This window comes from Anomalospiza imberbis, chromosome 5, assembly GCF_031753505.1.
Source record: "Anomalospiza imberbis isolate Cuckoo-Finch-1a 21T00152 chromosome 5, ASM3175350v1, whole genome shotgun sequence".
Taxonomy (NCBI): domain Eukaryota; kingdom Metazoa; phylum Chordata; class Aves; order Passeriformes; family Viduidae; genus Anomalospiza; species Anomalospiza imberbis.
Genome location: NC_089685.1, coordinates 3905890 through 4027785, shown reverse-complemented (window position 1 = coordinate 4027785; position 121896 = coordinate 3905890). Strand labels below are relative to the sequence as shown.

Sequence of the window (121896 nt, the reverse complement as noted above, 5' to 3'; positions counted from 1 at the left end):
AGCCTCTTAGAAAAGTTCCAAGGGAATTTTGTTCCTCAGCTTTAATTGCTATTATTTTCTTTTTTTTTTTTTTTTTTTTTTATACCACCTCTTTGGACACCATCCACAGAACTAATTTAGATTACAAACTCTTAGAAGGCTTTCTTCCACATCTCTCCATACAGGGCCAATTGAACCATCAGTGCTTCAGAAATACTCTCTAAATGAAACTAAAAGAGAAAATCAAGATGAAGAGGGAAGGAGAAGCTCCAGAGAAGACAGTGGAACCAAAACTTCTGGGAAAACATCTTAGGCCCGAATGGAAATAAAGCATAGAGGCATCTGGTGTTAAAAGGAGATGGAGAAACACCTGAAGTGTTGTGAGAGCCACTGTGGCTGTGTCTGTCTGTCTCTAAACTGGATGATGCTTTAGATGAAGAGAGGCTGCAGCCAGAGGAATCTCTGTGTGTCCCATATTCAGAGCAGATTAAAGGGAGAGAACACAGATATGGTGTTTGCAGAGCATCTTCCTTTCAAAAGTAAGTTGAAAATTTGAAATGTCACTGTGCTGAAAATGTCACCCACTTCCACAATCATCTGGATAAACAGGACTTCAGTGCTCTCCTGGCATCTAGTTGGGGTTTTGGTCTTACTTTGAAGTTCTGACAGTGTTCCCTTGCTGTTTTGAAATCCCATCCAGCCCAAAGCCTGAAAATAGGAACTGCTTGGTTTGTATGTTTTCCAGAAAATCTGCTGGAACGGGAGTGGCTGAGCCCATGGCCTCTCAGAGTGTGAATGACAAGAACATGGATTGTGCTGAAGAAACACTCTCTGCAACATTTGCTCTTCTTTCCCAGTCTTCACTATCTTCTCAAATGTATTCCAGAATCAAAATATTTCTTCCTCTTTATTCCACTCCTTACTTGTCTTCTTGCACAAAATCCATGAGAGGCTGGTGGAAGAGAAAGGGATTGGAGAGAGTGGAAGAGAAAGGGATTTGGGAGGTTCAGTGATGAATCCCCAGCAAGAACCAGTGAAAAGGGTGCTGGTGCTTGCAATAGGGCAGAGAAGAGCTGGGGTCACCTGTGGGAAACCAGCGCTTCCCCAGGGGTGAGATCACCGTCCCTGCTCCTGCAAGAAGGGATGCTCACAAAATCAACCTGGAAACTTCAAACCTCGGCTCGGAAATGACCAGAGAAAGGCAAGTGGAGACAGCACTTGCATGTGAGCACGAGGGATGACACAAATTTGGCAGTCCAGGTGTGGGGATGGACACAGCAGCGTTTGGGGTTAATTCCAAAAGGAATTTGTGGAAAGGAGAAAGTCCAGGACTGGGTGCTGCCTCAAAACCGGGATGTCCCTTCCCTCTGCTCTCCTCCAGACCTGTTGAATGTGTGTTGCCTGCACCAACCCCCACCTCGGAAGAAGCTCCAAAAGCATCCTCTTGAACCCTCAATCGTACCAATCGTGCCTGCAGGGAGACGGGAGCCGGGGCTCCAAAAATCCCCCTCAAAGATGCTTTACACAGTCCCTGAGCAAGGCTGCAAGAGGGGAGGCGAAAATCCTGCAAAATTCACCCCCAGCCCCGCTGCTGAGCAAACCGGGGTAGGGGAAGCTCTGGGATCAGCGGGCGGCCGGAGCATCCCGAGAAACCCTGGCTGCAGAAGCGGGGCTTTATCCCATTCCCTCCCAGCCCAAGGGATTTTTCTGACCCCCCCTCCCGAGAGCAGGGCCAGGCGGGCGGGGGGCACGGGCAGTGGTGCCTGGCATGATTTCCCAGTCCTGCAGCGGGGCTGATTTTCTCGAGAGGGGAGGGCAGGGTATCTATGCAATGTGAAAAATCCCGCAGTGTGGCCGTACGTGCGAACACCCCCGCAGCAGCACAGCCGCGCACACCGGCGTGCAGCGCGATTCCGCCGTGAATCCCCCGCGCTCGCCAAAGAAAGGAAAAACCATCAAATAACCCGAGAGAAAAAAATCCCATCCGATGACCTGAGGAGCAAAGGAGGGAAAGTTGTGCGTGTCCCTGCGCGCCGGGAGGGCGGAGGGTGCCCACCAGTTGATTTTACATCCCGCCTTGTGCCTTCGCCGGCTTTTCTTGATATATTTTATTTATTTTCTGCAACAGGGAATAAACAGGTAATGCCGGAGCCCGGCGAAGCGGAGGGAACGGGCGGGCTGAGGGATGCGCCGCATTTTTTCCTTTCGCTCTTTTCCCCGTCCTCTTCCCCCGTCACCCTCCGTGGAAGTTTCTTGGCGACACGAAACGAGGAGGAAAAGCGAAATAAAAGGTTGCGGTGAGCGGTGGGGAGGGCAAGCCGGGAGGCAGCGCTCCGGTGTTGAAGGCTTGGTATTTTGCGGCATTTAACGCGCGGGCGGCCAGCCCGGGATGCCGCTGCGCGCTGCCCCGCGCCGCGGAGCGCGGCCGAACCGCGGCATCACTTCCACGCCTGGATCCCCTCCCTGCCCTCGCCCGCGGAGCCCAAATCCCCGGCGGAGGCGCGGCTCAAGGCGCGGAGGCACCGCGGGCGCGGAGCAGCCGGGGCGGTGTGGGTTGGGATGCGCGCGTGATTATTTTTTACGGATTTTTTTTCTTTTTCTTTTTTTTTTGAATCCCTTTTCTTGAAACTGCTGAAAAAGGTCAAGGAAGGAGTTGGCTGCTAAATATTAAAAGGGGAAAAAAAAAAAAAAAAAAACAGCAAGAAAGAAAGGAAAAAAAAAAAAAAAAAAGCCCTAAAAAGAGCGGCAGGCATGCGCACTGCGCGGATGCCATATTGGAATGAGTCTGCCGCGGGTGCGGGCGCGGGCGCGGGCACGGCTGGGCTCCGCTCCGCGCAGCACCGCGCACCGCTCCGCGGGGGGAAAAAAGGGGGAAAACACCCCAAAATAAGCCAAACTCGCACAGGTAAGGCACAGCGCCCGGTAGCCACCCCTCCCAAGCCCTCCCGGCTGGCATTTCCCTTTATTTATCGGGTTTGGCAGCGCTTGGGCGGAGAGAGTCGCTTTCCCCTTTCCGAGATGTCTAAGAATTATTTTTTTATTCTTTTTCTTTTTTTTTTTTTTTTAAGCGTGAGAGGTGGGTGTGGATATTTCCCCCCCCCACCCCGTTTTCCACAGGGTGAGCCCGCGCCGGAGTTGTTGGAAGTGTTGGCGTGCCGGGGCTGAGCCCCCGGCCGGGACCGGCGCTCGGAGCGCGGCTGCCGCTCCCCGGCTGCGCCCCGCGGGCCGGGAGGCTCCGCGCTGCCTCTCGGATGCATCGCAGGCGTGCGGGGCTTGCTTTTTACCTCGACAGATCGCAGTTTAGATGCTCTCCTCTCCTTTTTGCTCCCCTTTCTTTCCCCTCCCTTTCCCCCCTTTTTTTTTCTTTTCCCCCCCTTCTTTCTTTTTTTCTTTATTTTTTTTTCTATTATTCATTTTTATTCATTTTCCCCTTTTTTTCTTTCCTTTTTTTTTTTTTTTTTAAAGTTATGCCTATCGTTTTTCTGCTTTTCTGCCAAACGCTCGTGCGACCTCTTTTCAGATTTACAAGGCTGATGCACATCTCTCGAAAAGAGTTATTTTGGGTGTGCGGGTGGTTTTCTTCTGAATCTGCGGGGGAAAAGGAGGCGGCGGGGAAAAAAAGCTGCTGCAGGAGGCGAGAGGGAAGGGGGGAAAAAAAAGGAAAAAAGAGAAGAAAGCAATCAGCTGTGCCAAAATGTGCAGCCCTGATCTAGACATATTTTCCCGTAGCGCTCCCGAACTGCGGTAAATGAATATTTATAAAGCTTGTTCAACATGGCGGGTTAAGGTGTCTTCAAAAACTGCAAATAAACATTTTGAGAGGAGAAAAAAAGAGGGAAGGCGGGGTGCCACGCGTTCGCTTCAACTCTCTTTTGTTGCTCGGAGAGGTGCGCTGGTGGATTCAGTGCGGAGGGATGAGGATGGGATTCCCAATTCGGGGTCCTCCCCCCGCAGGACCCGGCGGTGGGAAAAGTACCGGGGCATTTGTGTGTGCTGGGAAGGGACGTGTGGAGTTGGAACCGCGGCCGATTTGCCTTTGAATGCCGAAATCGCAGGCGTGCCGTGAGAAGAAGGAAAAAAGAAAAAAAATAAAATAATGCGCCGGGAGACGGAGCGCTGATTTATTTTGCATTAGCAGTAGACATGTCGTGGGATGAGATGTCCTGTTGGAGCTGTCAAACCTTCCTGGGCGCATTCAGCTGGGGATGTCTGGGGTGGGTTTTTTTGTTTTTTGCATGTTTTTGTTTAGTAAAAACGCTCTGGAATTGCTCCACGCGGAAATTCGGGCGGCAGACAAGCGACTTGGGCAGTGCGAGCTGCATCTCTTTTGCAGAGAGACCCTAAAAACCCCACGGGGACGGAGGCGAATGGCAGCTTTTGCAAAGCAAGAGAAGGAGTTTGCAGAGAGTTCTCCGGGAGTTGTTTGCGCCCTTCCCGGCTGCCTTTTCCAAATGTATTTTCCAGGGGAGTGGAGGAGCGAGGCTGCCTCAGAGGCAGGGAAAAACTTCCCCGGTAGCGTGCGGGGAACACTTCGGTGCTGCTGTTGTTTCACCGAGCTTGTAAGGTGTTAACTTTGGAGCATCTGTGTTTTGAAGTGTGGGAGGCGATGGGATGCTCCAGCACCTCAGGCTGTCAGTGCCTGGGTGTGGATGGAGGAGCCAGGGAGGATCCAGGAGTGCTGATGAAGAGCTGATGTGCTGCTCATTTCCCTGTGCCTCTCGGAGATGCTGCCCAGAACCTCGCTGGGATTTTATTTAGCAGGGCTGGTTGGCGATGCTGTTTGCACACCTTGTCGTGTAGGGTGAGATTTCCCATTCCAAAAGGGTTCTGATCCATCAACCCACCCATTTCCCCTTCCTTTCTCCAGTCCCTGCCAGGACCAAGCTGGCTCAGGGATCCAGCAACCTCACATCACAGGGTACGGTGGTGGGGAGGGTGGCAGAGGAGAAGATGTTGGTGAAATTGTGATTTCTTACGAAAATAGAAGAAAATGGCATTAGTTATAAGCAGAGAGACTTGGAAGGCAGTTACCAAACTGTGGTGGGATTTGGGTGGCAAAATCCAAGAGCTGCAGTGGGGTTTTCTTTGGGATGGAGCCATTGCAGAATGGAAGCTATCTTCTCTCTCTGCCCCCCATGCATCTCCCCATCCCCAAATTTGTTGTCCCTTAGACAGGACAGCTTCTAAAATCAGTTTGTGCCCCTGTTGCTCTGGGGAAGAAAGTGTGGTAGCAGAGTGGTGACCTTGTGTCTGAGCAGAGAAGCAGCTTCACCTGGTTGTGTGATGGGGACATGGAGGTGGAAGGGATTTGGAAAGGTCTGTGGAGATCCTTCTGAACCTGGGGCAAACCTTCCCCAAGGAGTTTCTTCTTCTTACACAGAGAAGGGTGCTGGCCAGGATTTAGTGCAATTTGTTTTCTGTCTCTAGAAGCCTTTAGGTGAAAACAGATTTGATTTCATTTGCCTCTGGCAAAGTAAGAGCAGGTGAGGCAGGTTCTTTCTCTGGGGTTGGGACTCTTGCCTGGGTGAGCAGGGATCCAAGTGGCTTTTTTCCTCCTCTTTTTTTTTCCCCCCTCTCTCCAACAGATTATTTTATGAAAGGGGAGAAAATATCCTCACAAGTCTAATAACTTCAGTGCTTATAAAGGATTAGGTCCTAATAACTCCTATGATAAGATGGAGGCTTGGTGTAATCTGTTACTAAGTGAAAATCTAAAAGCCATTTAAATAAATGCAGCAAAGAGCTATCGAGAGATTGGTACCTTGTACACAGCAAGGAAATAACCTTTTTAATGATTTTTAGGGGGTGCACTTGGTAGTGTGACAGTAAATACATTATAAGCAAGAGAGTATAATTTCAGTTCTATATTGAGAAAACATTTGCAAATATTCAACAGATGTTACATGTGGCAGAGGTGGAGAGTGTGTTTTGCACAGATGTAAGAACATCTGCAGAAGACAGTATACAGTTATATAGCTGTGATTATGAGTGATAATTGACTGGCTGGACAGGCAGTTGATGTTTTAATGAAGCATTTATTAAAACTTTATGGAGGCGTTACTAGAAATATAGTAAACGCCACAACTGCCAGCACTTTAGGCTGGGGATGCTTTTTCCCCTCTCCTGGCTTGTGCTGAGCTGGTGTATTTTGGTTCACTGTTTCTGGCCTTTCAGAGCCATGGGATGCTGGTCTGAGATGAGTGAGGGGGTGTGACATTAACCTTGCTGAAGGACAGGACATGGTAGAGAAGGTGCCACCTTGTTCGTCCAGCAGATACTGGGGGAGAAATTCTTGGCTGGGAGGGTGGTGAGGCTCTGGCACAGGTTGCCCAGAGAAGCTGTGACTGCCCCTGCATCACTGGAAGTGTCCAAAGCCAAGCTGGACAGGGCCTGTAGCAACCTGGGATAGTGGAAGGTGTCCCAGTCCATGGCAAGGGGTTGGAATGAGATGATCTTCAAGGTCCCTTCCAGCTCAAACCATTCTGTGTTTCTGTGAATCTTCAAGGGCATTTCACTGGTTAAATTCATGTTGGTGTGGGGTAAGCAGAGGCATGGAGAGCATCTGAGGAGGCTTACAAGGATGGTGATGGTTGAAGGAGGTGACTTGTCCCTGACTGTGTCCAAATGATAAAATAAAGGAGTTGTGAAAAACTCCAGAACTTGTGACAGATAGCCAAAACTTGAAGCAGAGGAATCAGGAGCCAAAACTTGAAGCAGAGGAGCCAGGGATGTGTTCATGATGGTTCACAAAAAAAAACAAAACAGTGTGGTGACCACAGGGTCCATCCATGCTTTACGTGACCTGAAGGTGTCAGAAGTATTTTTTTACTATGAATATTGATGCAGAGTCTGTCAGCTGGTGCAGCAGGGTCCTCAGTGCTGAAAATGAAATGCTGTTGATAATAGTGATGCCGCCTGCAAATGTGGGTTTGTTCTGTCATTGTAACATCTGGCCCCTAGGAGCAAGGTTATTTTTTTTAGGATTAGAGTAGCTGATGGTACCTTGTCAATATTTAAAACTCATCATTTGAAACTGTTGATCTTTGCATGACAGACCCTGATGAAACCTGTCAAATCCATCCTATGGGGTTTTTTTTGGCAAAAGATTTCTCTTTCCTTTATTTTCTGTTTCTTGGGATATGACTCCTACAGAGGTTAAAAATGTTGGAGTTGCAAAATAAGGAAATGCAGAAATAAGAGCGAAGACTTCTCCACTGACATTTAAAAAACTCCTGAAAAAGTTTATTTTGAGATTGGCCTTTTGTAAGACCTCAACAAAGCATTCTTGTGAAGGCTGATTTGGAAAATGTGTTCACAGTTACTCCCATTTCTATGAATCAGAAGTGTTGATCTAAAATAAAATAGTAATAAAAAGAAAGAAAAAAAAAGCCTAAAACCAAGCAGCTCTTGACAGCTGACCCAGGGATCAATTCTGAGTAGGTGTGAGGCTTAAAAAAAAAGTATGTGCAGAATCCTTGCTATTTTTACTCCCAATTCCTGCTTTCGTGACTAATACTCTTAGCATCACTGGGTGGCTTGTGCAAAAGAGCCTTTTCTTGGGTAAAGTTCTGAGACTCAATTTGAATAAAAGTTAATTAGAAAGCCATGCATTTATTTGCTTGGCAAGGAAGTGGAATTCCCTCCTAAAATCCAGGAGGTGACATTATGCCTGCCTCTGCTGTGTAGGAGATCAGGCAGGACAGGCACGGGCTGAGGATATTTAAAGTCTAAAGGGTCATAAGTCCTTTGTGGAGACTTTTGGGTAGAAAGCCATAGCTCTCCTACGTGCATCAAAGATACATCTTTAAAGGAAGTTCAGGAAAAAGCAAAAATTAACTGGTTCTTGGAAGGTGTTTTGAGTGTGGGAGCTCAGTGCAAGTGTAAGATCAGGCTCCCAAGATGTTTGTTGAGATGGTGCTGAGGCATTAAACCTGGATGTTTTGCAGCAGCTCTCATGTTCACAGGAAAGGGAATCCAATTTGTTTTACCTTGGAGAAATGGGGTGGAATTAGCCCTGTAAATGTGACTTGTAGGACTGTACGAGTTAAAATGCCTTGTGCAATTTGGTTATTGGTTAGACCTTGGCAGGGCTCTGCTGGCTGCCCTCACGTGTGCTTGGTGAAGGTCCTCCTCTTCCTGCTGTTATGCTGTGAGGTGGCTGGAGGTGGTTGTGAGGGCTGGATCTTGTTTAAATTTTTCTTTTTTTGGCAGGTCCTTCCAGTCAGTGAAGCTGCTTCTGGATGTAGAGCACTGACAGGGGTGTAAGTGCGTGTAGGACTAAGCCCAAGTGCTGATCAGCTGTGCTGTTTAAGTGAGCCAAACAGTGCCAACATCTAAAATGTCATTTTTTTCCTAAAAAGTGTTGGAGTCAGATGGCAGATGTTTCCTGGATTCTGGCTTGCATCTTGGTTTTTTTTTGTTTTTTTTTTTTTTTTTTCATTTTTGAGAAGGGCTCTGAGTGCTGCAAAGACATAGAAGGCAGAACTGATTGCCCTGGACAATGGGAGTTTGGTTGATGAGGAGCTTCTGAATTGGGCTCTAAATTAAGTCCGTGAAAACAGTGTTTTGTGTTTCCTGCTGGGTGACTTCTGTCTCTGGGCTGATTGGTCCCACTCAGGGGGTCTGACTGATTAATTTGGTCCATGTGGCTGCTCTTTTGAGGTAAAAAGCATCACATGGTGGGGGTTGGAACTCGGTGATCTTTAAGGTCCTTTCCAGCCCACTCCACTCTGTTCTGTGATTTTGCCTAACAAGATGAGGTGTCTCAGGATGGTAAAAGCAGCTCTGTGTCTACAAGTTACCCATCTCAAAGGCTTCTTGGTTTCAGCTCCGTTTCAAACAGAGGTGGGAGAAGACAGAGTGTTGCACATGATTGTTGAAGTTCTTTTTCCTGTTATAAAGGACATCAAGGACATTATCCCAATCTTCTTCGTGGCCCTGGTTCAGCTGAGAGCTTTAGAAGATGCCTAAATTTAAATATGCCGTGTTTCCAAGTAGTTGGTGTATGTTGGGTGCTTAGCATGGGTAGAAGTGCTTTACCAAAGTGGGGGGCAGCATCATGGAAATTGCCTGTTGAGTCGTGAAGGAGGTGCAGACACCTGTTAGGCGACAGAACAGCTGGAAACAGGGAAGATTAGTATGTGGTGACCTCCCTCTCCCTGGGAGACGTGCTTTGTGAGGTGCTGAAGGTGGGGATGTCCAGGGTTCACAGGGGCAGTGACAGGAGTGCAGGTGGGCAGCAGTGCCCCCTTGCCCCTGCTTCTAAAATGTCCAACTCCCTCAGGAGAAGGAAAATTGAGTGAAAAAGTGCTTTAATTTTTGAGATTTGATCTAGTCCTTGGAGAAATTTGTGGCAGGTTTTGGCTTGAAGTCCATCTCGAGGACCTTAGGTTTTATTACACACAGGACAGCTAAGAGGGTAATGTGTACCCAAGCCTGGGTGTCTGCCTGTCATCTCCCTCTTTTTTTTTTTTTTTTTCCCCTTAATACTGCAGGGCTTTTTGCAGTAAACAAGTTAAGAGTCTCTAATTAGGGTTTATTTTACTTTCTGTTATCTTATCTTTCTACCATTTATCTCTGTGTGTATCCTGGACTCAGGAGTGTGCCAGGTAGGGAGGGTGAGAAAATTGCTTTATGGAACAGTTTTGCCTTGTTGGCATCAAAAATGTGAAGATTTTGGCACCAGTGCAAGAAGAGAGTAGAGCAAGGACCAGCTGAGTTACAAGGGCTGCCACCACCTTGCACAATCTCTTCTCCACCTTGTGTTTTCAGAGAAGTTTGGTTCCTTTCCTTCTCTGACTTCGAGATAGACAACCCAGACTATCCCTGCTCTGACGGTTCCCTAATTTCCTGTTTTTACATGTTTTTTCTCCAGGCTTACTCATTTATTTTCTGCTGCTGGACAAATGCTGCTTTGAGGAGCAGAAAGATGAGCCCTGTTGAGTGGCTGGAGCAGGGGGACTGGAAGGGGATGTGGTCTGACCATCCCTTACCCCAGGGCAGGATTAACTCTACCAAGATCAGTTTCTGGACACATTAACATCCTGACTCATCCAAAAAGCAGAGCTCTGTGCCCTTCCCACAGTATATCCTGCTTCTTCACCAGATTCATTATAAGTGATTTCTTCTCCTGCCCAGATCGTGTCCCCTCCCTGCAGTTTCAACCAAGCTGCCTTCTTCAGTCCACCAAGAACATGGAAAACAGATTATATTCTTTCCCCATTCCGTTGTTTTATATGTATTTGAATATTCTGAATATTCCTGGTTCTCCAGAGTACATGGGGTTTGTTTCTTCCACCCCAGAGTGCAACACAGAGCTGTTTAAAGCAGTAAATTTCCCTTATTAAAATCCTTTGGGGTCTTCAATATGAAAGAGAGATTGTCAGTTCATATAAGTGAAAACATTTGGTGAAGGAAGCTCTCAAATAAATAATAAAAAAGCCCTCACAGGAATTTGGAAGAAAAGGTCCTTTAAAGGTTTCCAGCTGGTGCTTTGTCTGAGAGGAGAGACAGGCTCTTTTTCTAGGAGGTGAAACTGTTACTTGATGTGTTCAGTAGCCCCTTTGAATGAGCTTCCACTGCATTGTGCAGATGCTCAGGGATGTGAGTATTGTGGGAGGCTGTCACTAGCAGTGCATCCTGGATCATGTCCCACGGGGATGAGATCCCCTTTGTCCTGCTCCAGGACCAGGACCACGTGGCATCTGAGCATGTCCCTTCACTGGTCTAGTGGAAGGTGTCCCTGCCCGTGGCAGCAGGGTTGGAACCAGATGATCTTTATGGCCTCTTCCTACCCAAACCATTCTCTGATTCAGCTAGGAAATTTGGATATTTAAAACATTAGCAGGTGCTGTGCAAGAGCAGGAACCCCCTGAGGGTTGTTCATCTCATCTGAATTTCAGGTGTCTGACTCGGACCACTTAAGTCAGTCATCCTTTGGATGTGATTTTTCTTGGCTTGGTTTAGGCTGGATATTTGGAAAAGGTTCTTCTCCCAGAGGGTGGCTGGGCACTGCAACAGGCTCCTCATGGAATTGGTCACAGCACCAAGCCTGGCAAAGACCATAAAGTGTTTGGACAACACTCAGGCACGTAGTAGGATTGTTGGGGTTGTCTTGTGTAGGGCCAGGAGCTGGACTTTGCTGAATCTGGTGGGTTCTTTCCAACTCGGGACGTTCTGTGATTCTCTGACCCTGCAGCCCTGCTGCCACTCTCAAGTGTCACCGTGCTGAGAGGTGGCACCGTCTCCAGTCAGTGTCTGTTGCTGGATTTTGGAGGGGCCAAAATCAATCCCCGATCGCTGGGACAGCAGTGGAATTTATTTCTCCACCATTCAGGACTCAGCATCACATTGGCACACCTGGTTCACTATTCAGGCTAGAGGTTTCAAGGATGCAGGATTTTTTTTTTTTTTGTCGTCCTTGTGTCAATCGTGATTAACCAAGCATGCATTGGTGGGAGAAAGTAAGATTTTCAGGAGTAGCTGTAAGGAAGAGCCCTAGGGGTGCTGGATTTGTGTGTGGGTGAGGGACCTCTCCCTACAGAGGATCACTCCAAAGGAAGAAAAACCAGGATGGAGGTGACAGGAGATGAGAAGTGCAAAATGGTGCGAGGAAGCCAGTGCTGTGCTTGTACAAAGAGCCAATATTGATACAGATGACAAGGCAGCACGCTGGAGATAAAGGCAGGGCTGAGACTGACAGCCGTGGGAAGAAGGAAATAAAAGAAATTCTTTATTATATTGCCTGGCTTTTCCTGCCTGTGAGTTAAGAGCCTGGATCTGAATTAAATACCAAGGGAATGGAAGCTGCGTGGGGGGAAGAATCGGATCAGTCTGAGCCACCACTGTGCAGAAACAATGGGCAAGGGATCTGAAACCAGGGAATTTCCCCCCTCCGTGCCCTTTCAAATGCATTTCATAGGATTTTCCTTTGTGCTTCTGCCTGGTGTAATGTCACCTTGAGCCTCTTCTGGTGCTGTTTCCCATCACCTTGTTCCCAGGCTGGCTTGTAGTCCTTAATTTGGTTTCCAGTGGATTTCACACTGGCAGAGGAATTGAGTATGGTGGTGTGTGCTGCTTGGGTAATGTTGATGATTGCAGGCCAGCCAGTGTGCTACTGTTAACAGTATGGCTGGGGACTCTGTTTGAAGTGTTAATTAGCAGCAATTAATAAGAAGTGAAAAATTAATACCCTGTGTCAGCTTTCTTTGCTAGTTAGTTATATCAACACTAAAGCTCAGCGCTATTTTGAGGCTGGTGTTTGTGTAAGAGTTTGGTCTTGTTGTCACATGCTGTTGGGAAAATACTGAAGTGCTCTCCTACCATAACTGGTAAACTTGTTATTCCCAAAATAAGCCAAGTAATGGCCTCTGATAGATCCAGTTTCCTTGGGACGTGAATGCTCTTAACATGACGTTTCAAAATCAGTTAAGTTGTCCATAGCTTAAGCAAAAAACGCATTAAAATAGAGTTTGAAACCCCAGAAATGCTGATGATGTTGCTGAATGTGCCTCAGATTCTCTGTTTCTCCCTTTTAATTGAAGTGGGCTCAAACCCAGTCCCAGATGGGGCCACTGAGAATGGCTCCCAGTTGTGTTGCTGATACCTTGAGCAGGTTCCTGCTGATTTGCCCATTCACTTTCCATTTCTGATGGGATATTCCATAATCCAGGGGTTTGAGTCCCTCTCATGGGTCTGGTGGCAGATTTGGGGCTTGGCTGTGTAAAAAAAAACCAAAAAAAAACCACACAAATACTGTTGTTGTCTGATTGGGCACCTTCAGCTTTTTGTCAGCTCATAACTCTGTTTTATCAGCATCATAGAAGCATCACAAGATTTAACTACAGTACCAAGAGGATTATGTTTCTTCTTGGTATTTATATTGTTACCCCTGAGCTCTCCTTAAGATGATGGATTTGTTGTGTTTAAATTGATACTTCTGTTTCTCTCCGTTCTTTGAATTTTTTTGGTAGACCCAGGTTATCTTCCATCCTTGTCTGGTCCCTGGCAAAAATTAAAACAGCCACATCCCCCCAAGGTTTAGTTTCAGCTGGCATCTCCCCTCCTCTCACATTTAACAAGCTTGATGTAAAGTCCTGATACTTAGCTAATTTATTATTAATGATATTTACAGAAGTGTCTCTATTAAAGTAGAAGTGAGGGTTTTTTTTTTTTTGACTTTCAGTAAACTGACTGCTTCTAGTTTCATGGTTAATTGAAACTTAATATACACTGGGGATGAGTGATGTGTATGTTCTGAGGTTAGCTGCACTCAGAATACTCGGAGTCTATAATACACTTAATTCATTAGCAAGTCTCATGTCAACAAAGAATAAAGATGTAGTGCTGTAGTGGCCATGGCAGTGGGAAAAGGGTCATATTTGTGGAGTACTTAAAGTATGCTGAGCACTCTGTGAAGAGACTAACAACCATATTGCTCTGAGCTGGGTTATGATCTTCATGTTTTAAAATACTTCTTTTTTTCTTTCATGAGCAGATTCCTTTGGGGTGGGGAACAAAAATTTCTAACTTTGCCTGAGCAACTTTTGATGGAGGTTGAATCACCTGCCTTGGTAATTTGCTTCCACCAGTGATTTTTTTGTGAAACACCCATGGCATTTGCAGGTTTGAATTGCAGCTGTGATTGCTCCAGCAGACAGTCCTGCCATGGTCCGGATAACGGATATGAGACACTTGACACGCTCCTCATCTTTTTCAGTTCTGATAAAACTGCTCACACACGTCCATTTCTTCTTTCAAATTGCCATGGGAGCAGCCTTAAAAACTGGGAGGGAGAAATCCACGGCAGAACACTCTCCTCCTTTCTATTTTATAACCATCATATCTAGTCTTCTAGAATATGCCTCCAGAGTAGTAAAAGTTGAAAAAATCCCATATATTTTTACAATCTTATTACATCCTGCTTTGCCTGGCCTCTGGCAGTAAACTTCTTTCCTACTTTTAGTCACACGTTTTGCAGAGCAGTTGGCACTGGTGCTGCCAGCACAGTCCTCTCTGTCATGCAGGGTTTGGAGGCTCCTCTAATAAGCAGGACCAGTCCTCCCCATCAGATATTCTGGACACACACCTTCCCTACTGCCTGGCTTTGCTTTAGCATATCTTGTGTGAATTGCTGGTTCCCTCTGTGCCCATAACCCCAGCTCTTGGTTTCTCTTTTTCAGTCGTCCTTTGACACCTCGTAATTCATCGGCATCTCAGAGTTTTACTGAAAAGCTCACTTTGGAGTTGTTTTTAATCTATTCCTGCAGGTGTATCTCGGGCTGTTGCTTGTCTGGTGGCTTAGTGTGGCTGGTAATACAGTTCTCATTTAGTCTGGTGTCTGATGCAAGATCTGATCAGCCTGGGTGCCCTTCCTAATATTTTTTTTCATTTCTGTTTGTTTGAATTGAACTTGGGATTTACTGTGGTCACTGCTGCTAGAAGAAACTCCTCTGCTAACACAATCCAATTTAAAATCAGCTCGTATTTCCTGCCCTGCATGTTAAAAGTGGTACAGTTACCTTAGGTCAGTCCTCATTCAATAAACAGTTGCAGCCAGCACTACTTCATGAAGGTACCTGCATTTTGCCTGCTTAGTTTTATTTTCTAGAGCTACTCCAGTCTCTTTCTCATGAGTATCTTTGTTGCAGTGTTTCCTCTGTTTCATTATCACAGATCTCTTGCTTTGGAAGTTTGAATATTCATGGAGTGAAATACATCTCACCCAGTGTTACTCATCAAAAAAAAAAAAAAAAACAACCTGGAAATCAGGGGCTGAAATGGCTGGGAGATGGTGGAGATGGTTTTTCAGCATGGGTTGTGCTGCCTTGTGGGCTCATCCTTCTCTCTGGTAGCATTGGGAGCTGGAGGGAACTTTGAGATGTGAAGCCTCTGGATGCTGTTTATTACCTCATTATCTTCTCTGTTGTCATTATTTTTGCTGTTGCTGTTATGATATTATTGCCACTAAGATCCTTTGTTGTGGTTTTCATCCAACCCCAGCTTCAGGCTGGAGACAAGAGCGGGATGGAAGAGTCACCATCAGAGGGTCACAGAATTATTTAGGTTGTGAAAGACCTCTAAGATCTTTCATCCCAACTGTATCAAGGTGGGGTGACATGAAAACCATCGGGAAAGGCCGAGGGAATGGAATGGGTTGGTGTACAGTAAATCACTCATTGCTTTTTTTTTTTTAAATTTTCCTCGTAGCTTGTCCTCCTTGCCGCAGGATGAATTAGGAAGGCAAAGCTTCTTCCTCTGAGCCATGGAGACGAGGGCATCCTTCATTGCAAGCATGAGAGAGACCCAGCAGCTCTCCCCAGAGAAGGATCCCAGCCCAGCCAACGGTGATGGGGAGCAGTTTGATTCAGGTGAGCTCCCCTTCACCCCCCACGAGTCCTTGTCACTGCTGCAGCTCCTCACAGGTAGAGCTGGGAGTCAGGGAGGCATTGGGAATGGTTGTACAGCTCCAAGCCCTTTTTTGGGTCTTGGACTGTGTTCTGTTATTGATGAGAAATAGGAACTTTTCTTCTTCTGGATCTCACCTGCAGTATGGATCAGGTATTCAAAATTTAAACAGCCATGGAGAACCTTTCCCAAGGCATCATATTGTGTTCTCCCAGCTTCCCCAGCATTTTTTATTCTGTTGAAGTTTTGTAGTTAAGAGAGACAGAACAAACATTCAGAAATTTACAGCATTTCTCCTTTGTTTTGACCTTCCCCCTCGTTTCCTTCACTATTTTTTTGAGTGCTTCAAGCGAGGGGGCTTCACATGCACTGAGGAGAGGAGAGCTGGTCACATGTTGTCCTTGTGCTCATGACTGGATGCTTTGTAATGCTCTGGGATGGGCTCTTGAAGCTGTGAGGATCTGCTGTGCTAAATTTGGGTGTTCTATGGTAGATGCAGAAAAGTAAATGCTACATTCTGGTGATTTTTGGTGGAATCAGATGCTTTAACTTCCCATATCCAGCCTTAGCAGGAGGAGACTGTGTCATATGATGAAAAAGTACATTATGGCTAGACCTAACCTACTTTCTTTCTGAAGCCAAGCTTTTCCCTGCTTCTCCCTCAGCATGTCAGAAATTCTGCCACTCAGCCTTCAGTTTCCTCACTTCTTGTAGCAGCTCAATGATTTTCCTGTTTCCTTGGTCACCAGATCCTTGGCTTTCCAGATTGGACACGTCTGGGCTGGTCATGTCACCACTGGATCTATTTTTATCTGTGGTAGAGAGATAGGAATCTCTAAGATGAGATTCAGTTGGCCAGCCATAGACATTTTCTTGGGGAATGAGCAGAACTGGCCTGCAGTGCCTAAATTTTGATGGGGATAAGGATTTTGATGGCTCTCCCAAGGCTGTGCCAGAGGTCTGTGGTTGATCAGGTGTCTGTGTGTCTCCCTCTCCCCACACCTCTTGTGGGAGCATTACAGTGCTCTCTTCACTCAAAAAGTCATGTATGTGTATCTAGGTGCTATAAATAAGATGTCTAAGCAATTTGCCTTAAATACTTTCTCCTATGGTGAAGCCTGGGAAAAAAATCTGCGTTTCTGGAGCCACAGGGTTTGGGTCTTAATATCCCTTTTTTTTTGTTTTTTCCATAGCTGAACATTCCAGGGGGCTATTAACAGCTGGAACAGTTGCATTTTTATAGTGTCAATGTATGAGCACTTTAAAGCCATTGAGAGGCTCGCAGATAATGACTTGTTGATTTTATTTGTCATCCTGGGCTTGTTTATACATCACCGTATTGTAAACCAGCCAGCCTTGACTCTTTCATTAAGAAAAAGCTCTGGACCTAAGTAGCAATAATTGGAAAGGGACTGGTATGTAAAATAGGTTTAATGCCAGATTTATCACCTTTCAGGGTGTCCTGTGCTCCTCAGCAGTTGGGTTTTTGTGATGGATGAGGAGATTTGTGTGCAGCCCTGTTGCACGTGTCGGGGTTTTGGGTCCTGTGGGCTGGTCTCATCCCTGTGCCAATCTGTGTCTGCTTTGGATGCCCCCCTGCCAGAATTCCAGCAGGGAACAAGGTCCATTAAAAAACCATTTTGAAAACATACAGTCCCTTCAGAATCCGTTGTGGTGAAATGAAGCAAAATAAACCACTGATGCTGTGATAAATGAGTACTCTGACATTATTTTTACAGACCTTGTAAAAGTAATTTCCTGATAAAGTCTGCAGATAAAACATGGTAGAGGAGCCAGGCTGGTGATGTGTCAGAGAGGAATGAGCTGACAGCGAGGGAAGGCTGCAGCTCTCACTCTGCCTTGCCTCTGGGCCTTGAAGCCTCTTTATTTGGGTTCAGAAAAGAGGAATCTGGGTGGCATTTTATTCAGCAGGTGGTGGTGTGAGTTTTGCTGGGCTTGTGAGAGAACCTGCTAGTGAGAGTCACTGTGCTGGCCTGTGGCAGAGTAGGTCAGGGTTAATAAGGTTGTGAAGGACTTGATGCATCCATAACTAGCATCTAGTTATGTTTGTTAAAAAGCTTTCTCCAAATTCTGGAGAAGATTCTGACCCCCATGGAGACATTGCTCCTTGCAAGGGCTGGGGATTATGCCCTGAACTGACTGAAAACCTCTGTGGAATGAATCTTTCCTGTAAGAATGCTGAGGAAGGCTGGAGAAAAGGAGACACGTGCTGAAGGAGAGACTCACACAGGAGATTAGAGCAAAAACAGGAATAAAAACTGAGTAAACAGAGAGCATCCTGCACTGAGGGAAAGGGAAATACTCTGAAATGAAAGTGCCTGACCAGGAGAGGAGAGCGCCCAGGGCTGACCTGGAAGTCATAGCAACACAGAATTATTTAGGTTGGAAGAGACCTCTAAGAGCTTTGGGTCCAGCCATTCCCCCAGCACTGCCAAGAGCACGCACTGCCAAGCCATGTCCCCACGTGCCACATCTCTGTGCCTTTTAAATCCCCCCCAGGGATGGTGACTCCACCACTGCCCTGGGCAGCCTGTTCCAAATGTCCTGTCCATGTCCTGAGGTGGAGATGCCCTTGGGATTGTTGGAACAGCCCATCCCAACCCTACAGACACAGGTGGATGCAGGAGCAGGGGGAGATGAGGCAGGGGGAATGATGCACTTCAGGCTTTTCATGTCAGGTGCTTCTGACCTTTGGTGGGATGGAGATTGGTTGTGCTCAGGGTAAAAAGTTGCTTAAGCAATTTTAAGCCTGGAATGGTTAATCATATCTGCCCATCAGTAGATGGACTAACATACTTGGTTTTAGAGGCTCAGCCTTTGAAATCTCTGCACACAGCTCTCCTCTATAACATGAACTCTGCAGGGTTGCAGGCATGAAGGCTGAAAAATATCCCTGTTCATCTAAATTGCCTGCCTGCATGATACAGAATTTTTCCACCAAGTTCCTACCTTGTGGTTAAGTTGTGGCTTATCATTCAGTCAAGGTTGAACAAACCCCTCATTCTGGGTCAGATAGCTCAAGCAGAGCCAGCTTCTGAGCCTGGAGGTTTTTGCAGTGATTGCAAAAATCAAAACAAAGCCCATTCTTTATTCTGCCATGAATTTGTCTATTTTTGGATTGTAATCATGGAATTGGGTTGTTTCTTGCTGAGTTGAAGAGTCATCTGGTAGCCTCTTTATCACTGGAGTAAATGTTGATTTGCATCTTCATTATTTAAGAAGATGATTTGAGTTTAGGGCAAGGAGTCAGACTTGATGCAGCAGCATGCAAGTGTTTAACAGTGTTGACAGCTCAGCTTTGAACTCCCAGACAGATCTTTACCCTCTCCACCAGCTCTGTCTCAAAAACCCTCTTCTGATCCCCTTTTTTCACCCTCACCTACGTGGGTCTGGTGCCACAGGCAGCAAATAAAAACTGTGTCTTCCCCTTTTAATAATGAGAGATTCCCCTTGCACAACATAATTTTCTCTGGCCCTGGAAACTGGAGACCTGTAGCAATAATTGCAATAAATTAACCTAGCCTTTTTCTTCATAAAACTGTCTGGGGAGGGTTCTTAATTCAGTTTGTCGTGAGTCACTTTAATTACATCATGACCACACTGATGAATGTTCGGGCAGGTAAAAGGTCTCGCAGAGTTTGCCTGATAAATGCTTATTGCAAAGAGCTCATTGCTAGACTGTAAATATTTTTGCTCTGGGGATGAAACTGGGCTTGCAAGATTGCTTGGGAACGAAATGAAAACAATCAGATTTGGCTGATTTTCTGTAAGTGAAAGAAGATTTATTTTTAATTATTGCTGGGTGTGTTTCAGAGATGGTTTGGGGCCTTGGCTCTGCTTCAGTGTGGTTACAAAGGAGGACAAGGAAGAGTGGTCATGTCCAGCCCTTGCTGTGGGGAGGGACTGTGTGGGGCAGTGGTGTGGTTGGGGGAGAGAGGACACAGAGCCCCAAATCTGAACGGGAGCAGGGAGTAAGAAGGTAGTAGGGGTGTAGTGAGGTTTGGGGAAAGCAGCTGTAGCCTTGGGGGAAAAGGGTTTATCTGAAATTTATGGGTGCAGTGATGCTGAGGAAGGAGAAGAAGGGGTGGCAGGAGTGAAAATGGGTCTCACTCACCCCAGGGGCTGGGGTGCTTGGTCTACACATGGCTCAGCCAACAGGAGCATCTTCTGATTTATCACTGGGGCACTGCTGTAATTACCAGTGCGGGGGGAGCCACTTTGAGGGCACAAGGACATTGCACCTCGGTGATGGTGGGCAGGCAGCCACCCGCCTCCCTCGCAGCCAGGGAGTCATCAAATGCAAAATAGAAGAGCACAAGTGCCTCTTGCAGTGTATGACAGTTTTGTGCCCCCACTGCCATGGAAGCAGAGTCATTTCTGGTCTCAGTGTTGGCTGCTAAAACCCCAGAGTCTGCTGAATTTATAGTAAGAGCTGGTCAAAACACAGATCCTTAAAGCAAGCTTTCTGTTTTCCCTTCTGTTGATGTTTATACTGGTTGCTATTCTCACCCGGAACTCTTTGACACAACTTTTGCCTTCTTTGGCTGTGTTTTAGACTGCTTTTCTTTCTCTCATTTTTTAATTTTTTTTTTTTTTTTTTTGCTTTTTTGCTTTTGAACAGATGAGGGCTCCAGCATTGAGGATGCAGACTTCAACTGGGACGAGTTCCTGGAGGAAACAGGAGCCAGTGCTGCTCCCCACACCTCCTTCAAACACGTACGTGCTCCCTCTGAGCCTTGTGGATGTTGTACATGTTCCCTCTTCTGCTTTTCAGGGGCTCCCCGGAGAGCTGTAGTGGAGTTTTCCCATTTTGAGGAGAAATTGTCCCTCCACACATGTGACAGCCTGAGTGAGAATAGCCCCCCAGCTGCTGTTAGGTGACCTTGGTGTGTTTGCAGTCACAGATTGGAGTTCTTGGTCTGTGCCACTCCCTTATCCTCTGCCTTTGCATCAAATTTTCCATTTTTGAGGGGTTGTGTTGCTCTCCATTTGCTTCTAATGCACTCATTTTTTTCCCTTCACCTCTTTTCCCCTTTACATTCATTCTTGTCCATGCCAGCCTGCAGAGATGAATCTCACAAGAGTGTCGTGGTTCCCCAAAGCTCCTTTTAATGCCTGATTTACTGACTGGCAGAGTCACTCTGGACCAGAGTTCAGTGTGGCTCGTAGGAAACCATCTCTCCTGCCTGGAGGTGCTGTCTCAGAAGTGTGGGGAGCAGGGACTTGGGCAGGTGGTGCTTTTCCTGGGTGAACATGGAGTGTGCAGACAGCTGTGGTAGTGACAGGTCTGCGCTCTGCTCTGTGTTGGCACCAGCAGCATTTCAAGGCACCTCTGGAGATCACCTGGTCAAACCACCTTTGTCTCCAGGTAATTTTGTGGCTTGTTTTGTAGGGCTAAAGGAGCTGCAGGGGTGAGAAGCCTCTCCTTTATGTAGTACAAAAACCAGTACAGTCCTCCATTCCCTATTTTGCTTTCATTTTAACAACAGTTAACCCAGAGTATTGCAGGATGAAGGACCATAATTCTCTATACTGGAGATTTGCAGGGCAAAGCTTATTGTGGAGTTTATTCTTGATCCAGCAGCTGCTTGGAGAGAGCATCTTGTCCCAGATTTCTGCTCCAGGCTCAAAGAAGAAAGTTTTGTGCTTCATGAAGCCCTTTAGGATGTCTTCAGTTGTGTGGAGATGCCCTGCTGATCCTGCTGACTGCAGTGTCTCACGGCACCTCAATCCTGGAAATGTCAGTATGGAACAACTGCTGGGAGCAGCCCCTGGTGACTGCTTCACAATCTGAAACTTGATCCGCAAAAATCTGGCCAAAAACCTGAAAGCTGTTGGAGAAGATTGTATTATCTGTCTGTCTGATTCTCCTCTTGATGTGATTTCCAGTCACAAGTCTCTTGGCTTCCAGAGTATCTTTTTGGTGTTACGGTGAGCACAGGGAGAGAACCAACAAATGGATCAATCTCTGCAGGCACCAGGCTCAGGTGCCTTGAGCTGCAGCTGCCAGTCTGTACTGGGAGGAGGCCAGGAGATCCAGCTTGTACTGGGACATGGGCCATTCTGTAGCCTGGATTATTTATGAGGACTCTGAGCATCGCTGAGATCCTGTCTCAGCACTGAGTAAAGCAGTGCATGTCACAGACCACCCTCAGTGTTAGACCATGTCCAGAGGTCCCTCTCAATTGTTCTGTGACTCTGGGCATTGATTCTGCTGGAAGTGCCCACACAAGGAAAGGCACATGGGGTGAGAATGATAAATAGTTTCGCTGGGCAGCCCTTGGGGTCAGAAGCTGGAGGTGGATGAGTGAGGGATTACTGCTGATGGACCAGAGGTGTGTTTCCTTAGCAGCTTGGCATCCCCATATCTGTGAAATCCTGACCATGTTATATTTGTCTTTGTAAATAAGAGAGTCATTTAAAACTGCCATTTCTATTGGAAAGCAATCAGAGACAAGCTTACCTGGAGTTATAATCCCTATGGATTCAGTAGCTGATAAGGTTCTAAGAAACCTGTGACAACCTGTCCTTAAATATCTCCTGAGGAGTGATAGGTTGCATTTTGGATGGTTTTGTGAAGACAAGGCTGGCACCTGACCAGTGTACTGGCATCCACCCCTTCTTTATCAGCAGCAGCTCAAGGCATCCCACTGGTCCTTGGAACACAGGCTGTGCTACAGCAGAGCCTGGTGTTCATCAGCAGTGTCCCAAAAGAGATGCACTAGCATCTCCTAAGGCAAGTTACAGGTGACCTCTCACTGCTGAGATAAGTGGAAGTGACATCTCCATCAGATGGCAGGACAGTGACCCAGATAATTTACTTCTTTCAGTGACTGGTCATACCTCCTTTTCCATGGTGCTGGGAGGGGGAATTGGTTGAGGCTTGAGCTGCTGAGGATGAGTGCAGTGGAAATTCTCTCCTTGGTCTGCCTGGTACAGCATTCAGCCCTTGATGCTTGTCAAGCCTCTAGAGGTGCTTCAGTGTTGTTGTGTGACTAAATATTGTAGTTGGGCTTAACTCCTAGAGGTGCTTTGTACCTGCCTTTCTGTGTCCTGTGATTTGCCTGGTGGAGCTGTGCAGTGGGAAGTGAAGCTTCATTTGAGTTACGCTGACTGTATCCAAGGCATTAGTGACATTTAGGGATTGAAGATGAGTGCCAGTCCTCTCTTGGATGTAGTACACCTGAAGGTGCCACTTCTGCACTTTGGAGCCTGTGGGACTTGCATGATGGGATATGAGCCAGTGAAGTAGGAATGGAACTGCCCAGACAGATGGAGATGGAGGTGGTTGGATTAAGATGCACAGTCAGCTCATGTCCTATCCCAGGGCTGCTCTTTAAGGGCAGCATTTCCAGGAGAGGGGAGGGGATCTCCCTGCAGAAAAAGTAACACCATCATTCCTTTCTCATTTTGCAAGGTTGAAATCAGCCTTCAGAGCAGTTTCCAGCCAGGGATGAAACTAGAAGTGGCCAACAAGAGCAACCCAGACACGTACTGGGTGGCTACCATCATCACCACGTGTGGGCAGCTGCTGCTGCTGCGTTACTGTGGCTACGGGGACGACCGCAGGGCAGACTTCTGGTGTGATGTGATGACAGCAGACCTGCACCCCGTGGGCTGGTGCACGCAGAACAACAAGGTCCTGATGCCCCCAGACGGTGAGTTCTGCCTGCTTTGTTGGGGTCGTGCTCTGGTATTGGGCTGTGGGTTCACCTCCAGATCTCTGGTTGGTCTGGGATGGGTACTCCAGGTCCTCAGCTGGTGTTGGGTGGTGTGGGCAGGGTCGTGTCCCCACAGGATTCAGTTTGCCAGTCAGCCTCCAGCAAAGGTGTTTTTGCCCTAGTTGGTAACAACAGAAGGCACTTCCGTAGGGAGATGTCTTTTTACTGCTGAACCGTAATGCTGTGATTTTCACTTCAGGGAGAAAACTGTCCTGTTCTTGTAGAAAGGAGGGGTGAAATTCAGGAGTGAGAACAAACTAAAATAAGCAAGATCAGCTTTGGTATAACAAAAATACAAGCTGACTTTGCACTCCAAAGTGCTTTGCCCTGAAAGTTTGAAACCTTCCGTCACCAGACTCTTGCAGCTCTTAATTCCAATGGTAGAGCAGTGTGATTAAAGATAGCAGAATCTGATCATTAGTCATTAGGGCATGTCCTGATTGGCAGCTCTTAGGTGCACAAAAGCTGAATGGAAGTGTTGTAGGTTCCTGAGTGGCCCATGTGGAGCAGTTTGTTAATAATACAATTTGATCCCCAGTGTATAAGAATATAAAATATATATATATTGTGGCTATGTGCATCAACAGAGCAGCTGTGGTGTATCCTTGCTACTACATTGCTCCAAGCAGAGGCATATTGTCAGTGTTGCTCCTAAGTATTCCTGCCACATATCCCATTTATTCTGGATCAAGGGAAGAAGAGATGAGTATTCAGCCTCCAGCTTGTGCATATATTTAAGGAAAGTCTCATTTAAGGGTTCTGCTGCTGAAGTTACTCTTTCCCTTTCTGCTACGTGTGGCCATTGGAAGTAGTGCATGGAGTAAGTGTTCCCTGACTTCCTCCTGAAGCGAGCTGTAGACACAGTCTTTGAATCAAAGCTGACATTCCTGCCTTGCATATGCCTAACTGTGAGCTAAACTTGTCTTTTTGTTCTGATCTGTGTGTTTTGAATAAACACAAGACTGATTGCTTTAATTAAAAAAAAAAAAAAAAAAAAAAAAAAAAAAGTCCTGAAGATAAATACAGCTGAGAAATCTCTTGGCTTAGTACCAGTAAATCAAGCTGATGTGAGAGGGGGTGAGGTATTTTATTTTATTGGCCTCTTAAACTACATTTTATTATGTGGATTACAATCAACGTTACCAGAAAGGTGTACAGTGCTACAGACTAAACCTCAAATGTGAGGGTCAGGGGGGTAAGAGAATTTACTGAATGTCATAATAGAAAATAACAATTCCCTTGTAACCTGAGCCAACTGCTTTTCAGGGATCTGTTGGAATTTGCCCTTTGGGTCGTGGCCACTCTGTGTGAATTGCGTTGCTTGAGTGACTGCAAGTGTGCAATGTGTCCTACATCCCTTCTCTGGTGGGTGATGTAACTGTACGCCAGGGTGTTCAGTGTGGGCAACTTCCCTGTTAGTTCAGAGGGTTATTTTGTTTATTTTCCCACTCCCATTTTCAGTGAATAAACTTTGTTGAATATGTCACAGTATAATTTTCAAAAGGAATAAATTAAATACATGGATTGTTATTTCAAAAGAGATTTAAGCATTTGAGAGCTTGGCTCGTACTTTGGAATGAGGGATCTAAAATGCCCAAGAGGATCTGAGCCTTCAGGACTTAAAGAATCATAGGACTGATGCATTGGTAAACAAGAAACTGATGTTCTCTATGAGCTCTGGAGATTTTTTTCAACCTCTTTATTTTGTTGTCAGACTTTTGGGAGAAACAAAAACCAGCTTTAAATTGCACAGACCCAGTTCTGAAGGCATCAGTTCTGCACATTTTGATTACAGTGACTGTATCTGTTGGCTAGACCTTGCAAACAAACAGCATGGCTGGGGCTGGTTGTTTGTCATTAGGCTGTGATTCTAATCAGGAGCTGAAGGCTTTGGTTAAAAAGCAGAGTTGCCAAAATGGATTTGTTTAACAGCCAGAATGACAGCACTGGGACAATGCTTTATTTCTGCTCACGAGTCAGGCTGGACTGACGGGTGCTCATCTCGTAAATGTGACGCCAGACAAGAATGGTAGAGTGATGGGACAAAGAATTTCATTAGATGGGAGAGAGATGCAACAAAATGGGCTGGTTCAGTTCAGCAGGTCAATAGAACTTGATTTAAAGTCCAGCAGACACAGAGCTTTTAAGAGGCGGCTGCCAAATAATTGTAGTTTATGATCCAAATCCAAGGAAGTTGATTAATTTGCAGACGGCTGCTCTGTTATTTATGGGGTGACGTTAGTTGCATCATGGTGCCTGTGGCCTGTGAGTAAAATGTCAAGTCATGTTCTGTCCTCCTGTGACGTGATGGTGCAGTCACTGGATCAGGAATACCTGAGGTGGCAATAAAATGTCTTGGTTTATGGCAGGATGCTGTGAGTGCACGTGTGCCTGTGAGCTTCAGGCTCCAACCCCCTCCTTCACAGGAAATCAAAGGAGTAAAAATGTAGTTACTTCAAGCTTTGCCATTAATTATATTTTTCTCATTACAAATCGGTGTGTAATTTGAATTGCAAACTCAACTATCCTGGCAGAATAGATCTGTTTACCATTCAAAGCAAAATGAAAATTATTTAAATTAGTTAATATAGAACTCATTTGAATGAATTGGATGTTTATTCATGAACTAGCTGAGGCAAGTGTGAAGCTGTCCTTATGGTCTGTAGCTTTAGCACTGATCAGCTCTAATGTCACGTCCTGGGACAGAGATTTCTTCTTTATTGCCTATTAACTGTGGTGTAAGCAGTGGGTAACTACAGCCTGATGTAGCTGAGTGTGAAATTTTCATCCTTCCTGACAAGGCCTTTCAGCAATTGTAATTCATATGAGGAAGAGCAACCTGCTTCCAAGTTCACTGGCAATGGCAGTGCTGTGGTGGTGTGGGAGGCTTTGTTTCCTGCACTATAAGGGTGGGATGTGAGGTAGATTTTCCATCAGTTAGTTAAAATTTCCCCATTTTATCAGCTTGCATTGAAACACAGATAGTGTTTATCCTCTCCTATGTCTTACCCAAAAACTCTCTTCCTCCTCAAAGTGCAGTTGTTTGTCATCCTTCATCCCTTGGACTGAGCATCCTTCATCCCTTTTGCCCACTGAACATGAAAAATTTAAGCCTAACTAAACTTCCCTGACTAGTGAAAGGAAAAGAGGTGTCCTGTTCATTTCCATGTGCTGTTTTCCTCTGTTGGTGACAGTTGAGTTCATGGACACATCCAGCATCGGCCGCAGGAATGGCGTGGAGAGCCTGACAAGTGTAGTAGCTAAATTATGCATTGTGAAAGAGCAGGGACGTCCTGTGATTGACACTCGGGGGTTTCTGTACAGATTGCAGATTTCCAGCTGAGCTGACAGAGCCCAGGCTCTCCTGGCACTGTTGTAATGCATCCTGGAATGAGCTAAAGACACCGGATGACGGGATTGTTTTGTACACTTGGAATTGCAGCAGTGGCTCTGCTTTGATGTTATTGACAGGTGGAAATTCAAGCAGGGCATTTCTGTGTGCAGATTTGTGAGCTGGAGGCTGTGGAGATGGAAAGAAACACAGCATGGAGAGAACCAGGTCTATATTTTGATTTTGTGGTGGGCTAGTGCGGATGGGGAAACCTCTGAACACTGGCTGTACCTGGGCTTGGTGACCAAGAAGATCAATCACACTGTGATTCTGTGTAGGAAAGCAGCTTTTAGTCCCCTTTTGCATCAATACAAGGAGGATTAAAGTTCAGAAGTCTGATCCTGGCTTGAAGTAACCTTCTCTTCCATGGTGCTGAGCTTGATAGAGTTTAGTCATCAAACATACAATTAAGAGGGGTAGACTTTTGCCTGCCCAGGCTTTCTGTGAAGGCAAACACCATCATTTGGTCAGTATTTGAGACAGGTTTTCATGTGGCTCTCGGGTGAGATTAACTCCTATCCCAGATGTAGGCCAAAGGAGGGAAATTTCACCGTGGTTCCAAGTGCTGGCTCAGATTCTGGGCAGGATATGGCAGAAAAGGGAGATAAAACTTGTGCCACGGCATATTGGATTGCCTTCAAATGACAACTTACTGCTTTTTTTTTGTTTTGTTGGTTTTATATATTATCATGTGAATCTATCACAGGGCAAAATCCTGCTCTTTGAGGTCAGCAGTGTAAAGGAGGGGAGAAATGAATCTGGTTGGCCTTGGTGAAATTTACAGCAGGATGATTCTGAATGGCCAGAAGATGGTCTGCTGTGTTGCAGGTGTGGATTTGATGTCACTCCAAGGCACACAGAAGACTATTCTGGGGTCACAGCTCAGGGTGGTGGTGATGTGGCCCATACCCTTGGCTTTCAGCATCATTATTGGAGCTCCCTTGCTGAATGCAAAGCTTGTCCATGGGCTCTTAAAAGAGGGACACAGAGATCAGAGATAATGTTTTTGACAATGGATGAGGGTGTTCAGAGATTCCCTTTCAGAAAATACAGTTATGGATATAGTTGTTTTGTTTGTTTGTTTGTTTGTTTTTATATTTTTTAAATGAAGTCATCTTCCCCCTGGTGATCTCATCCCAGAGGAAGTAAAAATTAAACTGTACTTGCAGGTAGAGGGATTAGATGGGCAGGGTAGACTCCTGGTATGGAGAGCAGCTCTGGCCCTGGTTTAGCTCTTTCACCTGAAATATTACTTCCTAAGAGCTTGACGCTGGAGAAAATAAGTAGGCATTCGTTGAGCTTATGCTGTTTTACATCAGCTAAGAACTGGGCCCTCGAGCCAAGTAAAATGAAACTCGGAAATCTTCTTTGGCAGGTTGCACTGTCAAAGCCTGTGGGTGTTTCTAAAGCCAGTATACAGGGTTGTTTCTTAAAATCTCTGCCCGATATTTATCCTATTATTCCATCAAAACTGAGTTTAGACTAACCTAATGTAAATAGATGGCAGGATTTCTTTATTTTAAGTGCTGCAAATGACTCTTAGTACAGTGTTTTATGTGTGCTTTTCAAGTTGACTTTAGCAGCCTATTAATTATGCAGGGATGACGTTAGCATAAATAACTAGTCAGCAAATAAATGTCAATTAAATATTCTATTAGCATAGTAGGCAGCTTTATGCATTGCCATAGAACATTTAGCAGATCATACTTAACGAGCACATAAAAAAACAGATTTTTTTTTTCCTTAGCTCTCCTGATAACGGCAAAGGAGAGGAGGTAAAAATGCTGGGTTTGGCTGAAATTTGCTGTAGCAGGAGTCAAGTCAGTTGATTCTGGTGTATCTTGGGAGTTTCCAGGAGCTGGAATTCATTGGAGCATGTCATGGCTTGGCTTTTCCTCCCAGCCCCTTGTAGCCCTTGCAAACTTGCTCCTGAGAAAAAGATTTTCATTACAGCACCCTCAGTAGTTTTTCCTTCCCTTCCTTGGCATGACTCAGATCCCTCAGCCTGGGATGTGAAAATTCAAGAGTCTGCTCGTGGCTTGAGTGGCATCAGCTGGATAGTGTCTAACTGATAGTGTCTTGATAGGGAAAATGCTCTTTTCACTGTGGTGTGAAACTGCAAATCTTTTTCATGTGCTACTGGCTTGAGTTACTTGCAAAAGGCTTAGTATTGCCAAATGAGGCCCTTTTTGGGGTAAACTGAGCATAACAGCCCCACACGTGTCTTTTGGGAATGTAATTAATTGTTGAGCTACTGTGTAAATGTGGCACAGCCTGGCCAGTGGGTCTGGCTTTGCAAGAAGTTTGAGTTGTAGACGATCAGATGCAGAGGGTTTTGGTCATCTCCAGGTCTGCTGGCCTTGAGGTCAGCATTTTCTGTTTTGATTTTCCTATTAATATAATTTTTCAGGTCCAGAGGCATAACTGCAGAGAGCCTTGCAGGGATGAGATGCTGGCAGGTTTATTAGGTGGAGTGGGGAGTAGATGATTTATCCTGGTATTTCAGTTGTGAAACTCGGACAAAAAAACAAAAAAAACACCTCCGGAGTGGGAAATGCGAGGCGTGCACTGCTGTGGCTCTGTGAGTGATGGAGAAAATCGAGGGGAAAAACAATGTTTGGTTCAACACAGGTCTTGTTGTTTGAAGTGTTTTGGGAGTGCAGTAGAAGTGGTTTTAGCAATGTGGACAAGACTCCCAGCCTTGGCTCTGCAGGGAACCTGTGGCTCAGGTACGTGGCCTTGGCGCGCTCTCAGCTCTCTGCTAAGGGGAAAGTTTGCCCTGAGGCCAAGTCTCATCAGCTGGGGTCACTCTTCTTGCTTCTCTTGAGTATCTGGTGGAACTGGCTTAGACAAGTTCCCTTTTCCCCTTCATGAAATCATAAATTCAAAGCCTCTACTTTGTACTCACCAGTGTTTTCCTTCAGGAAAAAGTCAGCGTTTTTCCTCTCAAAAACATCAGGGTGGCTGCCTTTGGGTTTAAACACCCAAAAAACTGTCTTGAGTTGCAGCAGACTCAGCACCCCAAAGGTGGGTGCTCGTTCCTCCTTGCCCCTTTGCCTGGGTTAGGCTTTATCTCAGGAGGTTCTGGCCTCTCTTTTTGCATTCATCTTGAGATTCTTCTCCTCCATGCCCCATGAGATGCTCTTGTGCCTGGGGAACCCAGCCCTTGCTGAGGATCAGGCATTTGAAGAACTGAAACCGTGCAAGATTGTTTAGTTTTCCAATGGAAAAAAGACAGCCCAGAGCTCACACATGAAGTAAGCTCTGTTTATTAAAAGCAAGAAAAGAAACACACCTTTATCAAAACCTAATTTTCCAGTAAGAAGCCGTTTCAGCAGAAACATGCCCAGCCAGCCTAGTTTCCAGGGACAACAACATCTGCTTATACTGTATTTGTATTTATTTATGCTTGCAAACAAATGGAGGAAGGGAAAAAGGAAGCAGGCCTGACCAGACAGCCTGTGGTCCAGCGAGGCAGGGATGTGTGCAGTGTTCATGGGCACCAGAACTGCTCAGGAACCTGCAGTGCACCTCAAGTGCCTGTTCAGCACCTGGATTTGGGTGCTTTTTTTTATCATACAACCCAAGAATGGTTTGGGTTGGAAGGTATCTTCTTGGTATCATTCCAGCCCCTGCCATGGGCTTCTACAGAGCAGAGTGTTACTAAGGTTAATTTGGAAAAATCAGATTTTTTCCTACACCTAGATTAGATACCAGTGCAAGTGCTTAGAGGGTTGACAGTTTCACTGATGCAGTTGTCCCCTAATGCAAACCCTGGATTTTTGCAGATTTCTGGGTGGAAATACTTTTAATCTGAAGCTGTAGCCTGTCCTTGTTCCTGTACTGGACTGAGCAGTGTAGTCAGCAAACCTTGTAAAAAATATTACTCAGTTTTACAGCTAACACTGAGGATAATGCAGCACTGTTTACTCTAGTGTGTTATTAACCCAGCTCGGAGCACGGGTTTAATCTGGAGCTTGGCTGGCAGCCAAGGAAGGGTTCAAGAAGTGGTTTTCCAATGGATGAGGTTTGAAAGCCAGTGACTGAGACATGGCCTTACTGAAATGAATCCACTCTCTGCCTGCTTTTCCCTCGCTTGGGTGGACTCTCTGTTGTGACTTTTATCTCCACGTGCTGCTGCCTTCCTCCATACAGGAGAGGTGCTGCCATTCCCACGGCAGCTGGAGGGTTTGCAGCATTGTATGGGTCCCTTTTGGGTGGTGCGGGGAAGGCTGAGCAATGAATCCTGTGATGATTGAAGAAGCAGCACCTTGTGTACAAGTAACAGTAGAGCTGAGGATCAGGGATATTGCAATGAAAACTGAAAGCCTAATCCTTTTATAAACAGTCTGGAGGGGGGGAGAAGGAAAAGCAGTGATTTTTGGGGACTTTGACAAGTTATAAATATATCCTGAGTGAAACCAATAGTGTGGAGCTTTATGAAAGATTTAATGAATGAATATTTCATGCCCACATGGTGCTTCTTCTGTAAAGTGTGCTGTTGGTAAGAAGCAATAAACAAAGAACCTCCTTCAGGGTTTGTTTGGGCTTTTAAATTAAACTAATTTAATCAACTTTTTCAGTCAAGCTTGATATTAGTTCATTTCTGTACACAGCACTGTACTCAGTTCTGTTTGTTTTCTCCTGATACCTGTTCTGCTCTTTGGAAGATGCTTGAATACCAGAGAATGATTCATTTCATCCTGCCCTTATGGTGCATCTGGGTTTTCAAGGCAGAGAACTCCTGACTTTTTCCTTTCCCTAAAACCTGAGGAGCCATCCATCCTGTACCATCACAGCTGGAGGTGTTTCAGGACTCCAGCTGAGGTCATTATCCAGCAGGAAAATAGCTTGAGCATGCTGGTCATTTCTGATTGTAAGCAAGTAGGATTTTTTGGGGGGTTTTGGAAGCCTTCAGCGCCCACTTTGCTGCTGCTTGAAGGACCAGAACTAGCCCAAAGTGCTCTGGAGTCTGGCCCCATATGGCCAGCAAGGCTTGGACACTTCTGCACTGGATATCAGAGATTTATGCAGGGAGATGGAAATTCTCTTCAAGCTCAGGCTCTTGGCTAGGCTGGGGCTTGGGTGTGTTGGTGAAGTTTCTTTATGGTTGGCAGTCATGACAAATGGCCAGGAGGAAATCAGGGTATGTGTTAGCTCTGTGTTCCGTGTCTTTTACAATAATTTCTAAAAAATCCTTGGGGATGTGATTTCTCCTTGGGAACAGCAAGACTGAAGCCAGTTGATGTTTTCACAGCTGGACCAGCAAGTGAAAAGCAAATGAGGCAAGGAGGGAGATAAAAGCAAGGGTGATTGGAGGGGTAGAGCTAACTTTGGGAAGGCATCAGCATGAGTTGGGGATCCTCTCAACCTCACACCTTGCACGGAATGATGAGGCTGATGTTGTGTGGAGTGAGGCATTTCCTAGCTGCTTTTGCCATGAGAAGGTGCAAAAGTGTTTTTTTTTTTCTTTTTTCTTCCTTTTTTTTTTCTGTGCAACCAGTTGATTTTGTAGTGGGCAGCTTTGGGAAGTGAAATTTATCCCTCTTGGGTGGATGGAGTATGGCCCCGTGAGGTTTCTGCCACATATGAGCAGGGCTTTGTATTAGAAGAGAGGTTGTGTTAGAAACTGAGGGAGTTTTGCTTCTCCAAACCCACACAGATCTGAGTTCTGTTTTTTTGGTAGTGTTCTTAGGCAATGTGTGAGATTCTGTCTCTGTAGATCAAGGCTCAAGCCCATTGCACAGCAAAAGCATTAAACTTCAGCAAATACTGATACAACAAAACTCACTTCAAGCAATGCTGAGCTGCAGCAGCTGATTTAACCAGCCCAAAATGTTGGCAGAACCAATTTTTGCAGCAGCTCCTGACCCCCTGCAAGGAAAACTCATTTCAGTGGGACTCAGGCTCTGTTCAGGATGCTTGGAGCACTTGAGGTGAGCAGCTGAGACCCCATGGCTGTGCCTTCTGTTGCTCATGATTCTGATCACAGTCTGCAGCCTCCACCGTGACCAAACCATTGGTTTTGAGCCTGGTGTTTAGTGCAGGTTGTGCTGGAGGAGCAGTGATAGGGCAGGAAAGGAGTAATTGCAGCTTGAGGCAGAGACTGTGAATGAGAGGCTGCATTTCTGAGGAAATACTGCAGGAAAAGGCTGTGAGCAGACACCAGACATTTCTGCAAGTAGAGATTTCCTGAGATTTCGTCCTTCTTTACCAGCGAGTGGAACAGGGTGGGTTTTTGGATGGTACCTTTGAGACCATTTCAGAAAAAAAATTCCCTTTGACAATTCTTGCAAAAAACTTCTTCCATCCACTGAATGAAAAAGCAGAATCCTGCTCCCAATATGTTCAAGTGCCAAGATGGAAATTATTTCATAATCAGCCTCTGTGAGGCTCCTTAAAAAGAAAAAAAAAAGTTTAAGAACTGCTGGCCCTGTTGCTTTGAGTTTAAGCAGTGTTTGACATCATCCAGCTCCTTGGTTCAGACCATGTGAATATGAAATAAAATGCAGAAAATTGAGAATCTGTTCAGTATTGAACAGAAGAATTGCAGCCCCATTTGTAGGCTTGGTGTGTTGTCGCTGAGGAGACTACAGTGTCATTATTCAAGCAAACACCACTGACTTGTGCACCTTGCTCATGACTCTGGACATCCCCACACCTTGCATATCCAGCAGTGAATATCCACAGTTGTTCTTCCACACTCACACCACGTCCTGGGACATCCTGCTCTCAAGCTGTGGAGCTGGAAAAGCCCAGAAACCACAGAGAAATGGGAGGATTGACCCTGAAAGCATAACAGTGGGTACAGACCACTCATTTTTGTAATTGTCAATTTAATTAATGTCTGGCTAAATGCATTTTAATAAGATACTCTTAAAAAATTATTAGTTTGAGAGATTTTTAAATAGTCATTCTTGATAATTGAATTTAATTTCCCTTCCCCAGTCTCCTGTAATTTTCCCCAGAGGAGTTCTGGAATGGAAATGCCACCTCAACTGTAAGACTAGACTTAGGTACTTAATGATATAATAGGTAAAGCATGGTCAAACTTAATTAATCTCTATTGGAGACATATATGGAGATGTAAAAAAAACCCCTTATGTCTTTGATATTCTAAGTTAGACACAGATTTGGGGTGTTTAGATCAGAGAAGGAGGTGATATTTTTGGTGCCTTGGATAGGAACTGGGAAGGGTGAGTAGCACAAGGGATTTGATCCAGAGCATGCCAAAATTGAAGTACACTTTTCTGCAGTGTACCTTTTTTGATCAGTTTGAATATTAAATTATGCCTTTTAGTCCTGAGCTGAGGGAGGATTTTCTGAGCTCTTTTAGGCCAAGGACAAACCAACATGTCCAGTGCCATGTCTTCAGCAGAGCTTTCCTTCAGGTGCACCTTGGATTTGTGAGGAACAGGCGTGGAGTGAATTTGGGAAGCTGCTAGTGGCAGATGCAAGCACCAGCATGATCCCGAGCCAGCTGTGACTTGCACTTGATTTTTCCTTCATTATGCATGATAATGTGGGCTCCCAGTCACCGTGGAAAGGGCTGGATTCCTGAAGCAGACCATATGCTCCTGGAGCCCGTGGAGGTGGCTGATAACGCAGTACTGAGGTTTAAGGGATGCTCCTATAAAGCATTTTCCTGATGACAACTAAAAATCAGTTCTTCTAACCCAGATACCAAATTCTGGGCCAGTTCTGACCCTTCTGCATGACAATGGAGAACTTTTGCTCTGAATTCCCAAATAATCTGTTTCTGTGTCTCTGCGTGAGTGCTCTCGCTTCCATTTGATTTTGGTCACAGAAGGAATAAAACCCAGACCCACAAATGAGCTTAAGGACATGCTGAAACCCATCCTGATTGATGGTTTATTTTGTGTTGTGAGGCAGAGCATCCACCTCCTGTGTTTGTAGCTGAAAAAAGCTTCTTTTCCCCCATGCTGTCACTTGGGAATGAAGAAACGAGGGGAAAGTCAGCGTTTTTAAGTGTAAAAATGTAGCTACTTCCTAAAGTGCTGGAGTTGATGTAGAAGATTAATTATATCCAGGGGAAACCTTTCCAGATTCAGGAAATCATCCTGCTATATGTTGTACCAGTTTTACTGAAGAGGCTCTGCCATGATGAGTACAGAACCTAGGGAGGGGCAAATCCTGCAGTTCTCCTGTGCCAAACAGCTCTGGGGAGGTCAGTGAGGAGTCCCTGCCCACGTAAAGCATCTACACCCTGAATGTTTTGACTGCTGAAATTGCCTCTTCCATAAATTCCTGCTTTGCTTTGAGCAGTTCTGCTGTTGACCTTGACCTTTTCAGCAGGTGCATCTGTTTGGAAGGCCTCTTCATGTAGAGCATCTAAATTTATTTAGAAAAAAGCCAGAAAAACTTAAGAGGAAGCACTGTATGATGAAGATGAGATTAAGGGCTCACAAACCAGCTGAATGAACCATGGCTCTGCACTAATATTTGATTTAGCAATGAAGGCATTTAGGTTCATGGGAGCACCATCATCTCCAGTCAGAATATCCCAGGTTGATGGAGAAGCTGAAGTTTTATAATTCAAAGGAATTTTAGAGCACTGTAGAAAAGCTGCTCCTGTTTCAGGTCCTGTAGCACATTATTATTCTCACTTCACACGTTGTCTTGCATAATGTTCCACGTTGATCTCTGATTCAGATTTAAACTCTTCAAAGTTTCAGGGGATGTTTTTGATCCTGGGATTTATAGTTCAAGCCCCTTTTCTGTTTCCAAGTGAAGAAAACACATGTTTAGCAAGCACAAAATGAGCCTTGATGGAGCATTTCTTTGATGATGTTGTGATGATGGTTATGAATTTACATTTTGTGCATAGGATGTTGAGCACCTCATGGGGCCTGGCTGTGCTTTGACTCTGCCATTAATTTCGGGAAGGATGCATGATGAATGTTCATCAAGCCCTGCAGGTTCTGATTTGTGGTGCTCACATCACACAGCCAAAAGGCTCCGGAGTGATTAAACGGGATTCAGTCATTAGGAGCTGGCAGTACAAATGTGATTAATTACAGAACGCACTGTAAATTGTGAGATGAGTTTGATGGGTTTTTTTGAAAACATATGTTTCTGCTTCGTGGGGTGTCAGAAGTTGGAGCCGTGGTGAATGAGGCTTGTTTGCTATTTCCATGATAATTTGGGAGTGTGCTGGGTCATGGGAATGGTTAGATTTCCATTGTTGTCCCAAGCTCTGGGGGTAAGCAGTGAGATTTGGGGAGAGTCACAGGCAAATCCTTAAATCAGATCTTACAAGTCCATCTTGGAGCCCACAGCCAGGCTCTTGTACTGCCCAAGGTGTATCCTTTGAAGGCCTTTTAACAAATACCTACTTTATTCCTTTCAGCTCTGTCCAGCCTCTGTTTCAGGTCAGCCTCTTTAAACATAAGTTCCTCACTAACTCAAGCACAGTGACACCAGCCTCTCCCTGAGTCCTGACAGAGTTTTTCAACAAAGAATCCCTTTTGCCTCTGCATCTTTGTGCTGGGGGTGTCAGGCTGAAACTAGTAGTATCTTGCTTTGCACTTTGAAATCACTGCTGGTGGGAAAAAAAAAAATTAGAAAAAATTTGGAACATACAGCCCAGGGAAGTTGTGGTTGCTTCATCTCTGGAAGTGTTCAGGACCAGGCTGGATGGGGCTTTGAGCTACCTTGTCTAGTGGAAGGTGCTCCTTCCCACGGTACAGGGTTGGAACAAGAACAAGAGGATCTTTTAGATCTCTTGCAGTCCAAACCATTCTATGATTCTAAAAAAAACTCCCCTAATTTTAAGCATTAACCAAAACTTCAGTCCTTTTTTTTTTTTTTTCAATTGGTGTTTCTTCTGTTCTGTATTAAACAGTATAATGCATCCAATAAGCTGCAAGCATAATTCTCACTCATTCTCCTCTTTCTGTAGAATACAGAAAATAAAAAAAAAAAAAAAAAAGAAAAACCCAAAATCCCAACCCCATATCAGAATGGATTTCTTGGACATCACATCCCTCTCTTTGTCTCCTATGTTTTGATGCTTTTATTTGTAGTGGATATTTGCTGTAGACTGTTGGCACTACCAGGGAAAAACAACATAATTGTGCAGTGAACTGGTTTATGCTTTATGTAAGAACATTGTGCTGCTGTAAATTTGTTGGGTTCTGCAGAGCTGTTTCCAAAGAATATCCTTCAGAAAGTGACCGTGGGGTTTGGGAGTGAGAAGAGGCCCTTAGTATGGGGGATAACTGGATGGAGTTGGGAGGTGTGAGGTCAGAGCCCTGGGCAGGATATTTATCCTGCAGTGACATCCCCAGATGGAACGGCCCATAAATTTTGGGTGGTGTTATGGCACAAAATCTATTTGGGGCTGGTCTGTGAGATCCCAAAGACACAGGGCATGGAGTCCTCTTGTGTCTATTGCCAAGGCAAGCCAAGGGGAGGGTGTTTGGTGTTCAGGAAACCTCCAGGTTTTCTTTCTTTCACTGTGTGGCATCAGTGACACCTGGGGCAGGGTAATTTTCTGTGAAAGACCCCAGTTCGTACCCGCTGTTGGCATGGGCCAGTGTGTGTGCCCAGTGCTGCCCAGAAATACTGATTCAGCTCTGAACCAAGCTGGTGGCTGGCTTGCAGTAGTTCTGGCTGTGGTTAGGAATTCTGACTTGGATGGGGATTTATCTAGGAATTTAGCATTTTGTTTTGTAGACACTTTTTTCTCCTCTTTCTGCATTTCTGATGTGGAATTAGTACACAAGGAGCTGTGGACTGCTGCGGGAAGACCTTGCCAGGGTGGATGGCTGGGAAAGCAGCACAAACATCCTCCCCCATGGCTTTAAAAACTTTTAAATTGGGATTTTACAATTTCTGTTACATTTGTCTGTCTGTTTCAGTCTACCTGTCACAGTAAATGTCTGCCTGCAAAGATGATTAAATACTTTTTTGGTTTTCACCCAGAGGGGCTACAATTTGGAAGGAAATAACCATGCAAATGCCTGCTAAGTGCAAGGAATCTGGTGTATGTACTTGTTTCTCACACAGGTGAATTCATAACCGTCTCATGCAGTCACTCTGAGCTCTGTGATCTGGTTTTGCTTCTGAGCACGCTGGTTAAGATGCTGATTTTCCTCAGATAACAGCGCTCTCACAATGTTATTGCTATTATTCTTTTATCTCTATGGGATAAAAACTGATGTAGAAATTACAGTCACAATACCGGGTTCCCCCCTCTTTTCCCTGAAAGCTCCCAAACTGCTGATTTCACAAGGCCTTCATTAAGACTCCTGGGTCTGGAGATTGGGAGCTGGAGCTCTCAGTGCTCGTGATCCATCTCTTCTGAGCCCTGGGCACGGTGCTTAATGCACACGGAAGGAAAAAATAATCAGGGAATGTGCATGGAGGCTTGGGGTTAAGTGCCAGGAGCTGCAGAGTTTGGATGCTCATTTTCACAGTGAGCCATCACCCTAATGGTCATTGATACTAATGATGGGAGAACCCCTATGGTTATGTGGTGTGTGCAGAGCTTTCGAAATCCAGGCATTGCCTGGCTCTCAGAAATGCCTTTCAGGAATGTGTACGCATCCAAGATCATTTAAGTCAGCCAGTCCTGATTTATTTCTAAGACTGATGTTGGCAACAGTGAAATTTAGCTACCTTGCTCCTAGAATTGTGTGGGGCAGAGAGCAGTGTCAGTGCTGTTTTTTAAAGAGCGTGCAGTTTCTGTTCAGGTAAGAAATTTTGGAAGAACACAAACCACTAACTCTGGGTGAAACACTCAGAATCTGTAGTTAGGTTTTTTCCTAATTCATCACAGAGGTAAGTGAGACTAAAATCAACCCATTTTTGCCACGTTGAATTCTGTAACAAAATCAGAATAATCAGCCTGCATTCATGCCTGCAGGTAACTGACCCACTGTCCTAGGGTGACTTTATGCTGCTTGTATCCCCAGTTGTCTGTTCTGCTTATGCTGGATATTGAGTCCTGTGCTTTTAAAACCAGATCTGGGAGCCAAGGAGGGGAGAAGGAGAAGCAGTGGAATGTCTGAGATGGCTGTATTAAAAAATACAGAGATAAGAACTTCTGTTTTCCTTCTCACAGACTCTGTTGTCTGCAGCATGGACAGCAGGAGAGAGCTCTCCTTTGCTCTTAGTTAGTTTTTAGCTAGCTGAGGCAGAGAAGTTCCCCAGAGAGTGTGGCTTTTCTTCTTCTTGGAACTGATCTGCCTGCTCTGGACTGAAAACCCAGAAAAACATAATGAGCTGGCACCTGTGACCCACTGGGGGCCAGGACTTGGCATTTTCCAGCACAGGAGAAACTCATAAGAGACTGAGTGAGCTGAGCTACACCCCACGACAATGGCTCTCTTAATTTGCCATCTCTTCAGAACAATGAGAGGTTCCCTTGATTAATATTATTAATTTTTTATGCTTGTGAGTACTTTGCTTGTTACATAAACAGGGTTTTTTTCCACTTTTCTTGAAGGAGGTTTACCTCCAGAACTGGTTGGGGAAGGGGCTGCTTGAATTTGCTTTCTAGAAAAGATCACTTCAGAAGTTTCCTCCCAGGACACCCACTTAAAAATGGTTGTGTCCAGCAAATATTTTTGCATTCCTTTCCCAATTTTTGGGGGCATTAATGAGGGTGGATTTTGGTACCTAGTCTAGGTGACAACGTTGCAGAATTGTGTTTCGGGTGAAATCAGTGTAAAAACACCTTAGAAATAAATAAAAAAATCATAGAATCATTTGGGTTGGAAAAGATCACTGAGCCCAACCATTAACCTGGCTATAAATAAGTACGTGGTAAATGCTTTAAACAGTTGAATGCTTCCTCATTAAATTCCGACCTGTTGAGGCTGGATGGCCACGGGTGACTTTTTGTTATGCTGAAGGACCAGGAGAATGAATTGCTTGCATCCCTGCAAAGTGAAGGCTGGGAAGAGATGAATTCCCCTTTCCTCTTGCCGTGTCCCACCTGCATCTCTGTGCCCTCATTCTCCATTTCCCAGATCCTGAGGGAGAGCAGTGCTGTGTCTGGGTGATTCCAGGCTGGCTGGTGCTGATCACTCTTGGTTGAAGCCTTGAAACAAAAGGATGCGACAAGTGCAGGTGGAGCTGTTGGATTTGCTGCCGTTCCTTATCTACATAATCTGATTGCAGTTGATAATTAACGCCACCAAGACAGAGCACAGACCCTTCCCATTATCAGCACCCCTCTCTTTTTTACCCCTTTTCTAAAAATTTATTTTAAATGTTTCAGTGCAAGCCAAGTGTTGACTTTGAGTGAAGGGAGGTAATTAATCACAGTACTTATGAAAATGATTTACTTATGAGTAGATTTACTGCTGGGTCCCTGAGGCTGTTGTGCTCAGGGAGTCAGGGCAGGCTGGTCTGGGTTGGTGGCACACCATGCTGTTGGGATCTAGGAGGCAAATTTCTCCTCTGATCTTGGGCAGTTGGACTTGGGAGCAGAAAGCCACAGCAGTGGGATGTCAGAAGAGTGTGTCTGTACCCATAACGTTGTGTTTGGGGTGAAGACAGCTGATCCTACTGCATGGGAGTGCCTCAGTAGTTGGTGGTGGCGAGCACTTCAGGACAAAGTGTCTTGTTCAGCTTCCTGAGCTGCAGTGACTTAATGGAGGGGATTTTTACAAGATTTGACATAATTAAAAAAAAAATCGGTATAGTAGCATCCAGTCACCCTGTCTGCATACACTGATGGTTTTCTCCCACAGCGTCCCACATCCACCTCTTCCACCCACAGTTCCTGCAGCTGGGCTGGAGTTTGTAGCCAGTGCAAGCTTCAGGAAATGAAAAAGCAACTCCCAAACCACCCGCTGCCTTTTCATTGTTAAAAGGATAGCAGTTAATTAAAGACTAGAGAAACCCGAGGGGAATGGTGTGCACGTCTGTGAAGGGCTCAAAGGATGTTGGGAAGCAAAGTGTCCTGTGGACACTGAGGCAGCTTTTTGCTCATGAACTTGCTTGTTTTGACCCAGAGGATATAAGCTGCTAATTTCTGGAAACCCTGAATGGCAGCAGGAAGGATAAAAGTCACATTGTACTGAAATTCAGTGCAGTTTAATAGAAAAAACTGTAAGGGAGCTGTTCAGGTGAGAACCTAAAGCATGTGTTCATGCCTTTATCTGTTTTTTTTTTTTTTTCCTCTCTACTTTTTCTAATCAAAGAGTGCTTTTCCATGCAGAGTTGGGCAGGCAAGGATTAAAGTCTGTGTGTTGGCCCTTTCTTGGCTCAAGACCACAGAAACTACAATGCAATATTCTCTTAGAAATGAGATCAAGGTGGTTTGGGTAGCCTGAAAAAACAGAGGGCACCAAATATCTTGAGGAAAATATTAAAAACATGCAGAATATTGTTATTAAATTAAGTAACTCACATGGGCTAAACATTAATATGAAGTTTGCACTTCCTCAGTTTTATTTTTTCAAAAGTGGGATAATTAACAGCAAGCAGATCAGTCAACAGCTTTAAGGATCATCTACTCAGAGAATACAAGAGTCACACATTCTCCTACAGACTTCACACTTCCTCCAGCATCTCTTCATGAGCCTGTTGTAAATTCACATGAATGGGACCACAGAGTACTGCTGGTCCAGAAGTGTCTTTTGAGCACCTGCATTCTTTGATGGGCAGCTGCTTGTGATTCCTGGTTTCCATGAAAATCCTCTCCATATAATATTTTCCTTGAATACTTTATATAAGACAGGTGTATAGAAGGCAGTGCCTGAGCTCTGAAGTTGGGGTCTCATGATAATTGTGGCTGCACCACAAGGAGATCAGATCAACAGCTTTTGATGCACTTTCTTTTCTTTTCTGGTCTGAATTTGCATTATTTTGTGATCCAGCTGAAACCACAGAACTCTGTTGCTGTGAGAACAGAAGACTGTTTGAAGTTTTAAGTAAGAAATTGTTTGAAGATGTCTTTAGCCCCATTTGGCTTTTTTTCAGGGAGCCCACAAAAGAATTCAAAGCAAATAGTCATTTTTAAAAATGTCATTAAAGCACTAAGTAATTTTTTTTTAAATGTAGGTTTTGATTTAATTTGTAAATTCTTATAGGGGATCTGGCTTTGTAGGGTGTGCAGTGGAGTATGTTTGCGGCCCTGAAGGTCTTGGGAGAAAGCCTGAGCCTTTACTTGGGGACAGCACTCCACCCCCATCCTGTTTTCACATCCAGTCTGGTTCACAAGGATGTAAATAGTTCAGCAAGACGAATGAAAATGTGGGGATTCAACCGTTTCCTGTCAAAATGCTGTTTTATCAAAATGGAAATATTTTGTGAGAACATGTCAGTTTTGACAAATTGTTTTGATGGGTGAAGTCTAAACAAATTGTTTTAGCATTCTATGTTATTTTGATATAAAGACATTTCATTTCGACTCCCATCATTTAGACCTTTATAACATAGTTACAACATTTATGTGTTAATATTTTTGTAACTTACAAATATTGCATCGAATGTGTGACAACTTCAAAATTAAAAGAAAATCTCAATATTGTAAGCTTTCTATAGTTTGGCAATATGCTGTTTAGCTTTTAAAAAACTGCATATCTTGTCACAGAGTTGCAGAATGGTTTGGGTTGGAAGGGACCTTAAAGATCATCTTTTTCCACCTCCCTGCCATGGACAGAGGCACTTCCACTAGACTTTGGATCCTCCAGCCTTAGTTTTGCTGGCTGGGTGACCTGTAGCAGATCTCCACTATAATGTCACCCATCCCTGCTGGATGGAGTGACTGGAATTCCCTTGTGTTGCCCTTCAGGTGCTCTCCTGCTGATCTGGGATCTTCTCTCCAGGCTCTGGGCATTTCTTTCTGGCACCAGCAGCTTTACTTTAATGTGTTTTAAATGTATATCTGATTTTTGTATCTAGTGTGTGTGTGTGTATATATATATATATATGATTTGTATATCTGTATCAAATTTTGAACATCCTGAATATTTGTTTAGAAAAATAATCTTTTAATGAGATCCTGGTATTTTAGTTTATTTCACAACAGAGGGAGAAGAATTGCCTGAGTCCTGCCCAGCTATAATTCCCCTTGTTAACTGTTTTTGTTCGTTCCAGTCCTAGGAAAGAGTTAAATTTTTAATGATAAAAATAGTTTCCACACAGAGAGTGTTGTCACTTAGCAGATTAATCTGAAAGATCTTAAACCATTTTATAAAGCTGTTTAAGATGCTGTTCTTCACATGTGAGAAAATTAAAACTCTGCTGTTTAGAGGTTGATGTGTTCCAGGGGGGATTTTCCAGTAGAGGTGTCGACAGGTTGCTGGTGATCCTGGGTTATTAAAAAAAAAGAAACCCAATGTGAAGAATGTTTTTTTTTGTTTGTTTTTTGTTTGTTGTTTTTTTAGGTATGGGCAAAAATAAGCATAATTTGATATTACTGCTTGTTGGGCACATGTATCCATGGGGCATGCTGAGTTGTTTCCAAGGAGTAGCTTATTTTTAGGTGCTGTTTGCCTGTAAGTTATTTATGCTACCATTCCTTTATTTTACCAAATGCAGCAGTTCAGATCCCTGAATCTTGTTCTTGCCAATCAAGTGGATGCCTTGGGGGGAAAAAACAGTCAAGAAAAATAAAAAACCAACCATGTTCTTCCCATTGTCTTGCTGGTCTTTCAGATTTCAAGGTTTTTCCTGCACTTTGCAGTGTCCTGTTCTTGGGGAAAAAAAAAAAATAAAGGAAAATGAGAATTTCCATGTAAACCTGAGAGGAGTGGCTCTCAGCAAAACAGCACCTACTAGAAAACGAGATAAAATCCCAAGAGTTGCTAATGTGATAATAGTATCTCATATTCATTGAATGGAGTGCCTGTGCCTCAGTGCTGTCAGGGGACTGTGAATGTGCTTTTAATCTCTTATTTCTCTAGAGAGGCAGATAAATCTGAACCCATTATGTGCTGAGGCTGAGGCAGGGCACGGAGATTTGCAGGGTTGCAGGGAAAGAAGCTGCTGTCCTGGCTCTGGGGCACGTGTTCAGGGGGATTGGAGGAGATGGGCTGTGCATTGCTCCAGCATTTCCAGCTGCTGTTGGAATGGTTTTCATGGGCAGCACACACAGAGCAAGGGGAAAGGGCTGGGCTTGAGCAGCTGATGGGGAAAACCCAATGATAAATATTAATGGGGCTTTGCACATCAGCCAGTGGCCAGCTGGCAGCAGCCCCTGCTCCTCAGGTGATGCCAGGTCCAACTGCAGCCTGGAGTCCCAAGACACAGCTTAGGAAAATGAGACCAAGGAGTAAAAGTGAGGAAATGGCAGTGGGTCAGAAGGGGAGGGAGGAATGGGAGTCAGAGATGTTGTGGGCAAGGTGAATCGAGTAGAGAAAAGTGGAAAGAATTTGAGGGATATTGGATATGATCCATTTTTTGGTGGAGTTCAGGTCTCTGGAAGGGGCACTCAATTTTATAACCTGAGTCTTAATGTTAGAAAGGTCCTTTTTCTTTCTCATTCAAGAATTTGCTGTAATATTTCCCAAACTAGAAGGTGATCTCTGAAATAATCATTTTTTCATAGAAGGAGGCAGTGAGCTGCAAGGACCGGGTTTTTTTGCTTTTGCAAGTGTGGATAATTTCACTGAGGTCTGTTGGGAGTGGCTCACCCTTCACCAGCCCATCACTGAGTCTGGGAACTGGTGTATCCCTGCAGCTGCTCCTCAGGATTTTGGGAGAGAAATGTGGGATCTTTTTCAGGTGTCTGAAGCCCATGGATCACTCCTGACTCACTGAATTAATTTAAGGCAGGGGAAAATGTGTTGAAAACAGGAATACTGCTGGAGTTTAGGTCACCATGGAGCAGGATTCTTTAGCCTGGCCACCTTCCTTTCCCACCAGCTGGCCAGCCAGCTGGGGAAAAAAAACAAAAAAGCAGAGTTCTCCAAGCCCATCCAGCAGTAGGAGAGGTTCAGTAAAGCCTTTTCCTGTAGCTAATGAGGGAAAATGGGAAATAGTGATGGAAAGTTCACTGCTTCAGTCCCCAGGTGCTGAAGGAGTCTGATATGCCAGAGGAGCACCCGCATTTCTGGAGAGGGATGCTCAGGTTGGGCACCCATGCATTGCACTGACAGCTATTCTCATTTACCCAGCAGATTTTCCTTGGTTTGAATATATTTGTTTAACATTTTGCTTGGTCCTCAAAGGCTTTTGCAGATATCGTGATCATTCAGATTCACTTCATTACTACTAAAAATTAATATTTGCACTGTGCTGACTTGAACTGTAAAACTGAGAAGGCTGATTGTGCTCTGTAGGCACAGAGGAAGGTACAAATTCCTGTTTCTACAACTTCCAGTGCCATTTCTTGTCTCTCAGAGGTTTTCAGAGTCGTTTTATCTATGCCACAAAAGCATAATAAAGGAAAACCCTAGAAATTAGATTTGTATGGGAAGGATGGTTCTGAAACCACCTAGAAACTGAGAATAGCTCAGTTTTTTTTTTTCAGCTGAGCCTGTTTAGTCTGAAAACAGAGGTCACCTTGTGACTTTCGGACTTGGGAAGCCTCTAATCCAGATCTGAATGTGGAGAGGAGCTTATTTAGATGTCAAACTGTGAGGTGCAAGTCTTTCAAAAAGGACAGGGGATTTTTTTTTTTTTTTTCTCTCTGAAAGGCACTGGGAGACTGACTGACAGACAGCCAGAGCTGTGAATCAGGCATCGTTATGACATCTCCAGTTGGGCATCTGGAAGTAGAAGCCCCTGAAATCTGTTAATCTGTTGTCAACTTTGAAAATCCTATTCTCCCCCCATCTCCCTCCCCCCCACTCCTGCCAGCTTTGAAAGTTCAAAGTGTGTGCTTTTTATCACATTTGTCATTCCTTGGTAGTGAAGCTCTGGCATTCAGAAATTTGGCTGACAACTTTGTGGGAATGAGCCAGAATTGAGTTCAACTTGCACCTTTCTGTGCTGCACCCAGTGCTGTTCTCAGGGAGAGGCAGAAGTCTGAGCTAGAGGGACTCCAGCCTCATTCATTACCACAATTACTATCCTCTCTCTGATGCCAAAATTCAGCTTGTTTTCTTTATCCTGAGGTAGGTGGACAGGAACTGATGAGGTGTACACAGCAGGAGTGTTGAGAGAGAAAGTGTCCATATCTAAACCATTTCTTCTCAGGCTGTTCTTTCATCTTAAATAATGCAAAGGTCATAAATCTTCTGGAAATTATGCAAAATTGGTGCTGCAAAAAACTTAGAATGGTTCCAGGCAAGTTCAAACACTACTTTATGGAGGCTCAAGTCCAGCATTGTGAGGTTTAATAATTTTAAGTACATTTAAATGTACACTTAAAGTAATTTTAGATATCTAAATGGAATATATAGCTCAAGCTGGGAGAACTGGCTTTTGGGGAAGGAGCACAGCTCAGAAATAAAGTTGAGATAAGGTGCAGTAGGCATGGCTTGTGTCTTTATCCATGCCCAGTCCTGTGGATTACCGTGGGGTAATACTCTTTAAACAACATATCTAGTTGTTTATTCAGAGGAAATGTTGAAATTTTCAAATGCTTGTGATTTTTCCCTTCTGTAGGTGTTTCTAAGTTAGCAACATAACTGCATTCCTGATGATTCTCTCACGCATAAGTAAGATTAGTTTGGAGAGAAAACAAAGTTTCAGATATAATTTAATTCTCATTTACAGGCAGGTAGAATTAAAGTCGAATTTCTGGATTTTTGATTGCAACTGCACAGTGCATTTGAAGAGGCATCTCTGTCTGTCAAGCTGAGATATACTGAATTATTGCCTTCATGTGTCCACTGATTTAAACAAGAACTGACCTGGAATGTGAATCCTAGAGGCAAAATTTTTATGTTTCAGTTCAAATCTTATAAAACTGCATATATGTCCTAAATTAACACTGGTTCACAGTGTTTACCTCAGAAATTATTCTTTTTGTTCCCTACATGAAACAGAAGTTCCTGATAAGGGAAAGGCTTTAAGTCTTTCTTCTTGCTAGTGTATTGACTCAGCAGCTGATATATGATGTTCTCAGGGTTGATTTTTCTACTTCATTGGAAAAGCACCTGGAGTTTCTGGTCTCCTGTCAAGGAATTGAAAGTTTGCACAGCTTCTTTTTTTCCCAGAGGTCATTAGTGAACATACAGAGAGACTTTATAAATCACATCTGAGCCCAGGTGATAAGCAGGAAACGAGTGGTTACACAAGCAGTGGCCAATTCTGAATGGGAGAGATGGAGATGATAAGCCACGATGTTGTAAATCACTGTCAGTGGCTACAGTGGAGCAGCACCTTCCCTTCTTTTGGGATTTAACTGTGTGCACAGGTTGCCCAAAGAACTGGACAGCAAACCAGCTTTTTTCCTTGTCTGAGTTGCAGTTGCATCCAAAACTTTAGAGCTGGTAAATCCTGAGGAGATGTTTCTAAAATGACTCAGTCACAGGAGGGTTTGGGTTGGAAGGAACATGAAAGAGCATCTCATGGGCAGGGACACCTTCCGCTATCCCAGGTTGCTCCAAGCCCCATCCAACCTGGCTTTGGACACTTCCAAGGATGGGGCAGCCACAACTACTCTGAGCAGCCTCATGCCTCTAATAATGAAGAATTTCTTCTTAATAAATACACCAGGTCCACTGTGTGACACGCACGTGGCAAGTCTCTGCAGCCTGCTGTGCTAAGCATTTCTCTTCTTCCCTTCCCCAGCAATCAAGGAGAAATACATGGACTGGACAGAGTTTCTCATCCAGGATCTGACCGGCGCCAGGACGGCCCCTGCGAATTTGCTGGAAGGTGTATGTATTAGATTGCAGTTCCTCCTCCTCGCTGTGTGCTTGCAGTGTCTGTGTGCCAGCCCTGGGACCTGACCCAGCCCTGCCCCAAAAGCCGTGCTTGGACTCTGCTGGCTCTGCTTCTCACCCAGTCACGGGGAGTTTGTTTTGCCTTTCAGTTCTTTAGAAACTTGGGTGCTCAAAAAAGGCCCGGTGGGGGAAGGAGAGCGTGGAGGGGATCCACAGAACAGAGAGCTCAGCGCTTCAGTGCCCCATTAGATCCATCAAACTGGTGACCTGAGCTGCCAGTCCATCTCTGCCCCATCCCTGGAAGTGTTCAAAGCCAGGTTGGATGGGGCTTGGAGCAGTCTGGTCTAGTGGAAGGTGTCCCTGCCCATGGCAGGGGGTTGGAACTAGATGATCTTTAAGGTCCCTTCCAACCCAAACCATTCTGTGACTCTGTGGCACAGGTTGGAGAGGAGGTTTAGTAGGTTGTGGGGAGCAGTGTCAGGTTTATCTTTATATGGGAAGTGCTCCCTCAAGGGCATTCCCTCCACCTAAATCCAGCAGTCACATTTAGCGGGGAAGTTGTGGGGTGAGGTGGCCTCAGAAGAGCAGAAGGGTTCATTTTTTAGCTGCACCCATTTGGCCAAGAGCAAATCCATGGGGTGCCTTGCACCTGGGACAGCCTCTCAGTGTGCCTTGAGATCCTGGACGAAAGTCCCACAGCCTCACCTTGAAACCATGGGCAGCTTTTGCATCAGGGCCTGCCCTGCTCTCCTGTGGGGGCATTTGGAGAGGAGACAGATGATCCTGCAGGAGCCCCTCATTCTTCATCCCTCTGTGTTTAGCCTGAGAACAGGGGCATACAGGAATTTGTGAAAGTGCTCACGTTGGCCTGTGGGAAGCCTGTGCGCATCCAAGCACCATTTTTGATCATTTTGTCCCCGGTCACTTCCCCCATCCACAGCTGCATCCTTTTTCCACATGCCCAAGCAGTATGAACGGACCTGGAGAATTAATATTGTACCATTAGGGTTTTTTCCCCCCCAGTCTGAGGGAAGAACAGCCTTGCAGCCCCCAGATAATCCACATCCTCAGGCCTGCTGCATCCCCATTCCTGGACTACTCCCAGGTGGCATATGCAGAACTCCGGTGGTGTCCAACCCCCATCTCTGGGGTGTGCCAAACCTCCCCTTTCTGCAGGCAGGGAAGAGAGGCAGCCCCAGGCAGAAGAGCAGAGAGAGAAAACACTGAGTTGGCTTGAAACAGTTTCTGACCCTTTTCTGGTGTTTCTTGTGCTCAGGGCTGTCTGTGTCGTGGTGCAATGTATGTTGGCCCCTGTTGACAGATTTGCTGTTCATGAGTGCTGCAGATTGTTGTTAGACTGTTAAATCAATATGTAGTGCTGCTTTTTAAATCTTGTTTTTTTACGTGTGAAGGGTTCTTGCATTATGGTAAATGTTAATATTTCATGCAAGCCGATTATTAATCCTAGCCATTCAGTTCTCATGGGGTAAGTGACAGCCCATTGGCTTAAAATTTAGCACACAAATCAGGGAAGCAATATTCACTTTGATACAGCCAGGGATTTATTATAATAAGTTAAATCATTACACCATCGTTTCATGTTAAAGACTATTTTGTTGCAAGCAGTTGTATGAGAGGGGAAAAAATCCACATTAAAGTGGATTTCTGTTGTATTAATAAATTCTGACACTGCATTTTGCCATGAAATAATATTTGAAGAGATTATACAGATGCTTGCAGCTTGCACTGTAGAAAAGTAGCTTATTATGGCAAATACATTGTTCTGAGAAATATCTACTAATCATAAATTTGTTTAAAACTGTACATGTGATAAGCTTTTTGTTAATTTTAATTGCTTATTTTTACTATATTCTCATGTTCTTGACTGCTTTTTTGGATTAAGAGAGATGTATGAAAATTGCATCTCAAAATTTCAATATTTTCAATATTCAGTAAGAAAAATAACTTTTTGAAAAATAAGGCTTTCTCCTTGTTTTGTTTTGTAGCCACTGTTAGAAAGAACCATCCTGGACTGACTCTTGATTTACAGAATTAATATTTTAAAAAGTAATGTGAGATGTTTATATGGTTTAATTAAGTAAAAGTGGGACAAACACACAGGAAAAAACACACATTATTTTTAATGTATTTTGCTTTTGCTTAGCATCTCCTTTGGGGACCAATCCTTCCAAGTCTTGGGGTCGTTTTAATGCTGCTCTTAAAACCCCGGAACGGAGACATTGCATAAGAATTCAAACTTGTATTTAATAGCAAATAAGAAATCTAACCATTTTGTTAAAACTTGAGAGCACAGGGATGCTCACATTCACAAAACAAAAACACTGAGCCCCAAAAGGGTTGTTCTGCAGAGCATCTCATGGTTTTTTAATGCCTGTGCTTGCAGGTGGAAAGTCACACACGTGTAAATGGCTGCAAAACTGGGATCCCAGAAAATAACCATGTGGAAGCAAATAACCTCAGTCACTGGGATTTCTTGGGCATGGTAGCTTGACCCAACAAATCCTGTGTGCCTTGGGCTTAGATCCAAACCTGCTGTGGGCTTTGAGCTTTGGAATAACCCCCACAGACTCCTGTATCCATGGCTGGGGGGGATAATTTACTCTCCATGCCAGTAGGAATAAGATAAAGCTGATCTTTGGTGAAAGAGATCAGTACACAGACTGAAATTTCTGGGTCATACACAAAGTAGTCACCTTTTAGGTAAATATTAGGGTCCGGTCCTGTGGTTGGTTCTTATCACCTGCAATCAATGAGAATTTGTTTAAAATCCTTCAATACAACTGGGCTTTGAGTAGTTCAGGAGCATCCTAAATGGATGTGCCTTACAAGCTGTTCCACCTTTTATTATTCTTTTTTTGTTGTTGTTGATGATGTCGGTTGAGAAATTAGCACAACTGTTGTTTTCTGTTTTACTTCTGAATTTGCACTTGGAAGACATTGGGTAAAATAGAAGAAGAACAGACTGTTTGCTGATCGCTTGGATGATGGTGTGAAAAACAAAAATAATCTTCTGCTGTCATCTGTTTCCTTGAGAAGTCTTCAAATAAAGTTTAAAATAAGGAGTTTTGCTTCTATTCAAACAGCCTCTGCGAGGAAAAAACCCTGTAGACCTCATTACAGTTGATTCCTTAATAGAGCTGCAGGATTCCCAGAATCCCTTTCAGTACTGGATAGTTAGTGTGGTTGAAAATGTTGGAGGAAGATTACGCCTTCGCTATGTGGGATTGGAGGAGACTGAATCCTATGACCAGTGGTTGTTTTACTTGGATTGCAGACTTCGACCAGTCGGTTGGTGTCAAGAGAATAAATACAGAATGGACCCACCTGCAGGTAAAGAGCCTCCTTGAAATACTGTCTCCCTTTGTGGATGTTCACTGATGTTTTGAGATACTTTGTTCTTTTCTAGCATTCACATTGCTTTGTCAGTAGTTTCTGGCTGGGGCACAGATGGGAGGTGAGATCCATCTGATTTGGATCAGAGTGGGTCAGGTGGACTGTATTGTTCATGAAATAAATTCAGTTGAAGTCTTTGCAAGTCTGTCAGACCGTATGAAACACCAGGAGATTACAGCTTGGAGATGGAGCTCTTTAGGGTTGAGTTTAGTGTTCAAACCAGCTCGAATGGAAAGGGATTGGGACTGCAGTTTAGCCAGCCTGGGATCACAGCTTGATCCACCTTCTCCTGTGTAGGTTAACAGTGTGCCTCATTGTTAACCAGCCAGCTCTGTGCCTCATTTTCTTTGTGCTGTGGGTGTAAGTTTTTCCATGGGTATTAAGTTCCCCTCCTCTGGGAAGGTGTTTCTGATGTGGCTTCTGTCCCTCACACCTAATGAGGAGAGTTGACCCCGACATGTTCGATTCTCCTGTTCACAAGTTTGTCTGGGACTTGGGCCTTGAGAGCTTTTTGGAAGTGTATGTTTTTCTTCACTGGTAGGTAGGAATCAATGTTCCCCATCACTTCTAAATTAGATGGGAATGCTGGAGAGCATGAATATCACCCACTGTTATTTTTCAGAGTCTTTGTGTTACAGAGAAACAACTTTTTCATTGACCATCTCTGAACCCTCTTGGCCTGTATAAGTTTGGTGATTATAGAAATGGCCCAGAGGAGATTTGTGCTTCCTCTTTGTTCATTCCATTTGCTTTCTACTCTTTCCTCCTTTTATCCAGTTGTACATCCTCCTCTGTGGATTCCTGTCCCCTCATGCCTTTCTTTTCATTTTTTTCAGTTGTCTTTCTCTAAACTTGTTATTGGACTCTTTATTTGCTGGAGTTGTTTATTTTTCTTCTCCCCTCTCCTTGATTTAACTTTTAAAATTTCTGTCTCTTGTTTTTAATCGCTGTTTTCTCTCCTTTCATTTCTCTGGCCATTCACTTTTTAGTCAACATTGTTATTAGTGGACTCAATGCCCAGATCTTCTTCCTGACTTACATTGAATTAAATAGGTCTTCATTACTTTACACCTCCTGAAGTTGAGCATTGTAGGAGTTCACTGAGAAAAGACCCTTCAGGTCTGCACATTTCTGTTTTTGCCCAAATCCTCTCCTGATCACTGCTCCTGGGTCTTCCATTGATCCCCCCTTCTGACCCAGCTGTCAGGCTCTGCACTGCAGGGAGTAGCCAGTCAGAAGTGGAAATCTGAGGAGTTTCTGGAGGTCGGAATGCTGGTTGTTCCACTCCTGGTCATCTGATGTCCACCTAACACAGAGTCACAGAATTGTCAAGGTTGGAAAAAAACCTTTTAAGGTCTTCTCGTCCAACCATCCAACGTGTCCGTGAGGCACAATGAATTAATGAAGTGTATGAGCTATTAACTGAAAGGAAGAAGACAGAAAAAAACCCCAGGTGGCTGGTCTATGGGATCTACTTCAAATTAAGGTGTCTGCAAAAGGAATCTTGGAGCAGTCAGGGAAGCAGTAATGAGTTGTGAGGACGAGATGCTGGCAGCAGAGAGCTCTAAAGAAACTCAGGGATGAGGCTATTAAACCACAAACTCAAAAAATGAAGTTTCCTAAGGACCTGTGGCTTGGAGACTGTGTCAGGGGTACATCCCCATGTGACTTCTTTAGGGAAGAGCATTTGGACTAGAAGATGTCTGTTGTGTGAAAGACCTAGTGTGGACCTTCTTAGAAAGGAGAGATTCTGTGGACAGTACCTTGCTTTTTGCACATCAGGGATTAGATTCACCTGCCATGGTGCAGACATAAAAAGACAGTTCTGTGTGAGAAGTTGCTTTCTATTGGGTAGGGAAAAGAGGGTGCTAAGACACACCTAACCTAGGTAAGATGACATGACATCTTTTCAAGCCTGTTTTTTTTTTCACTCACGGGGGGTGAAACCAATGAACACACACCTGGTTGTCCTAAACTTTGAACATCTAAAGCCAGTTAAGGTGACTCCTTGATTGGTAAAGGGAGCAGCCTTAGGCTGTGTCTCAAAGCTGTTACAAATCTCCTCTGAAGAGATGCTGAGGACATGGAGCTGCTCCCAAATCAGGCTGTGTGTCCCCTTGCTATCAAACGAGGGTGTTTTATACATCACTTCTGCAGCTTGTGACAGTGCTTTGCCTGCCCTCAACTTGGATGCTACGTATCCACCCTGAGCTTTATTTCCCTCTGCGTCTGGGGTGTGAGTTTTCTCTGTTGATCCACCTCTGGTACCTGCCAGGTTTCACTTCCAGGTCAGTCTTTCAGGATGCAGAGCATCTCAGATAAAGGTGATCCCATGGACCCAAACAATATTTTGGATGGAGGGCTCTCTTTCCTGAAGCCATCCACATCCTAACACCCACTTAATGTTAAAGCGGGTCCTCTGGGGCTTGGAACTAGATGAGTTTTAAGGCCCCTTCCAACCCAAGCCATTCAGTGATTCTATCAAACAGCATCCCAGCTGTCCTCTTCCAGCAGACTCTGTATATGTCACAGGCACATTTAACTGAAGCAAAGGGGTTATAGCTTATTTTTCCCTTCAGATGTATATCTGAGTCTGGAATAAGCCTCCTTGCTAGTGCAAATTGGCACAGGCTGCTTGACACAGAGCCACTGATGGCCTGAGCTCAGCTGTTTATGCAGGACAAGATCATCCTGTTTCATGCTACTTTCTATTTAAAGACAAATTGCCAGTCATTTTAATTGCTCACTACTTGTGAACCCTAATACAAATTGACACAGTACACATTGTTCAATTACCTGGAGCCCTAGCACTTAAATAAAATGCTTTATGCTCTTTTAACCATGCAATTTAGTGTCCATACACTTGCCAGCATAAGCGAGATGCCACTAATTAAATGTGCATGTGATATTCCTTGCTGGCCCTCGAAACCGCTGGAGTTGCCTCTGTATCTTGAATTTTGTTGACAGTCCCCAGAGAAGTCGCTGCTTGTTTTCACTGATTTTGGCCAAAGTTGCCCAGAAGTTGGCTAGAGTTGCCCAGAATGGCAATTTCATCTTTCCTGTGCTTCACTGGCATCACAATAGAAAACGAAGGTCTGTTTCCAGCAGGGAAGCATCAGGCACAGTTTTTGTGAACTCAGACTTTAAACAACAGGCTGGCTGCAGCGTAGGGCAAAATCATGTTCTGTTAAGTATTTCCCTGTAAATTAAACCAAAGAAGAAAGAAACAAGGTTAGTCGTCCCCTCCCTGCCCTTCATACTGATCAGAATTCCTGCAAGCAACGGAGAAGTGGGGCAACAAAACCATAAAATAATGAACAATTAGATAAAGAGTGCACTTCTTAACACTTGTGCCCACTGCACACGCTGTAAACAAAGACTTGAAATCTGTATTCCCCTTAATAACCAGACAGCTGAGGAATTAAAAACACTGCCCTGAAAGGTTAACGTTCCCCTTCAAGTGTGTTTAAATTCATATGCATATCCTTGATGTCTGTTCTGAAGTAGTGAGATTTGATATAGTGGAAGTATAAATACATCCACTTCAGTGAGTGATTCTGCAAATCCTGTTTTGATAAGGTCTTAAATCTGTTGAGTTCAGAGCATAAAATTCTCTTGTACCATCAGTGCTAGGTGGAAACAGTGCTTGCCAATTCCTTTTTTTTTTTAACACATATTTTTTATTCCCTCCTTCAGAATTGTAAGATACAGCAGTAAATCTTCTGCTAGCTAGTAAATATATATGGTTATTAGATGTGCAAGATTTAAATGCAAATTGGGCCAAATTGAACCTTGATGCGAATGTGGGAAGCCAGCCTGGCCTAAGAAAAGCTCCACACTCTTCACTCTGTATCAAGGTTCGAGTTTATTACTGAGCAAATGTTCATTTCAGTTTTAATAATTGTTGCAATCTATCTACCTATCTTCTCTCTTTGAGGCCTTGATATGAATGTTCTGCAATAACTTGTTAGGTGCAAGATAACAATGTGTTTTCTAGGGCAGGAGTAAATCCAATATAATGTTCCTCATCACAGTATTGTTTCCTACATTGTTCCCTTTGATGATTCATAGGCATTTCACTGCACTGAACCATAAAGGTCTTGTTAATATCATGATTTAATAATATTAAACGTGTGTAAAGAAACTTACTGGAAGCAATGTGAAGCTGCACAAAGATGTTGCCTAAAAGTATAATGATGAAAATTCATAAGTGTCAGTCCTTGCTCTGGTGTGATGCTCTGGTTTGAGTGTGATACCAAAAACTGTGTCTGGGTAGAGATTTAGCTGAAATGTTTCTTCCCACACCCACCCCAACCCTGCAATTAAGAAAAAAACCCAACAAAATCCAAACATTTTCTGATGAACAGGTGCCTTAATAATGATAATTTTTGTTTTGTTCAAATATGACTAATATTGCCTGAAGACCTGAGGCTCCTCAAACTAGGTAACATCAGATATTTTGAGAAATGAAAATCAAAGGAGAGTTTTTTCACTATTTTCAAGTAATGAGATAATATGATTCTCATTCCTTCAGCAGTATTTGAAGGATGTGAATTTTTTTGGGTTTTACTCCAAGCTCTAAAACCCAGTCTTCCTCTGGTGTGCCCCTGCTAGGTGCTTTTGTGTTGAATTTATCCATGATGCACAGCTTGGAATATAGACACTGTTCATTTCACTTGCTCTGTCCATTCACGTGACTTAAGAACTTTAGTCTTCCAAAAATCTTTGATCTCCAAACAGTCACCTCTTGGTTTTGTTGTTTTTTTTTTCTTTTTGTTATTGTCATTCCTTTAGATATCTATTCTCTGAAGACTATAACTGAGTGGAAATGCGCTCTGGAAAAATCCCTAAATGATGCAGCAAATTTTCCTCTTCCAATGGAAGTGTTCAAGGTAAAAATTACTTTTCCTTTGCTTGTGGAACCTGTGATGAATAAACGTCATGCCATGTTTAGCAGCTCATGTTAAACTTTTTCTGGAAAGGCCTTTGCTATAATAGATAACCATGGAAGGTCATAAGTTGGATGTTTGTATAAAACACTTCTAATGTGTGGACTTATTTATTGGTCGGTGTTTTCGGAGGACTGGGGGTGACCAGCAGAGATTTCTCCAGTTATTTTTCTGTTAGATCCGTGCAAAGACATCATACATAACTGAAATAGCAAGGCTGTGAATATAAAAGTTGACACAAACTGGACAGATTTCTGTGAGCCTTGCACCAAAGTTTTCACCTGATCACAAGCCACAAGGTAGAGAAACCTCCTTCAGGGACCCGTAGTGGAAGTGAGAGATGATTTTGTTCCAACATTTTTTTAATATTTTTTTTTTACTCTCACTCTGGTGCTTCAGCCCCAAGGCACTAACTTTAATCTCCCATGTAAATCTACACTGCTGTTAACCATGGTGGCTCCAGATAATCCTGATTTACAGCTGTGCCTGCCTGGTTTCCAGCAGTTCCATGCTGGCTGGGGTGGGATGGGCAGTGAGAGGATGCTCAGGGAGGTGTGTGGGGCACTGCTGTGCTCTGGTGTCACCTCTTGCTTTAGGACCTGGTGGAGCAGGCTGCCCTCCCCACCACCAGCCTGGAGACCCTCTGGGTTCCTTCCCAGCCCTTCAGCAGCACTGCACTGGGACACTCCAGAACATCCCTGGAATTGGTGCAGTCCATGTGTGGATGTGGCACTTGGTGGTGGCCTTGGCAGTGCTGGGTTAATGGCTGGACTTTGATCTTAAAGGGCTTTTCTAACTGAAACGATTTGATGGTTCTGTAACTGGAACAAGGCTCTTACCATGTCCCATTCTGGCTGCCACAAAACCCTGGTGCCACCTTCACCCTCCCTGCAGGGACGCGGCAGCAGCTTCCCGTGAGGAATCCAGGCTCCTCGCCCAGCTGGGATGCACTCAAATTAGCAACGTTAATTTGGGGACACTTTGCTAATAGCCCAGGCTCGTTGGCAGTGTGGGAGCTCTGCTGTGCTGGGAGAAGAGGGAAGATTGGTGTTGGAATTGGGCACGGATGTGGGCTTGAGGAGCCCTGTGTTGGGATGGAAGTGGCGTGTGGAGAGTTCTGGGTCTCTGCCATTCATCTCATCCAAGGCTTCCATCTGCCAGCTCTATTAAAAGTTTGCATTGGCAGCTTCAAGATCAAAAATGCTTTGTGTGGGGCAGGGATTAAATCACAGAAGGGAATTTCTAATGTGCAAATTTTATTCCTGTCTGTGTGAAAGAGTGAAGAATGTTTCTGATTAAGCTCATGAAACATCCTTTTTAAAAAAAAAGCTTATAACTAACAGCTGTGTTGCTGGCTCTTCCCAGTGTGCCAGACTTGTACCCACTTATTTTAATTATTACATGCAGGTCATAAATTTGAATTCAGCAAATCCCAGTTGCTGTGCTGTGTGCTTCGAGCTTGCAAAGGTGTTCCTCCTAGAAGACAATGCAAAACCTTGGAGTGCTTGAATTCATGGCCCTAGAGTAGAGTTGCTTTGGTGCCAAATGTGGCAAAAATGTCAATGTTTAGGTCAGTAGGACTTCTCTGTTTATCATAATGTGGAAGGTGAGCACAAGATGAGCAGAATTCAGATTTTGGTGCTGTCTGAGCCCTGGTTCTGGTGCTCAGAAGGCAAGAGACTGAATACATTCTCTGTGTGTGGGCATCACTTTATTCTGCCCATTTAGGGTGAATCAACCCCATTTTGTACATCTTAATTAAGGAGAAACGGACAAGATGTCATCTGTGCCTGTCAGCAAGTCTTCCTCTAGTAATGACTTAAACATGAGTCAAGGCTTTAGGAGACTATCTGGGAGTAAACTCAACTGATCTTGCAAAGACAGCCAAGGATTATGTGTGGGACCTTCAAGTAGAATCCCAGAACCCAGAAAAGAGTGTCATATCCAAAGGTGTCTTTTATAACTGCCTTTTAATTTTAATTTTTAGAATTTTATTTACAAACCCAGCACAGAACTAGTGTCTCTACACGTTGCCTGGGGCTCCTTGCTATTGTAGCTGTTTTGTGTTAGATGAAATAAAAAACACAAGGTTTGACAGCTGGCAACTCTTAGAGATCTTCTGGAAAGCTGAAAATGTCTCCTTTGGCAGACATGGTAACTGCACACTGAGCAGTTACATTCTGCTTTTTCCACATTTCCCTGCAGAATTCCATGGCTGAGCAGGGTGTGTGGGTGTGTGTTTGCTCTTCATGAGCACGTCCCCTGGGCTGGATTATGACTTAAATCTGTGTTGTCCTTAAAGCTCTCCATGGCTGAGGGAAGTGTCACTGTGGTGCCATCAAGCTGTCCCCAGGAGGTGCCACTGGCAGAGCAGAACCACGTTTGTGGGGTGAGAAGCAGCTGCTCTCAGGGGTCTGTCAGCCCATTGCAGTGACACTTCTCAGTTTCGGTGTCACAGGGTTGGGTTCTGCCTGAGGACTGAAAAACCATGGGCTTGAGCCTTAATTATCAATGCTCAGAAGCGTGGCAGAGCTGAGCTTGGCATGTGGTGGTCTTCAGCAGCAGCTCCAAAAAGCCCTTGCAGAAGCACAACCCTGATCCCCTCTTGGCATCCAGGGAGAGGACACCAGACCACAGGAGCTGGTTGCAAAAATCAGGAGAGAAGGCTGCAGAAAAGATTTTCTTTTTTATTTTTTTTTTCCTGGTGCTGTTTTACACTTGGCCATATGTTGGAAGTGTTTGTAAAATGCTTTAGGATCCTTTGAGAAAGGAACATGATGTTTAACTGTCACAAAATGCTGCTATTATGCAGCTACTAAACATAGTGTTTTGCAAACTGCACATCCTGGAATAAATTTTCCTCCTCACAAAAGCTTTTTGCAATGCACCTGCTATTTTGTCGTTCCCTGCTTTTCAGAAAACATGTTGATCCTTGAAGAAAAATAAATACAGACAAGGTTTTCAAGGATATTTGAACAGCTAGGAGCACAAATCCTTCCAAAAGGCCACAACCCAAGGACATGTGTCTTTGCTGTGTCTGCTCTGATTTCAGGCTGCTGTTGGGATGCTCCCACACTTGTTTTGGTACTGGTCATAGATGATGGCTTGGGCTTCAGGTGACACCTGATAAAATGGTCGGGGCTTGTTGTGAATAAAGATGGTCAGAACGTTACTGGGGCCTGATTTCGAGTGAAGTGGAACAATTTGAGTGGTTTGCTTCAGTGCTGGCCTTGCTGGTGCTCTCTAGGAGGGGCCCATGCTCCAAACACAGCCCTAGTCCTACAAACCAGTGCATGTTTTAGTTACAGCCCAGCAGCTTGTGTAAGATGAATGGGTTTAGTTTCCTGGAGAGAGGCAAACAGGAGATTCTGGATGTCCTCTCTGCTTTCTCCAATCTCCTGTGCCAGATCTGTGTGTCCCATGCAGATGTCTGAGTTGTCATGTATCCTCACCTCAGACACCTCTGTTTAGGCAACTGAATCCTACCCTGGATTTGGGGTGCTCATCATCTTTCCATGGATTTAGCATACTGGCATCCTGTTCCCAATTCCTTTGAAATGAATCCTGGTGACTGGCTTGGATGGAGCTGTTACCAGCCACATCTCTAAACCAAATCCTGATTAACTGCTTGGAGAGCACCTAGGAGAGAGAGGTGTTAGATATCTAAGACAGGCGGAAGTTCCTGATTTATAGCCTTTGGTCCCATTCCTCTACCCTCCTCCTTTCCTGAAGTTGTTTTTTCCAGCTCTTAAATCTTCCTAGCAAAAACCCCTCTACATTATGCCCAGCTCAGTGTTCCCCGATTTCTGACTGGAGCTTCTGGATGTCTCCTTTTACCAGTTACTAATATTAATTAATACTAAAACTAATGACATGGAAGGAATTAGCTGGGACAGATCTCTCCTAAGGAGACAGATGGAGGGACCATCCACCACCCAGGCAAGAGCTGCCCCTGAAATTCGGGACAGAGTGGTGCTTCTAGTTCTGCACTCACAAGCCTGAAGACAAATATTGAACAGGACTCCTTCCTACCCAAAAAAAAAAAAAAAAAAAAAAAAGTTTTTTCCCTTGGATGAACTATGCATTTTAGTAGTGAGACTAAGAACAACACTTTCTCCAAGATGTTGACTTTTTTTTTTTTTTTTTTAAGGAAGACAGCATCTCTCAGAATTTAGTAAACATTGTGGGTGTTTCAGAGTGTGTTTTCTGTTCTGGAAGAGTTTAAATTAGAGGAATCCATAGGATCCTTTCAACTCATAGACAATCCTGACTTGGCTGCATGAGTAGCCCTGAAGTCCAACAGGGTTTTTGTGTCTTCATCCCCCCTCAGTGGATGGGCACGTGCTGATGCAGCAGCTTGAAACGAGCGTGCCTTTGGTTTCCCTTGGAAGGCAAGCCCCAGTCCCGAGCTCCTTCATGCCCCGATGGCTTGGCTGGCCCTGGCTCCGCACGCCGCGCTTTAATAACCCGTGAGTTGCCGTGTTGTCTGCAGGCTGCCAGATTATTTATACTCCATCTGTTCTTCCCCGTCCGTGGGCTCGCCAGCCCTTTTCCATGGCTGCTGTTTGCCTGGCTGGGAGACGTGCACGGCTTCCCAGTCCCTCTCTTGTTCTGCTGCCTTTTGATCCACTCCTGCCTCAGCTCCGTTAAAACCATTTATCTTTGTAAGAACCAAGGGACACCACAGAGGGAGTAAGGATGTCTCTGATAGCGAAGGGTGAGATGGAGCCTGGTGGTACCTCTGTGAGCAGTGAACAGCTCTAACCCTCTCCAGCTCCCTCCCGACTCTGCAAGGCTGTGCAAGGGTTTGGGGTGGGAGAGCAATCCAAGGAGGTGGGTGAAGCCAAGCCCTGTCTGAGGTGCCCCCAGGGTCTGTTTGGCAGCACCATATAAAAGTCAGGGTTGGGAGAGAAATGCTAGAGGGAATTCAAGCCAGGAAGATGGGATGAGTGAGAACCAGGTCCCCTTCCTCCTCCCTCTGATGTGTGTCATTTTCTTCATTACTTGCTGGGGTCTCAGGATCGGAGAGGTCAGCAAAAGAGCCCGGTTTAGTAGAATCACTGCATCCAGCCTTGGTGTGAGGGAGTCTGTGACATCCTGAGCTCCTGCCTTCCACATCCCTGGGCAGTGTTTTCTACTGAGAGGGGGTTGTTGAGCACCTACAGCAACATCTGCTCCCATGTACAGGGTGGTGATACCTAAAAGTCACCCATTTTAGGGCATTTTGCACGGGCATGTAGCGATAGGACTTAAAACTGAAAAAGGGAAGGTTTAGGTCAGATATTAGCAAGAAATTTTTTCCTGTGGGGTTGGTGAGGCCTTGGCACAGGTTGCCCAGAAGTCGTGGCTGCCCCATCCCTGGAAGTGTCCAAGGCCAGGTTAGATGGGGCTTGGAACGTCCTGGGATAATGGAAGGTGTCCCTGTTCACAGCAGAGGCTCTGCAATGAGATGATCATTAATGTCTCTTCAACCCAAACCATTCCATGAGTCTACTGTTGTATGATCTAAAGGTGAATTAATGTCCTCAAAGAAAGCAAAAGCAGCTGTGGTCCATAGCTGTTTCTCAGGGTGGTTGCCGCTCACAATGTGCATTGAATGGGCTCCTGATCCTCTCTGCTCTCACAAATTCCTGTTGATTTCTCAGTAACTATTCCTGCCATGATGTTACCACGGGCAGCCTCAGTCCCTCCTCGCGGTCGAGGGGCTGTGTGTTGAGGGGGTGTGAGCAGAGACACTGCTGGTTTCACGCTGAGCGCTCAAGTAGCTGTTCCCACCTGTGCCACCCTTTCTATGCGACTTTACCCTCCGTGAACTGGGACGTGGGTGTGTAGCACAACCAGGTCTCACCGACGTTTGTGAAGCGCCGTGGCTCTGAGATGCTAAAAAACCCAAACCAAACACATCCAAAAAACCCCCAAGTGGATGAATATCCATCTCTTTTACCTCTGCCCATGCTTCCAGTGGCCAGGCAGAGCCAAGCAGGTGCTGTGTGGGAAGGGATCTTTGCCCTAATGCCATCTGCGTTGGCCCGAGCCATACGGAGAAGGTGTGCTTGGATTTCGGCCGGCTACTCTGCAATGTTGCTGTTTCTATGGTAACTGTTTTTTATTCAACAAGAGGAGCTTAAAATCCGTAGGGCTAAATCCAGTCCTCGGCAGAAGCATCTGCAGTTTTTCAAGGGGTTCTTCAGTAGGTGCAGTTTGTAGCTGGCTCTCGTTGCTTCTGGGTTGTGGTGTCTCTAAAACCTCCCTCCCAAGCACCCTTTCCTCGCCATCCCACCCCACATCTCTACATTTTGGTCTTCCTCTGATGGCTCTTGTCAGAACAAGGGGTCAATTTGCACGTGTTGTGTCTTACAGGGATTTCTGTCTCCCTGCAGAGAGTGCACCTTCAGGGAAAATTGCTCCGTGTTTAGCAAAGCAAGTTGGTGAATCACAAACAAGACTGATTCATCTGCAAATAATGCATTGGGTAGCATTTCTTTCTTTATTTCCTCTTTTTTTTTTCTCAATTGAAAAAACAAATGCCAGATTCCTGTGGAGGCAGTTTAACCACTGCTATTACTGTGTTTGTGACTGGTTCCCACACGTGAGCTTTGTGATTAAAATTAGGCTATTAGAAACAGCCAGTTTCTTGGAGAAATTAGAGAGAAAACACAGAGGGGAACTGATTTCTTCGAAAATAAAAACCAAATCAACTAATATGTTCCCAGTTTTACCAGATGGGACTTGCTCGTCTGTGTCCTTTATTAGGGTAAACCAGGAGAGATGGGACTGAAGGCAAGAGTATTTCACACTGCTGCAGTTAAAGGAGGCTCAGGTCAATAATTTATTAAGTGGTCAGTGTTTCTAATCAGCCTCTCAGCCTTGCAGCTTAGTTCTAAATTTTGCATGTAGTTGCAGTTTTGTAATTTGTGTGCATCTGACTGTCATGGACCAAAAGAGCCCTGACTTCCAAGAATATTTGAAAATTAGCCTGAAATTTGAAAATTAGATGCAAATGAGAGCTTTTTGCTCTTTTCTATACACTGTGTAAGCTGCTGCATTTAAAATTATATTACTCCAGTGGTCTTGAGCAGAATGGGCATTTCACAATCTGAAAGTGATGCCTTTCCTTGGGTTTGGGGACACAGAGCAACGAGCCCAGAGTGCAGCTTCCCTGAGTGTCACAGACAAAAGCAGCTTAGCCAGGTCCCCCTGCTCTATCAGCTTTACCTGTGCACTGTAAAATTACCTGAGCTCCACTCTTGTGACATGGACAAAATTGAGTTTATTTACACCCAAATGGCATTTTTTAGCAGAAATTACATTTGTTGACCTGGTATTTAGCTAGCAGGCTGGGCAAATGGCAGTGATGATTTTGAAATTTCTGAGTCCATCACCTAAAACTAATACTTCCTGACTTAATTATCAGGACTTCAGCATGTCACCCACACAGGTACCTCCCTAAGGCTTACTCACATCCTTAGGAGTATCAATGCTTTTCTAAATATATTTGTGGATCTCTTTTGGACTGACATTTAGGCTGCCATGTCATCTGGCACTTCTGAAATCCACACTGCTGGTGGCTTGTTAGCTGTGAGGGAGAAAATTATGTGGCTATCTCAGACCCTAAAGAAAGAAGGGAATTTGGGAAGGGAATTAATTCCCTAATTTGAGAATTTGGAGCCTGTTTCTGCTCCCAGCACTGTGGCTGACTTGTTAGTTGACCTCTAGATGTTGCAGTTCCCAGCCCTGTGTGTGATGCTGGATGCAGTGAGCTGTTACAAAGCCCATCAGTAATTTTTGCAGAATAATTACAGAAACACAAGCCATGTAAAGATGGAAATCATTGTGCAGATGTGTATCAAAGCAGGGCTGTCTTGCAGGTGGCCTAGAGGGTCACAGCCTGTGCATTTGCAAATGCACCCCCTGCTCTAAAGCTGTGAGCGTGGGACTGAGTTTAATTGCTTTTTTGGGATTATAGTGAGAGCTGTGACAGCTCTGGCTGTTGCCAGTGGGTTTGGACTGTGAGTGACAGACGTTCATTGAGGGCTTTTGCAGTGCTCCACTCATTACCCGTGAGCTGTAATCCATCATGCTAGAGACTGTGACCCTTGGAGTGAGCAGCTGTGGTGCCCGTGCCACGTTAATTTGTTGAATGCTTTGTGGCATGATTTTTCACTTTGCTCTAAGGGACTCTCCTGCATCCTCTTTGATTGTCAGTCCAGGTCACTTGTCTGCTTCTCAGCAGCCAGAGGGTGTTTCCATTGCCCTCTCAGGGCTTGTGAACCCCAGGACAGGCGATCCACTGGTATAAACTACAGAATCACAGAATCATTGCCTCTTTTAGTTTGGTAAACACCTCCAAGATCAAGTCCAACCATTAATCCAACCATGCCAAGCCCATCACTAAACCATGTCCCCAAATGCCACACCTACACAACTTTTAAATCCCTCCAGGCATGGTGCATCCAACGCTTCCCTGGGCAGCCTGTGCCGATGCTTGGCAGCCCATTCAGTGTAGAAATTTTTCCTAATATCCAGAGCAAACTTCTGTGTGGTCAGCGAGTCTGCTCCTGGGAAGCGCTGACTGCCAGTAGGAGTAAAGGCCCACCATGCTTGAGGCTTTAAAATGCTCCAGCTGGTCAAAACTATTCTGCCTGTTGATCTCCATTTCAAAGGAGATTGAGTCACTTGGAGAAGTTGCTAGAAAATAATGGCTGCTGACATCCTCGCTGTGTGAAATAGCAGCAAAGGGTCGAATTCTGCCACCCATTATCATGTCAGGCATTTCTTTTGTTCAGCTGCAGAGCCTGGCGGGGACCAGGAGAAAGTCTCACCCCTCCAGTCCTCTCCTTGTAGCTGCTTTTATTAAACAGGCGTCGTTCCTGTCAATGTGAATAAAGGGAAGAGAGAGCTGTTCATTATCCAGTGTATCACTTTGAGTCTAATACTAATTAAAAGCTTTGCCATCACTTCTCTGGAACCTATTCTTAGAAATTATGTAAATTAATTGGAGTTTTGAAGAGGAGCATATGCCAAATCCTAAGTAATTCCCTGCTGGCTGAGGCAGCTCCAGCACTGGAAGCGGAGAATGGCATCAGGAATCTTTCTTCTTTCCTTTTGTGGCTGCAAAAATAGAAAGCTGCTTTGGTAAATTCTGATGATTCTCTTTAGCAAGTATACGAGACAGATCAAATATCCAGACCCTGACCATTTTCCAGAGAGGTGCAATACAAAGGCTTTTTTTTCCATGAAAGCTTTTCCATCTGAAAAATGACATTTAACACAGAAAGGGTTTTTACTTCCACAGCATTTCTCCAAAGAAATGCATGTTTCTGCTTCAAAGAGGATTTTGACCCTCAAAAGGGAGACGTACTTGAGATCCTGTGAACTCCCCTTGTGAGTTCACTCTTGCTACTAATTTAATGGGGAAAATATTTACTTGCTATGCTGAAAGACAAGGGAGATTTGCTCCCAAGGTACACAGTGCTTTTGAAGTAAAGTACTTTTAAATATTTTTAGTGCTTTTTTTCCCCCTGATTATTTTTCCCCTTTGCAAAAAAGCCAAAACAAATAAAAGGAGAAACACCAAAGAAAATGGTTCAGATAAAATGAGAAGCAGTGTGGTTTGGTGTCAGTATATTTTGGTCTCAATCAACAAATCACTTTAAAAGTTGATTAAACTACTTGCATGTTTAAAGATAAACATGATTAAGTACTTTGGTGGATCTTGGCTTATTACGTATTGAGGCTGGATCCGAGCGTGAGGTGAATCATGGAACGTTTGTGGGGAGATGCTGATTCCAGACACACATTTTGCAAAGTTGCCTTTTCTTTACAACCTCGCCCCGAGGATTAAGAGAATCAGAGTGTAGATCCTCAGGCAGGAGGAGGCAGCCCATCAGCCCAAATGCTGTTTTTCCTTAAGGGGTTTAAAGTTCAGTGCGGGTGGGATTGGGGTTTTGCAGCCATCATCTTTTCCCTCTGAAGCTTTTTTAGTATTAAAGGTGGCAGTTTTCCATTGGACCTTAAAGCTCATCTCCTTCCACTCCCCTGCCACAGGCAGGGACACCTTCCACTATCCCAGGTTGCTGGCCTTGAACACCTCTAAGGATGGACATCCACAACTTCTCAGGGAAACCTGTCCTAGTGACTCACTTCCCTCACAGTAAAGAATTTGTTCCTAATATCTTTTTCAGCTTTTTTCAGCTTAAAACCATTCTCCCTCATCCTTATCATTGTATGCCCTTATGAAAAGGATGCTCAAACTCCATCCAGAAAGGATGTCTGATCCCTCCTCAGTCATTAGTTCCTTGGGCTCTGGGCCATTATTCTTAAATATTCCTCAGTTTCCTCATCAGTATTTTCTCTGCTTTGAGACAAAATTCATTATAGTTCCATTGGTGTTTTTTTCTGCTTTTTGGTTCTCACCGAGAAGGGCTCTGTAACACTGCGGGTTGGTAAGATGAAAACAACCATTCATTTAGCTGTGGTTGGAGCTTGTAAAAGTCCTTATCTTTAGCAGCAGTTGGAATGTAAGATCCCAAAATAGAAGTTGTTAAGCCCTTACAAGTGCAGACAGTTCTTGGGAAAAGCAAGCACAATGAAACACAAGTTCGGATCAATAGAAAATCATTTTAGAGCAAGAATACCACGTGTAGCAGTGAATGTAGATGGGATTGTTGTTGCTAACCACTTATTAGATAGCAAGCTTTCTGCATGTATTTTGGAGTAGTCTGTGACTGCGTGCTAAATACAGCATCATCTTTGTATTGGCTAATGCACCAGTGGTTTAGAAATACTGTGGGACGTTTTTATTCAATGAACACAAAATGCAGTCATTACCCTGGAATTAAGGTGGCAGCTTGTGTGACTGCTAGATAGGGGTCACAAGGGATGGAGTAATTAGGTTTTAAGCTAAACTGATGGCAAACCAGGGAGTTGAATCTGGGTTGCTTCTGAGTTTCAGGACTGCATTCTGCACCCCCAGAGCTGCTGTGGGGAGCCCTCTGCCTGTGGATGCAGCCAGGTTTTATCCCCGGTGGAAGTTGGGGATGTGCTTGCACACAGCTGCCTGTTTTCCCATCATCATGTTCTCTGGTCGCCCACATTTTGGGTCTGAGTTCACTGTCCAAGCTCTAATCCATTTCCAGTCTTCTGGCTGGAAAAACATACTTTGCCATCTTGGAGACCATCCCAGTGCTTGTTTTGGTGCCCTGCAGGTGCTGGACATCCATCAGGGTAAATCAGGGCTATGCTGAGCTGTTTGCATCCATCTTGTGCATTACCCTGGGGGCCTTCAGTTTGAGTCTTGGCACCTCTGGATGCTCAGTTTCTCCCTGAGGGTGGTGGCTGTCAGAGGTGGAGAGGCTCTGCCCATGGGAGATTTTCAAGCAGCAGTTTCTCAGCCAAGTTCTCGTTTTGGTGAGCACAGTCTCCTTGTGGACCAAATTCTGGCTGGATGCTGAGATGGACATACCCTGTGCTTTAGGTATGATGGGCTTGGTGCTGTAGATGTGTCCTCTAGGACTGAGGTTGTTCCCTCTCTTTCTGTGGCTGGGTTGGCATGAAAAGAACATAGGACCAGCTAAGATGACAAAATCCACACATGGATGTCTTTCAAATAGATTTTCAGATGTATTGGCTGCTTCTTGATGTCACCACGTGTTCCTCTTCTCACAGGACCACGCTGATTTGAGAAACCACTTCTTCACTGTGGGGATGAAGCTGGAGGCAGTGAATATGAGAGAGCCATTTCATATCTGTCCTGCATCAGTGACCAAGGTGAGTGCTCAGAAAGGAGGGATGGAAAGAGGCTGTCTGGGAAACCCTTCCTGATTTTCACTACATTTAGGAAAAAAAAAACCCAAGAATGGTATTTAAGTGGCCAGAGAACACATTAAGAAACAGGTTTAAAATCCATAGATGTTCCTAATTAATTCTTTCTTTCCCACATACATTACCAGCCGATTCCATGCACTTAAAACCAGTGGGGATGAGCACGTTAATCTACCACTTGCATGCAAAAAAAAAAAAGGATCCCTCTTTTGTCTTTGTCTCCCCTCCATCCATATGTATTTTCCCTGCACATCTGAGAAACCTTTGGAAATAAAACAGCTGAATGGAGGTGGTAGCTGGATATTTAATCCACACACTCAAATGCAAGAGGGAGGAAGGCTCGGGGGTGTTCAGGATCATCTCCAGTCACTGCTCAGCTGTAGGACCCTGAACCTCCGCGCTTTCCATTGCTTCTATTCACCCATCTCTAAAACTCAGGCTTTGATCTCTTGGGTAGAAACACTTTGATGCAAAGGTTTAGGTGAGAGCAAATTATTTTCAGTAGTTTGATCCCCAGGTTTGGCTGTTTCAGCTTTCCACGTTACCTACTGTTACAGCAAATCTAACCCCTGAATTTGGTCTCTTCTTTTTCACCCCTTAGGTTTTTAACAGTCATTATTTACAAGTGACCATTGATGACTTGAGACCTGAAGCCAGCAAAATCTCGATGCTTTGCCATGCAGATTCCTTGGGGATCTTGCCAATACAGTGGTGCCTTAAAAATGGAGTCAATCTCACACCTCCCAAGGGTTTGTATTCCTTCTCAGTGATTTTTAGGTTTACTCTGAGGGACATTTGCTTGTTATTATTGCCTTTAAAATTGTAGTGGTTGCTGTAGAGCAACAGCTGAAGTATCTCAAGCCAGAGTAGTTTTCTGGAGTGATTGGGGCTGTTCTGGCTCCTAGGAGCCCATGAACATCTCAACAAATGTTTCTTGCTGGTGGATTGATGTCCCTGTGCTTTGAAGTCTGATTAAGGCTTGTGAAATGCTTGTGAATTCCTGTGGGATGAATCCTAGCAGTTCTTTGTGCGTGTAGAGAGCAAAAGGAGCATTAAAAGTCCAGTCACTGTAGAGGCAAACCCTGTTTCATCCACTTCAGTACAATACCGAGGCCAAGCAAAGCTCCTAAATCTGAATGTCTGAGCTAAAAACAGCTGCCTGCCCAGGAGTGTGGAGGGATTTCCTTGGCTGTCTCAACAAATCCCAGGGCACACTGCAAGCTGTGTTCAGGTCGGAGCCAGGAGAAGCAGCCTCCAGCCCTGCTGTTCCTCAACTTTGTAGCAGTGTGTTTAATTACTCCCAACTTCAGACAACCACCTGTGGTGCCCTAGCAATATTTCTTTGCTTGCAAAATGTGTTGGTTCCCTGGAATTTCAGGTTTTTGAAGCTGGCTGGGTTGTTGGTCTGTTGCCAAAAATCAGTGTTGCTTGGGAGTAAGAAATGCCTCAAAAAAAAAAAAATCAAGCTAAGTTTTGTGTATGAACTTTTGCCTTCATTTTGGAAAAAGCATGATGCTGCCAAACCCAGGGAAGGGAAGGGTTATTCCCTACCAGATTCAGGATCTTCTTATGTATATCCAGAGTGCTTCTTCAGCCATGTAATTTGAAATTCCCACCAAAGTCCTGGAGCTCTGTGCCTGCAGCTGCATGTGGTGTATCCATGATTGCTCTGCTGCTTCTGCTGAAATAAATCTGCTGTCTGGGGCTTTAGCTCTCTCCTGCTGAAACCCAGGTGTAATGATAATGCCTGTGTAAGCACTCACTGATACTGGCCAGAAAATTTGCTAGAAATCAAAGCAAATGGAATATTTTGGGGGTTTTTCCACCCAAGCTCACATGCAGCTTGCCCAGGCAGGATAACTAACTGAAAGAGACCATAGGCTTAAAAATTTCCAATCCATTCTGGCACAAAGCCTGTCTGAGATGGTGGTTTATGGGTCAAGTGTGAATGGTGAACTCTATTTTAGATGCCAACATTTTAAGACATATCTGAAGCGTCTGTCATGTGAATATTTTTCAACTTGGCCAGGTCTAGTGGGAGGTGTCCCTGCCCATGGCAGAGGGGTGGAACTGGGTCACCTTCCAGGCACCTTCCAACCCAAACCATTCTGTGATTCTATGGTTCTGTGATCTTGTGTGACACCTGGTTGTTGGGATCCACCTGGGCACCCCAAGAAGGGCAGAAGGTCTCTGGTGAAGCCTGGTGAAAATCAAATTGGCTTTCTGCTATGAGATCAGAAATCCTGGGGGGAAGCTATTAAAAAGGCATAAAGCGAGTGACAGATAGATGCATTCTATATGTTGCTGTGTTTTTTATACTGTGTATAAGGGCTGTATGTCCAAAGTGAATTTTGGCACCTTTAAACCTTTTCTATGGGCAGACACATTCTTTGAGTTACTAAAATGTAACCAGATATTAGAATGAGTTATTTGAAAATAAACACAAACTAAATACAACAAAAACCCATAAATCACCAAAAAAGAAAGCAGATGGAAGGTGAAAAGCATCCCAACCCCTGGTTGAATTACGCTTGACAAGGAGGTTTTCTGATCTCAAAATCAACTGATTTTTTTTTTGTCAGAACAATATGCCAGGTTGGGTTATTGGAGTTTGGAGTCCTTTATTTGCCTGATATCCATTCTCTTTCCTTTTTGCTTATCAGGGCTTTATTGAAGACAAACAAAGAGTAAATGGGTCATGAACAGGAGGTGCAAATATTTGCTACTCGAAATAGAGAGCAGTATTTTCCTGTACAGTGCCAAAAATGAATACCCATTAACTGCTGCTGTATAAACATAGAACAAGCTCTGTTTATATTTATTAGAGTAGGATTTATAGACTACTTCCCTTTAGAGTAACAATCATTGTTTTACAAGCTATTATTAAGTGGGGGGAAAAACATTTTGATAAGGCTCCTTGTTGTAAGGCTTACTTAGGAAAAGCTAATTCCAAAACCTTCAGTATATTTGTATTGTTATATTTGCTTCGAGTTAGCTTCTAATACTGGGCTCTTCATGCCTAGATGGCAAACATGGTGAAGGTGTTGCATGTTTGAGGAGCAGCAGCTGAGTTTTGCAAACACAGCTCGCAGTGTTGTCCCTTGGGCTGAGCCTTTCGGGATGGCAGGGTGGGAGTGCTGTGTGCTAGTGGAGGCACTGGGTACCTGGTACCTCCCTGTGTGCTGAGGGAGGCAGCTGAGAGCAGGATCAGGGAATCGGGGAGTCTGTGAGGTTGGAAAAGACCTCCAGGCAAGCTGGGTCATCGAGTCCAACCTTTGATCACCACCTTGTCCACCAGACCACAGCACTGAGTGTCCACTTGTTTCTTCACCACTTCCAGGGGTGGGCACTCCACCACTTCCCTGGGCAGCCCATTCCAATGCCTGACAACCCTTTCAGTGAAGAAATTCTTCCTAATATCCAGCCTGACCTTCCCCTCATGCAGCTTAGTGCTGTTCCTTCTCCTCTTGTCCCTGTTCCCTGGAGCACAGCCCGACCCCCCCGGCTGTCCCCTCCTGTCAGGGACTCATGCAGAGCCACAAGGTCCCCCTGATCCTCCTCTGCTCCAGGCTGAGCCCCTTCCCAGCTCCCTCAGCCTCTCCTGGGGCTCCATTCCCTTCCCAGCTCCCTCAGCCTCTCCTGGAGCTCCATTCCCTTCCCAGCTCCCTCCGCCTCTCCTGGAGCTCCATTCCCTTCCCAGCTCCCTCAGCCTCTCCTGGGGCTCCAGCCCCTTCCCAGCTCCCTCAGCCTCTCCTGGGGCTCCATTCCCTTCCCAGCTCCCTCAGCCTCTCCTGGGGCTCCATTCCCTTCCCAGCTCCCTCAGCCTCTCCTGGGGCTCCATTCCCTTCCCAGCTCCCTCAGCCTCTCCTGGGGCTCCATTCCCTTCCCAGCTCCCTCAGCCTCTGCTGGGGCTCCATTCCCTTCCCAGCTCCCTCAGCCTCTCCTGGGGCTCCAGACCCTTCCCAGCTCCCTCAGCCTCTGCTGGGGCTCCATTCCCTTCCCAGCTCCCTCAGCCTCTGCTGGGGCTCCATTCCCTTCCCAGCTCCCTCAGCCTCTCCTGGGGCTCCATTCCCTTCCCAGCTCCCTCAGCCTCTGCTGGGGCTCCATTCCCTTCCCAGCTCCCTCAGCCTCTCCTGGGGCTCCAGACCCTTCCCAGCTCTGTTCCCTCCAGGGCTCTCTGGCCATGAAGGCCCCGATCCGGCCACAGCCCTTGAGGTGCAACCTCACCGTGAAAAGGCCACAGACAAGGCAGGGCTCATTTGAAGTCAATTCTTGGGTGTTCCCCTCTTGGAATCCTCCTTGTGCTGCTGCAGTGAGTTATTTTGAGCTCCCCAGCTGCTCTCCCGGGTTCCATTCCTGCTGAAGCCTAAAGGAAAAGGGCTTCCAGTGGTTCCAGTGGTGCGGGGCCAGGCGGGGCGGTTGCGTGGTGACAGCACAGTCAAGTTTTTGTACCTCACTACAACACCTCTAATGGGCCTTTTCCATCCACTCTGACAAGATCTGTGTAGTTTAAAATCGAGATGCAAAACCTATCCATGAGGGGTTTAAATTGGAGATAAGAGATGAAGAAGTGTGAAGAAAATACTGCTGCAGAAATTGTTAAAAAACAGTGCAAGCATATTTTTTTTAATGAAAAAAGAACATTCTTTATAAGCAACTGCCCTTTTTTTCCTTCCCTGTGCTTGTTTAGTTTTTTAATTATTATGCACTTTAATGCCCCACAGAGACAGGCATTGTAGCTCAAGGCTTTATCTCAGTAATTTGTTTGTCATGAATGCAATTACTTGGACTAGAAATCATCTTATCCAAGATACTTGGATCTTAGCAGGATGCTTGACACGTTGTTTTCAAAAATATTACCTCCTTTTTTTGGGATCTGGCAGACTGATAGGGGATTACACTCAGTATTCCAGTCCTTGCCTGTAAAAAAAAGTCACAATTTTCATTGTCATAAATGATTCATTCACATTTGATCTTGAGTGTCCCTTTTTGACTATCAATGCAAAAGGCATTTAGGGATGTTCTTGAAATGATGCCAGGCTGAGATTTCTAGGGAGATTGAGGGAAGCATTTGGCCTTTGGGTGACTCCTGAAACCTTCCAGTAAGAGTAGTTCTGCAGTAATGTCATTAGAGTATCTGCAGGCCCCTGGACTGGATTAGCACTCACTGGTTTCAAGCACTGCAAAACAGAGACTTAAGAGGCAGGCAAAAAAAAAAAAAAAAAAAAAAAAAAGCCCCCAGAAGCAAATGAAAAAGAAAAAAAAAAAAAAAAAAACCCAAACATTTCTGTCCCAAGAATTTGTTGCCTAAATTGCCAAGTAAGAATAGTGGATGAGCAGAGGTCTGATTTGTCTTTCTTTGATGGGACTCCTTAAGAGATGCTCATATAAAGGAATCCCTTTATTTTACCTAGAGGCAGAGGCTGAAGGGACGATCTGTTTGCTGAGGATGTTTGAGGGAGATCTGCATTCATTTACCTGCTCTGCTCCAGATTTCTGTAACATTTTTACTGTGATGGGATTCAACTCACACACCCTGAGCTGCTGGGGAGCCAGTCAGGAAGGGTACATGTTTGAAGAGAGGAGAATTTTTCTCCTCCTTTGAAAGGGAGGATGGATCAGCTTCTGATTGTGCTGATCCCCTCCTTGTCCACTCCTGAGGGAGCAGCAAATAACCCATGTCCAGCTCCGTAACCTTGCCCACCTTTTAGACAGCTAAAAGCAGGAGAAAGAAATCCATAACCAGCCCCATGTGGAAATTTGGCACAGTGGCACTTGTCATTAGTTATGGGTTTGTCAAAAGTTGGGAGATGCTCACAGGAAAGGGAAAATAGGGGAAATAATGATGTCTTACTACTTTTTAAGGGAGACTTGGCAGGGAAATGCAGGAGGTGTGTGGGTGGAGGCTGGAGGAGCCATTGTCTCTCATGGTGTGTAAGCAGGGGCCCTGTGGCACTGCAGGGGTCACTGGGGCAGAATGAGATGCTGAAACACAAATGTTATCTGCTTCGGGCCCGTTTTGTCCTCTCTCTGTGGTGTGGACTGGTGGCTGATGGCTCTTCTTGTTTTGTCCTCCTGCAGGTTACTCTGGCCAGGACTTTGACTGGGCAGACTACCAGAAGCAGTGTGGAGCTGAGGCAGCACCTCACCTGTGCTTTAGAAATGTAAGTTCTTCCTTTTGCTCCTGTCCATCCACGTGAAACAAAACAGCTTGCACAGAAAAGGTGCTGCAAGGCTTTGAGAAGTTCCCCCAGAGCACCATGAGACTGCCTTAGGAAGGAAACTGGGGGAAGTATTCCAAGTCTTCATCCCTAAAAGAGAAAAAAAACCCTTGTTTTAGTCTTGTCTTTATCTGTAATTATCCTGCTCTTCATCCCCTCTCTGGTTCTGTACAGCACTAAAAGGATCTCAACTGGTTATTGCTATTAATTCAAGAGCTACTAAAAATAATTCAGGTAAAGAAATTGCATAGTATCACTTGCCTCTTTTTACATTTTAGGTGTTTTATCTGTGTCCCAGGGATACAGAGAAACCAAACCACATGTATTAAAATACTAAATGTTGAAAATGTATGAGAGGATGGTTAACCCTCATGGATGCTCTGGTCCTTGGGACAGTTCATGTCCTTCCTTGATGCAACAACAGTGATGTGAGAGTGATGGATGCCATTAACATTCACACCTTTTGAAATAATCGTTTGCAGGCTGTTTTATGGCAATGACAGCCCTGTGTGGCTTGATCTGACAGGTATTCATTGCTTGGGGAAAGGCAGATGTAGCCTCCTGCCTTTTCCAGTAACCTGGTGCTCTCCTTCGTGTGCCCATCAACTGATGGAGGCTGAGATCCCATCAATAACTGAACATACTCCTGGTGGTGGTGCCTAAATGTTAGTGGTGCACCTAAAATGGGCACAGAAGGCTTTGCAAAATAAAGTGGTGTCGTGAATGATGGACAGACAGGTTTCTGTAGGAATTGTGCAGCTTTTCACTGGGCTCAGAAGTCACAGGACTGAGGGATGGGGTGCTTATGGAAAGCAGAATGGGGACAGGCACCAGCTGTGGTTTTCCATGGCCTTCCTTATTTTTGGTGGCCTAGGAGCAGCCTGGCTTGGAAGCTTTGATGGTAAATTAGTGAATTTTTTATTGATGAACTCAGAGGAACTGTACCATGAACAGAGTCTGACTTGGGAGTCAAACCAGAGTGAGCATTTCTTTGCCTCATAAAGTCCCTCTTCCTGAAAGGACTTAAAGCAAAGCTTTCCAGCAGTCCTGAGGGAAGCTGCATCACACCAATACAGTGGGGCTATTTTTGCATTTCTCTTCTGCAAGCATCCCCACCTTTTCTTTATATCTCTTTTCATTTTGCCAAGTAGTGGATCTCTTCTCTCAGCAGTGGCAGCCTTGAGAAAAACCTCTGCATAATACCCTCTAAGATTAAGTCAGGTCTGGGCATTTTTTGGTCTTTTTTTTTTTTTTTTAAGGAAACATTCACCAGATGAACATGTGTCTCTTATTCTTCCACTCTTAATAACACAATTCTTTTCAGAGTGAACTGCTCTGTTGTCACTTGTGCAGCCTCCTGGCTGGTTGGTCCCCTTGAATTGTGGCTGTAAGGGGCTCTTTGATGGAAACTTTTTTTGCATCTCCCACCTCGTGCAGCCAGACGTGGTGCTGGCAGTGGAAGTGCTGTAGCTTGTTTCCCCAGGAGGGATTTTTAACAAGGAGAGGCAGTTATGAATTGGATTGACGTGCCCAAATGCTTAGTAAAATAAACTCCACCTAACTGTTTTGCCATTGATTTTGTATAAATGAGCCTCCAGCACCGAACTGCAATGAAAGGAGCCAGGGTGATGATAAATGGCATTTCCTTGTTAGGCAACATAAAAGGCATTTAAACAAACTCAGCCTGCATTCCTGCAGCCCTGGCCATTAGCAGCTTTTGCAGGGTGAAGCTGATCTGTGTGCTGAGCAAGGCTTGAGGCAGTCCAAGGTGTGTTTGAGAGTAGCAGTGTGTTCTTGGATGGAAAAGAGACCAAAGCCATGAGGTTTTAATATCTCAAAGAGCGCTCAATGGTTGTTCAAGGAGAAGTGCCCGTAGTCCTTGGTGTTGTACCAATAGGAGAAGGGTTGAATTTGAGCCTGGCTTCCAGTTTCTCACATAGGATGAGGGTTTGGTGTCATTTGGAGTCAGTGGCATTTGTTACCCATCCCAATTATTATTAGCAAAAAATCTCATCTCAGAGAGGGAGCCCTGTCTGTGTGCAGAGAGCTGCAGAGCAGGTGGAACAGGGGAGGGAAATCCAAGGAGAGGAAGCCCTGGTATGGACACAGGTATTGCATTGGTGTGTTTTCAGGGAGAGTGGTGGGGGAGATACTGGGAAGGGAGTGACAGGAGGGGACATGGGAAGGAACAGTGGCAATGAACACACAACCTGATCCATCTGCACTCCAGCCAATGTACCTGAAAGCCTTGTTCATTGAGCTTAAAATAGAATCACTGGATGGTTTGGGTTGGAAGGGTCATTAAAGACTGTCTAATTCCAATCCCCTCATCCATGGGCACTGCTGCCACTCATTAGATCGGGTTGCTCAGGGCCCATCCATGAAAATTCCATGAAGAAAAGCATATTTGAAAAAGTTACTCAGGTATCTTCAGCTTCAGTCAGCTTGGATGACTGAATGTATGAAGAGGTCTGGTCTCAGAGCAAGATTTTTTTTTTTTTTTGCTTTATAAGATTTCTCCTAGCAAGGTGAGAGATGCTTAAGCACAGGAGTTCTGGGAAGCCTCTGGGTAGTATCACATTAACAGAAAATGCATCACTGGCAGACATTTAAACATCCTTGGAGCTGATGTGGAGCAATCTCCTCCCAGTCCCCCAGGAGTCAGGGATAGGAGTAGAACATGACATGTATTTCATCACTGAGTTTTCATATGGGTGTTGGTGCAAACCTGCTCCTGCATGGGCTCCTCTCTCCAGGGTCACAGCCTCCTGTGGGTATCCACCTCCTCTGTCAGGGATCCTCCAGGGGCAGCAGTCTCTGCTCCCCTGCAGACCCCCATGTGCTGCAGGGGCACAGCTGCCTCACCGTGGGCTGCACCAGCACAGCTGTGATTTGGCTCTGGATGCCTTTGCATTCTTCAGGGTATTCTGCCCTTCCAGCAGAAAGCAAACCATGCTAAATTTATGCTTCCCAGCAGACAGTCTGGTTGAAGTTGTGCAGTGCTGCAGTGCCATGTTTCAGCATTGTCTCTTGTCTCTTTCAGACATCCTTCAGCCGTGGCTTCACCAAGAACATGAAGCTGGAGGCAGTGAACCCCAGGAACCCTGCAGAGATTTGTGTGGCTTCCATCACCTCGGTGAAAGGACGGTTGATGTGGCTGCACCTGGAAGGTACATGCTCTAAAGGCTTGTGTTTGTCTGCTTCACTCACTCACTCACTCACTCACTCAGTTTTGTCCTTCATTCTCTGCACAAAATTGCTCTCTCCAACTTTTCAATTTTATTCATATTGACCAGTCATGTTTTATGAGGAATTACATTTACCTGCTCTTTCTCTGGGGGAGCTGCAAGTTCCTTCACCTTTCCATCCATGTGGTCTTTATCACCATCATAACAACCCCCTCCCTGCCATCATCATACACCTTCATCCTAGGAACAGAAGTTTGCCTCACTTGTGCAGCTGAAACTTCTACAGCAATTCCCAACCTGACAGTTTGTACAGGAGGAGAGGTCTCTGATCAAAGCCCTTAAAGTTGGTAAAAATGTTGCCAGATAACCCAAAGTATTATAGTTCCTCCAGAGTGTTTGCTTTTGGTAGAGCTGTGTGCAATGACAGCTTTTGGTTTTTAACTCTAAGATGATTGTTTGCCTTCTAGCTCAAGGTAGCAAAAGCTCATCTGGAGCCTGGTCTGGACACAGGGCAAATAATTTTTTTTAATTGCTGGAATCAACAATTGTTTGAAATTTCATTCTCACGAAGGCTGTTGTTGAATTTACACTCATCTGATCAAGGAATTTGAACCATTTTGGCACTTCTTTTCTTAAATGACCAGGTGCCTTCACTTGTATATGCCAAAGATGTGGATAGATACAGGAAGAGGGCAACACACTCCCACGTTGCTTCCTTCCCTCACCTCATTCTTCCTGCCTTTTACTCTTTTAATTTCTTAAAGGATGTTTTTTTATATCTTCCCACAAAAAACCTTGTGTGCATCTACTTTCTTTTAAGTTCTGTTATATAGATGCTTTTAGCTTGGTTTATATCTCAATACCAGGAATTGAATGATCTGTTGTAAACAGAAAAGATGCAAAAGACTGCAGAAAATAGAAAGAAATCTTTGCTGCTGTAGGAATACATCACTACAGTATGCACAGTATTATGCAAAAAACAAGCATTAAAAAAAAAAAACACAACCAAAAAAACCCCTGCTTGCAGAGTTGTAAAATAAATGTGGCTTGAAGTGTTGCATGTTTTTTTTTTTTTTTTTTTTTTTTTTTTTGACTCCATTAATATAGTGTTGTTTCTAACTGATTATTTATATTCTGGAAGCAGCTAGGCTCCCCAGCTTCCACGAGAGCCCCTCTCTGAAGACCTCAGGTCCCACCATTTATCACAGGCGCCTCTGAAGCTTTCATTGTTGCCCTCCCAGTTTCCCAGTTTGACAGCCCAAGCTGCAGCCATAAACCAGGAACACAGGAGTTAAGCAGGGCCGAGTTAGACATGAGGGAACATTGTGTGATAAATCACACTTTGTACAGTAGCAAAACCCTAAACTCGAGGGTGAGCGTTTAATGAGCAGCAGTGCGGTTCCCCCGTGGTGGAGGAGAAGCTCAGGACTGATGGGATGCTCTGCACTCTCTGCTACTTTATTACTCATCATCTGCATTGTTAATTTTTACTGGTTCATTTTGGATTTTAGAGCTTGAAGCTTTCTGGTGTGAATTTATACAAGTAATAATGCACGCTCCCTGCACAGCCCAGGAATTTGAGGAAAACCTTTTGGTTAATCACTTCTCCAGGGAGGTTTCCTGTAATTTCCCCTTTTACAGTTTTCTAGAGTTGCTGCTCTGTTCTACCCATCCTGTAAAATTCATGGTAGACATTTTCCTCACCCTGTTTCTAGTCTCCTTGTTTGCCCTTTAACCTCCCAGTTCCCATGGACATTTCTTGCTCTGAGAAGAGAGCATCATAAAACGCAACAGATGAAACTAATGAGTCTCAAAAAAGCTGTTTTCCACTCCTGTGAGTGAGGCCAAAGGAAGCAGTCAGATGTTGGAAGTGGAAAGCAGGGTTATCAATTGCCAGAGGGCAGAAGCAGTGCCAGGGAGGACAGAGTAGCTGTGAATATGTCTTACAAGAGGAACAGGGTGTTGCAGGAGAATGGGCATTGTGGTGCTTTCTTGCTCCTCAGGGTGGCTGCAGCTGTAAACTTCAGAAGCAGAATGTTCCTAGAACCATTTTGGTTGGAAAAGACCCTTCGTGTCTCATGTATTGTTGCTTGTAAGCAGGAAAGTGCAGTTCATCTGGTTACTTTATAATAATTTAGAATTGTAGAATAATTAAGATTGGAACAGACCTCTGAAATAATTGAGTCTGTTTTGTCAGAATAACACCATTATAATAATGAAGTAATTGGTTTTCCCAGGTCTGGTGACATTTCAGTGTGGTCTGTGTGGATTTCTTGCTCTGTTTAGGGCTTGATCCATGGCTTGCTCACGGTGTGCATGTCTTGCCACTGACTCACTGTTTTCACGTGGGCTCCTTGCTTGGATTTGTGGTGTCAGGTGAAAATGGAGTTCCCCACTGGAGCTTTCATCAGGTTTAAACTGAGCAGTGACCACATGGTATTATCTCGTGGAGGAAAATGGTTTTTCAGGGAATTTCAGCTGCTGAAATACTGTATTCAGCAAGTTGTGTCCCTCTCCTATGCCTTCATCTCATGCTCTTCCCCATATTCCAGTATGTATTTTCAAAGGATAGTGCATGAACACAATGCAGGGCTCAGAGAAACACTGTGAAGACATCCATGGATCCACACAGACGTCATGATTACATTTTTTCATTATTTCTTCAAGCAGTGTGATCACCAGCACCTTTTTCCCTGCCTCCTTGGGGTTTTTCATGCAGCCAAGCACTCTCAGAGCAGCAGGTTTATTACTGATCCAAATGCTGCACCTCAGCCTCAGTGCTGTTCCCATCACAAAGTTCAATTACTGTTTCAATTACACCACAAGCCCTTGATGAACATACATTAGTGGGAAGCTCCCTGTAGTCATCTGGCTGTGCACAGTCAAACACTTGCTGCCTTTAGCAGGAGGCAAAGATATTTCAACAGATGCCAAGGCAAGGGTGATGCAGGGGAAGCTGCTGGTCCTTTGGTCCCCTTTATTAGGAGATCACCCCATGCTGGTGCTGGAGCTGTCTGTCCTGAGGTGGAATTGGCAGAGGGAGGAGGTAAAGTTGCTGGCCCAGCTGTGCCAGCGCAGTTGAACTTGAATTGGAATAGTTAAATAGTGCCTTGACTCAGGACACAAGAATTGTTTTTGAAAGAACTCAAAGCCAGCAGGAATATCTTAATTTGATTTTGGAAATCAAGTAAATTAGGGGAAAAAAGTAGGAAAAATTTCCTTCACTGAAGGAGTGGTCAAACACTGGAATGGGTTTCCCAGGGTAGTGGTGGAATAACTGTCTCTGGAAGTGTTCAGCAGTTATGTAGATGTGGCCCTGGCAGTGATGGGTTAGTGGTTGGGCTTGATTTTGGAAGTCTTTTCCAGCCTAAATAATTATTTGGTTCTGTGAGTGGGACCCACAAAATGAAGACAGGAGATTATCTTCTAAAGCAGGTGTAATAACCAAATTGGAAGATAATTGCTTTAACTATCGACTTCAGGTGAAGTTTTGGAGTCAGCATCGTGCCAGAGACCTTGGTGCATGTCTCCCACTTGGGATTTTTATACTGCTTCTCTCCTTTTGGGTGATCAGCTCTTGTTTCCTCTGAGGAACCCTAGGAGAATTCGTGGCTCTTCTGGACAGAAGAGTGCTACCTCGCACCCTTAAAAATGGGTCTCAAGGGCAGAGTTGCACAAAAAAGCTTCAGGAAAGCACTGGGACATAAAAGCCTCTCTCTCACATTAACTACCAGCCTGGGAAAGCCTGGATACACTCTCTTACTATTAAGAGCAAGCATTCAACAAGTCCTTCTAACTCAGTTATGCAACTTCACAAAATATCTAGGGGTCAGCCAGGCTGTCTTGTCGAGGGAAGTTATATATGTTTAACCTCCCTGGCTTTTGACTGCTTCACTGCACGCCCTCAAAGTGCTCTTAATGGGGTTTTCCTCTGAACCACATTGCACTGTAAATGCAGCAGCCCCATCCTTGCTGTCTGTGCAAAGCTGAAGGTGAAATGGTGCCTGGTTTTGGTGCCTGGAAGCAGATTTATTTTCACACATTCCATCATTTGCTTCTCTGGGCTCGTGATGCATGCTTGGGTGGCTCTGAGCTTGGTGTTCCCATGCCTAAATCCCATTATAAATTTGTGTTCATAGGTTCACAGATGCCCTCTCCAGAGTACATTGTTGATGTGGAGTCTATGGACATTTTCCCTGTTGGCTGGTGTGAAGCAAATGCTTATAACCTCACCCCACCACACAAAGCTGTTTGTAAGTACATAGAGACTTGAGCATTGCAGATGATATCAGGGATTTTTCCTAAGGTCTGTAATCCCATATTTGACATTATCAACCTACCCAGCAGACCAGTAACCAGGCTGCAAGTGTACTGCAATAAATCATAATAAATCTAATTAGTGACCAGAATTAAGCAGTTTGTATTTTTCTCTGTGATCAGCCCCTCCCAAAATGGGGTTGTCTTTGCTGGGGAAGGGTGTTCCATGGTGTGGCATTGCACAGTGGGTTGTGGGTTTGCAGAGGAGTTGTTGGTCAGTGGGGCTGCCAGAGGGAAACCAGGTTTTGTTGTGCTGAGCCAGCTTCACTCAGGCAGCTGAGTGGATTAGGGACAAAGACCTCAAATTGAAGGAAAAAAAAAAAAAGTCAACATAAAACGTCAGGTGGAATGGACATACAGAGGCCATCCAGGTGCCCCTTTCCCAAACAGAATCTGCTCCATCTAAATGGAGAAATAATTGCTGCCATTCTCTGATGGAATTTCTGCCCTTTCCCAGGGTATCTGTCTCTTACTTCACTGCCCTTGCCAGCTCAGAGATTTTCCTAGTGTTCAGTTTAAATCCCCCCACAGCACAATTAAGGCCACGGTGTTTGGTCCTGCCTCCAGTGCATATTAAGACAAATTTCTTTCTACTTGCATTTGAAGACAGTTCATCAGAACCCAGTGGCTTGGTGTTGTTCTCCTGTTCCAGCATATCCAATCTCATGCCACCAGGTGAAAAATTGGCCTTACTGTTTATATTAATTAACATCCAAAAGGCAATGTATCAACCTTTAAAATGTATCAACCTTTTCAAAGAGTTAAATATGCTTAAGTTAAAAATCAGGCAGCCAGAGCCTAATTTAGGAGAATACTGCTATGGCAACATTATGCAGCCTTATCACAAGTTATTGCTGGGGATAAATTACGCTGGAGGTAATCATGCTTGTAAAATGTAATCTTATCCATATGTGTTCCTGTATGGAAAAATATTTGTGTTTTTATTTTAGTTTTTTTTCTTTTATGCTGATCCCATAAAACACAATATTAGCATTCCAGAGGAAAGATTAAGTGTATTATTACATCCTTAAAGTAGGTTTTAATGATGTAGTGACTTACTTAAAAAATACCAGGAAAAAATGGTGATAGTAATTAAGTACCATTTCATTGTGTTCAAAGTCATTTTATAGTCAGTGCATTTACACAGCTTTTTATGCATTCTGGGTGTACTTAACAGGACAGAAGAGTACAAAACTATTTTTTTCTTTCTTCATTTTTGCAGTGCGAAGGAAGAGGAGAATTGCAGTTGTGCAACCAGAAAAACAGTAAGTTGTTTTGGGGTTTTTTTGTTATTTAAGGTGATGTTTTCACAGGAATGCATCGGGTCTTCCAGGGGGGATAATACACAGCAGCTATGTGGCTTGGTAACTACTGCTCAGATACTGCAGCACAGCCAGCAAGAGGATTCTTTTAAGCCTGAAATATTTGTTAGCATATTAGAAAGTCTCTGTAACAGCAAATTTTTTGCTGGCTGGGGCTGTACAGCCCCTGTCTGATGGCCAGCAAGGGATGCTTAGGGAAGATGGACATATACCAGGAGGGCATTTCCCTGTCTAGCTCTTGCAGTTTGTAGCAACTTGAATTTAAGGGGTTTAAGGGAGGATAGTTGAAGCCTGGAGGTCTAAAACTGACACATCAGAGTATATTTTTAGAGAAGGGGTGGATCTGGCTCCTTCTTCTGCAGTGCCCTGGTCTGTGATCAGCCATGTGGAAGTGGAATTGTGTTGGAGGTATCTCCGTTCCTCATCCCAGGCTGTTGCTGGTGTAGCTTTTGGTCCAGCCTGGGGACTGGTGATGGCCCTTTTTTCTGTCTGATGCTATTAAATACACCAAATACTCCATTAAATACACCCAATTTCTCTTTTAATAGGTTACCATCCACAGTGCCTGTTGAGAAAATACCTCATGACCTCTGCCCAGTTCCTCAGCTAGACACAACAGGTAAAGATCCTTATTTCAAGGACCCATGTCCTGTATGGAAGGGGAGGACTCCAGAAAGGCAGTGAGTTGTCATAGGGGTGGGGAGATGGAGCCACATCCTTAGGGGGTGTAAGGGGGAGCGAACAGCAGATGAGGGTCTGGTTCTCCACGTGTCTTGCTGGGGCTCTCAGAGTTCCCCTGGAGCTTGCCCATTTCAGATGAGGATGTTAAGACAAGGCTGATGAATCTCTCCGGTGGAGATGGGTGCAGGTTGCTAATTGACACTAAAGAAATTGGGTACAGCAGGTCCTGATGGGTCCCCTGTGTTACGTCAGGACTGTGTAGATTTGGCTGCTGCTTCTGCTAAAGGCAAATTCCTCTCCCCTTGAGCAGTGGCAGGAGGCTCTGAGTGCAATATTCATCCAATTAATGGTGTAAACCCAGCAGCAGGGATGGGATTTAATTCACTTTATTTCAGCAGGCTGTGGGACACATGTTGGCATTGCAGGCAACATCCCATTAAAGTAAAATGGGGAAAATCAGGGTCTTTTAAGGTATGATAACCAAAAAAAGTGGATAGCCAGTTGGAAGGCATGTGAATCACATCTAGAAGTTCCCATTTCTCTCCATGGTCTGCAAAGGAGCCCAGAGTAATTGACCCAGACAAGGAAAACTGCTCTGAAGACCCGTGCTGGGTCAGGGAATGGCACTGCAGGACTTGTGGGTTTGGAAGGAGCTGAAGAGGGGTTTCTAAGGCTGTTCACTGGGAGAATGTTCTCCCTGAGCTGAGTCCCTGTCTGAGGCTCAGCTCGTCCATCCCCTCCTGGCAGGTTGCAGTGAGTTGCTCGTGTCCCCCTGCAGTGTGAGTTCTGGGAGAGCCCCGGCTCCTGTCATGGATTAGCCCCTTTCCCAGTCCTCCTTTCAGCAGGGTGTGCAGCCAAGTCAGTCACTATTAAAAACACTTCCTTTTCCCATGCTGGACAGATTTGAATAGCAGAGGCTTCCCTACCTTCTATCCCAGGGTGGAATTTTGTGCCTCCTTTATTCTCCTCCCCTTCCTCCCACATCTAGGAGGAAGAAGTGTGGAAAATAGAAAAACAGAAACTTTCAACAGACACAGGAAGGTTTAATTTGCAGCCTTGGAAATACTTGAATTAATGTTAAAAAAAAGTACACGGACATTAAACAGAAAAACCATAAACTTAGATTTCTGTAGTTATAAGTAAGAATATGCTTTAAGTGAGAAACTGTATTGATAAGATACTGAAGGGTTTATAAAATAAGGGTGTAATTGTATAGAATAAGCTAATACTTTAGAAGTTATGATAAAAGCATATGTGATAGTGACCCATTAGATAAAAGTATACACATTACAGTACAAGTAAGTAAAGGTGATACGTTAGAAAAACAAAATAACCTTTGTGGCAACTACCCATTAGATTAGAAAGTTATATATTATCTTGTAATGAAAAACTTGTGACCATTTTGAGCTATAGCCGACTACTTACTCTCTTAAATCTCACAGCCTCTAAGACTAATCTTTATTTAAACAACAAATAATTTATAACCCAACTGTAGTCCCATCCCTTCAATTAAAATGATGATAATAATAAAGAAGGGCCCTCGAGTTATGGTATAAAAGTGCTGCTTTCTCCTTGCAGGCACCATCAATGGGAGATACTGCTGCCCCCAGCTGTACATCAACCACCGCTGCTTCTCAGGTCCATACTTAAACAAAGGCAGGATCGCAGAGCTACCTCAGTCTGTGGGGCCTGGCAAGTGTGTGCTGGTCCTCAAGGAGGTATGGCCCAGCTCTCTTTTGGGGGGATTTCAGAGGAAAGTATGAGTCATGGCTTGCCAGACCCAGAATTTGCAAACAATGCACCTAAAATTGTCCTGGAGTGGTTTCCATGAGGCAAACTGCCGGCCAGGAAGAAGGGGCAGGTTTTGCATTGTGGGTTTTGATGGGAGAGGTGATGTTTTTGAAACATGTTGGTTGGAAGTGACATCAGTGTGGGTTGCCATCAACACAGGAGCAAACAGCAGTGTCATGGAGACATGGGCATCTCGTTTTGGAGACATAAACAACTTCCCAAGGAGCAGGACAATGGCAGTGGCCCAGCGTTGGTCTGTGTTACTTTGCAGAAAAAATTCAAGCTTATTATGGCCATAAACTGAAGCTCATTCTGGCCACGGGATCCAAATTCTGGAAAGGGTGAAAAGAAAACATTCAGGGTGTTGCTGTACCTGATTCCTGGTAGCTGTTGCTGAGATGAGAGACGTGCCAGCAGCACAGAGAGCCATGGCCAGGATGGAGGTAAAAAATTGCAACACAATTGAAGTTCCTAATGTTCCTCAGCCCTTTCCACCCAAGGTCTTGTCCTTACCTCCACCACTGATGCAGTGAAGCATCATCCTGTGTGTGTACCCTTGAATCCCAGAGTCTTAGGTGAGTTGCAAGTAACTCTTGTGTAGTTTAATACCAAACTTACTTTTACAGCCTTGCTGTTCATTATTCCCAGTGCCAGCACAAGTTTTTTGCTGGGACCACTGGTTTATTGTGGTTTCTTTCACTGGAAGAGGCAAGTGAGGTGGCAGTGCCTGTTGTTTGACATCAGCTGCAAAGTTTGTCTCATTTCTGAGGTATTTTCTTGGAAAACAAGTTGAAACCTGGAGCCAGATACAATGGAGACATCAGCTACTCTCATCCAGCCATTGCACCTGAGCTGAAAAGTGGTGACTGTAAGGTAGCTGTTCTGTATAATAAAGGCTGACTTGAAGTTAAATTAAAATAAGTACATTGTCAGCTTTAGTTTTAGTTCTGGGGTCAGTATATCTAAGAAGCACAAACAGTTCTTCATATATGCCAAGAACTCCTCAGCATCATTGTTAAATAAAACAAGGTGTCTTCTTAAGACTCCAGATGATCTATAACCCCCCATATATTAGAGAAATATGCAGTAAAGATTAATTAGCTTCATTGCTTACTGCTCTTACTATTTTTAAGACACTTTGCTCTTTCTCTATTTAAAAAGAAAATGGACTATGACAAAAGATGCCTTTTAGATCCTTGATCATTTAACAAAAGAATCCCAGATCACTCTTCTGCTCTCCTCTCTCTGTCCCCCAGACACATCAGTATTCCAAGTTAAAAAAAAATAACTTCACTGCCCTGCTTTGAGGCCACCCTGGGATTTAGCATCTCTTGTTAGGTAGGAGTGTGGATTATATCTCAGATAGAGGAGGGAAATTGACTTTTTCCTCATAAGAATGCTGATCATTGAGGTCTTAAACAGGAGAAAAAAGTTGTGATTGTATTTTAGCTGTACCTTGACAGTGAAAGTTAGGAAGGAAGTTAGGAGTTTTCCTAAGAAAACTTCAACCATCTCAAAACTTGAGACTCTTTCAAGGGGGATGGAGATGGGAAATGTGTGAACAACAAAGAGTTGTGATGGGAAGAAAAGTGATGAACTGCCCAGTGGCACCAGGCACACCAGATATACTCAAAAGAGAGCCCCTGTGCACATGAAAATACATGACATGGAGAACTTCATGAATATCAGGTGCTTGTGAGGTGGGGCAGAGGCTTGTGATGTTCTTCACTGGTGTGACTCCAGCTCACTCAGCTCTGAAAATCCAAAGGTCAGCAGCATCAAAATAAAACCTCTCTGACGAGAAACAGCAAAGGCTGAGCTTGCCTAATCCCCCCCTGTGCTCCAAGGCACAGGTGGCTGCACCCAAACCATTTCTGATGCAGAGGGCTGAAATTAAACCACCAAAATCTCCAACTGGTCATGCTCCAGCCAAAGGAAATTTGACTGGTCTGAGATGGTTGATGTAATTTTCCATCTCCAGAGAAAGTTGGAAACTGGTCTAGGTTTCTTTACTGGTTTTGTTTAAATCACAGTTAATTTTTTTTTCCAGAATTCTGTTTGTTTGCATTTAATAGAGTGCAATATGAAGTGATACTGTTGCTAGAAGGTACCACCTTTACTGTGATGAGGGACCTTTGCTGTAGGGTAAAATGCCAAACCCAGTGACTCACTTGAGATACAAGAAGAGTAAAAGCCAGAGGTTTTATTTTTTTTTCCTTTCCTGAAAAGGAAATAATTGTTCTTACAAAACACTCATTTTTTGAACTGAGTTTAGAAGTTTACAGAGTCCTGCTGGTGACAAGCCAGCTTTGAGAAAAATCCTGGCACTGTGGGTGTCTGTGCAAGGCTGGAGTTGATTAGGTGTCTGGGAGAACGCCCAGACAGGGCCACACTGGTATTGCAGGGTTGGGTTTTCTTTTCCTGCTCATTTCCCAGCTATTCTGACAGCTCATACGAGCACCATTACACTGGTGAGGGGGCAGGTCAGCACTGTTGATGGAAATTGGTCAGCTTTCTGCCCCAGATGTCCCACCAGCCAGCAAGGTGGGTGTAGAAGTGTGCTTAAGGAGAGCTTTCCCAAACTCCTGCAGAGGGGTTAAATAACTCCCTGGATTTGCTGATCAAGGCACCTGATGAGCTGTGAATGTGTGTGGCAGCTCCCCAGGCACTTGATGTTTTTGAAAACCTACTTTTGGCTTCCTGACATCAGCTGTCAGAGGCCAGTGCCCCTCAGTTTCTGTGGGGAAAGACCAGCAAGAGAAAATGTGGGTGAGCAGCTGGAAGGGCTCACTCAGAAACTGTCTTTTCATAGCAATTTAAAATGGTTCGGGTTCTATGGGACCATAAAGATCCCCTGCCATGGGCAGGGACACCTTCCACTATCCCAAGCCCCATCCAGCCTGGCCTTGGACACTTCCAGGGATCCAGGGGCAGCCACAGCTTCTCTGAGCAACCTGTGCCAGGACCTCACCACCCTCACAGGGAAGAATTTCTTCCTCATATCCAGTCTAAATCTACCCTCTGACAGTGTTTGGTGTCTCTAATTTGACTTTTTTGAAGAGCGGTTTGAGTTATGTTTCCAAGGGCCCAATGATAAATTAAATTTTGCTTCTAGTAAATAACCTATCCAAGCAACTCCAGCCAGTGCCATTTTACAGAGTGCTCTGCAGCATTAAGTGAAGCCCTCGCCTGAAAATGATTAATCCTGTAGGTTTTTTAAAATGCTAGCAAATCCTCAGCTTGCTGGATTTAGAGGGGGAAAAAAAAGCCAACCCAGAAAAAACCCACCAAACAAACATAAACACACTGGTCACTGCAGTATGACCTAATTATTTTTTCATTTCTGATGAACTCTCTTCATGGTTGCTGGATAAACTTCATGTTCATCATACTGAAATCATTTGCAGGCCCCCAAGGAATTAAGAACAGGCGTTAGGTAACGAGCTAAATTAGATGAAAACCAATCCAGATTCACTGTGGGATCATTCGTGTGCATACAATGCAGAGTGTTCAAACACACGGTCTGGTGCTGTTAAGAGATTTGTTTTCCTTGTGTTTATCTCCCTACACCAAGTGTAGGCTATTAAAGCTTGGATTTCCTGAGCCAATAGCAGGAATCATTTTTATTCTCAGTGACTTTGGATTAAAAGGATTGGCACATGTGTTCTCTTGTACAGAGTGGACGCACACTGGGTTCCAGGCACACCTCCTGCAAATTCTTTTTGTGGAGACTTCATTACTATTCTGTTGATACAGTCAAGGCACACAGCTCTCAGGCTCTTAAGCACAGTGCTGACCTCAAATGTGTGAATTTCCTCTTCAGTGTTCACTGCGTGGTGATGCACGTGACCTGTACCTGGTTGTGCCTTCAGAACTATTTCTGTTTTCATTTTTTTATTAAACTGGTCCATGATGGATGGGTGCAGTCTGTGGAATCTGCTTTGGGTGAGAGGGTCTGTCACAAAGACAGAATCATTGGTTATCAGATTTTTGGGGTTAAACAGCAGCATTTAATGCAGTTACCTTTTCAAACTCAGGTATTATCTATAATATGGCATCTGTGATCCATTCTGTGACCCCTCCTCCTTTCATCCAGCACTTAACCTGTGCAACCAGGACAGAAACAAGCACCTGCAAGCTGCTCCTGCCTGTGCAGCACCTGGCACCGTATTCAGTGTGGTCAAGGACTACTTTTAAACCCATCATTGTTGTTGGTTTTATCTCCCCATAGGTTCTCAGCATGGTGATCAATGCAGCTTACAAGCCAGGGAGTGTTTTACGAGAACTACAGCTTGTGGAAGACCCTCAGTGGAATTTCCAGGAGGAAACACTTAAAGCAAAGTAAGTCTTCAATGTGTGTTCTTCTATTTGGGAGGTTTCAGAAAGGGAACTGACTAGCGGGAAAAAAAAAAAAAAAGATAAGAGAAGGGGTTTTTTCTATTGTGAGTGTTTTACTTTTCTAATTATCGTTTTGCTTCATTGAATTATTTATTTGACTCATTCCATAGCAACTTCAGAAATGAAATATTCACCTGAACACTTCATTTCTATTGTCTTTCTCCAAGCAGCCATCCAGTTTTTGATGAAGTCAAGTCCTGAGTTTTATGATAAGCTGTTCTTATAAGCTTGGCTATTACTGAATGAACTCAATTCGTGACTTTCTAAATGGAGAAGTATGGCTGCTTTTAAATTAGCGCCTGTCGGGCTAATGCAGAAAAAAATGGTGAGAATGAATGGTACCAAAAAAAGCTCAAACAAATTAGCAGGGACACATTTTTTAGCAGGAGTGTGATTAGGGCAACGTAGTAACAGATCAGAGATTCAGGTCAAGATTTGATGCCTTTCTAGAATATGTTCTTCAATTCTCTTCTAAACAGCACCACAGAATACCTAATTCCTCCTTCCAGCATTAAAATCTACCTGTTTATGTCTTCTTTATTGTAATGGCCACTATAGCTAGGATGTATTTCAACAATTGTTGCCGCTCTGAAAGAGGGGAGTCTCACCTAAGCTCTCTCCGGAGTCCTGAAGAATAATTCTTCCCACTTGAAAATGGATCTCAATAAATACTTCTTTGAAGAAAGCTTTCTTTGTTGACTAATGGTCACCTTGACTTTTTAAGTACTGCAGTTAAATGCAGTGAATCTCACCCTTTGTACTGAACTCTGTAAGTCCTTTTCAAAGAAAAGCAATTTTCTCTTGGTTATTTGATATGAATAGCTGCCAAACACAGCACTGTTGATGGCTACTGTATTTGATCTTTGCCCATGCAGATACTGCAGAGAGTTCATGGTTGAGGGAGGGAGTTGAAAAACTTTTACTCTGTGTACACTTAAACTGCTTTCCTGAAGGAGGACTGCAAACTGAAATGAAAATCTACTAGAAACATCCTGTTTTTAATTTGCTGCTTTCACCCATGTAGAATGTCAGGCTTTTGTGTTTGTTGTGGATGGAAGTCTAAAAGTCAACTTGTTGCATGCAGATTTTCATTTAAAACAGGTCTTTGTCCATGACCTGATTTTCATTGATTCCAGGATCCCACATCTTGTGCTACAAATATCAGATAATTCACTCCTACAGGTACTTAGCAGTTGTGAAATCAAGTTGTAAGGCCCTATATTACTTAACACCCTCTCCTGCAAAGAGCTGAGCTTACAGGCAGTTTTCCTATTAGCAGTATCGTGAGTAGGATTTTGTTGGGGTTTCCCCTTTGAGTGTGGGGATCTGCCTTGTGCAAAAGCAGAAATACCTATTTCTTAAGGCTGCTGCAATCCATATTTCTAATGGGAGACAGCCTGGAAGATGTTTAACTGACGATCCATGATAGTATTTTACATTGCCCCCCCAGTCACCATCCATGTTTGCGTTCCTGTGTGCTGGCTGCCCCGGCGGGGATCCACCTCATCAGGGAGTCAGGCAGCATCTTTCAATTTTGTTAAGCCACAGAATGGATCATCTCAGGCTCAGAGCCCTGACAGCAAGTTTTGAAGTGCCTTCTGAGAGCATCACTTCTCCTCCAGCGTGGCATTGCCCGCTGACTCCTGAGGAGACAAAGCTCATGGGCTGGACAGCGCCTGCTTCCTGCAGCTCTCTGGCTTCTGTGACTGAGCAGTGCTTGGTGGTGGTGCCAGCTTGTCTGTGGGTAATTTGAGGACTTGAGTGCATGGCAGAGGGTTGACATGCCCCAAGACTGTCTGGCTACCCTAGGACTTCTTTTTTCCTTTTTAGTTTGCTTGAGTTGCTCCATACAGAACTTTTGATTGGATTTGATTGTTCAGGAGCAAAAAAGAAAACACAGTCATGAAACCAGATACTGTGGAACATAGAAACAGCACATGACACCTTCCACCAGGTGTGACAGTGCTCCAGAATCTTAAACAAGGATGTGTAATGAGCAACAGAGACCTGCAATGAGCAACTTCCAGCTCCGTGGGCTCTGGATGGTGCCTGTTGCTAAGGATGGCAGCTCCAGAGCCAGCTGTGATGGGACACATCGTGTCACCTTCTTTCTGATGTGAACTGGCACCTCCTTGGATCTTGGCAGTGCTGTTTGTTTGCAGTGCCTGCAGTAGGGTAGAGCAAAGGGATTGGTGAAGAGAAAGCTTCTTTTCCCACTGTCCCAAATGCAAGGTTTGGCACTGCCAGGAATGCATTATCTCGGTCCTGGGGTGGCCTGCGTTTAGTTCACTCTGCTGTCATGAGAGACCACTGTGGAATCAATTACACTCACCTTGCAACAAAGATAAAACAATTAAGATTGTCCAGAGAGATGTGTTTGCAGTGTGTGATGGCAGCTGTTTCCCATCAGCGCTGCTGGCTCCGTGTGAGAAGAGTCAAACCTGATTTATTGGTGATGATGAGTTAGAAATGTCAGGCTTGATCCTCCTGGGTTCCCGTGAGGGCCAGTTGAAGCTGTCGGCATTCAACCCGTATAGTTTTGATGCTCTTAAGTGCAGTGCCTACATCTTGATTTGCCTTCCCAGTTTTACATAAAATGCTTAAGGGACTTCATGCTTTTCAAGGGTTTTCATTTCTGAGGGCTGATAATGGGGCTGTTTGGATTTACCCATTTTTGCAGGACTTTGGATGTAAACAAAAGCAGTGTGTGCAGAAGGTTGTCTCCTGGGTTTTGTATGAAGCCCAGTTTATCAAAACAATAAAGATGAGTATTCCTGGACACCTTCATTACATGAAATCCTGAGAGCTGCTCAAATCCAGTAGCTAAACTCCAGGAATATTTACCCCTATGCCAGACATCATTGCTTATTTATGAGGCTGCATTTCAAAGAAAGCCTTTTCACTGCAGCTGCTTTGTAGAAGAGTGCCTTTAACTTGTGATAAGTGAGGGTGAGGTGTTTGAAATGTTCTTTGCCTCAGCCTTTGCTAGTGAGGGTTTGCTCTCAGGCTTCCCAGGGCCCTGATCCTGTTTGAGGGAGAGAAGTGTTACCCACAGTAGGTGGAAAGGAATCTAAAAACACTGGATGTGCACGAGTGCATGGGAGCAGTTGGGATGCACCCAGCTCTTCTTGGGAGAACTGGCCAATGTCTTTGCAAGGCCGCTTGCTGGCGTGTTTGGAAGCTGATGAGGATGAGGGAAGGATCCTAATTTTTGGAAAAAGGCAGTTATCACACCCCTCCTTAGGAAGGGCAAGAAGGAGGATCCAAGTAACTACAGGCTGTCAGCTTAACTTTCCTGGAAAGGTTATTAGCCAGGTCCTCTTGGAAGGCATTTTTGAGAACATGCAGAACCAGTAGGGGACTGGCAAGAAGCAAAGGGCGAGTTGTGCCTGATGTGATGAGGTAACTGGTTTGGCGTTGAAGAAGAAAAAGTGGACATTAATTTGTGTTCATTTTGAGCAAGGCTTTCCAAACCAGGATCAGTGGAATGACTTAAACCTTTTTTTTTCTGTAATCAGCAGAATTAATGAGATAAGGCCTTACAACCAGAGCATTCCAGTGCCCTTCCTGAATCCTGTGTTCAAGAGTACAAAATGCCACTGATTATATAGCTTTGAAGGAAGTTAACTTCTTATGTTTGGCAGACATTAAGGTAGACAGACAAAAGGAGTTTTCAGTCCCCAGAAAGGATGTTGAGACTTTTATCTACTCAGTTGTTCAAATTAGTCTCAAGAAATGTTGGAACGCCTTAGAATGGGACTTCTGAATATGAAGTTCTCAATGTTCTTGCTGTCTGAAGTTTTTCAGCACAAGACTTTCAGTGTCATCACACAGCAGTCCCTAACTGGAGCTTCTGGAAGGCACTGTGTTCTCATGAACCTCTAATCTATTTTAAGGCGCTTCAGCAGAAGAATTCTATTGCAAAGCGCTGTTCATTTAATATTTTGCTCATGGATCAGCAAGTTATTTTTCATGGAAATAGTTCCAGCCTTAAGGTTTTCTCTGAGTTTGAGATCTGAGGGCAGAGAAGGGGGAAGAGGAAAGAAAAATTCTTTTGGTTTTAGCTGAAAAATCTGTTTTTTTAAAAAAGAACAGTGATTTCTAAGAAAACCAAAAATACTATCCTTGACATAGCAATTTTCCAAGTCTCCAATACTGCCGTGCTGTGCATGCAGATACTTGCTGCTTGCACGTGATTGAGAAGATAGGAGCCCTGATATAAAAACATAAATAGGAGCATCAGTAGCTGGTGACTTCTTGAGAGATGCTAATGGAAATGGTTTTCTGACAAAGGAGCTCCTTCCACATGGCTGTCCTAGAAACAGCTCAGATTACATTTGGTGGTGCCTGTGTTAAAAATCTTTAGTGTGTGAGGAATATGGAAAATATTAGTAGAACTTGGTTTATAGTTGAAAGCGGTGCTGCCAAGACCAAAATGATGTAAAAAATATTGCTGTGGCCAGTACTAACACCTTGGGTTATTGAGACTGATTGCTGCAGTCATGGAGATCTCCATTTTGCCATCCTCTCTGTTAATTAAAATGTGTGTTGCATTCAAAGCAGATGATGAAATCAGTCAGTTGTTCATTTTCCTAGTTTCATCTTTTCCTTTCAGCAGGCACTGTAGTACAATGGGTCCTTCCTGGGCAGCCAAACACAATAGGAAGCACACAGTTAGAAAAAGTCAGCCATCCTTGAATAATACCCATCAGGCAGCTTTCTTAGCTTATAAGAAAGAAGATCAAGAGGCAATTTGATTAGAGTGCTTTTGCAGGGAAACAAAACCAGATGCAGTCTTTTCATCCTAGTGGTGAAAGTCAGAACAAGGACAAATAAATGTGAGTTAAATTCAGTTGCATCCAGACATAAAATGAGGTGTAGGTACAGGTGCTCCCTGTGCCATGATTCTTCCAGTGTGGAGACCCTCGAGGCTGGTGCTTGTCTGGAAGTGCTGGTTTAGTCCAAGCAGAGTTCTTTGGGTCCAGGTGAAAGCAGCACAGTGAAATCCTGCAGCCTGTCTCTGAGAGCAGACTCACTGACCAAACCATCCAGGCTGTCGTTAAACTTAATGCCTCCTGGAGAAGTAATAAGTGCCGGAGTCTTTTCAAACACATTGAAAAGAAATATAAAACTTCTATAAGTAGATGCATTTAAATGCCTGTGGCATTTAGTGGTTTTGGTATTAGGTATTGCCAAACCCTGCTCAGCCAGCCTGCCTTTGCAGCTGTTTCATAGGGAAGCTGGGATCATAACAGTGCTCTGTACCTGAAAGGAGCACTTTTCCCTTTTACTTCATCTGTCCAGGTCTTCAAGGGTGTGTGAAAATTTGGCTCATTAAGTCATTCATGCATTCAGGTGAATGCATCCAGGATTGTCTTGGCACCAAAAGGGGTATCAGAGCCTGGCACCTTGCAGGAATGCTCCTTCAGGTTTTATGCTGAGGTGATAATTTGGATTGCAACCTGAGGATGGTTGGACTGGGCTGTTCTCAGACCCAGGTTTCACTTGGGTTTCCCCTTTACAACACTTCATGTGCCACAGTTTCAAACCTTTTCCCACATCCCTTTGCTCAGAAACAGCTGTCTGAATGTTTTAACTCTCTGGTCACATCTTTATTTCACCACCTCCTCTTCCTCTCCCATATCTATCAGCAGCTGCTAGGAACCTGCAGATCTTAATACACTGACAAATGCTTTGTTTCATTTTTCCTGGTGACTGTATCTTTGTCTTTCCTTTCCTCCCATCCAGTAATCTTTCTTCCACTGTTGTTCCCTCTTTTTCTTTCGTTATGTGTTACTTTTCCCTCCTCTGAGCACATTTGTAGTGCCAGCACCGGGCTCTGGTGCAGTTGTTTCTCATGTTGCATTCCTCAGGATGCGTAAGAGGTGTTTTAAAAACCTTATCTCACTGTTTACAACAGCTTGCTGCTGCTGTTTAATAAATTACAGGGATAATTGGTTTTCCAGGGTTCACATCTACAGTGTAGTACAGCAGGGATGTAACTGTATCTTTCTCAGCCATTTATCGCTCAGAAACACTTCATAAGAAACACCGAAATAAATGTTTCAGTGGCGTAGCAAATTTAAGACAAACCTTTCATTGCAGGTTTCTGCTTCAAGCATTCCCTGTAGGAATCAGGTTTTAGGGCCCATTGCTGCAGCCCTGTTAAATAACTCCAGAGACTCCTGATGAGTTCCTCAGGTTTTGTAGTGCCCACGTCTCAGAGTGGTGAAGTCATCTGGTCCCGGGGTGGCAGAGATAGTTGTTTCACCTGGATACTTCTTCACAGTGACAGTGTCCTGATAGCCACAGCTGGCACCACGAGTCTTGGGGATTGTTGGGAGCTGGAACATGATATGGGAGCAGGAAAGACGGCAGTGGAGAAAACCAAAAGTAGACTGGGGCTTAGAGAGTTTAGTACAGGCACAGGGTGGTGGCCAGAAAGCTCTGCAAGGTGTATAAGCATCTGATCATGGCTCAATATATGAAGAAAGACTGCATCCCTCTCCCAAAACCTTTGCATTAGTTCACAATAAGGACTTGCTGTCCTGTGTAGTATCCTCACCAAGCCCACTGAGATTTTTTTCCTACCCTTGGCATATTTACAGATATATCCAGTGTGCTCATAGATTCATTCCCAAATCATGTCCACACCTTCAATTTATTTCACCCTTTCCTTCCTTGAGTCCATCTGAAATGGAGCCACTAAAAAAATTAGACTTGTTCTGCCTGCATTCTCAAGAGAGACACTCTTCCAGAAGTCCCTGGGGAGGATCTCTCCCTGGCAGAGGAGAGTCTGGTCTGCAGCACCACAGGATTTTCCTGGATGGGTGACGTGGGGTCCTGTACTCCTCCCTAGGTACAGGGGGAAGACGTACAGGGCGACCGTGAAGATCGTGCGGACGTCAGACCAGGTGGCAGATTTCTGCAGGAGGGTCTGTGCCAAGCTTGAGTGCTGCCCCAACCTCTTCAGCCCTGTGCTGGTGGCCGAAGTCTGCCCTGAGAACTGCTCCATCCACACCAAAACCAAGTACAGTGAGTATTGGAAAAATGCCTCTTGGTGCTGGCTGGGAACCAGAGAAGTGGGAGATGGTGTGTGGTGAAGAACAGGATTTGTGTGATATGTTCATACTGATGAGGATTCATCTCATCTAGGAGCAGTTATTTAATCCTGAGACCACCATAGGTTCCCTTAGAATCTTGTACTGGAAAACTATCCCCATCACTCCATCCTAATACATCTGTTTGAACGTCATCACTTTTTGGGAGTCTTGAATTTTCTTCATATCTAAAGTTAACATGAGGAGCACGTAAAAGAAACCTGCAGTGGGAAGCTGAGATTTTAACTTGCTACATCTGAGACAGCTTTGTTAGGTGGGATGAATCCTCTTGCTAAAGAGTTTCTGGCATACACACCAGCACAGGCCAGAACCACAGTGCTGAGGTGCTGGAAGATTTGAACACTGACTCTCTGCTCAGAGTGTTTAATATTTAAACATGACCATGCCTGTTCAGGAAGGCTGTTGTTAGTGTTCAGTGCTTTTTGTTGTCAATATTGCTGGTATTATTGGCTTTTAAACAGGACAGGAAAGTGGAAGTGAGCGGAACCTTTTTTGCAACAAAGGTTGCAAAAAGCAGTGTAATTGATCTAAAGCAAGTCTCCTGAGTTTGGTGCCAGTAGAAGGAGGAATGCACTCGGGGATACTGAGACCCTTGGGGATAGGTTTCTGTAGAAATCTACTCCTGAGCTGGAGTCCTGGCTCCCACTGGTAGCAAATGGAGAGCTGGGGAAGCTCCAGCTGAGGTTGTCCCATTTCAAAGTTGATGGTTTATGTGACTGGATTAATTTTTCCTCAGAACTCCATTGATTTGCTGGAAGGTTCAGTTCAGTTATGAACTTTGCCATGGGTGCCAAGGGCCATTTTAGTTGTCCTGGGATACCCTTGCTGGTCAAGGACAGTGTCTTTCATCCCCAGAGTGTGCCAAAAGGCATTTAATATAAGCATTTAATGTAAGGTCAGAGAATTCTCATGTCCTCAATTTCAACCCAGACCACAAAATAGGTAAAAGCAATAATAACCCATTCCTTTGTACATGACTGAGGCTAGCTGGCCCTCTTCCCTCTCTGCTGAAAACTTCAGCAACTTTACCTCACACAGAACTGCACTGGAACTTGTTGGCCCCTTTCCCTCCAAATCACTGCTCAGCTCTGCCTAAACACATTGTTAAATTCTGAAGTCTTCATTCATCATCAATAAATCTGGATACATAAGAGCTGTAACACTCTGTGCTAGTCCAACATGACTTATTTATGCTGTACCTTTCTTTTTTTCCAAATCAATGTATTTTAAAGTTTAAATTGCACTTAGAGTGCAGTCCTGAGCCTGTAGCAAGGAGCAAGCCAAGGTTCCCTTCTTTGGGTGGTTAAAGTTTTTAATGGGCATTGTGCTTCATTTCTCCAGCTTATTATTATGGGAAGAGGAAAAAAATCATTAAGCCACCAATTGGGGAAAATAACAACATGAAAAGTGGCCATGTCAAGCCAGCCAGACGCAGAAAGAGGCGGAAATCCATCTTTGTGCAGAAGAAAAGGAGATCATCAGCTGTGGATTCAAATGCTGCAGGCTCTGCAGAGGTTTGTGTCACACTGGATAAATCAGCAAAAACCCCTTGATGCCTTCTCCTTGTCCCTCATTCTGCATTTTCCGTTTGAGTGCATTCTCAGCACACCTGAACACTTCCACTTTCTATTTTGGATCCTTCCTTGCTGCTCTGTTCTTCTAAGATCAGACTGGTTTTACTGGGGCACTTGGGGGATTTTTACCTTGTCGATTTCAGAGGTAGCAAGCAGGTTTTTTGTTACCAACTTCCCAATGTTCACTGGCTGACATGCTGCCTATTACCTCATTATTTTATTTCCTTCCTTAAAATCAGGCAGATGAGCCTGTTGGATGCTTTGCACAGCATTTAGCAGAGTGAAGGAGCTCTGTGATCCATGTCTAAGATCTCCAGGTATTGTAATAAATAATAATAGCTCATAGCCATAGTGATTTCAAGGAATTTTATTTTTTTCATTAACTATTCCTAATATTTTTGGCTCACAACATCAAGTCTTAGGATTCAAGCAAATGGTTTGTGTCCCAAATAAATGGAATTTGCGGGCTCAGTCTTTCCAGTCTGCTGTGTGATACAACAGGGTCTGCGCCTCACCAAAGATTCATGTCCAAATTAAACCTGGAATAGACTTAGTTCTGTGTGGGCTGTTTGCTGGGGGCTTTTCCCATGGTGGCAATAACAGAGCTCATGTGTGGTTTCACTTCCTCAGCTGAGTGCCAGTGATTGCTGCTTTGTGCAATGTGAAATAAAATTGGTTTACTTAAATTCCCTCTTACTTCAGCTAGAGTAGGTTATTTTATTCAGCTTTCAGTTGATTGCCTGCATCTTCATGGCTTGGTCCTCATTTAGGTGTAGTTCTGCTTCATTTCCTTAGATTATACCTGCTTCAAAGGAACTTAAACTTACGTTAAACCTAAATCAACCATTAGCCAAGTTTTTCAGCCTTTCAGCCAATACAGCTATCTTTGTCTAAATTGCTCTTCCACTCAAGACCTGACCATATGGCTTTGGGTGCCTGCTCACACTTGGATCAGAGATAAGCTGTCAAAGCCATTTGGGCAAGTTATATATATATAAAAAGTTCAAAATGCACAGTTTCCATCAGTTGGTGAGTGCCTTTAAGCCTTGTGTGACAGAAGTAACAAGGATCTGGTGGAGCTTTGGGCTTCACCTCCAGCAGTTCAGTGTTGGGCTGAAAGCAGGGAAATCTGGGTTAAATCCTCTGTCCTTTTGCAGTAATGCCACTAAAAGAGTGCAATCTTGAACATCTAGACATTTTCAAAAGGCAGTGAAATTTCCCTTTTTTCAGGAGCAATAACACCCAAACCAGTTTGAAGCAATGTTAATCAAGCCTGTTTCTGATTTTATTTCATCTCAGTCAACCTGAATTTCATTTTATCCTATTAGTATTTTCCATTTCTCCTCCTGCGCATCCGCAGCGCCACAAGTTTTCAGACACCAGCCCAAGAGAGGAACATTTCATGCCAGATGAGTTATTGCTGCTGACCTTTAGTTGGGAGGAGAAAAATAATTTCCTACATGTAATTTTTTTTTCTTCTGCATTTTGTAACCTAAACCTAAATTGAGGGCTAATTCACTTAGCGCTGTAATGGAAACAAGGTAATCCAGTTAAAATAAATGCTACCCCGGACCAGCACAGCCGTGGGAATGCAGGCTGACCCCGTGCCTTTGGATCTGCTGCTGTGTCCACCTCCTGGATGCTGTTTGTGCGTGCAGGAGAGCGAGGAGGACGAGCCGGACGCGATGGAGGACGAGACGGGCAGCGAGGAGACGAGCTCGGAGCTGCGCGATGACCAGACGGACACGTCCTCGGCCGAGGTGCCCTCTGCCCGGCCCCGGCGAGCGGTCACCCTCCGGAGCAGCACTGAGCTGGACAGGCCTCCTCCCACGGAGAGAGCCCGCCGGAGCCGCAGGCCCCAGCCCCACTCCTGCAGCGAGGCAGAGAAGGGCACGCCACCCAAGGAAGTGAGTGTGTCCCATTTCATAGCACGATTCCTCCTAAATCAACCTTCAGTGCCAAACTTTGCTGGTCTTAGGAGGGCATCCCCACCCTTATTCTCCACAGGATGCTTTATGAAAACCTTGCTTTGTTATTTTTTTCCTCACAGGAAGTTAAGCAAGAAGAGGAAGAGAAGCTCGTCCTGGACAGTAACCCACTGGAGTGGACTGTGACTGATGTTGTGAGGTTTATTAAACTCACCGACTGTGCACCCCTTGCCAAAATATTTCAGGAGCAGGTAGAAGTCCTTTTGTCACTTGTCCCTTTGTGTCTGTGGTGCCTCTTCATTTTACAGGACATCCCACCTTGCTGGCTGGGCTTGGGGCTTTGGTACAGAGACTGTGACCAGACTTCAGGTCCATCAGGCCAAGTTATAACACCAATTTTGGCAAGGCATGAAAACCCTTAGAAACTTGAGTCAGAGCCTTGCCAGTTCCTCAGAGAGTCCAGAAACTCAACAGCCTTGTGAAAAACCCTTGTGGAAAGCAGGAGGTTTAGTCCTTTCATGCCGAGGTCCATGGTGCCATACTGATGTCCATAGGTAGGAACCTCAGTGTAAAAGCAGATCGTGGTTACCTGGTACATTCCAGGCTTTACCACATGGGTTCCATCCTGTTCTAAAATACTGGCCTGGGAAGCAAAAAAGTGCTGCTTGAAGCCCAAACTGGCTGTCTAAATTTTGCCATTAATACCTAGATGTCCAAAGTGTGTAGACACCTAATTCCTAACTACGTTCCTCTGAGGATCTGCCAGTCAGGCCTTGGATGACCTAAATTTAGGAGATGCCAGCCTTCTGCCCATTAAGCAGATAGGTTTGCAGGAGCAGAAGCCAGTGTTCTTCATCTCAAGCCTGTGTGAATGTGTACAATTTATGTGGAAAGAGCCATTCCTTGGCAAATGAGTCACAGCCACTGCTGAGGGTAAAGGGCAGCATTAACAAGCCATAATTAGGAAGAAGCAAGTGTGGTTAATTGGTCAGTGGTGTGGCCAGCTGCTCATTGAACTATCTCTGATTCTTCACCATGGGTGACTCCAGCTGCTGTGGCTGGGAAAAGGTGGAGGGTGAGTCTGGAGCAAGTGCAACTCCCCAGAGCAGGATGCTGCAGCTGCTGTGTCACAGCGAGCTCCAACCATTTGTTAACCAGCCTGGAGCAACGCCAGGGCTTGGAAGCCAACCCTGTCTCTCCTTTGCCAGAGAGTTTTACAGTGGCTTGAATCAAACACTGATGACTGGAGCTTTTCCTTGTGAAGCCCTGGTGCAGTGGTCCGTGCCATCAACCTTCAGTGGAGGATGGACCTGAGCTGTGGACAGTCTGATCAAAGCAGCACTTCAGGTGTCTAAATCCTCCTTGTGTTCAATGCTGCCTATTCAGGGCTGTCCTGGGGAGTTTATGTTGTCTGTGAGTTGTTGTGCATAGACTCTGATGCTCCCTAAAGGGTAAAAAGCAGTTTTGTGGCCTGATCATTTCAGTCCTTTAAAGAATAAAGAGAACTTGAGCTCTTTACCAAGAAGAGGATCATAAAGCCAACAGAGGTTCCCAATGAAATTGCTCACCCGAGGTGCTGGTTCATGGAGTTTGGTGCACAGTTATGCTTGAGGGAAAGATAAGACCTGCAGAGGTTCTTTCCAGCCTACACCATTCTGGGGCTGTGGGATATTAGAGATTGCAAGAGCTTTTGGTGGTCCAGGCCCCTCTGTTGGTCATTCAGCAGTGGAACAAGACAGGTCCTGGGTGTACCTGGGTACAGGGCATGGAGTAAGGCAGACATAAACCTGTGCTGAGCAAATCGTGGGTCAGAGTAGATTGGAAAAGGGTCTGACTTGGCAGTGGGACCAGCATCAGTTTCTCCATTCAGCTGCCTCCTGTGTCTCCTGGTGTCTCTCTGCAGCCTGCCCCTTGTTTCAGTTCCTCAGGCATGAAATGGACTGATCAGATCTCTGTGGACTCCACAGAGATTCTTTAGGTGATCCCTCATTTCAGCAGCTGGGAGGCTTTTTCCAAGCTGGAGGTTAAGGTGAGAACCTATGAAGAGACACTAGACAACTTCTGAAAAATCATGTTGTATCTCAGGGAAAGGAGATATGGGCAGTGTCAAAGTGGGAGAAAAAAGCAGAGGATAAAAGAATTTAATTTTTAGGACAAACTGCCCTTTTTGTTCCTCTAATCTTGCTTATGCATTCTGCCCTCCAGAGTCCAGAAACAAAACCTTTTTCCCTGTGTTTCTTTCCCCAGGACATCGATGGCCAGGCCCTCCTGTTGCTGACACTGCCCACGGTGCAGGAGTGCATGGAGCTGAAGCTGGGTCCAGCCATCAAACTGTGCCACCAGATCGAGAGAGTAAAAGTTGCTTTCTATGCACAATATGCCAACTGACTGCACTTCTACATTCCTTCCTGTCCCCCTCCTTGTTCCCTGTCTTTTTTACCACTACAGCTTGTTCAAGGGGTTTTATTCCCCCATATCCTTTTTCTTTTCTGAGAACAATTGGAATTGGAAGCCCTGGGAGCAATCTGTAGGGGGAAGAAAAAACAAACACAAAAAGAAACAAGCTACAAATGGACCTAACTTTTCTGTACTTGTAAAGCACATGGAAAGACTGCTGGCATCTCTCCTCATGAGCCTCTCCAGCCCATTGCCCAGTGGTGCAAGGCCAGCACGGATCAGGTGCTTTGTCACCAAACCAAACCTACCAGTGGCAGACACATTCCCAAGGAGAAGGGTCAAGATGTTTCCAGGTGGTCTTGGTTTGTCTAGGACAGTTTCTGGACATGAACATTTCTTTTAGACAGCTCTGACACTCTTCTTTCATATTGAAATATAAGTCATCGTTTGTAGCATTACCTGGAGTTTAACTGCAAGTTTGATCTTGGTGATCATTGTTGGTTTTTCTGTTTTTCCTTCTGCCTCTCTGGTTTTACAAAAGGAAAAAGTGTTAACACCAGGCATATGATGGTTATTCCTGACTGAATTTTGAAAGGGGACTCAACCCATTGTCTCTGTGATATCAGACAAAATTGCAGTGGACTGACAGGGGTGACACAAGACCTGGTGGGGCAGCAGCACATCCTGAGCCATGCTGGCTCTGCACAATCAGCTGAATATCTCAGTGATGGGATCTGTACAATGCTCCATTCTTTACAGGAACATGAAGGCTTTCATAGTCAAAATCTTAACTCTTAAATCCAAGTCAATTTAAAGGCCTGTCTTTGAGCCATATGGTGACAGCAGACGGGGACCAGAGATTCCTGCTGACCCCTGTGCTCAGAAGAACTTACTGACCAACACCAGGCTGCAGCTGCTGCATTTTCCTTCACTGGTTTCCTTCTTAAATTCTTTGGAGAAGAAGGGGGACCTTCACATATAAATACTCTGGAATACATCCAGATCTTGCTCAGAAGGTGTTTTAGGCCAGAAGCATTGACTCTGCCATGCCTCACTTGGGAATTCCTAGCTTGCCTTTCAGCAAGTTTCCTGATTTGTCACTGAGGAATGGGATTGGTGCAACTGCTGCAGGCTGGACCAGATGCTGAGACTTCATCAGAAATGTTCTTACATGGGAGATGAGCAGGACTGGATCTGTTCTCAGCTGTTGCTTTGTTCTGAAGATCTTCTTCAAGTTTTAATCGGTTCAAGGCAGTATTAGTTGCCTCTGCATCAAATGCTGGGGTTTTGTTCTTAGAAATCCAGAAACAGGGTTCTGTAGTGGCGCAGATATTTAAAAAACTGGGGTTTAGACTGCGTTTCCTGCTGACAGTAGCAGTGAAATGTGTCAGCAACCGATTTGATAACTACTTTGGATCCCTCTCAGGGTCCCCTGAAAGTGTTGCTCAGTGTTTGGTCTCTGCAGACAGAAGGGTTGCGCCCAGCAAAGTGAGAGAACAGCTGAGAAAATCAGGGAGGCTGCTTCTCCCAGCTCCTCCTCACTTCAGCCCAGTCCTGGTGTTGAATCTGTCAGCAGGAGACAGCTCCTGGGAGGATTCTGTCAGGAAAACTGGCACGGGGACATTCCAAGGAAGAGAAGCAGAAAGGCTGTTTGCTAAACAGCATCCCAGCACTGATCCTTTACTCGTCAAATCCAGCTTCTTCTGCTGCTCTGATGTTCTTGGAGTTTCTGGCCTCTGGGATTTGTCAGAGACATTTCATGCCTTCTGGGATACACTGCAAAAATGTCATTTTTTGTCTCCATCAGCCTTTTAACTGTAGATATTCCTATGGCAGCTAATTCCTTGTGGAGGCATGACTGGGGAGCAGACACACACAGACTCTGAGAGCAACTAGCTCTAGTGCTGGCCAGTCAAGGAATGGATGAAGCATTGAGCTAAAAACATGGGAATCTTTACTGCTTTCAGGGAAGCTAAATCATATTCAAAACTCGAACTATTAAACAACAAAAAAAAAGTTTTAATTTTATCTTGCGCCAACTCTTTTATTTCTGCAGATTTCTCTTTCCTCACTATTTGTCTTTCACTTTATTGTTCTTCAGTGTTGCCTCATTTATCACTTTCTGTCCTCTCAGAGAAGTTGATAACCTGAAATCTTTATGCTAAAATTACCTTGGGTGGTAAATGCTTTGCTGTTTCTTTTTAGTCTGCAGGTTGGGAAGAGATACAGGATTGGGGTATTGTTGTCTGTTGCATTGGTTGCTTTCCAGAAAAGCTGGAGCTAACTTCTTGGGCCATTTCTTACACAAGTGGAGAATGAGTGGTGTGGAGTTTAACTGGACAATATGCTCAGATTGAACAGATATCAGAAGGAACTAATTACTCTTGCCTGGACTTCATTTCAGTTCTGGAACATCAATAAAGCTTTGGAGTAATGTACTTCAAAGGAGATGATGGAAATCCAATCTTGCTGGGGTAAAATGCCACTTAACTTTGCAGTGTAGAAGTGCAAGCCACTGTAAGTTTGTGGGATTTTTTGTTCCAGACCTGATTGATTCTAAGTTAAATTCAGAGCTGCTGCAGTTTCACAGGTGCATTAATGACAGTGGTGAAGCCACATCTCCCTCCCCATTCTGAATTTGGCATCCAGGCCTGAAGTTTGTTGTGTTACCAGCTGCAAAAGGCCAGTGCTGTGAAGTGCTGAGCTCATGGTTATCCCAAGCCAGTGCCAAGGGCTGGGGAGCAGCCCTGCTGTTCTTTCTGGGCTGTTGGATGCTGACCTTCAGCATACTGACACAGACACTTGGCTCCCACAGGAAGGCTGTGCTGGTGTTACTGGGCTCTCTTCGGGCACAGGACCAAAGATGGGCATTCTTGGAACTAAAATAGAGGGCTGAAGAGTGTATGGTGCCTGCTCATCTTTATCTGCACTGGCTTCTTTGGAGCTTGCAGTCAGTCAGGCTGAACAAATCCATGGGCAGGTCCCCACTCCCTTCACAACCCTTACCTTGGCAGAATCAGCCAATTCCCTCTTTTCAGACCCAAAGCGTCCATCTCTGAAATAGGATTAAATCATTAACTTTAGGAATGTCCATGATTTCCTGGTTGGTTGACCTGCCTTCCTCCTGCTGTCATGGATGCTCTTCAAAAAAAAATGATCTTTGAATTCAGGGCTTTTCTTCCTTTTTCAGCTCACAAACACAGCTGCCAGGATGACCAAACCCTGGCTTTTCCTACCTCTCAGAGCACAAAGGCTTTTCAGCTCTAGGAGGATTTCAGTGTTTACAGCTCTTTTGTGTTATCCATATTCCATAACCCTTGATAGTTTGGTCCTGCTGGGTGCAGAAACCTCCTGAAAATGCTGTGTGCCCTCAGAAAACACCAAAATCCAGGTACACCCTGTCCTTAGTGAAGTACTCAGTCGATGCATGTCCTAGCTGAGATGTCCTGACCCGTCCTGACAGATGTATTTGGATGCCGGCTGGGATTTAAAAAGTTTCTCAGTGGGACACCCAAACTCCTTTGTTTTACTCTGGGCAAACAGCTAATTTGCCTTAAACTGGAAGGTGACCATTCCTTGGCTTTAACCTTCAGCCTGTTGCAGTCCCAGTTGTGTGGTGTCCCCATCTCAGCCTTTTGAAGGCAAACCAGGCAATGTTGGGCTGCCATGATCAACATTTAGTCACCTCAAAGCCTGCCTTGGTCTTTTGAGGGCACAAAAATCAAATTTGGCAGAGCTGCTGTGCCATCTCAATGTTTCAGAAGCTCTGTACAATCAGGGCACTTCAAATACTCTGTGCTTTTCTGGTGCAGTGCATCTGGAGAGCGATGAACTCGGAGCGTTCCTCTCGTTTCCAAATTCAAGTGCCAAAAGAGAACAACATGCTGCAACTGAACACCATTAAAACCAGCTTTATTATGCGTGGATAAATACAGTCCCAAGGGCTCCATTTTGGTGCTAAGATATGTCACGCTGTATTTTCCTTTGCTTGGGATTGCAAAGCTGATTCCTTACTCCAGGAGATATTTTCTGTAATCTGCAACATCTTGAATATTAGATTTTTTTTTTTCTTATGACCATACACTTTTTAATTTGGATGCACTCAACAAATATACTCCTTCACCCACAATCCTGGGTGTTTTGGAGGTGTTTTATACAGTATATTTATGTAAAAATTCTTTCAAAATGTGGATGCATGTATATTTTCCCCTCAACAATATTCTTTATCAGATCAGCTGATGCAGAACTAAAGGAATCTGTTACTCAGGATTTGATCCAGAAATAACTGAGGTTAGTGTTAGGGCCCTCATGACGTGTGGGCTGTGGGACCAATTCTTCACCAGTTTCTCTCACATAGAAGTCAAAAAGTCTGCACCTAATTAACAGAAAATTTAAATGCCTCCTTCTCCTAGCAGGCAGGAATGCAGCTGCAGTCTGTCAGACTTCAAGAGAGAGGGCTTGTGTCCTTAGGTGCTCATGAACTCCCTGTAAAGGAGCAGAAGCCTTTAATGGTCTCATTTATTCTTTGGTACAGTACTCCAGCAAGAAGTGTAAATGGTGTTAATGGCTGCATACAGAATATGAGCCGGTCATCAAAGATGAAAATTTTATAGCCCAGCAGTGCTTTAAATGTCAGCTGTCCTGCAGAAAAAGAGTGTTTTTGCAGTGATTTGGTGCCATGGACAGTAATTCTCTTGGAGAAGCACAAACCTGGGTCCTAGTTACAAATACTTGTGGCCTTTCTCCTTTTTTAGTCTATCATGTTAATTTTTGCAGTGAAAAAGGTAAGTCTTGATCACTGCCAAGGATGTGGGAGAGGGGAGACAGGGCTTCAAGAGGAGGGAGCCTGGAATTCTGGACTTGAGTTGTCTTAGTGGACAGGGACTTCTCAGAAGAGAAGCACAGCTGGGGTCTGTGAGATCATCCCTGAAAGCTTTTCTTTTTCACAGCAGAGATGGTTTTTGAGTCCCAGCAGGGGCCAGGTGAGAGGAGGGAAAGAAGCTGGCAATAGACTCAAAAGCTACAGTGCTGAAAGGTTCTAATTTTGTTTTCCCAGTGGAGTTAGAGAAGTCTGATATCCCTAGGCCCATTGGCTGGATAGGAGGGAAAATCAGTCTTTTTTCATTGTACCCAACTCCTGTGTGTCTTCTGGAGTTTGGGGGCTGAAGACTCTCCTCTTGCACCTTCCAGACCTCCATAGGAAATACCTAAAGGCTAAAACTTGAGCTCTCTCCCACAGGAAAAGGTGACATTGCCCTGGGTTCAGGTTGTGGATATACAGAACCCTCTGCTTTGTGTTGTGATGTGACAGGATGAAAATGCTCATTCCCAGGGCACCCCACCAGCTTCTCGTTGCTCCAGCCTCACTGGAGATTATGGACATACAAATGTCCGTAATTTATACATGGTAAATGTGTGCATTCCATTTCCCAGTCCCTGTTCTGCCAAACCTGGTCAGGATGTGCCAAGTTGTTCCAGCAGCCTTCACCTTCAGGGACCTGCTTTCTGGAAAACACTCACCTGGGGAATGGTACCATGACATTTTCACATGCACAGGCAGGGGTGTCCTGTGTGTTCCAAGTGAGGTGAAAGTCTCAAATGCAGCCTTAGAAGGGAGTTGAGTCTTTTCATGTGCCTTGTGTAGGACAAGGCAAGCACTTAAACCCTCCTGTCTCTCCTGGAGCAGCAGGAATTGGCTCCACAGCCAGCAGTTACGCTCCATTCGTGGTGGTGCATGTTGGAAAACTTTGAATTGTTCTGCATTCCAGTTTGTACTGAAGGTTTTGACTCCAAGTTTGTGTACATAACCCCTTTGGTGTGTTGATACATATGTGTGTATATATATATGTATATATATGTGGGTGTATATGTATGTGTATATATATACATATAAATCAGTCAATGCTGTTGTTTTTACTTTTTCAAGTTCCCAGGGCGAAGGGCATGTTGTCAGTTTGCTGTAAGATTCTATTCTGTATATATGTTTCCATGTAAATAAGTGAAAATCTATATTCAGAGTTATATTTTAATTTTTATTCAGAATGAAATCCCTTTTTACTTGAAACAGTTGTAAGCCACGTTGTTAATAAAGTAACAATAAGTCATATATCTCTCCAGGCTGTTTTTTTTTTTTTTTGTTTGTTTGACAGGGCTTTGATGTATCTGTGTGTCCAAGCTGCCTGGGATCAGTTTTGCCTTCAGTGAGCCCCCAGTCTTCCAGAGGTACAACACGGCCTCCCTGGCTCAGCCCTCTGTAGATGCCAGGCTGAATAGTTTGGGTTTACGCTTCTTGAAGTTCTTCCAGAAGCAGGACATGAAACAAGAAAGGTGGTGGGTGGTGAGGAGACACAACAGCATCCAAGGACGTTTTAAGAAAGTGATGGAGCAGGGTGAAAGACAGGAATGAAAATAACTCAGCAACAGGCAAAGGAGGGTTTAGTGACAGAGGAGCTGATGGTGGCAGGACGAGAGTTACAGCAGCACATGGAGTAGGGAGTCAGAAAATAAAATTGACCCAGGTGCACGGCAGCCATTGAAGATGGGGGAAGCTGTTCTGCAGTGGGGAAAAAATAGCTGTTTGTGAATTCCAAAGGGGGGGCTTCAGACATACCTGCTTTGCTAGACAAAACCTTGTGTGCATTACGTGCCTCGTGTGATGTTTTCCCTGCACTTACAGGCTGTGCTGAGCTTAAATTCCAGCTTTGCAAGTCCTGGCACCTTTCAGACCTCTTGGTGACATCCTGAGTCCTGCTCTAAAGGTCTGTGTTTGTTGGGCTGGCTTGGCTACCAAGCATTTGCCACTGGGGTCATCACCTGTCCCCTCTGCCTCAGTGAAAACAGGGTGGTGCACACCCCGACAGCTTCCGTTGATGTGTGCGTGGGAGAAAGTGATCAAGGAGTCCACAGAATTGCCTAACAAGAGTTTGGATGACTCTCTTCGGTTTTGCTCCATCAATTCTATTTAAAGGCCTCTTGTGGATACAGCAAAAACAAAATTTCTCTTTCTGTGTTCCATCGTTTCTCCAATTTCATCAAGACTGGCTATTGTCTGTCAGGCAAAAACACAACCATGGGCAAGCAGATGGGGGTAGAGTGACTTAAAAAAAATCAAACCATGGAAAGAACGTTATTTTACAATGGTTTTGGATGATAAACCTGTGGTCTGACTCCTTATGACACTGTACTAAAGCCCAGGATTTGGGAAGGACAAAAGTGCAGGTGGTCATTGACATGACCTGTCCAGACAGCCTTGGGAATAAAGCACCAGACCAGTGGGTCCTGCTGGGTGTTGACAAATGACCTGCTGGACCACAGAAGAACTCACTGAAAGGTGGAGAATGGGCAGGATTTGTCAAAGGAAGTAATTCTGAGGTGAATCTGATGGCAACATAAAACCAAAAGAGCAAAAACTTGAATGGTTTCTGATGTTCTTCAGGATCCAGAGGTGAAAATAAATACATGTGTCTCCCCCTAACTCATTACATAGTCATTTAAAAGTAATGCAAAGGTCAGACACTGTTTTTTTAATTTCTGCCCCAGCTCAGGCAAGACTCAGAGCCCTGCAAAGAGCTAATTTTTGAAGAATATGAAGTGATTTTAGTCAAACCCTGGCAAGATACTCCAAGTGAGTTCCTTGAAATTAATGATGAACACATGAAATATGGTTGCCATATATCATTTCCTGAGGGGAAGAATTCCTACCAACCAGTCTTGCTTCTAGTATCACAGACCAAGGTTTTGTTTGAAGACACGTCCATTTTTAGTGTTTTTCATGTACAATTAATTTGTGAAAGATTTCTAGATGCTTGATCTGATTTGTTGACACAATCAAGCAGTCACGTAAGACACCAACATGTAGTCAACCATCCCTACAACAAAAACACCTACAAAAAAAAAAAGTTATGTTTTCAGGTCTCTGAGGAAACACCATTTTCTTCCCTGCATACAGAATGAACAAAACAAGCAGGTAGTTATATTTCACTCCCAAGCTTTCTAGACAGACTTTCAAGGCAAATAATTATTGTTTTTAATAACCATGTTGTTGCTGTTATGCTGCTGTTGATAGCAGTTTTATTGCTTTTTTAATTTCAAGATTCATGCCTTTCTGTGAAATTTAATGATTCTCCAAGTCCCTCTACTGCTACAATATTTACTTAAGACTGATACACCTCTTGCTGTAGTGTCTGTACTCAATTGCTGTAAGTTGATTTTATAACTACATCTCAGCTGAAGTTGTAATTATGCTGTCTTCTCTAATATGTCATAAAATCTTAAAACCAGAGAAAAAATATTGCTGCGGGACACCTTGAGGTGTCAGGTTGGCTGTTTCCCTCTGCAAGGCAGGACCAATTAGACAAATCTTGTTCCTATTTGGCATTTGCTTAACCCGACCTTCAGATAGGTGTCAAAGTAAGACCTCCAGCAACAAGCCTTTCCCCAAGCACTTTCCACAGCATGTAAAACAAAAAAAAAGTGATGGCATTTGGATGATGAAGCGTGATATTCATAGGGAAAACCACAGAGCTGACATTGCCATGGAATGGCCATTTCATTTTGAAAAGCTCGGTCTGACTGGTGATTAATGTAGCAATTAATAAAAGTAAAAGCAGAAAATTCATGGTTAAGATGGATTAGATTTCAAGGAAATAACAGGGAAAGGAAAGGAAAGGAAAGGAAAGGAAAGGAAAGGAAAGGAAAGGAAAGGAAAGGAAAGGAAAGGAAAGGAAAGGAAAGGAAAGGAAAGGAAAGGAAAGGAAAGGAAAGGAAAGGAAAGGAAAGGAAAGGAAAGGAAAGGAAAGGGGAGAGGGAAAAGGAAAAGGAAAAGGAAAAGGAAGGAAAAGGGAAGGAAAGGAAGATACTTTTTTAGGGGAAGAAAGTGTTCTTACCACTTTCATGGACTTGTCACTCAGACCTGGGGACCTTGCAGAAATCAGGGACTGTGTTCCCACTGGTTTAAGGTGAGATCACACTTCTCTCTAGGGAGGAGTATGCTGGGGGCGATCACCACATTTAAATGCAAACATTCCTCTGAAATTCACTGTTGTTCATAGCTGGATGACCTCGGACATCCAAACTGTGAAATTGTAGGTTTGCACAGGAAAACTGCAAGCTCTGCTGAGCTCCTGGATGTATGATTGACCAAAATTGATTTTACCAGTGCAGTTTTCTATTCAGAGTCTCCACAGCAGGACTTTGCCTGGCCAAGGGGGGATTGAGCACAGTGGGTCCCCAGCCACAGCCACTCAGTGCCCTGCCCCTGAGTGCCAGGCTTTGACACCTTGTTTTTGTTCTCTCTCATGAAGACAATAGAGAGACGCACAAAAGGAGAGAAGAACAGGAACCTGGATCATCTGAGGACTTCTCTGTCTCTGAGGCTCTACTTAAGCCTGAAATATCATCTCACTGAGGGAAAAAAAAAACTCATTTAGTTCCGTGCTTGCTCAGTATCTACAACTGCTGGTGCCTTGGAGCATGACTTCATTTTTAACCTCTATCATTATAAGTGATAAATGCATTAATGACAGTATCTTCAACCAAGAACTTGGAATAAATTCATACATCCTTTTTCAATGGGGAAGTCCTGCTGTCTTCTCTTATCACCTGAACCACTGAGGCAGGCCAGGATGATCCTGCACATCATGCAGTGTTGCAGTGAGAAATTTGGAATCTCTTTCTTCCTTCTCCCTGATCCAGGGTCTCTAGCACACTTAAAAAGTCAATGTATAACCTTCCCTCTCCTTCAAGTTCTTGAGAACACAGTGTCCCTAAGGGGGTGGCTGTGTGGTGCCTTGCTCATGGCATTTCTCGGTGAAATCTGAATTTTTATGGGAGTACACTGCATTTGTGCGTGGGAGGGCAGGGTAGAAAAGAACCAGTCCAAGCCCAAATATTTGTTAAGAATGAGGTGGAGGAGGAAAAGAAAACCAGTCAAAGAAGGTTCTCTCTCTTTTCTCTCTCTTATTTCTCTTCTGGGAATTAAGTTGCTATTTGAGGTTGATGCTGGAGGCCTTTTCCTTTTCTTTCTTTTTTTTTTTCCTTTTTTTTTTTTCCCAATTTACTTCCTTTAATAAGAAGCAGCTTTTCTGTTTGCATTTAAAGCTGTTAAGCTGTGGCATCAATGTGCCTGGATGTGTCTCTGTGTGTGAGAGTCTCCAGTCCATTGTGAAACACAAACCAGAATATCAAGTCTTTGCATTGCCTTAGATCGTGGTTTTTATCTGATATTGAATTAAGTAAAGGGCTTAATGTTCAAAGTGGTGTTTGGGGAGTTACTTGCACAAATTCTGTTATTGCTGTTAATGGGATTTGTGCAGATTGCTTTGAAGATGAGCTCCTTCATGTAGAATAGGAAAAGACATTCTCAATTATAACTTATTTCAGACAAATCCATCTTTAATTTTTTTACTGATAGGGCATTAGAGACGTGAAGCAAAAAAGCATTTGATTAATTTTTTTATTAGTATTTTTGACAGGCATGTGGTTGGACAGGTTTGGTTCAGGTAACTGAGTGGATATTTGGTAATTTTTAGAAGTGGACAGAAAGAGACTTTAAATTTTGGAATAATGAAAAAATTTGGTGACGTTTCAGAAAATCTACAAAGCTGGAAAGAAATGGTCATAAGATGTTTCCTAGACACCACCTTACAATGCAGATGAAATACTGGTGGAAATCTTAATTTAGAGAGTGGACATCTCAGCCTGCAGCTCAGTAGTGCCTCTTGCAGATATTTCACCAAGTGATGACACCTGTGGAAGGTGTCCATGACCATGGCAGGAGGGTTGGAACTGGATGATCTTTAAGGTCCCTTCCAACCCAAAACATTCTGTGATTCTGTGCGCACCCTGGCTTTAAGATGTGGCCAGGAGCAGAAAAGAGCAGGCAATCCTGGCTGATGGGACTGTTGAGAAAAAGGTTTGAGGAGCCAGCATTGTGCATTTTCTCACCCCTTCTGACTCCAGAGAGGAGTCAGAACAGGTTTGTCTTTTATGAGCTGAAAACAGGGAATTCTGGGCTGATAGGAATACCTGAGGGCTGAGGGTTGCAGCCACTAATGCAGACCAGGGAAATAATTATAAGTGTTAATTTAATTTTCAGGTGCCTGGGCAGAGAATTTCTCACCTGACTCCAGCCAAGGCTGAAGATTGTGATACCCCAGGGCATCCAAGACATGAATGGAATAGCAAAGCCAAGGAACAGTCACACCCTCTTAGAGCAGCAGAAGTGGCATTTTGAGGTCTCTCAGGTAGTGGTAAATACCTATTTTGTGTCAACTCATTCATGTCCTGCCTGGATTTCTGCCTGTGCAGCTTCCCTGGCTGTACCAGGTGCATTCATAGACACTGAAATACTTCCAGACATGGAGACTTCCATTATCCTTTCTAGGAGAAGCAAGATCCACACTCCCTTTGTTGTTTCTGTCTCTGAAGGGATACGTGGGGTGATAACCACCCTGGTCCAGGCAGCTCCTCTAAGATGGATGAGCAGTTCAGTGCTGCTTTTCTCACTGCTGAGCTTGCAGTGAAGATTTGTGGGCTGCTTCCTCCTCAGATCCTTGCAACCCCTATCTTTTATCCTCTGATCTGGATAACACATCTGACAGAAGTTGTATAAATTTACAGACTTTGGAGTATTAATGGCCTGTTTCTAAATGATTAATTACAAGGGATTTCTTGCATTCCCAGATTAGTAGTAGTGAGTTACGCAGTATTATCCCACAATATCTCTTCCTCAGTCAGCCTGTCCTGGATGGAAACAGGTTGGTACCTTCTGGGCAGAGAGGAGGAGAAGGAGTTAGTATGGACTTCTGTGCTTTTTCTGCTTGCCACAACTACCTAAATATAGGTTTGTGGCTGAAAGTAAACAGGGAGGAATTTAATTCTCTTAACCCACAAGCCAGGGTTACTCTGTGGCTTTAGAGGGAGCAATTCCTGCTTCAGTGAGTGGTCCCATCCCCTGCTTTCTCCCTCGTGCTCACATCAGTGTTTTGGCAGTTGGGAAATCCGTCTGGTTAAAGATTAACCCATTAATTGAAAAGCTGTCAGCTGGCTCAGTTTCCCAATCTATCTACAAGCTTTTCAATCAGTGTTTTGGTGTGGGGAGGAAGAAGCACTTGGGAGGGAAAGAAGGAAAGCATCATCTTTTTCAGTTGCACATGGATTTACACTGGAATCAGGAACAGAAGTTGCCACATGTCCTAAGGACAAGGGCAGACACTTCTTCACACCACATGCAGAGCAGGAGAATTGTGTCTTACACAGCTCCGCTATCCACGCTTTTCACTTGGATAGAAACTTGGCTCACTATATTTTTGCTCCATTAAAATAAATCTTTATGATTTTGAAATGAGATATCCCTCTTCCTCTCCCAAAAACCTGAAAAGGGAGTACTCAGCTGTATCTTCAGGCACTTCTAAAAAGCTGTCCCCAAGGGAGCAACTATTTACCACAAGCCAAAACAGGTACTTTGCTAAATAAGATGATTCCCTGATAATGCAATTCCCAAGGTAGAGAGGGACAAGAACAAGGACAGTATAAGAGACTTTAATTGTCTCCCTTTTCCAGCAGGAAGCAAGTTGGAGGAATAATTGTTAATTGCTGTTAATTGTTAATTGCTGCCTACTCCATCTGCAAAGTTTCCATTAGGAACTAATGAAACCTTGAAATTGCTTGTGTGGGTGTATTACTCTCTGTCTCTACAACTTTTTTTCCTCCATAGCAGGAATGGGGTGAGTTTTCCACTGAGCTTTGTTTACAAGGATGCTCAGAGCTTCTGACCCTGCCATGTGTTTTCAGCCATGCCAGAAGGGCACATCACTGGGAAGAGTTCCATTTCTTCCACAATATGATGAGTATTTTGCTATTAGTTTCATAGAATCACGGAATGGTTTGGGTTGGAAGAGACATTAAAGATCCCCTCATTCCAGCCCCCTGTCATGGGCAGGGACACCTTCCACTTCCACAGGTTGCTCCAAGGCCCATCCAACCTGGCCTTGAACACTTCCAGGGATGGGGCAGAACCCACCAAAACAGGTCTTCAGGACACCCACTTCTGCTGTTCCCAACAACAGGTTCTTGTGCAAATAAATTTAAGGGTAATTCGTCTGGAGAAAATATTGACACTGAGATTCAAAGAGCAGCTGAAAAATCCACTTTTCATTCCCACAATTAATTATTGTGCAAGAAGTGTCTGTTGACAAGCTTTGCATCTCCCTTTATCAAGCCTTTTACCTCATCAGCCTTATTATTTCTTTCATATTTTAGTGAAATCTGGAGGCACTGGGCTGTTCATGGGACAGGAAGATGGCAAAACAATGCCAGGAGCTTCTCTTGAGGAGCTGCCTCACCTCCTGCCAGCCACTGCATCTATTTCACGTATTTTTTCCATCTCCTTGTCTGTAAAATGTGCAAAGTGTTGCTTACTGCACTTCAAGAATCTTGTGAGTTCCTTAGCTGTGGATAACTAAATATTATGACATATAAAAGCACAGGGTATAGATATATCGTAGACTTCACACTTGTATTTCACACTCTCTATTAATGTGGCACTCCACAGTGACATGATATTTACCAAAAACTTCCTGGAAGCAGATTCAAAATTTTAATTTTTTTTTTTTTCAGGGCTAAAAACTGTTAAGCTCAGTGTTTATCTGCAATGGCAAGGCAAGGTGCTCAATGAATGGTAATGAAAGGTTTCTAGTCCTAAAAATAGCCTTTCCTTGGCTGAGGAAAGAAAAAGAAAGAAAATACCCTGTGAGATTTTTCTGGCATTAAGACAGTCAAATTGTCTTTTTAAATAGTGTGAAAATTGACAGATTATAAAAAATAGAGAGAACAATCACTGGAGAGTGTACGATAATCTGGCAATATGGAAATTACAAATTTTAATATTTCCCCAGAGCCAATGAAATATGCAAAGGAACAACTACATAATGCAGCAGGCTCTGTGTAACCCCGAGGTAGCTTGACTTAGCAAAATATTCTATCCCAGTTGTTTTTTTCCCCTTGGTTAATAACAAATCTGCCAATTTACTTCAATGGTGAAGGACAGAAAAAATCCTCTCAAGTTCAATTGTTGCACAAAGCTGCTCCATTAAATATCCAGATTTAATGATGCTCTGGTAGTTCCTGATCTTGCTGAATTCTTTACTGCAACACGAGAAGTCAGTTGTTCTAAACTGGTGCATTCAGTTGCCATAATGGATTTTCTCGGTGATCCATCAAACCCAGGTTCTCCTCCAGCAGAAACCAACAAACCATCCAGAACTGTGGGGAGGTTTGCTCTCCAGCTTGCAACTGGTTTCCTTTCTAAATCACAACATTTTCCTGCAAGTTTGGAAGAAATCTGAATGGATGTCACATCCAGGATTCCTGCCTCTTTGGTAATGACACTGCGGAGTAATTCCTACTTTAAAGAAGATCAATTCCTTCTTTGAAGAGAACAAAATATTTTAACAAACATCAGTCACCAAATGACAAGGTGTTGGTTCCTGCAGACAAGCAGCAGCATCAAACTCACCAAGCAGAGTCTGCAGAACGTGAGTTTTGCTTAAGAGTTTCTTTTTCCAGGAGCTTTTGTTTGGTTTCACTGCCCGAGCTGCATTTGGAATAATGGATTACAGCAATTTTCACATACATTTCAGAAAATTCAGCCTGAGCTCGCTCAGGCTCCTGATTCAGAAGAGCTCTTCAACATGTGCTTAATTTAAGCATATACTTGAGGGTCTGAAGGGCTGAACAACACACTTGTGCCCTTCTAGTTAGAGATTACTCAAATCATGACTCAACTCATCTTCCCCTAAAGCAGAGCCAGAAGCAGCTCCAATGGATGAAAAACCTACTTCTCACCAAAAAAAAAAAAAAAAAAAAAAAAAACAAAACTAAAAAACAAACAAAAAAACCACAAAAAAACCCAAAAAAACCCCCACCAAGGATATGCCTATAGTTAGAGTTACACTGGCATGTTCTGGGCTAAACTAAACAGGGAGATACTGGAAGGACTGTCCAGAGAGTCCTGAATGTAGAAATTGGATAAACCATGGAAATCAGACTGTTTTATTCAATCCCTCTCCAGTTTTCATGGGAGGCAGTTGCTCTCTGAAGAGATGCTTGCTTTGCCTGGAGAGATGATGTTGACAGTTCATGGTTGACCCACCTTAGGTCCAGACTTACTGAACTTAGGGCACCATGCAGTGGACTTTGCATTGTGCTAGACCCAGATGAGTGGTTTTCTTTGAAGGCAGGGTTCTGCGCCAGTCAGATTTTGTCATTCACAGTTTCCACTGAAAAGCTTCCTGTTTCCAGTAGTTCTGACTGTAATTCTCCCAAATACAGGGGCTTCAGACAGGAAATCCTCCTCACATGCCTTCCCTTTTAACAGCTAAACCAACCTGCCTTGCAGTGCTTGGGCTTAGAAGATTTCAATAATGGTTTTGATGCAAGTTTATAATCTCCCTTCCCTCTCTTTACAAACTACAGAGGTTTTTTGTTAAATGTGATGGTTGTCCCTGGATCAACAAGCCAGAACAAATATAATCCTCCAGTAGCAAGAGGAGCAGCCCTTTTTCAGGGGGAGCAATCAATCCCCTCCAGCGACACGTGCCTAATGGATCTGTCTCTTTCATTAGCTCTGGGCTCCTAATAACCACTGTCTTTGCCAAGTGAGGGATGTGTTATGTCGGCCTCCTCTGCCGTCTTCTCCTCCCTTCCCTGCCTTGTCAGCAGCATGCTAATTTATGTAATCAATTCATAGGACTGCTTAATGAATAGCTTTGAAGTTGTTAGATTCATCTGCTGGTAAAGGGGCTGATTGGTCAGCCTCTGAATCGTTTCCATTTTCTGAGGCTTGAAAGTGTCAGCCAACATAATTGCTTTAGAAACACCCTTGGGAGACACTTGGGAAGTAGCTGAACAATCCCTCTTTATATTTAAGTGGAAGACAAAGTGGAACAATAATAATACTTAGCATTTTTACCACACTTCATATCATTAAAATGCTTCCCCAAACATTAACTAATCCTTGCAGTATGTCCAAAAGGTGAATCATTGCTTCACTTACACAGAGGAGAGTCAGCAGTAAAGACAGTAGATCTCAAGCCTCTTGGATGCTGCAGCTGATGGGTACTTTTGTGCTCAGGAACATATAAACCCAGGTTCACAATGTCCCTTTAGTACCCAGCTCCTATGGAAATCCCTGGGCAATGTGAGCTCTAGGATTTTAAACCACAGAAAAGACAGGAAAAGGCACGTGGTGGGGTTGTTGGGTTGTCTGTGCAGGGCCAGGAGTTGGGCTTGATGATCCTTGTGGGTCCCTTCCAACTCAGGATATTCTATGATTTGTCTGAAATACTGGGAACACTTTCAAAGACGTTATCCTGCTCCCCTCAGGTTCGTGGTCCTGATGGAGGCACAGGCAGCCACTCACAACTAACAATTACTGTGCTTTGGGGCAGCAAGATTTTTGATGTGGATTGACAGCTCAGTGCATGCCAGCCAAGCACTCTTCTGTCTTCACATCCAAGTCCTGACCTCCTGATGGAGAAACCTTGTTGAATTCCCACCCCAAAGTGGATGTGCTCAGGGGGGACCCTGTGTGGATGGAATTTGCTGCCTGGATCAGACACTCAGGTGTGTCTCAGTCAATCCCACCTGCACAGAGGCAGGCTGGGATAACAACAACAAAACCACACTGATTTAGCTCAGAAATGGAAAAGCAGAAGGTGAGATTTCCTTTTCAGCTCAACTGCCTGCTACCAACAGAGAGGAGTGCTCCTCTAATGACTTGAAAACTTTCAAGCACAGACAGTTTTCCGTGCTTTGTAATGTTTATTCAGACTCCACAGTGAGCTGTGATGCAGGGTGCCCTCTGGCCACACCAGCTCAGTAATGACTCTGGCATTTCTGACAGAGACTAATAGTAGAAATTGTTATCAACGTTTTTAGCAAAATACTGCAAGCTAGAAATTGGATTCCCCCCCTTCTGCATCCTCTTTCACTCGTTAATGAGCCACTTCTTCAAGGTGCCAATGGTAAAGCTGTAAAGTGAGATGGGCAATTTATTTTCTGGGCTTGAGACCCTTAGACACAGGAACACACAGTTGTTTATTTTAATGCATCATTCACATAAAATTACATCATGATTTACAGGTGTAGCAGGAAGACAAGTTTCCTTATCCCTGGGACTTATGAGGAGATATTGATGAGATGCCAGAGCAAAATGAGCATGAGATGAAGAAATCTCTCACTCCAGGTGTAGGTGAGGGCGGTGAGAGCAGTTCTTGCTATGCATTACCACTGGGAATTCAGGAATGGACAGAACATTTCTTTCATGATGGAGATATTTGGACTTTTTTAAAAATTACTGGAGAGGTGCAAGGTGCAACATTTCCAGTAGAATGATTTGTCCTGCACTGGTTCAGATGTTTAAAATCAGTGAGATCAAAAATGCTCCGATACAGATCCCTATTTCCCATGGTAGCCAGGAGCATATCTGTAACAGCTTCCTGTGAAGGTGTTTCTACCTGCAGTCATGGACATTTCTGGACTGATGTTACCTGTGCAGTAAAATTGTTTTCCTCCATTTCCAGAGCACCCTAATTTTTTGAGGTTGTTTTTCAGACTGTAGAAATATATGTTATCTCATAGTGGATGGATGAGCTTTGCTTTTTGTCTGTGGAAACTCAGGCATGCACCATCAGCGAGATGCTATTTTATAAGCATATTGATATTTTTATTAAGGTAGGAATATATTAATATTTATGGGTATATGAACATCTCTATTAATATTTTAAGGAAAATACAGAAAACCAAATTTTCAAGTGTGCAAGCATGTGCCAATCACTACCCGTGCTGCCCCAAAAATGAACCTCTCCTTTCTGTCCTCCATCAACCCCATGGGGGTCATATCAGGCATCCCAGGAGGGCACAAACAAATCCTAGAGGTCCCTGTGAGAGCAACAGCCTTGTGCTTGGACTGAGTTGTGGAGCACAGCAAAGAGAAACAGGCACTGAAGGGGCTGGGAGAGGTTATCCAAGAGGCCTGATGGAGGAAGAGCCTATCCAGAGGGCACAAAGCATCTGGGAGGGTAGATATTGGTGTTTAAAGGGAAATTCCCTTTTAAGCCTTTAGGAAAGGGTCGCTCTAATCTTCTGGATTCTGCACATTGACAGGTGACATCAGGGAAGGACTGTGACAAGGTCTTTACTCACTCCAGGTAGTCAGGGGTGAAGGAAATATGTTCCAGAGTGGGGACAACTCAGACACGGGCTTTTTGCAGGCAGAAACACTGATCCTTGGTGGCTTTTTCTTCCCTGTACTTTTTCTTTTTTCTGTTAGTGTTTTCCTTCCATTTGCTGCGACGGCAAATGGAAGGTGCTGCTCACCCCATTTTTCCTTCCAGGGGAATGGAGACAAAAAAAGAGAGCTGTGACCTTCCCTGTGATCACAGAGGGACAACATCTGGTTTTCCAGGGAATGGTTTCAATACCAGCCCATCCCAGCTGGGGAATGCACCCCCAGGATATGTGTAACCCTACAGATGTGCCAGTCAGACCCACAAAGAGGGGTCTGGTCCATGAGAGAGGTGGTGCAGGGAAGAGGCAGGGACACTGTGGGGAGTTAGTCCTTGAAAGGGGGAGCACAAGGTGAAGTCGAGATGGACAAGGACACAGGGGACAGCAGGCAGGGACAGTCTGTGTGGATCCTGGCCATCACTTCATTGCTGCTGCTTCCAGGGAAGTCAAACATCACTCATTTTGTCACGGTCTCCAGCCCATGCCACCACAGGAACCCAGCAGGTTAACACCTTGCCATCCCTTCTGCATTGTTCACCCAGCCTCAGTTATAATCTCCAGAGAAGTTTAAACAAGAAAACCACCACCAGCAACCGAAAGGCTTTGCCTTCACCATGGAAGCAGTTTAATTTCTTGATGGAATTCCAAAGCAATCCCTTCACCTGTGGTATCTCACATAATTACTGACAACACTGAGAGGAAAAACCTTGTCCTTGCTGCTCAAGAATGTCCAAGGGACCCTAATGCACTGTTATTATTTTGCAAGAACTCCTTTCATTCATGATTTATATGATTTGATTTGATTTATAAAGGGAGACAGCAAAGCAGTTGTCACTCTTCTTCCCATGCAGGCGTCAGGTCTGAGCAGAGACAAGAGGTGAGTGGTGCTTGGTGACAGGTTATTGCCAAGGTTGAGATATGGGGCCTTTTTGTTTTATTCTCCATCTAAATTAGTTACTGCAAAGAGATTTCCCTGGTGGGAAATGCGTTTCAATATTTATTTCCTACCTGACACTTTATTATTCTTTTATTGAGTGGAATGTGTTCTTGCTCTCTCAGAACAGGTTTTCATGCAGAACTTGCCGTGGCACTGCTTTGGTTTATAAACTCACACCATATGCCTGATCCTATTGGCTGTGCAAAATGAAAAACTGTCTGGAGGCTGAAACCTTGTCCACCCTCAAAATTAAAGATAATGCAAACATCCA

General features: G+C 44.4%; 1 protein-coding gene across 4 annotated transcripts; it reads left to right on the top strand.

The window, feature by feature from the left end:
- The first annotated feature begins 2000 nt into the window (after positions 1–2000).
- SFMBT2 (Scm like with four mbt domains 2) lies at positions 2001–108506 on the top strand. Of its 4 annotated transcripts, none has more exons than XM_068189430.1 (21): positions 2001–2118; positions 15187–15347; positions 20027–20121; positions 22823–23063; positions 47182–47270; positions 50381–50627; positions 55485–55582; positions 67307–67408; positions 68064–68211; positions 73544–73626; positions 76727–76853; positions 81011–81124; positions 82411–82453; positions 83059–83129; positions 84770–84909; positions 89214–89323; positions 96240–96415; positions 97843–98015; positions 99734–99982; positions 100126–100254; positions 102251–108506. In XM_068189430.1, the coding sequence occupies exons 2-21, from the start codon at positions 15242–15244 to the stop codon at positions 102389–102391; spliced, it is 2682 nt and encodes an 893-aa protein (XP_068045531.1). In that variant the 5' UTR covers positions 2001–2118; positions 15187–15241; the 3' UTR covers positions 102392–108506. The 4 variants fall into 4 exon arrangements, with proteins under 4 accessions (XP_068045531.1, XP_068045530.1, XP_068045532.1 ...); XM_068189429.1 differs by lacking the exon at positions 2001–2118 and adding an exon at positions 2736–2884; XM_068189431.1 differs by lacking the exon at positions 2001–2118 and adding an exon at positions 2765–2884 and having other exon boundaries at positions 15206–15347.
- The last annotated feature ends 13390 nt before the right edge of the window (positions 108507–121896 follow it).

Excerpts from the sequence above, each read along its gene's own strand:
- SFMBT2 (XM_068189430.1), top strand. The coding sequence starts at position 15,242 with ATGGAGACGAGGGCATCCTTCATTGCAAGCATGAGAGAGACCCAGCAG. Across the intron at positions 47,271-50,380 it reads CTGCGAATTTGCTGGAAGGT|CCTCTGCGAGGAAAAAACCC; the intron begins GTATGTATTAGA and ends CTATTCAAACAG. Across the intron at positions 99,983-100,125 it reads AGGGCACGCCACCCAAGGAA|GAAGTTAAGCAAGAAGAGGA; the intron begins GTGAGTGTGTCC and ends TTTTCCTCACAG.